The following is a 144,179-nucleotide window of genomic DNA, read 5'->3' as shown; positions in this document are numbered from 1 at the left end:
GAACAAGTGTCTAAAGGAGGAAAATCACAAGCTAAAGACTGAAGGAGAACACATGGATAGAGATGATGTTACCTAATGGCAATCCCCTTTGAAGATCAATTTGATGAGAATCATCAAATGGACAATAGTTTGAAGATTCTAAAAGCAAAAAAGAGATACTTCTTGTATTTGTGATTTCATGGTTTTTTTATCCTCTTTATGCTGATCATTTAGGGAATGCAGTGAAAAAGATTACTTTTTATGATCTTATTGTATGATCATACTAATTGGATTATGTATTGTCATTAAGTTAAGATTGGACAATTAACATCCTTGTGACTATAATGGCCATTAGCTAATTTAGGGTTTGTTGTAAGAGCATCCCTAGTGGGGGTGAAAAGGTTGTAACTTTCCACCCAAAAGTTGTAACTAGGCATTATAGAGTATGTCACCAAATGAAGTTTCTAACTAATATTGTTTACAATTGATATGTTTCTCTGGAATTTACAATTTCAATACTTTTATCACCGCCCATCACGCATAGTGGCGCCTGATTGGCCGCATCAGGCGCGTGTCTGACACGCGTCAAGCACCTTTGGTTGCGTGATGGGCAGCCAGAATTGGAAAGATCTCTTATGCTTTTACTTTTTTTCACATGTACAATAGTTGAAGCATTTATTTTTTTATTTATTGTCTTTGTAAAGGAGTAAAAATTTATTTAATGCAAAGTTCCACAAAAAAAAAAAATCTTCTGCAAAGTGCAACGGTAATATTATCGTTTAATTAAAAAATTGCATACAAACCCTTATTGTTTTATTTTTTTACAATCAACAGCCATATATTTGAAATTTGTAAAATTATACTATAAAATCAACATAAAACTTCATTTCTTCTTACCTAAAAATTTCTATTCTCCCTAATTTTTTCCTTCTTTTATCTTAGTTATCAATGGAGAACAATCCTGATTATTTTAGCCAGTATTATTCTCAAGTTCCAAACACCCAAAGTTCCGAAACGCAAAATTCTCAGTCACCGAACCCAAACACGCCAACCGAAATGTCTCCTATTAGGCAAACTTCATGACCATTTTATGATCCGTACATGCATTATCCCCCGAACCCCCAAAACTTATTTAGTCTCGAATTCCACTAGACGTATATGAATATACCGAGAAATTATCAAGGGAGGCCGATGTATTACCCCTGTGGGTCTTTTCCTCATGATCCGTATATGGGTCAAGTTCCAATTAATGTCGAAGCTACAAAAACGGATTCAGTTGATGAGTGGGTTGAAGTAACGGAACAACAAGCACATGCCATTGGCGGGTCAACAACGAGGTTCAAGTGGAATAATACACTTGAAAATTTTTTATAGACTAGTTGATTGACAATTGCAAACGATGCAATTGTGGGTACGGATGGGGGATTTTTGGAAGAGGATTACCAACCACTACAATATGTACAAGCCTGAAGGTCCTTCTTTAATAAAGAGAGAATACTTCAACAAAATTTTATAAAATGAGTAAAACAATTAGTGATTTTGTTGGTTGTTATTTTGACATTGTCCAATTGAAACCGAGCGGGCATTTGGATTCACAAATTATTGAAAAGGTTGAAGAATTGTATGCTCGGAGACATGGCTCCAAATTTTCATTTCTTCATTGTTGGCAGATAATGAAAGATGAACCCAAATGGCTCGCCTTTACAGAAAAACACAACGACGAAAATTCTACAAAAAAAAACAAAGCTTTCATCTACGGGAGAATACAGTTCAACTAACGAATCAATGAACGATATACAATTGTTTCCTCAATGTCCAATAGGACAGAAGGGCGCTAAAAAAGCTGTTAAAGGAAAACAAAAGGCGAGTGCATCTTCTAACTTGGTAGAAAAAGATTTTTTTATGGAATTACAAAAGGAAAAAATTAGAACAAACCAACTATTAGTGGATCAAGGGGTAACATTTCTTCGTAATCAGACCGAGGAGATTAGAGCCAAAGATTTTGATTTTCTCGAGAAAGATACGTCCGATATGGATCCAACAATAAAGGCACACCATGAGAAAATGTGCACATATATTTTGTCCAAATATGATTGTTTTAAGTAATTTCTATTATATTTGTAATTTAGTTGTTAATTTATTATGTTTGCAATTTAGTATTATGTTTGTAATTTAGTATTATATTTATAATTTAGTATGTAAGTTTGTGTTTTTATCAAGTAAGTTTCTGTTAACTAATTTTATCAAGTAAATTTCTAGTAATTTAGTATTATTTCGCTCAAACGTATTACATACATTCACTAAACACATCCAACAACATATTAAATACATTCAATTAAACTCAACCAACATATTAATTTCAACCAACATATTAAATACAGTCAAACAAACACATTAATTTCAACCAACATATTTACTACATTCAACCAAATCCATTAAATTCAACCAACATATTTACTACATTCAATTAAATTAAAAACCAAACTTTTTCTATATATTCAATTGGATGCCTTCAGATTTGCATCACAACATTTAAAAAAAATATCAAATTCAGATCGTAACAATTTTTACCAAGCGAGAGTAAATGATATTAGAAATATGTGGGACAAAACAGATGAGCAAATGGAACGCGAGTTCTTGCAGCAAATAAAAGAACCATCCGCACCACCTCGACGTAGAAAATATGTGGATCGAAAACGTGAAGAAGGTGCAGAATGTTTATATAAAGATTACTTTATTGACGAACTCGTATACAATGACAACTTTTTTCGAAGAAGGTTTCGCATGAGCAGACCGTTGTTCCTACATATTGTAGAGGCCTTAGGAAATTGTTAGAATATATTATATTAATTAGTTAGAATATACTACATTAATATAATATATTATCATTATTGTATTTTTGAATGTATTTGAATTAGTCAATCTTGTTCATAATAGGTAGTTATTGTATAGGATTCTAAGCCTAAAATTACTCCTATTCATTTGTATTCCATTTGTATTTATTCCTGATTCATCTAATGAGAAAGGCAACAAATTACCTTCTTTCATGGTATCAGATTCTAGGCAACTTTCCTAATCTTCCGCTATCTCTCTTTCTCTTTCAATTTTCTTCCTATTCTCTTCCAATTTTCGGCAGCCTCCTCAAGCCCAGCCGGCCGAATTCTCCCCCCCCCCCCCCCCCCCTCCGATCTGTTCACCTCATTCATCATGTCAGACACAAAATTTCACCCCGCTCTCGGTGTGTCTAATATCTGCAATCATATTAACATTACTCTTGAACTAGATAATGTTCAATATTCAACATGGGCAGAATTGTTCAAAATTTGTGCTCGCTCCCATAAGGTTCTAGATCATATAATTATGTCTGACAAAACTCTCACTGGACCTAAGAATGAGAGTGAAGAAGAATAATGGGTGACTCTTGATGCCACTGTCCTTGGATGGATTTATTCCACTATCTCCACCGACCTCCTCCACACAATTATTATTCCTGGATCGACGGCCATGGAAGCATGGTACCGATTATGGGATCTTTTTGAAGATAATAAGCACTCTCGTGCCGTCGCTCTTGAACAAGAGTTTTCACATACTAATATGGATGAATTTACTAATGTTTCGTTGTATTGTCAACGTCTAAAGGAACTTTTCGATCAACTCAAAAACGTTGATGCACCGATCTCTAATGACCGCTTGGTCCTTCAAATGGTTTCCAGTTTGACAGAAGCTTTTAATGGAGTTGGTACCCTTCTCCACCAACCCAATCCACTACCCCCTTTTCACCAAGCTCGCTCTATGCTCACCCTTGAAGAAGCCGGATTGGCAAAGAAGGCGGCAACGGCCTCTTCGTCTGCTTTGGTTACTCAAACCCCGATTCAATTTCTGGGAAATAATATGCCTAGAAATAATAGCAAACGTCACTCTGGTGGCTGAAACAATATAAATAGGGGTCGTAATGGACAGACCGACGGTGGCAGAACCGGCGGCATAAACAACGGCAACGGCGGAACAGGCGGCGATGGTAGTAACCATCGCCGGAGCAACCAGTCACCGACGGCGGTGTGGCTGGGGCAGTGGTACGGCAGTGGTAGCAGTAGCAGTCCATGTGGCTTTCTCCCTCTTTGGGCTATTCCACCTTGTCCATATCCATCAAACCCATGGGCTAGGCCTATTTCCAATGGTTCTAATAATGCAAGAAGAAGTGAAGGGCTTTTGGGCCCTAACCCCCAACAGGCCTAGCAGCAAGCGTATTCTACTATTGCCTCAGAATATGCTCCTACTGACATTGAATCCTCCATGTACACTATGGGCCTCCATCCACCCGCCTCTCCTTGGATAATGGACACCGGTGCATCCTCTCACGTGACATCGGATAAAGGTACTCTCCCCTCTTATTTTAATTCAAGCAAAAATAATGGTATTTTAGTTGGAAATGGCCATTTAATTCCAATTCATGGATACGGACACACAAAATTGCCACACCCACACCCACCTTTAGCCTTGAACAATGTCTTGTATGCACCTCATATTATTAAAAATTTAGTTTCTGTCCGAAAATTTACCACTGATAATTCTGTATCTGTGGAATTTGATCCATTTGGATTTTCTGTGAAGGATTTTCTAACGGGCAAACTTTTAATGAGATGTGAAAGTCAGGGAGATCTATATCCGGTTACAACAAGAGATTCTAATAAAGCAGCTTCTCATTCTAGTTTTGCAGTTTCTACCCCTTCTTTATGGCATGATCGGTTGGGTCATTCGGGTAAACCGATCCTTGAGTCTCTCAAACAAAATAAATTAATTGAGTGTGGTTTGAATAAAGATTTTTTTTTGCCAATCTTGTCCACTAGGGAAACACATTAAGTTACCATTTGTTTCATCTTCTAATTATTCTAATTCTCCTTTTGATATTATACATTGTGATTTATGGACATCACCAATTTTGAGTACATCAGGTCATTGTTATTATATTTTGTTTTTTGGATGATTTTTCAAAATTCCTATGGACTTTTCCTTTAGCAAGAAAATCTGATGTTGTTTCTATCATTGTTCAATTTAGTACCTTTATTCACACCCAATTTGAACGTACTATTAAAAATATTTAGTGTGATAATGATATTGAATTTACCAACAAGATATTGGGGGATTTTTGCAAAAAAAAAAATGGGATATCATTCCGATTTTCTTGTCCATACACGTCCTCACAAAATGGGAAAGCCGAACGAAAAATCTGGTCTATAAATAACATGATTCGTACTCTCCTTTGTCATGCTTCTTTACCTCCTTCTTTTTGGCCACATGCTTTACAAATGTCAACATATCTCCAAAATATTCTCCCTAGCAAAATAAAATGTTTTCAATCACCACTCAAAATTTTGTATCACAAAGAACCAATCTTTTCACACTTACGTGTTTTCGGATGTTTATGTTACCCTCTATTCCCATCCACTACTATACATAAACTTCAAGCAAGATCCACACCTTGTGTCTTCTTAGGCTATCCGGAAAATCACCGCGGGTATAAATGTTATGATATGAAGTCTAAAAAAATCATTTTATATCGTCATGTGATCTTTGATGAAAATCAATTCCCATTCACCCATAAAACACCTTCCCCGGCATATGATTTTTAGATACAAATCCCAGCAATTATATCAATCATTTTCTCAAAACAGGCCCACACCTTGAGGCCACTGCTCATGAGCCCGTTACTCCACCAAGCCCGCCCCCAGCCTCTCCAAAAACCGCCCCTATAACTCCCCTTCCCATCTTTCATTCTCAGCCTCAACCAAGCCCACATACAGCCGGTCCCATCTCTCCCCCACATACTTCCCTAACCCAATCGGGCCTCTCACCAAGCCAAAGCCCATTCGGTCACTCTTCTGCCTCCCATTCACTCCCAAACAGCCGAACACCACAAGGCACATCCCCAAGTCCAATATCGCAACCTCCACCTCCTCCACCATCACAAACCGTAACTCAAGCCCAAAAAGGAATTTTTAAACCAAAAACTCAGTTCTCTCTACATACACAACACTCTAAATCACCCTTGCCCCGTAACCCCATGTCCGCACTCCATGATCTAAATTGGAAAATGGCCATGAAAGACGAGTACAATGCTTTAATTAAAAATAAGACTTGGGAACTAGTACCTTGTCCTAGTCATGTGAATATTATTCGTTCAATGTGGATTTTTACTCATAAATTATGGTCTGATGGTTCTTTTGAGAGGCATAAAACCCATTTTGTAGGTGATGGGAAGACACAACAGATAGGCATCGATTGTGGTGACACTTTCAGTCCAGTGGTAAAACCAACTACTATATAAAACGTTCTAAGCTTGGCCCTTTCCAACTCATGGCCCATTCATGAATTGGATGTGAAAAATGATTTTTTACATGGTGAACTTAATGAAACGGTTTACATGTATCAACCCATGGGATTCTGAGATAGAACATGGCCCAATCATGTGTGTTTACTCAAAAAGTCACTTTATGGCTTAAAACAAGCACCACGGACCTAGTACAAAAGGTTTGCCGATTTTGTTTCAACCATTTGTTTTACCCATAGCATTTGTGATCATTCACTTTCATTTACAAGGACGGGAGAAATATTGCTTATCTTCTGCTTTATGTTGATGATATTATACTTACTGCTTCTTCTGACTCTTTGCGAAAGAAAATTATTTTCCTTCTTAGTTCAGAATTTGCAATGAAGGATTTGGGATCATTGAGTTATTTTTTGGGTATCTCGGTTCAACAACATCCACATGGCCTATTTTTATCTCAAAAGAAGTATAATATGGAGATAGTTGAATGGGCCGAAATGTCATCTTGCAAGCCCGCAGCTACACCAGTTGACACAAAACCCAAAATGAGTGCTAATAATAGTCCATCCTTTTCCGATCCAACTCACTATCGGAGCCTTGCAGGGGCTCTTCAATACCTCACTTTCACGAGACTGGACATCTCTTATGCAGTTCAATAGGTTTCCTTGTTTATACACGATCCAAAAGAAGAACACATGCAAGCTACAAAAAGAATTGTGAGGTATATCCAAGGCACTCTTGATTATGGGTTACACTTATATAAGACTTCTACAACGAGTCTTCTTTCCTACACGGATACCGATTGGGGTGGATGTCCCGACACAAAACGCTCTACTTCAGGCTATTGTGTATATCTCGGGGACAACTTGATTTCTTGGTCGGCCAAGCGACAACCTACTTTATCCCACTCTAGTGCCGAGGCGGAGTATCGGGGGGTTGCTAATGTTGTAGCTGAATCTTGTTGGCTCTGCAATTTATTACTTGAGCTTCATTGTCCAATTCAGAAAGTAACCTTGGTTTATTGTGATAATGTAAGCGCCATTTATCACTCCGGCAACCCGGTCCAACATCAACAAACCAAACACATCGAGATGGATATTCATTTCGTTCATGAAAAAGTTGCACACGGGTTGGTTCGAGTGTTACATGTCCCCTCCCGTTATCAAATAGCAGGCATCTTCACCAAGTCTTAGTGTTCGTCCTTCTCCCGTTGTGACTGAGGGGTGTGTGTTAGAATATATTATATTAATTAGTTAGAATATACTACATTAATATAATATATTATCATTATTGTATTTTTGAATATATTTGAATTAGTCAATCTTGTTTATAATAGGTAGTTATTGTATAGGATTCTAAGCCTAAAATTACTCATATTCATTTGTATTCCATTTGTATTTATTCCTGATTCATCTAATGAGAAAGGCAATAGATTACCTTCTTTCAGAAATCACACAGTATATTTTCAACAGAGGGTTGATGTAATAAAGAAGAAAGGATTTACTCCACTTCAAAAATGCACAGTGGCGCTTCGCATGCTTGCCTATGGAGAAGCCGCTGATCATGAAGATGAATACATTAGAATTAATGTGTGTACAACATTTGAATGTCTTGAAAATTTTTGGTGTGCTATTATCGAGGTGTTCAGAGCAGTGTATATGCGAAAGCCTAATGCTGCTGATGTCTATCGCTTATTTCAAATGCATGAGGAAACACATGGGTTTCCTGGGATGCTTGGAAGTCTTGATTGCATGCACTGGGCTTGGAAAAATTGTCCTGTTGGGTGGAAAGGACAATACACTAGAAGCGATCATGGGGTTCCTACAATCATGCTTGAAGCAGTCGCTTCACATGATCTATAGATTTGGCATGCGTTCTTTGGTGTTGTTGGGTCGAACAACGACCTCAATGTCTTAAACAGATCACATTTATTTCATGACAAATTACAAGGAGTAGCCCTAAAAGAGCAATACGTTGTCAACAACAAATTGTACAATATGGGATATTACTAGACAGATGGTATATATCCCGACTAGGCTGCATTTGTGAAAGCTTTCCATATGTGGTTGAACTTAAGAAAATCACTTTCAAACAGAAGCACGAGAGTGCAAGAAAGGATGTTGAACAAGCATTTGGGGTACTACAAGCCCGCTTTGCAATTGTTTGTGGACCAACTAAGTTTTGGGACCAAAGTAAATTGCATGATATTATGGAAGCTTGTATTATACTGCATAACATGATTGTCGAAGATGAGCGATACCTCTACTCCAGAACTTATCATGTAGAAGTATATGAACCAGTCGGTATTGAAGACCTTCGATAAGGACCTGCTCCTGATTTTACGGCTTACCTCGCATGAGATTTATAGCTCCATAGTAGAGTCACCCATATGAATCTAAAACTCGATCTAGTTGAACAAATATGACAAAATTTTGGAGTCACTGACCTTAATGCATGATTCTCGTAAAAATTATGTTATTTTGTCGTATGTAACCCATATTTTAATCAATTAATAAGACTTATTCCAAGAGTGCTTTTTTTCATTTGATAAATAATTAGTCACACAATAATTTAAAGGGTAAATTCCAAAAAAAAAAAAACTCGTGGTTTCACCGATTTCCGAAAAAACCTCTGTGGTTTGTTATTACAAAAAAAAGGACTGTGTTATACGTCGTTACCCGAAAAACGGAAAATGGTTTAACACCGTTAAAAAAGCTGACGTGGCACGGGGGTAACATTGGAAAAATGATTTTTTTTATATATTTTTTCTCTCTCTCTCTCTCTCTCTCTCTCCTCCTCCTCCTCCTCTTCTTCTTCTTCTTCTTCTTCCTTCTTCTTCCTCCTCTCTTCTCTCCTTCTTCTTTCTTTTAATTTCCGATACTCCAGAAATTTGGAAATTTCCGAAATTTGGAAATTTCCAGATTTTTGGAAAAACCAGATTTTTGGAAAATTTCCAAAAATCTGGAAATTTCTAGATTTTTTGAAAAAACCATATTTCTGGAAAATTTCCAGATTTCTGGAATCGAAACTTAAAAAAAAAAAGAAAAAAAAGAAGAAGAAGAAGGAGGAGGAGAAGGAGAAGAAGAAGAAGGAGGAGGAGGAGAGAAGAAGAAGAAGAAGAAGAAGAAGAAGGAAGGAAGAAGAGAGAAGAAGGATGAGAGAGAGAGAGAGAGAGAAAAAAAAAATAAAAAATAAAAAAATCATTTTTCCAATGTTATCCCTATGCCACGTCAGCCTTTTAACGGTGTTAAGCATTTTCCGTTTTTTGGGTAACGACGTATAACACAGTCCTTTTTTTGTAATAACAAACCACAAGGGTTTTTTCGGAAATCGGGTTTTTTTTTTGGAATTTACCCTAATTTAAATTTATTTCATAATAATTATTTGTTTATTTAATTTATTAAAATAATATTGCATATTGAATTAATTATGATATTAGATAAATATTTTTGTTGTATTAATAATTAGTATTGAATTAATTATATTGTTGGGTAAAAAACTATTAATTGTATATTAATTTAGTAAATATGAAGTGTTTTATGACAAATGGGGCCTACTAAAAATTGAAGCAACAAGGTGTTCTAGTGGTACAGTAAAACCTCTATATAGGAATATACTTGGGACCGAGCTATTTGTATAACAATTGGGAGGTTATTACTAAATAGAGTTTGGTATAATAAAATTTCTCAATACATATAATTTTAAATTTTAAATAATACCACTTGAAATTGGTTAAGATTATCATAGGCATGCATGGTTTATATATAATGTATAATAATAGACATTAATGGAATAAATTAAATATTTAGAAATTCAATTTAGAGTTTAGGTTTTCAATATATAGATAATTGAAAGAGTTTTATGGGAAAAATGTAAACATCAATGAGAATACTAAATATTTATAATTTCAAGTTGTAGTTTGGGTTTCCAACTCATAGATAATTTCAATAGTTTTTTTTAATATTTTATGATTTAGTTTGAATTCTTAATATATACATATAAATATATAATTATTACTATATGGAGGCATAATTTCTAAAGGTGTGACTTGAAAAGTGTATAACAAATAACGTTTGAGAGGTTATTCCTATTTATAACTGGCCCAAGTTGGGACCAATTTTTTTATAACAAAATAGAGGTTATTCCTATATAGAGTATTCCTATATAGAGGTTTTACTGTATGTAACTTTAGATTGTTATTTTTTACGATGTGGAGACCCAAAGTAACAAACTTTATAACTTTGGACTAAAGTTGCTCTAATATTTTTGGGATGAACTATGGATGTAATTGTTATGATGTGCTAATGTAATTGTTAGTTTAATGGAAGGATATTTGTTTAAGATGATGAATTATAAATGCATTGTGTTTGTTAGTTGGTGCAAACAAATGGGTATAAGTATGAAGAATAAGTGTAAGTTAGTTAATCTTTGGTAAGTTGAAGAACCATGCATCGAAAACAGATAATGACAGTTAGTTGATGTTTAGTAGGTGTAAGAGTTGGTAATGCTACTTCAAGTTGTTTAAACATGCATTATTAACAAGAACTTACATGGACATAATTTGCAATTTTAACCAATAATTAAGCAATAACACCAAATAATTTGCAATTTGTACAAATAATTAAGCAATAACAGTTGGTGTTGAAAGTATAAATTGATTGAGTACCTAAAAGTACAAGACAATTATAGGGCCAAAATTTGGTACTTATATACCCAATAAACATCCAAAATAAGATTGATTGAGTATCTAAAAGTATAAGAAATTGCAGAGCCACAATTTGGTACTTATATAACTAATAGAGCCTCCAAAATAAGATTGATTGAGTATCTATCATAGGTTATTTAAAATATATTATCCAAAATACAACCGGATTTGATCATAAATAAAAATAAGTTAAAAACTTTATATTCCATCTATCCTAAACATTATATACCCAACTATCCTAATAACACAATTAGCTTATTTATTTGCTTTTTGCTTCCTAACCCATTTCCCCTCTCAATCTGGAGACATTTGTTGTCATACCATGCTTGCCTTGTCTAGGTAGCTCAGTTGGTGTTACTGCATTAAAGGCTAACGTTGGTTCATTATGTGCATTAGGAATGCAGTTGCAATAGAACAACTACATAATATTATGAGTATATGACACAATAATATTTCATAACATTACCAAGACACAATAGTCATTATTTCATAATATTACCAAGCCACAACAATATGCCACAACATTACCAACACACAATAGTAATTATTCCATAATATTACCAAGACACAACAATATATCAATTACCTGAAGTTGGATTATTTGATGCCCCAATGTTAGTTGCATTTTCAATCCCATGAGGTGGCTTCAACAAAATAGAAAATATGTTAGTAAACACAAACATATCTAACTTACCCCTATGCATTTCAGTCAGTTATGGGCATAAATGCCACACTTAGTGCACTTTTTCATATGTCCTCTTCTTGACATCTTCTGAGTCTGGCTTTGGCTATTATCTTCAGCTGTTTTTGTGATTCTTTTCTTCTTTGGTTTTTCTATTAGCTAGGCATGGCAACAGGTACTATACCCGTGGGTACCCGGCACTACTTGACCCTAATAAGACTACTCGTACCCTGTATAAAAGGGTATATGACGGGTATGGAATCAAAACCATTACCCGTTAGGTAATGGGATGGGTATGAGAATACCCCCAGGGTATCTAATGATTTTTTTTAAATGCTCGTGAAAATATTGAGTTGATATGATGATTTTTGAGAAACTTATAGGAAAAAATGATGTTGAAACTATGGATGTGATATGATGCTACTTTTTGAAAACTCTTGAAGAAAATGATGATGAAAACATCAATGCGATATAATGTTTTTTTAATATGAATGCAGTATGCTGGAAATACTCTGGAAAATTTTGTGAAATCACCATGAATTGTTTGAGAAACACAAGTTTTCTCTTTTGAAATTTTTATGATTTTTTTTGTGTGCATGATTGATAGCTCATGGACTTATGTCATGCGATGTGTCTTTATATGACAGAACACAACCATCGTCTAAAGGTCCATCAGATGGCAACGAGCCCCGTGATAGTTTTTTTTCTTACGGGACGACGGTTTTTAACCGTCATCTGAGAGGCTATTTGGCATATTGTGATGAATACATGAAATTCATCTACCAGGATTCAGAACCGTCTCACACTAAAAGAAAAAAAAGTTAATCATCGACGATTCGGTGTCGAAGGCTCAACTTTTTTAGTAACTCCTGTGATGATACGGAACCAAAAAATATTCAACAAACTCTCTCGTGTACCGAAAAAGGAAAAATGGATTAGGGCAATGGAAGAAGCAATGGCTTCCATGCTAGTCAACCATGTTTGGGAATTAGTTGACTTACCAAGGGTATAAGGGAAATTGGGAGCAAATGGGTTATCAAGATTAAGCGAAATGCTAATGACTGTATCGAAAGAAAATTTCCATTTTATATTTTTAGATAATTTGAAGTTTAAGAATATACATGTAATTTCTTAGACAATTTGAAGTCTAATGTATCACATCCAGTACGTTTCAAAAAATTGAAATTAATTTGTATGGTTTCGACAGAGTTTCGGCTGTATGCAATCTAATTTTTCCTACTTCCAAAAACTAGCCTAAGAGCTACTATTTATAGACACAATGTGCTAAAATTGGGAAAAGGTAAATAAAGTAGAGGTTGAAAGGATATATTAATGCCTAATAATAAAAGGCAACCTAATATGGGAATGGGAAAGAGCAACTATATCTGATGTTTGTGTAATGCATGCTGGCACGTGCAATGTATGTTCCAAGAGTGATCTCACACACATCAGCACATACCAACCTGCTCTGGCTTGTGCAATGCACTCTCTAGTAGAAATAAGTGGTGTGTTCGGCTTAAGAAAATCCTAAAATACTAAAAATGGAGAAAATCGGTCCTTAGAGTACTGCTAACCCGGATTAGTATTTCACTTGAGAAATCTGAGCAATACAACCTTTGCTTAGCGAAGAGCAATTGGTGGAGGAAACTTCAATGGAAATGTGAGCAATTGAGAATGTGAATCCAAGCTCGTGTTTGTTACTTATAAGAGCTAATACCTAATCACTACACCATAAATGGTCTATAGCAACACAAGCAGGTTTAAATAGAAAATACAAGCCTTAGTGGAAAAATTGTAAAGAAAAAGTTATGAAGTGAAGTCTCAGAATTGTGGCCCAATGGACTAGCACAACGTGTTGAGCTATGGCACGACGTGTCGAGGAAAATTAGATGAAAAGGAGCACGAAGTTGGCATTCTGGCTTTCAAAAAACAAAGTGTATGTCCTTTGGCACATTGTGTGGAAGTCCTCTCAGAAGGCGCTCCATTGATATGTGGGCTATCTTGGTATTGAGGCTTTATTAGGACTCGGGGTTGTCTTGGTGATAGATGGTTTTGGAGCAATATTTTCTTGATCTTGTGTCATCTTTGACTATTAATGCTAAAAACTGACCAATCCTTAATTTTATCATTAACTTCCTAACTGAAATCAAACTATTAATGCTAAAAACTGACCAATCCTTAATTGTATCATTAACTTCCTAACTGAAATCAAACTATTAATGCTAAAAACTCAGTTATGTTTTATTTTAAATAAGAAATAAATGATAAGTCAAAAATAAAATCCTAATAAATTCTAATTAACTTTAAAAGCAAAATAATCAATTTAAAAAAATAATAATCAAAATTAAATTAAAACTAGACATTTAACTTTACCCCTACACAATATAAGTTTTGAACCGACTTGATTTAACAGTTATTCAACTATCACATCGATCTGCCAAATAAGTTTGTCGATAAAATAAAACGGGTATATGTATTTTGACTGATTGTTTATACATGTTTTAATAATATAGTAAGCATTTTATGCACTTTTTTTTGTAATCAGGGGAGTAGGAGAATGGTGTACAAGGAGCTCTCCCGCACAGGGCCCCAAATTTAAGAGGGTCCAATTTTTTTTTATTCTACAAATCTAAATAAATTATTGTTATTAATTATTATATGAAAAATTAAGTGAATGTCAACTTATCTAGAAAATTAACGTTTAAAGAATCTTAGAGGGTCCAATTATTTTTTATTATTATACAATATCTAATCTAAATATTTTTATTATATTTATTATGTTAAAAATCAAGTTAAAAGTATTTTGGTGTTTCGTGTAGGACCATTATTATTATTATATGAAAGTATTAATTTTTTAATGAATAGGGCCCAATTTTTTTCCATTTAGCACAGGGCCCCAAAAATGTTTAAGTCGGCCCTGTTTGTAATTAACTTGTATCTGCGAACTTAAATATTGTCATTTCGACAGGTTATAATTAAATAACGAGTATTTAACAGTATAATAGTTTGTTTAAATTTTATGTTTGGTATGGGTAAAATTGATTTTGTTTGACAACATCATAGGTAAATTCTGTCATTTCATATGTTAAGAGTAAATTTGTATTTTCCAAAAAAATGTTAAGGGCGATTTTGCATTTTATCCCAATAATAAACTATAAAACCAAAAGCACTAAAAATTAACTAAATTGATCTAAATAAAGCGAAATTACTAGAATCAACATAAAATATAATTAAAAAATAAAAATATCCAATCAACTAAAATTAACTAGAAAATTAGCTTTTTTTTTTTGTAAAGATTGCACACTTAAAATGAAGTAGAAGTCTACATATTCTAACTAGGTTGGGACATCCGATATAAAAACCACCATTACGGAACCTATATTATTAAAAGAAAAAGAAAAACAACCCCAGGTGAAGGGTAAACAGAAGGCAAGCACAGAAACCACCAGGTGACTCCATTTCCTGCCAGCGCATTTCTGGCAAATACATCTGCTACTCAGTATAATTAAATTTGTAAAGATTCCAAGCAAAGCATTAATTAGGAAAAATTTAAGAAACAAAAGATACTAAAAATTGCAAAATGTGTATTGCAACAGTTAAACAAAATAAACACTAAAAAAGAAAATGTACGGGACATTCCCCACATTTTTGTTTAAGCTAATTTAACTATATCTATATTATTGTAACTAACCCAAAATTGTTTTATTTCATTTTAGCCTGAGAAATCATCCCCACTAATCCATCTCCTTCTTCTTCACCGGTAAATCCATGGAAGCAACATCCTCCTCTAAGGTTATGTGATCATCCACAAAACTAACATCATTATCCATATCTTCAAGTAAGCAAGATAAAAATTCAAAGCTTCCATCTTGAAACTCATCATCAAAATCTAAATTTGAACCATAATTTGGAACCAAACTTTGATTATTAATCTGATTAAACTCCATGGCTTGTGGCTGCAGCTGCAGCAAGCTCAAACCTGGTGTTTCAAAAGCAGTGGCAGTAGGCCCTTCAGAGTCTAAGTTCAAGCTCAAACCCGGTGTTTCAGCAGCAGTTGCAGAAGGCCCTTCAGAGTCTAAGTTCAAGCTCCTAATGTAATCTTGAAGAAGATTTCCTCTTGGATATTTAGTGTTGCGCTTTCTCTTAGAATATTCCTTTCTTTTTGTTGCATTCCAGTGATTTTTAATTGTGTTTTCAGTTCTACCAGGTAATATTTTTGCAATTTCTGACCATTTGTTTCCCATTTGTATATGTGACTGTATTAGTACCTTATCCTCCTCTTCACTCCATGCATCCTTCTGCAAAAAAAAACCATACCATTGGTTTACACATGGTAATATAGTTTACAGAGAGAGATAACACAATTGCTTAATCGAATATTAAATAAAATGAATTGGCATCATTATTTATAGACAAATTCATATTCATATTTCTTAATCGAATATTAAATAAAATGAATTGGCATCATTATCTAGAACCTAAATATGATTAGGGAATAGAAGAGAAAGATTCTGCAAAAGGAAGCTTAAACTCATGATAGAAGCTCACTTTCGTTAATGAATATTCATATTACATTTTTCAGAAGGATAACACCGTTTATAGACAAATTCATATTTGCATGCCAAGCAGACATTTCCATATGTCTTCCATAGGTTTACTGATTTTGTCCCTAATTGGAAAACATACAAAAGAAGGTCTAAAGTTGCAGATAATATGATTGGGGAGTGGAATAAACTTTATACATTACCAAACTTTGTTTAAACAGACATGGATAGGGTTAATTTTTCATATGTAAATTACCTTGATATCAGGCCTTAGGTGATTTTTCCATCGATCCCTACACTGTTTTCCAAGTCTGCCAGCCAACTTTTGAGCAATTTGACACCATTTTGTTTCTCCATACTTGTCCACTAGCCGACTCAGAAGCCTGCAAAAATGTGCACCAGATTTTCCAATATATGAGATATCATATCACAAAGAAAAAATGGATTAATTTCGTGAAAGTTGCACCAGATTTTCCTAATTTCATACCTATCTTCTTCAATTGACCATTTCCCTTTAACTATATTTATGTTCTTCTGGCGACCTTGCCCGGCCCTATTGAAAGATTTCTTAGAGAAATTGATTTGGCTCCGATTTGAACCCATAATTTCTTTAGGATTTGGAGCGTGGTGAAGAAGAAATGAATTGAACATGAGTTGAACATGCCCACCATTTTGTATAAATGGATTGGGCTCATAATTATCATGGAAATTCACAGTTGCTGAACTGGTTTGATGAACCCCATTAAACATGGGATTTAAAGATGATGACCCATTTGAATTTGAATGAATTTGGGGGTCAAAATAGTGAAAATCCAATTGATTTGATGATGAAAGTGATGATTCATAGAGGAATTTAGCTTTCATTTTTGGATGATTATGAGATGAAAACATTGATTTTGAGTGTCTCTTTATTGAATTATTCTCTATAGAGCTCAAGCTCTCCAAATTGAAAGAGAGAGTAAAATGAGAGTGTTGGAATGTTTTCTCTGCTAATTTAATAGTGGTTACAAATTGAATATTAAGCTTATCTACTTAGTAACTTTGGATTCTATATTTTCTTAATGTTCTTTTTTCTTTAACTGAAATTTTATTAATACATTTAATATTCAGTTGACTGGTAAATTTGACCAATATAAGAGTAAGGTCTTGTTTGATAAACCATTTAATTGCTTAAATTAAAATGTTAAGCACTTATTTAATTTAAGTTCGTTTGATAACGGTTGTTTCTCCACAACTTAAATTAGTTAATTAAGTTAATATTTTTATATAAATTAAATCATTCAATATTTTCAGCACTTAAAATTCAGTACTTATTTTTTCAGCACTTAATTTTCAGTTTTATCAAACAGCACCTAAGTTTGACCAATAATTTAATAACACAATACATAGTTTGGAATTTATAGTTTAGAATTTAGAATTTATATTAGAGGGATGAAATTTATATTTTAAGGTTAATAATAAGTAATTGAAAAATATATAATTAGTAAATTACACAAATTGGTTCATAAAAAAATTACACAAATTAATATATTATTGATTAATATGACACGTGCGAGTAAATTGTTGATTCGCCGTATGGATGATATAATACATTAATTGTGTAGTAAAATCTCTTCCTTTTTATTTTATTTTTTTCTTGAAAGATTCCTTTTTAAGTTTTATGGTTTTAAATTTTACTTTTCGTACATTTCATATTTCATATGTAGTAGGTCAGCATTGGTCTATTTATTTAAAATATTTAAGTTGTTGAAATGTATTTTCATGTAATAATAAAAAATGTCAAATGGTGGACCCTTTTTTACCACATATATTTTGTAAGAAGTGAAAATAAAAGAATTAACTTGAAATAATTTGTTTGAAAAAAAAGGCCTAATACATCAGGAGTTACCTGAACTTGTTCCAAAATCTTGATTAACCCTTTAAAATGAGAGTGCTGGAAGGTCTCCTCTGCTAATTAATAGTGGTTACAAATTGATTATGACCATTGATTATTATTCATCTAAGGGTTGATATTGGTCTACACAAGTGACTGTTTTTTTTTTTTTGAAATGAAATGATTTAGTGACTGTTAAGCTTTTCTATTTACATACTTTGAATTTTAAATTTTCCGTTACATTCCACATTCATATGACCTTTGACCAATAATTTAATACCACATTGTATATTTTATAATTTTTAGTTCAGAATTTAGAGTTGTGTTTTAGGGATGACATTTATATTTTAAGGTTATAAATAAGGAATTGAAAAATATTTAATTAGTAAATTACACAAGTTAATATTTTATTGATTAATATGATACTTGTGATTAAATATTTAATTCGATAGATGGATGACATGATACATCAATTATATAGTAAAATCTCTTTCTTTTTATTTTATTTTTTTTATAGAAAGATTCCTTTTTAATTTTTATGGTTTTCAATTTTATTTTGGTACATTTCATATGTAGTATTGGTTAATTTATTTAAAATATTTAAGTTGTTGAAATGCATTTCCAAGTAACAATAAAAAATGCCAAAAGGTGGACCCTTTTTTACGACATAGATTTTGTAAGAAGTAAAGACAAAAGAATTAACTTGAAATGACCTATTTTAAATCCTGGCTCAACTCATATAGGAATCAAATTCAAATTCAAACATATTCATAATTATAAATAAAATAGGAAAATTAAGCACTAAATTAATAACATGTTTAATAAAACGAATTTTATAAAGGCGAGAAAAAAAGCTCTGCTAGGGTTCATGATGAGAGAGAAGCGGGTGAGAGAAAGGTCATCGGAAAGGAAGGCGGCAGGCGAGGGAAGTGAGCGGCTGAGGGCGGATCGGGAGGTGGAGATGGGTATAGGAGAGGATCGGGGGTCGGATGGGGAAAAGGTGGGGAAAGGAGGGAGATCGACGGGGATGGTGAGGGGATCGGACGGATCCAAGGCGGCTGGAGAGGGGTTGTGCCATCGATCATTTTGGCAGGGGGGAGAGGGGCGATGGTCATGAGGTAGATGGTAGGGGGATGGGGCCTGCGGAGTGTGTAGGCGAGACTAGTGTGGGCGTTTGGCAGGGGGCGGTGCGAGCATTCCGATAGGGGCGGGCACAGATCAGTTCCAGGCGGGTGGCGGAGCATCGGTTAGGTTTGGGGATATTGAGGGTGGTCAGGTTCAGGGGAAAGTGGTTTCCTTCGAGACCCCGACTGTTGTGAATGTGTCTTCTAGGCCAATTGGTGGCGTGGAGAATAAAAATAATTCTGATTTTGGCATGGGAAGGATTTCATGGAAAGATACGGTCATGGGAGTCATCGAGGAGGAGCCTTGTCCTGATGAAGGACTTATGGAGGGGGATTCGGAGAAGTTTTATTCTGAGTCAGACGAAGAGGATGCAGAACAGGATGATCCATTATGTCCTGTGATCCGGCTTTCCTCGAACGAGAAACGTGCTCTTAGGGCTAAATGGAAGCTTTCTTTAATAGTGATGGTGCTTGGGAAAAGAATTAGTTTCAACTATTTCACCCAGAGGATCCAGGCACAGTGGGCAAAAAAAGGGAAAGTCACTATTACTGACTTAGAAAATGACTACTATGTAATTAAATTTACTCGGGTTGAGGATTTTAATGCTGTGATTAATGGGGGTCCTTACATTATTTCTAATCATGTTCTAGCCTTAAGGCCGTGGGTTCCCAATTTTAATCCACACGATTGCTCGGTGAATAGAATTTTGACATGGGTAAGATTCCCGGGCCTACCAATCGAATATTATAATGAAAGGTTTCTTAATAAGATAGGCGGATTGTTGGCAAAGTCCACCATGTGGATAAAACTACCATTGGGGCAATTAGAGGTAAGTTTGCAAGAGTTTGTATTGATATTGACCTTGCTAAACCGCTATTGTCAAAATTCTATGTTCAAAATAAGGTTTACTTTATTGAGTACGAAGGTTTACATAACATTTGTTATGAGTGCGGTATATATGGTCATACATACGAGGGTTGCCCTAAGAGGGAGAAGGTGAGGGAAGAGGTAATTGAAGCTGTTAATGTGAGAGAAGTAGGGATTCAAAGAGATGGGGGGAATTTTGGCCCCTGGATGGTTGCTAAGAGCTCGGGTAGACGAAGGACACGAGCATCAGTTGTTCAGAATCCTCCTCCTGACATTAATATCGAGTCTAGTCTGAGCCATTCTAATCCTGGAAATAAGGAAAAACCCCGCCCAAAAGAAGTTGATATTTCTGGAGCTGCTTCGGGCATCAGGTCAGGGTCCAGATTTGGGGCTCTGACTATTGAAAATGAACAAGATTCTGACCAATCTGATGAGCATATTGAGATGAGCATGCCAGGTTTAGAATCTGTTGAGCCGACAATTAATAGTGTGGAGGCAGTTAATCCTCTTTTTGAGTCTAAAGGAGAGGCCCAGAGTGGATCCCAGGCTCGTGCACCTCAAGTGAAGGAGAAGGATAAAGAGGTTAGTATCCCTAAATTCTGTGTTGAGCCTAGTAATGGGAAGGCTATGGGTGTCAATAAAATGAGTATGAAAAAACCTAAGGGTAAGCAGAAAAACATCCATAATTCTATGGAGTTGTCGGATAAGAGGGGGCCTGCTGGTACCTCTTCGAGGCTCTCAGGAGCCCCTAATAAGTATCTGGTTTAGGGTGTGGGTCGGGGGTCAGTAGTCTTCCCTTTTGATGGATTTGTTTGTGTGGAATGTTAGAGTAGCGGCTAGCAAGGCTACTCGTATCCATGTAAAAGATTTAATTAAACAGTTTAACCCTTCTTGTTTTGCTTTAATGGAAACTAAGATCAGTGGAGCTAAAACTGATGAGGTGGTTAAAAAGTTTAGAAACTAGAAATGTGTCAGGTCAGAGGCTACTGGCCGGGCTGGTGGGATTTGGCTTTTTTAGAGGCCAGATCGTGTTCATTTTGATATTGTTAGAATGGATAAACAGTTTATTCACAGTAAAGTTATCTATCCTGGTAATAAACCTTTCTTTATTACTTTTGTTTATGTTGATCCTGTCCTAGCCAATCGTAAACGGCTGTGGGAAGTTCTTTATACTATGAGTGTAAATATGACAGATTCTTGGTTTGTGGCTAGAGATTTTAATGATATTGCTCGTATGAGTGATCAGAGAGGGGGGCTAATCATTATGTAAATCGTTGTCTCAATCATAAATAGAGTATGGATTTGTGTGGGCTTTCTGATCTTGGTGCCGCTGGTCATAAGTTTACTTGGAAGCGTAATAGCACTTTTGTTCGTTTAGACAAATTTTATGCTAACATTTCGGCTCAAAGTAGTTTTCCTAAAGTGTCTATGTTAAATCTCCCCTTCCAGCACTCTGATCACTGTCCTATCTTATTCAGGCTAGTGAGAGGCCATCGGCCTAGAGGGGATAGACCGTTTAGGTATCAGGTGTCTTGGGAGTCTCATCCTAAGTTTAGAAACTTTGTTCAGGATAACTAGAAGCCTCATTCTAATGTCTTACAAACAGCTGAAGGCTTTAGAAGGAATGTGGTGGGTTGGAATAAACACATCTTTAGCCATATTATCAGGAGAAAGAATAAAATTTTGAGCAGAATTGAGGGCATTCAGCGCAGTTTGGAGGTTAGGTTTGACCATAGTTTGGATGGTCTTCTTAGAACTCTTCAGAAGGAGTTGGAAGCTGTGCTTAGACAGGAAGAGTTACTTTGGTTTCAAAAATCTAGGAAAGCCTGGATTAAAGATGGAGATCGTAATACCAGGTATTTTCATCTTTCTACTGTCATTAGAAGACAGAATAACAGGATTAATGCTATCAAAGATTCGAATGGAGAATGGGTTTATGAAGATGAGGATATTCGTCACTTGGCCCTTAATTTCTATAAAGAGTTATTCAAATAGGACATTGTGGATCTGGATAAAGCTCTGTCTAGGTCTACGTTTCCCTTTTTGGGAGATGATAAAATTCTGGAAGCTTTCCATCCTATTTCCCAGAAAGAGATTGATCAGGCTATCTTTAGTATAGGGGCTACTAAAGCTCCTGGTGTTGATGGTCTGCCTGCTGGTTTTTATCATAAACACTGGGAGATTGTTAAAGAAGGCATTTATACTTTTATTAAAGGAGTGTTTAATGGATCCAATGATATTAGGCTGGTGAACATGACTCTTCTAGTTCTGATTCCTAAAGTAGAAAATCCGTCTTCTTTCTTGCAAATGAGGTCGATTAGCCTTTGTAATGTGCTTTATAAAGCTATTACTAAAATTGTGGCTAATAGACTCCGGTGCATTCTTCCTGATATTATCAGCCAGAACCAAGGTAGTTTTGTTCCTAGAAGATAAATGATGGATAATGTGGTCATAGCCCAAGAGATGGTCCACTCTATGAAAATCAAAAAGGGAAAGAGGGGTATTGTGGCTCTGAAATTGGATCTGGAAAAAGCTTATGACTGCCTAAACTGGAGTTTCCTTCTTGATAGTCTGGAGAGAGCGGGAATTCCGGATAATTAGAGAAATTTAATTGAGGAGTGCATCACTTCTCCTATTTTTCAAGTTTTGATTAATGGGGATATGTCTGAGGAGTTTTCTCCTTCCCGTGGCATCCGTCAAGGGGACCCTCTGAGTCCTTTTTTTATTTGTTATCGCTATGGAAAGGTTGACTCACCTTATCCAAGAAGTTGTGGGCAATGGGAGGTTCCATCCGGTGTCCATCAATAAGTTATGCCCCCAGGTTACTCATTTGTTCTTTGCAGATGATGTTATGATCTTTGTGGAAGGAAATGAGGAGCAAATTGGTATCCTTAACTGTTTTTGCTCTGCTTCTGGTCAAAAGATTAATATCCAAAAATCCCGGATGTTGTGTTCTAAAAATATGAACCAAAGAGTGTGCAGAAGGTTGAGTGAAACATCTGGTATACCTCTGACTAATTCGCTGGGTAAATATCTGGGGATTCCCCTCCATAGTGACAGAGTCTCTAAAGCTTCTTTTAAGGAGACGTTTGATAAAACTAATAGGAAGTGTGCCAGTTGGAAAGCTAAAACTCTTTCTCTTATGGGTCGCCTTACTCTAATTCAGTCAGTCAATTATGCGGTTCCTAATCATATTATGCAGGCTTGCCATCTGCCTAAGCCTGTTCTCAAAGATCTTGATAAAATCAATCGTCGATTCTTGTGGGGGGAATCTGGGGAGGGGAGGAAAATTCACCTTGTTCCTTGGAATGAGGTTTGTCAACCTAAAAATATGGGAGGGCTGGGAATTAGGAAAGCCAGAGATAATAATAAAGTGTTACTAATGAAACTTCTGTGGAGGATGTGGCAACTTCCGTCATCTTTTTGGGTTCAGATATTGTGCGGGAAATATAGAAAGGATAGGATTTTTGGAGGTTCTAAGGAGAGAGTGATTAATTGTTCCTTTCTTTGGAAAGGCCTTAGTGTTGTGTTTTCAGAATTTTGCTCTAGGATTGGGTGGAATGTGGGTAATGGTAAATTGATTAGTTTCTGGAATGATATCTGGATTGGTAAGAAGCCTTTATTAGAGGTTTGTGAGTCCATGCCGCCGTTAGATATTCGGAATTGGAGGATTGCAGATGTGGTGGACTCTGAGGGTGATTGGATTTGGTCAAGGTTCGATTCTTATCTCAGTTTGGAAACGCTCCTGAAAATTAGAAGAGTTAAAATTAGTAGCAAGGAGGAAGACAGGGATAGTTATTGTTGGTCTTTGACAAACAATGGGGCTTACTCTTGTAAATCTGCTTTTGAGGCCTTTAATCAAGGTTTGGAAACTACAAATCCAGAGCTGTGGAAGACTATTTGGGCCCTGAAAGTGCCTTACCGAATTAGAAGCTTTTTGTGGCTTGAGGTTAAAAATAGGTTGCTTACCAATTCTGATAGAAAAAGACGTCATTTGGTGGAGTCTGGAGCGTGTAGTAGGTGGAGAGGGCATAAAGAAACCTTGTGCCATGCTCTTAGAGACTATTCTAAGAGTAAAGAGGTGTGGAGGAATATTCTCCCTTTCCAGTTGCTGTCTGGTTTTTTATCCCATTCTGATCTTGACTGGTTTGTTGATGGGGTTAGTGGGAAGCTGCTGGCTAATCTGGAGCATGGAATTATCTTATTTGTGGTTGTCTGTCATCAAATTTGGAAATGGAGGAATGATGGGATTTTTGGAGGAGAAACAATTGTCATTCCTAATATTTCTGATTTCTTCTCTAAAAAGATTCGGACTTTTATTGATAGCTTCAAACATGATTCTTTAGCTAGGGCTATTCAGAGAAAGGATGTCCATCTTTTAGGCTGGTGTAGGCCTAGTGAAGGCGTAGTGAAGTTAAACAATGATGGCTCTTGTCTAAAAGATGGGAAAATTGCTGCTGGAGGGATTTTGAGAGATGATGGTGGTGGTTGGGTGACTGTGTTCACTCAAAATTTGGGCATGAGTTCTTCCTTTTCTGCTGAGATTTGGGGGATTTTTTCTAGCCTTAGGCTTGCTAAAAATCCGGGGTTGAAGAAGCTGCTTGTGGAATCGGACAACCTCGAAGCTGTTAGAATGATCTCTGAGAATAATGCTATTTGTTTGAATAGCCAAAATTTAATCAAAGGGATTAAAAGAATTTGTTCTTCCTTTGATTCCATTAGCTTCTGCCATATTTATAGGGAGCAAAATCGGGTGGCAGACCATCTTGCGGCTGAGGGTCATGTGAGGATGTTGGGCCTCTCAACTTTCTCTTCTCCTCCTAGTTTCCTTTCGTCTCTTCTTTTGGATGACATGGTGGGGGTCAACTTTCCTAGACTGATCCCAGGATAGGCTGTTTTGTTTTTTGTTGTTTTGTCTTTTCTTTCCTTTCATATAAAAAAAAACATGTTTAATCTCATTTAAACATATCAACAACTCGATGTCTGTAATAAATTTCCTTGTAACGCTAAACATTTCATTATACCATTAATTCTATTTTAATTTCAGTAATTATTAAATTTTCTTTTTCAATGGAAATGTAAGAAAATAATTTTAGTTTCAACATCATAAGAGCAATCTTAATAACCAATTTACAAATACATAAAATATTAAGCAGATTTCCAATAATTACAGTTGGCAATAAAAACAATTGGCTAAAATAAAGCAACTTGCTCGATTGGGCAGGTTGTCCAACCAAAATAGATTAAATTTTGAAGATATGCAAAGAAGGGGAGAATGCATAACATACAAGATTGCGACAGGAGAGGAGCTCATGCATAATTCTCCAACGTAGTTCCTAACGCATCAAAAGGTGATAAAAACGGTCATAAAAACATTGTGGGCCTATTGATTTTTAATCAAGTGTGTGCTATCTTTTGCAATTATTAATAAACATTAATTCATTCTTATTAAATATTAAGTCATTATTTCAATATTTTTTAAAATAAAGAAATTTCATGGAATAAAATTAATGAATATAAAATATTATATGACATGTGAGACCACTTTTAGCCAATCCCCAACTGACACCTCGCCTCTCCTCTTTCTCTCACTTCCTCTCCCAAGCCTCATCTTCTACGGCTTACTCCTGCAATGGTGAAAATCATAGTTGTTGGTCCATTTGTGAGGTTAGATTTGTTCCAAAGGGGGTGAATGAAATAATTGGTTAATATTAATCTTTTAATAAAATTTCTCACTTGGCGTTAGAATGGTAAGCATAGATGCTAACTTCGAAATCAAATGTAAGTTCAGTTTACTGAGTTAATCAGTTAACAAAGCTTTATTCTACTTTTGACTTAAGCACTCAGAGGACATTTCGCTCAAAGGAGCTTATATATGATATTTAATATTTAGAGCAGGCAATATCAGAAGAAAGTAAAAGCAGAGTTACAGAAAGAGTTACTAGCGACATGATAAAATATGTATCACAAACCCAAGGGCTATAGCTCAGTTAGGTAGAGCAACTCGTTTACATGCGCGCCAATGCTTTTTTTTCAAAGAAGTCCATCATGTAATCAAAAGACTTATTGATAAGTCGATTCAATCGATTTATATTTGTTCGACCTCTCGTTTATGTCTTGTCCTCAGAATATCTTCTTCTAAGCTGTAAACCACTATTGTACTCTCTAAGCTGTAATCCATTACAAATCACACTCAGTTACCTATCCTCTCTAACTACTTGCTTATAACCGAAGCAAGGAACATAGCTTCTAATTTACAATAGAAAATTGGTTCTAATATAGAACATAGATTAAATACAAACCTTTTATGCTTTACATAAATATTGAAATGAATGTGTATCATAAAATGTTGCTCTAATTTCACTTGGAATCTTGTTATCTTTTTTCACAGTTTTTTAATCTGTTAGTTGTGAATGAGCATTGTATTGGATTTTATAGTGGAAGCTTTAGGCAAAGATCCATTTGAATTTCAAACTAGCCGTTTGGAGGGAAACGGCTTCTATCACCATGAGCATCTGACTTCTACGCCAACAGTCTAAAAGGTTACTGTTGATAATGCATAGGCTTCTATCTCTTGAGCAGCACATTCTTATGTTTTCTGGTATAACAGACTTGTCGTCTACATGCTTTCTATTTTTGGTATCAAAAGAGAGTCACTGGGGGCCAAGGCTTCTATATCATGTCCTTTTTGGTAATTTTGGAATGACGAGACATAACTACATGTCAATGCCTCTTTGTTCCTTCTATCTTCTGGTATGTCAAACTTGTCGTCGGCATGCTTACTATTTCTAGTATCAAAAGAGAGTCATTGAGGCACAAGGCTTCTGTAGCTTGTCCTTTTTGCAATTTTTAGAACGACGTGATATGACTATATATCAACGCCTCTCTATTCCTTGTTGCTTCTAAACTCCTAGTTTATGGGCTTCTATGTCCAGACCAGAAGTAAAGATTTGGGCCTTTGTTCTTCTAAGGCCTTAATGCCTTTTGTTCAATTTAATGGTTAAGTAATTATGGTCATTTAACAAACTCCTTACTAGATGGATGGTTCTGGCCGAAGGATAAATCTGGAGCGTACACGGTTAGAAGCGGATACTTTCAAGCATTGAGACCAATACCGATGTCTTTGATAAATACAAATCGAATCAACTGGAATTTACTTTGGAACCTGAAGGTAGCACCGAAAATTAAGAATTGTCTATGGAGAATATTTACTAACTATTTACCAACGCTAAACAACCTTGCATCCCGTCACATCTCTCTTCCTAATTGCTGCCCCGTTTGTGGCGCATTTGGGGAAAATGAATTTCATGTTTTCATCGGGTGTCCACGGGCGTATCAGGTTTGGCAAAAAAAATTCCAAGATAATCGAATGGATCAGATTACCAGCTTCATTCAGTGGTTTATTAATCTCCTTGAAGATGCAACGAGCGATTGTAATCGTATTGCAATGATATGTTGGCAATTATGGAAGGCGCGAAATGACAAAGTATGGAACTATAAGCTTCGCACCCCTAAGGAAATATTTCATTCGGCAACAACAGAACTTGTGGCTTGGCAGGCTGCACAGAATTGCCATCTGAGTCAGGCTACTCCATATTCAAATGCACAGAGTAAGTGGAAAAAGCCCAACGTTGGCAGCTTCATATGCAATGTTGATGCAGGCATTGATAGCCAAAACAATTTCTGTTCATATGGTTTTCTTCTACGAGATCACCAAGGGCGATGTTTTGCGGCTCGTATGGGCTATCTTGTAGATACAGTTAATCCTCCCTTGGCTGAGGCTATGGCAATCCGCGAAGCGTTATCATGGGTCAAGGATTTCAATCTAGGACACGTCGAATTTCAATCTGATTGTTTAGCGGTGGTTCGGGATATTCAACATCAAAACATTCGATTATCATATTTGTCTGATGTTATTTGTGAGTGTTGTGATTTATTACGAGATTTGAACACTTGTTCTATCTCTTTTGTGAAACGATCAGCGAATTTAGCAGCCCATAGTCTTACTAAGGCTGTTAGTTCTAGTTCTGTTCGTGGTGAGTGGGCTTGTCCACCATCGTTTATACTTGATGTTCTATCTTCTGATTTAAGATAATAATAAGTTATGTTTTATTCAAAAAAAAAAAAACAAACTCCTTACTATAAATCAAACATAATTTAATTCTTAAATTAAATATTTTTAGGGATCTAATTTTCTTATTTAATTACTTTTGTCATAATAAAAAACTCTTCGAAATTGAGTTTCAACAATCTCCCATTTTTAAGGTGACAAAAATATTCAAAGAAGGAATAGATTTCACTCACTCCTCCAAAATTGGTGAACTTAATCTCCTTTCTGGATACTCCCCCATAAGGGTTGGGCTACTCAATTCTTACTAAGATAAAAACACTTAGAGAGGTTAAAACCTTGAGCAACAAAAATTTATTCAGAGCTTAAATGATTAACATATTTAGTATCACAGAAAAACATTACATTGTAATCATAATAAATACCAGAAGATAGAGACAGAGCTTGATGTAAGTTAATGTTTAAATACTTTCTAAAAATTCTAAGTTTTCTCAGACCAATAAAGATCACTAACCTCATTGCCAAGAAAACGAAGATGTAGAACACAAATTGGGGGCAACCAGGTTGTTGCTACCGAAGAAAACTCGAGAAGCATAAGAGAAAACATCACAAAAGCCGAGTTGAGCACCTGAATCTTCTTGGGATGCCAAGATACTACTCTGATATTCGAGCATGTTCATGCAGAGTTTTCTAAGGGGGCAACCAGATAGGCTTTCTCAGCACCAAATCCATCAGATATAGACATCAGTAATGTTGAAACCGAGAATGGAGAACATTGGGGGCATGGTATCTTCATTTGAGATGGTTATAAAGAACCATAATCTTCAAAATCCATGGGCTTCGAATATCCACGGAGATAGCCAAGATTTAGAAAAACTGATTAGTCTTTGCAAAAATTGGATAGTGGACTAAGAGACAAGGGCAAGACCACAAAATCTTAAACAGATAAAGCCATGATCTTAAGAAGCAGTTTTATCTCTCTCGGATTGCAAATGAGCAGAATATCCCTAGGGATAACAAAGATTCAAAACAAATTGATAAGTCTTTGCGAAAATGAGCCAAAGCAAAGTCAAGACGATTGACTACGAGGCAATTTGTCAAGCTAGGATGCAGGTCTAGAACCATGAATTTCTGATCACATAAAGCCCAAATTTTTCGAGACGAAGCATCGATCTCTCTCGGGTTACGCATTATAAATGAGCCAAATGGATAAAAAAAGACCAACAAATAAAAAAAAATTAAAAAACAAACAAAAAAACGGTTCATTTTCTTATCATTATTTTTCATCCGTTACCCGTTATAACTCTTTTATATATTAAAGAAGATTATTATTTTTTAGACGTAAGATGTGATATTTGAATCTCAGCCTTTTTTTCTTCAACCATTGAGTGATACCACTAGGTTACTTTATTCTTATTGATTAAGGTTCAATTTGTTTAATTTTTAGATGGATGATTTATTAAATTTATAATATGTTAAATTTGTAATATTTTTTATTTTATTTATTAATTCTTAACGGGTAAGAGTACCCGCATGTATCTATGAATTAAATGGGAAGTGTATGGAATGTAAAAATTATACCAGTTAGAGTAATGGGATGGGTACGAGTAATTAAAAAATAAAAGGGTAAGGGTTTGGGATTGGCACTACCCGGAAGTACCCTACCGTTGCCATCCCTACTATTAGTTCACTTGTTAGTGGAGGTAATATTGGTCGGAAGGAATCCATATTCTGAAATGTTTTGCCTCTCACTATATGAAGTTTGAAGCTCTAAGTCTTCTTAAAATTTGAAATGTAGTAGTACATAAAGATCTTTTTCATAGGATTATTCCTGCTATGCATGGGGACATGGAATACCTGATAGCTCCCACTCCCTACATGTGCATAATTTCTTATCCAAATAGGCAAAATGCATGTCTTGCTTTACTAACTTCATACCAATGCTCCCCATTCCACTCCACTATGCACATCATTGCAATCTTCATATTGTCACTATAAACTGTCATGCATTTAGGACTTCATTCACTTTTCCACTTTATTGCTTCTTTATCACACTCATCCAATTTCTCCATCACCATTAACCTAACTCCATCTAGTAGTCTATAAATAGACCTTTCTTTTGGGACTTTTATCCATGTATGAATCTCTCCACATGGTTGTTTGTGACAATCATATCTTTACATCTAGAACTTAAGTATGCATTGCACCATTTTTGTAGAGGATAAATAATAAAGTGTTATGTTGCTTCTTTAGATATGGATCCCATTATCTTGAGGTGGTCTTTGAATTCTTCTGGATATGTATTTGTGAGCATATGATACTTCTAGGAAGGAGTCTCACCCGAGTCGCCCGAAAAAGAACGGCATCGTATCACGAGCGAGACACACACGATTAACGATGCTTGGTAAAACATGTTTTAAATGAAATTTTAACAATTATTATGATTTTCATTTATGTTCAAGTGCCATATATAAGATTTTGGTGGTGATGAGATCGATTACAGTAGCCATTTTTGTACTATTGAGATTTTTCAGACAAGTTCAGAAGCGATCGAGTGGGCCAAAAAAGTTGCCATTGAACATGGTTTTAAGCTGATTATTGCTTCGCATAAACATGGGAGAAAGCAGAAGCTATTGAGATGTTCTCGTGGTGAATGGTACAGAGGAGTTTTGAATAGTTTGGATGCGGCTTTACGAAGGAATACTAAGACAAAATCGTGGAAGTGTAAATTCTAGCTAAAAGTTGTACAATTGCAAGGCTATACCAGTTGGGGGATCATGGTTTCAGAAGAAATTAAGGGTATGCACAACCATTTAGTGGTTGTTTATCAAGAGGGATATCGACAGATGAGCGAACTTGTTGGGATGACTCCATGTAACAACAACTTCAAGATAACTTATGCAATTATGAAAGATGAGACTGAGCCGAGCTATCGTTGGGTGATGGAGAGGCTGAGAAATTTGATTGGGTTTGATGTGCACCCGACGACTATTGTCACTAATCGGGAGTTGGGTTTGATGAGGTCAATTTTCCCACAATCATCTCAATTGCTCTGTACTTGGCATATCAACAAGGATGTAGAAGATAGGGTGTACAGAATAATGGGAAAAGATAAGGATTATGCACAGTTATTTAAGAATGGAACTCTAACCTATCTCTAAACTCTGAAAAATGATAAACCAATCGAATAATATCAGTTGTTATTTACTCTCATTGAAATCCATTCCTAAACCTTAAGCAATTCCGTAATTATTTACTTTAATCCAATTATTATTTACTCTAATTGAGTTACGTTTTACTATCAATTTCACTACTTACGTCAAATAACTTCACACTAATTGACGTCAATTAAAAGAAAAATAGCTACAAATTTAACGCAAAAACATCAATCAGATGCTTTCCAAATTCGGTAGAGGCGTATTTTCAATTTCGGCCCCCCCAAAAGGGGGCGGACATAAAAAATGTGCATTTTTGCTGACCGCCTGCCCTTTGGACAGGCTGTCAGGATTTGTCCAAGACAGGCGGTCAGGATTTCTGCCTGCCCTTGGACAAGTGGAAATCCTATCCGCCTGCCTTCTGGGTATTGCGATTTTAACTTTCGTCTCCCATTCGAGAGATTTTTTTTGTGTTTTCGAAGCAAAAATTTGGAAAAAACGTACATGGTCTCATTCCCGATATGATTTTCATCCCGAAATGTGATTTTGAGTGAGATTATAGAGTTGAATGATTATGAAAGAGAGAATAAGAGGTTTTGAGAAATTTATACGAAAATGGTAAAATTATCTAATAAGGGGTGGTAACTAGTAATTAGGAGCGATAAATAGCAACACTACAAAATAATTGATGAGAGATAAAGTTGAGTTGATTAATTATATATATATTTTTCTTGCCTGTTAGAGCATCTCCAATAGAATGTGCTTAAAAGAGTGTCAACTAATGTGACATTGAGTTTGACAACTTTTAAAAGGTGCCTACTATTTGAGTGATGATGTGTGCCAAGTAGGGGTGTGCGTCGGTGAAAAACCGAACCGAAATAACCAAATATCGAAATTATTAAAATAATTGACACCGATGATGAACCGAATGGTATGTAAAACCGAAATATTCGGTTCGGTTTTAAACCGAATTAGTTAAAAAAATAAAAAACAACAAATAAAAAACACTATATTTACTTATTAAATTTATCTCACAAAAAAAAAAAATTGAAATACTTTGAAAATATATTTATATTGACTTATTATCTTAACAACATTGAAAAAAACTAACCTTGTAACAGCTAATATATGTGTATATATATATAATGATTCGGATTATCACACTAAGGCCCAAGGGCGGCCCATCAGGCGACCAAGTGGCAGATGGCCCCCAGGCCCAGGACTGTCCGGTATAAATAACCCATTCAAGGACGAAGGGGCGGTGTTAGACGAGGTGTCGCGGCCTAATCTCCCGGGCGGACCGGGGGGTGGACAACCTCATGGCGACGTAAGCGGTGATTAGCGTCGAAAGCAACCAATCGTGGAATCAAGCTACTCGGCAAGGCCGGAGCTCGGAGATATGGAAGAGTCGCCACCCACGAATGGGAAAATGAACATCGATCCCTTGCGGGAGACCGGTGTGGGTTCGGGAAACTTGGGTACGAGCCGAGAAGGCTAGCTCCTTTCCGGAGAAAGGCTACTAGGCACCCCGACATCGCCCGGTTATGAACCACCGGCCTCCTACTCAGTATGTTAGGCGATAACGGACTAATCGTATACTTCTTTAAGTTTAAAATTCATTTGAAACCCTTTTCTTTCTCTTTTTGGAAACCATTTTGAGCATATGATATTGAAAAGCCACATCAGTAAAGAATCACCCATTTATGTTTATACATACACAGAGAGGGGGAAGAAAGAAGTGATTTATTTACAACCGTATTTAAATGTTATATTGTGTGTCTATTCTACATTAATTTATTTCCCCAAAACGATGTTTATTACATGGTTCGCACCTTAATCGCCGTTGGAACGATTTAGGTGCGTTTTAAAACCCCGTTTGATGAAGCTTACCCGAATCGCCGTTGGAACGACTCGAGTAATTGAAAACGTTAAAGTAAAAGCCTTTTAATAACAAAACGTGGTTAAACATACAAGTCAATTTTATTTTGTACAAATTCATTACGAAAGCGATTCAAAATCTCCATTATCAACAAAGAAAACGATTTTGATTACAATGTTCGCTTAATCCGTCGTTGGAACGGACTAAGGTTTTAAAACGTGGTGTTTTGAAGACGATTTGAAATATCAACCAAAATGACTCTATTTATCTACATTAGAGATCTAAGAAAGCTCATTAGCTTAAATAATTTAATTGAAAACCCTCTTTTTGTGACTTATTTTCCCCACTTATTTAATGGACTCTCTAACTATTATAATTACATCAATAAACACATTTAGGCCCAAAAATTAAATTTTCCAAGTGAAGCCCATTTGAAACATGGACTTATAAATAACCAAAAGAAATAATATAGATATATATTTACACATTTTAGCCCAAAAGACATAAAATAAGAGTAAAAGAAAATATACTATCTAATACATATATATAAGAAAGAATAATGAAAATAATATATTTATACTTTAAACATAAGAAAATAGTGAATGAAATTCATAAATAAGAAAATAGCATTTATCACTCAAAATAATTTTATTTAACAATAATTAAGATAACCTAAATATACCCCAAAACTATATATATATATAACTAATATAATCCTAATGTCAAAAAGACTATATGTTCATCCCCCAATATCTACTAATTACCTTCCAAAATGCCCAAGTAAATAACATTTAAAATAGAATTTAATGTAATTTAAATGAATAATAATAAAAAAGAAAGTAATATGTACATATACAAAAAATTAGAATAAAAATGGAATACCAATGTCCTAAAATAATTATATATGTTAAAGTTTTAAAACAATTTGAAAAGAATATATTACATAATTATATATATATATATATATATATACTAAGGATTAAAAGTCTAAAAATTAAGAAAAAGGGACTGAAATGGCATTTTTTACATTTTGGCAGATTTACCGACGGAAAATCCGTCGGTAAACAGCATTTAGTGACAGAATTGGCAAATTACAGCAGCACTCCAATATTTTCCAGATTTATTCAAAAGCTTTAAATTAAATCTAATTCAATCGTTTTGGATTTCCGAACTACCAAAGATGGATCATAGTCGAAAACGGAAGTTCCTAAAACGATGTTTTTATTTTAAAACGTTATTTGGAAACCTCTTTTAAATTAAAAAACTTATAATTACAACATTTTCGATACCCGAACTACCTTTTTATCGGATCACGGTTCGTATTGGGATATCCAAAACGAGGTTTTTATTTTAAAACAAAACCCGAGTTTTATTTAACACGAAACGAAAATTAAATAAATACATTAATTAATTAAAACGTGACAAAATAAATAAATAACTAAAGGAATAAAAACTATAGCATAAAAAAAATAAATAGAAGGAGAGAACAAATAAAATAAAGAGTCTAGTCCTCGGATAATACCTTTGATTCGGTATCTGACAGTCGAAGCCGATTGATTCCACGAACCGCGAGCTCCCGATATTAATAAAAATTTAGTAAAAATTGAACTTAGGAAATTTGGAATTTTTGAGAAAAAAAATATTTTTCTCAAAAAATCCACTCTCTCTCTCTCTCTAAAAATGTTTAGAGTGAGAAAGTTTTCCCCAAAAAGCCTCCTCCTTTTTTTTCCTTGGGATCCGTGCCCTTATATAGGGAAACGGGTCCCGGAACTTTGGGCGACGCCCAAATAAAATTGGGCGTCGCCCAAAGTTGTTGGGCGGCCGCCCAACACTAAGTTGGGCTACCGCCCAACATTGTTGGGCGGCCGCCCAACAATGTTGGGCGGCCGCCCAACACTAAGTTGGGCTACCGCCCAACATTGTTGGGCGGCCGCCCAACAATGTTGGGCGGCCGCCCAACAATTGTTGGGCGATCGCCCAACGGCGTTGGGCGAGCGCCCAACGCAACGTTGGGGCGCCCGCGCCCTACCATCGTTGGGCGTTCGCCCGATGTGGTTGGGCGCTCGCCCGACGACCTTCGGGGCGCGCCTCGCGCCGTCGGGCACGCGAACCCTCCGGCCGCCGAGCGCGCGTATCGCGCCGTCGGACGCTCACACGTCGCGGCCGCCGAACGCGTGCTTCGCGCCATCGGGCGTGCACGCCCAATGGCCCACGAGAGCGCGCACCGTGCCACCAGACCCGGGCATTATTCGGACGTCAGGGGCGTGCCACTCGCAATGCGTCCGACGGACACCGAGCGCACGTCCCGTGCCGCCGAGCGGGCGTTCGACCATTGTCGTCCGCGTGCAGGATGCCGCTAAGCACCCGTGCCCTGCCGTTAATTTTCTTTGCTTATTATTCTTTATGTTTTTTTCAAAAACTTCCGGAACCAATCGCTTCGACCGTCTTGTTTCAGGTTTTCGTCACAGGTCCTCCGACTCGGTGTCTACAGTTGCCCCTACTTTTCTATTTTGACAGTGATGTGTGTGGTTCGAAAACGTTTTTGCTAACGTAACACATGCAATGTAAAACATATAAAAGTAAAAGACACGTAACGAGTAGGAGGAAACATACCTGACCTTTGCGCTGCGCGCTCTGGCGTTGTTCTCTAACTGCATCAGACTCTGCTTAGGAACTGTGTCTGAGGAACAAGAAGAAGAGGTGCATCTGGACGACCAGTTTATTGCACAAGTTGAGGAAGAACTAGATGGTGATAGTTCAGAAGATGATGAAGAAGAAGAGGCCAGCGGTCAGGATGACGTTGAGGATAATGAGGAAACAACCAGTGAGGTTGCAGCTGAGCAAGCCAATACTGTGTTGGCTGCTGGAGAAGAACAAGAACTTGACCAACACAATATTGATCAAGTCCAAGAGCAAGCTGACCAGCTAAATACTGAGCAAGAAGAATCTTCTCCATCTCACTCAGGAGAATCTATTCAAGCTGACGTTCCTCCTCGCAGAAGAAGATTGGTTAAAGCAAGTGAAAAGACAGTCAGTGAGCCTCCTGTACAACCACCAACTCTTCCTGACTTCGTTATTCAAAAGCCAACCCAGGATCCTTCTGCAGTTAAGCTAAAATTTTTCAAACGACAACCTCCTTCTACTACATCGGCATCTATAGAAAAGCAAGCCTCTGTTTCTTCCCAACAGGAACATGCCGACTTACATGCTTCTGCCAACTCAACAAGTCAGGTTGAGACGACTACTGTTAATGCTGTCCATCCAAGCATTGTGCTGACTCCAAATACATCTGCCCCCGTCAGCACAGACAGTATTCGAGTTTCTACTTCTCCAATTAATCTATCTACCGATCAAACTTGTCCTCAAATCAACCAAATGCAGATTGAAAACACCACTCCAGTCACTAACCATGTCATTCCTTTGACTCCTCCTCCCACCGGTCATACTGATGCAACTGGACAACTGAATGAAGGTTCTTTAAGCTACATGAATGTCACTGAGTCTGGCAAACGCATCATCGACTCAGTCCAAACCTTGATCAAAGACCTTCAACAATCGTCTACTCCTGCTGCTGAGTCTTCTCATGTAGAGACTACTCAGCTTTCCCAAGTAACTCAGCTTCTGAACGAAGTTAAGGGATTTAAGGACTTGCTGAGTATCATCATCTCCTATCAAACACAGCAAGCTAAGCAGGATTCCATTGCAAAGCTGGCTGAGATCCAGCTGACAACTGTTCAACACTTAAACGCTCTACAACAACAAGTTCAGACCTTGTCAGCTGTGAACACACGCTAAGCTACCTCTGATGAAGTCAAGATGCTCTTTGCTCAGCTTCACACCGAGCAAATCAAAACCAACGAGCAAATGGCTTCCTATTCTCAGTGCTCAGTTGAGCAAATTGGTGAGGCTGTTCGATTGTTGAATCTGAACAAGCAAGAGATGGATACTGACGCTATGAAATAGAATGAAATGCTGTCCATCACCAGACAAACCTTCAACCATATTCGTCATAGCAATGTTCAGCGTCAATACTATGACACCTACTTACTCAAAACATTCCATCAAGTCATTGCTGGCCTGACCGATGCACTTACATGGATAGGCAAAGCTGAAGCCTTCACAGTCAGCATGATCAGCGCTGTTGAGCTTAAAATACCTACCGAGGTCTCAGAAAATGGAGTGGCTATTTTTGATGGTGTCAATGAAAGCGCCGATCGACTTAAAGCGCTGTCCACAGAACTAACCAGAGCTGTCTTAACCGACACCTTTAGGATTCCTCCTCCTGATGCTGACAAAACGGGGGAGAAAGCACAAGCGAGAACACAACATGAGTCTAGTCAGTCCAAACAGAAGAAAAAGAAATAGATATAGGCTAGCTCAGTATAGGCTAAGTATTTATGCCTGTCTTTAATTTTTTTGTCTTGTTTGTAAACACTGACTACCTACATTAAATATCATACTTGCATCTTATGTTCAAACTCTGAGTTATGAATTATTTTTATCGATGCTGTGTATTATGTCATTATGTATCTTCAATTGAGTCAGCCTTGTTTAAATGCTTATAAAATTCATTGATTGAACCAAATGCTGATAACATGTTTGACATTGACTTATATATAGTCTTATAAAACTCATTGAACAACAAATTACTCTGCGCCCTCTGAATGATAAAACCTTCCGCTTAAACACTGAGTAAAAGAGAATATGTTCCATGAGCTGACCTATATCTGAAAACTGACCTTAGACTTACTCGATTAAACCTTTAAATGTTTAGAGTAAAACTAAGTCAGTAGCTCAACCCTTACGGGGGAGTTTGCTAAGTTATATTAGGTCAACTATCATGGGGGAGCTCAACACTGAGTTCCTCGCTGAATAGTTTTGCCAACATCAAAATGGGGGAGTTTGTTGAAACACCTTTCCACATAATTTTGATTTGACAAAATTGTTTAAGTATAATTAAAAACATATTCTAAACACACTAAGTTTAAATGCTTTGATTTATTCTACTAATGTGTTTGTTCAATGTTGAGTTAAATTGTTTATAAGACATAAGGATTAAAAGGCCCAAGCCTAATACAACAGTCAAAGCCCAAGTCAAACAGTTCAATACAACTCGGCCCGCGTTTATCAAAACGATGTCGCTGTGTACCAAAACGCAACTCAGCAAGAGAAGGATCTAGAAGACCTTCAGGGAACAACTTCGGAACGAAGCTGCTGAGTTGGTTCGACAAAGCGTACAAGACAGCAGCTGGCTAAGGAAAACTTCCAGACAAAGTATTTCTACTTTGGGTAAAGTTCAGACGACACAGTATGCTGTCCAATTGACTTTACCATAAAAGGAGAGACATTCTGCCGAGCTGACCAAAAGCTGACCGATGACAGAAGATACACAAATCTGATTGGTCGAGAGCTCTGAGCAAGTCAGGATGACAACGACAGGAAGCCGTTTCCCTCCAACGGTTATTTCGAAATTCGAAATGACCGATGCCTCAAGACGTCTCTATAAATAGTGCCATCAGAAGCTTCATTCAACACAGAACTTGATCAAGCCATTACGCTGACCAAATTTCTACGCAAGTTCTGCAAGCAAAAAGCAAAGCAAATCTTACACTACAGTTCATATATTTGTGTAAAAGTCTAGAGTGATTATTCAATCATCTAAGGTGTCTTAGCAATCATTGTTTAGAACAAACACTTATCATTTATAGAGATTAGAAAGGAGAGGCTGAGTACTCGGTTATAGTACTCAACGAGAGATTAGGATTGAGTAGAGGTATAGAGGAAGGTACTCTTGTTATACTCAGTTGCTAAGATTGTAAAAGGTTTGAGGCTCTACCTTTAAAGAGCTCAGTAGAGGATTCGAAATCTCGAAACGTGTTCCGGGGACAGGGCGTAGGCTTAGAAGAAGCCGAACCTGGATAAATCTGCTGAGTAACGTATTTCTTACCTTAAACTCCTTATATATATTGCTTGCTTAAATAACCAAAAACTGACCAAGTAAAGAGGTCAAGCTGAGTTGTGCGCATCGAACATCTGAGCTCAGGAATAGACTTTAAGTGCTATCTCCTGACTCAAGTCAAGAAACTGACCTAGTCACCAGTTGACTAAGCCAGTATCTTACTGATTACTCAGCGCCGCTGTTAAAACCTTTTCTCTTGAGAAAAGAAGTCTGCCCTAAATTATTAAAAAGTTTAAATAGTTCCTAACCCCCCTTGGAACTATTCTTGTAACGTTATAAGGGACCAACAAAAGTCCTTTCGAGCTACTACCTCCTCGCATGCAATACTCGGCTGATTTGGCCGGGGGGGGACTACTTGATTCGGATTATCACACTAAGGCCCAAGGGCGGCCCATGAGGCGACCAAGTGGCAGATGGCCCCCAGGCCCAAGACTGTCCGGTATAAATAACCCATTCAAGGAGGAAGGGGTGGGTAACTCTTTCTTATTTTCTCTACTTCATTCACACTATCCGAGAAAGCTCTCTAAGAATAACTAACTGTCTTAATCTTCGGAGTGTCCGTAGGGACCGATCCCCGCGCAGAGCCGGCCCACGAGAAGAGCAATATCTCCCCGACGGAGCCCCAGATCACTATTCCGCATTCCCAGATTATATAACAATAATAATAATAATATAGAATATGTGTAATTTGGTGTGGTGCGGTTTTTTCTTTTTTTTTGCATTTTTTGTCAAACCGAAATGCACCTAAAATTAAAACTGATACTGAACCGAAGTGTAAAAAACCATACTGAGAAACCGAATTCTATCGGTTCGGTTCGGTATGCGGTTTAAACCGTACCGATACATACCCCTAATATCAAAGAAAGTTGCTAATTTTTGACAACCTTGATTCAAGATGGTCAAAAAAAAAAATTTAATATAAAAAAATGATTTATTTGATACTATTAGTATGCATTTTTTGATGATTTTATCTCATTTCATTACTGTTGGATAATATTTATAATTAAAATACGTTATATATTAAAGGGTAAATTCCAAAAAAAAACCTTGTGGTTTGATGTTCTTCCAAAAAAAACCCTCGTGGTTTGTTATTACAAAAAAAAGGACTGTTGGTTTGCACCGTTAACCAAAAAACGGAAAATGGCTTAACGGTGTTAAAATGCTGACGTGGCACAGGGGTAAGGTTGGAAATTCGATTTTTTTTTATTATTTTTTTCCCTCTCTCTCTTCTCCTCCTTCTTCTTCTTCCTTCTTCCTCTTCCTTCTTCTTCTTCTTCTTCTTCTTCTTCTTCTTCTTCTTCTTCCTTCTCTCCTCCTTCTTCTTCTTCCTCCTTCTCCTTCTTCTCCTTCTCCTTTTTTATTATTTTTTTCCCTCTCTCTCTTCTCCTCCTTCTTCTTCTTCCTTCTTCCTCTTCCTTCTTCTTCTTCTTCTTCTTCTTCTTCTTCTTCTTCCTTCTCTCCTCCTTCTTCTTCTTCCTCCTTCTCCTTCTTCTCCTTCTCCTCCTTCTTCTTCTTCTTCTCCTTCTCCTCCTTCTTCTTCTTCCTCCTTCTTCTTCTTCTTCTTCCTTCTCTCCTCCTTCTCCTTCTTCTCCTTCTCCTTCTTCTCCTTCTCCTCCTTTTTTCTTTTTTTTAAGTTTCCGGAAATTTTCCAGAAATCTGGAAATTTCCAGATTCCCAGAAATTCTCCAGAAATCTGGAAAATTTTCAGATTTCTGGATTTTCTCCAGAAATCTGGAAATTTTCCAGATTTCTAGAAAATTTCCAGAAATCTGGAAATTTCCAGATTTCCGGAACCTGACGGTCAGCTAAATGAGTCGCTCCCCCCCTTCACACGATGAAGTTTAACTCAACATTGATAAAAAAAATTCACATAAAGGATCTTTCCGGGTAAACCATCGTCCCTATATGCTCATATGGAACCTCCGACCTTACCTTATCTGAATTCGCCTCGTAATCAGGCTAGCCCTCTATCATAGGCTCCTACACTACAGCTCAAAACATACTCTTTGTTGCATCGATCAATTGGCTTAGAAGTTGGAACCTTCTTTTCTCAACTCAAATGCTTTGAGTTTAAGTTAGTGTTCATTGCTTACTAATAAATAGATATTATCAGTTTATCCATAGAAGGAAGATAATTGCTGATTTCACACAAAATGAATTCTACCAAAGCATTCTCCTTTGAATTAGGTTTCAGATTTCTGGATTTTCTAGAAATCCAGAAATTTTCCAGATTTCAAAGTGTCCGAAATTAAAAAAAAAAAGAATAGAGGAAAAAAAAGAAAAAGGAAGAAGAAAGAAGGAAGGAGGAAGAAGAAGAAGAAGAAGAAGAAGGAGGAGGAAGAGGAGGAGGAAGAGGAAGAAGAAGAAGGAGAAGAGAGAGGGAAAAAATAAAAAAAAATAAAAAAAATTCGAATTTCCAACCTTACCCTTGTGTCACGTCAGCATTTTAACACCGTTAAGCCATTTTCCGTTTTTTGGTTAACAGCGCAAACCACAGTCTTTTTTTTTTGTAATAACAAACCACAAGGGTTTTTTTGGAAGAACATTAAACCACATAGGTTTTTTTTGGAATTTACCCTATATTAAATAATGATTTATGTAATTCTATAGCAATTTTATTTAGGGTAAATTTCAAATAAAACTCACGTGGTTTTATTAATTTTTAGATAAAGGACAGTGGTTTATTTTTTGTCAAAACGAGGACTGAGGTTTTCAACTTTAGAAAAATAAGGACTTTTTCGATTGATACTATTAAAATACCCTTGACGACTTCAAAAATGACATATTTTAAGAACTACTAATATTTTAAGCAACTTTAATTCTTCAACTTTTTTATTTTAAGATTATTTAGATGATGTTTGGTAAAAAGAGAAAATTAATGTTTAGAGAGAGAAAGTTCCAAAAAAGATGATTTTCGAAAATCGAAAATGTAGTTCCATAGCAAATATGACATTGAACAATTTTAATTCTTGAAAATTTTCATTTTCAGGTCGTTAAAGATGATTTTAATAGCATTAATTTAAAAGGTCATTGTTTTATTAAAAGCGTGAAACTCAATCATCGTTTTGACAAAAAGTAAACCACAATCCTTTATCTGAAAATTAGTGAAATCATAGGGGTTTTATTTGAAATTTACCCTTTTATTTATAGTATTTTTAAATCAAAGTTGACATGAAAAGTGCCGTGAATTATTAAATTAATAAAATATTATTTTTTTTTTAGGGTTAAGGTGCAAAAATACCCCTAACGTTTTAGATCAAGAGCAATTTTACCCCTAACGTCTAAAATAGTGCAATTTTACCCCTAACGTTAGAAGCCAAGAGCAATTTTACCCGTAACGTTGATAAATTAGGTCAATTTGAGAAATAATTCATCAAACTGTCTTCTCGGTCATAAATATTTTCATCTACACTTCACACATGCGTCATTTTATCAGTAATAAATCACAAATATTTGTTGGGATATGAAAAAAATAAAAAACAATAAAAAAATATATTGTTTTTTTTTGTACGAATTAGATAAAAAAAATTCAAAAAATTCACCGAATTTATAAATATTAATCTCCAATTCTATTATTAAATTATAAAAAACATGAAATCCTTTTTTAGAACGAATTGTTATGCAATTGGTGCAAAATAAAGAACAAAAATATTTGTATTTTATAATAGTATCTGAAATTGACCCAATTTATCAATGTTAGGGGTAAAATTGCTCTTGACTTCCAACGTTAGGGCTAACGTCTAAAATAGTGCAATTTTACCCCTAACATTGGAAGCCAAGAGCAATTTTACCCAGAACGTTGATAAATTAGGTCAATTTGTGAAATAATTCATCAAACTGTCTCCTCGGTCAGAAATATTTTCATCTACACTTCACACATGCGTCATTTTATCACTAACAAATCGCAAATATTTGTTGGGATGTGAAAAAAAAATAAAAAACAATAAAAATATACTGTTTTTTTGTACGAATTAGATAAAAAATTCAAAAAATTCACCGAATTTATAAATATGAATCTTTAATTCTATTATTAAATTATAAAAAACATGAAATCCTTTTTTAGAACGAATTGTTATGCAATTGGTGCAAAATAAAGAACAAAAAATATTTGTGTTCTATAATAGTGTTTGAAATTGATCCAATTTATCAATGTTAGGGATAAAATTGCTCTTGACTTCCAACGTTAAGGGTAAAATCGCACTATTTTAGACATTAGAGGTAAAATTACTTCTGACCCTAAACGTTAGGGGGTATTTTTGTACTCTTTTTTTTTTTTTTTTTTTCACGGATGCTTTTTAAGTTTGGTCATTTTTGAAGCAATCTATGTTGTATTCACCAGGTCTAGCGTTTATCACTGTCTGCTCTCGCTCTCTGCGATTTCACAAATCTTCCACTCAAATTTCACCTCTGCAAAAGTGCGATCAAATTCAAGGATTCAATTTCTTCAAGTGATTTTATCTATTCGCTTGCCTCGCTTGCTTCAATCTTCCGGCTCTGCTGCTGACTGCTGCGATTTGCTTCTCTCCCTTCAGTTCTGGCTTATGCGAGTTGCTTCTTCTTAGGGCTGCGATTTTAGGTTAGCATCTTCATTTCTCAACCTAATTGCTTAATTTCTCAACTTTTCAATGACCAATTCTCTTGTTGGTTCAATCCTCAATTTTCAACTTAATTTGCATAATAAGGTTTTCAAATTTGCATGTCTTCTGTTCATTCTCTTGTTGGTTCCGTTCAGCCCCTTAAGGTTAGATTCTAACATAAGGTTTTCAATTTTGCTATCTGTTGTTAGTTATGTTTGTATGAAAACCTCAACCAAAATTGATCCATTTTTGTTTGTGTTTGATCAATTTTTTTTTTTTGTGTTTGAATTATGTAATGATCAATTCAAACATGCTTATTTCCCTGCCTTTCTATTTTCTTTCTTCTAACCGGAGTGGTGAGACCCCAAAATTTTGAACTTTTGGGGCTATAAAACCAATGTATATTGTATTGAACTTCATTCTGTACACTTATTAACGGATGGATATTCTCCCATGTCATATATTGTTTGTTGGATACAGATTGATGGTTAGTGTCGGATGGATATATTTATTATATTGAACTTCGTTCTATAGCTTTTAAGTGTGGAAGAGCCATGCAATTTGATTTTAGATGATAGATTAGCAAATTCTTTTATTGCACTAGTAATAGATGATATCAAAGATGACCATTAGCTACTACGTAAGTTTCTTTCTCTTCCTTTATGCAGCATATGAGAAATCAGAGAACAATTTAGTTATTGTATGGAAATTCTATTTATTCCTTAGTGATTAAGAATATGTATTTCTTGTGGATAAAAAATGGTGTGTTAATTAGTTTGATTCAACTCATGGTTTCAGTTGAGGAATATGAGAGATCATGGGGAACAAAACAGGGAGTTGGGATGATATGGACACTTCTTCGGCTGTTGCTGCTTATACCTCAAACCACAAATTAGATTAGTATCAACATTGTACAATTATTACATCATCTCCTTTATCTTCCAAAAATATAAAGAATGTATATATGAAGGACCCAATTTTATCATCTTGCCCCGGGCCTCTAAAAAGTCAGGAACAGCCCCCAAATGCCCCGTTAACGAACAATTGTTGCCGTCGTTTTCTTTGTTTGTTTTCCTTCCCCTTGGCATTAGCAGTTGCTGCGTTAACAACCAGAAAATCAACAAAACTTGTGCGAGAATTGAACTGGAGAAAGAGAATTTCGGAGTTCTGGAACGGTGAGAAAGCCGAAGTCGTGGTTATCATTCTTTGATCTGTCAAAGCCCAATCCAAGATTCATGTTTCAATTCGACAGTGAGCTCGAATGCAGTCCTTGGGTGTTTCAGATCCAAGGAAACAATAGGCAGCCGATTTTCACTTGTTAATTCAGTTTTAAAAGAAATGCGACCGGGGTTAAAGATCCAGGTCAGTTTTTCAGCTTGAAGTCAGGGTCTAGTTTTTTTCTTGCATTGCGATTCTTCTTGTTTGGTTCCTTTAAATTGAAGAAACTCCCCCTCTTGTCACGTGATGTTCTCTGAAAATATCACCTTACTCTATCTCATCTGCGACTTGAAGAGCAAAAATCCAATGCAATGGCAGCAATACCTCATTCGTGATGATAATAGCTTGCAGTCACAAAACACCAATCTAAATAGAAGGAATCGAAATTCGGGTACCTGAAACTCCTTTGGTCGATTGTCCATTTCCATTTTCTTCTTCATTAGTGTTTAATCTCCAACAGTAGAAGATCCTGGCTACACATATATTTAAATCTTTTTAACTCTAGTTGTTTTCTTGTAAGAATTAAATCATCATTTAATTTGGGTAGCTACTAATGTTGGTGATTACAAGGAAGAAGTTCCTATTATGTCTGGTAATACGATTCCCATAGTTTCCCTCAGATGTTTTATTGACAAATTGGATAAATCGAATTTGGATCTCTCTGTAAGGATATGGGGTTGAGAGGAGAGAAAGAGAGAGAGAGCAGAGAGATTGTGAAGGGTGAAATAAAATTTTAGTTTTAATTCTTTGTAAAATTTCCATTGCTGGCATCCACATATCAGAGAACAAGTGACATGTAAGCCAAGGCATGTCTGGCAAGTTTCACCATCAAAAGTTGATCATAAGGATATTAAGTGCAGAAAAATAAAAGTTCAATGGCTTTCTTGTTATGATCTAAGCTTTTATGCTAAGCCTTTTTGTTTATTATGTTATATTTGTTAATGTTTAGGGACCATGGTTGAAATTTTCCCGATTTTGTCGCGGTATGTGGAAAAAAGAAACGATTTGGTAACTTGCAATTTGGGATTTTAACTTTTTCTGGTCTTGATTCTTGAACAGAAATTTACTTTTTAACATCAATCTAGAGTTTGATTGGTCATATCTAATGTTATATTAGTAATTGTTTATAAGATGTTACTTAAACATTTTTGGTATTCATGGGTCCTCTCCGGCAGATTGATTGAGCTGAATGCTTGTGCTGAATTCTGCCAAAGCAACTGGCAGCTTCTTCGCTGTAGCAAATCTTCTTATATAATTCATACCCATAGATATTGTTCACATGGTAAGACTAAACTAACAGTAATCATGTCTTTTATTAGTGATCTTACTCTTACATCTATTTTTTTCTTCTTCTAAATCTGTATATAAGTAATGCTTAATCAGCCTTATTGTCTGAATTTGATTATGTGATTGTGTAAGGCAAACACATTAAGGTTATATTTGGCATGCATAAGGAACACTCTTGAGGCAGCCATGTGCTTGCAGGTATGTATTTTTCATGGCTTGGCTTTTGATTTTAGCTAAGAATCAAGATAGCAACTAATTAAATAACCCTTTTAACTGATTTCAAGTGTTTTGTTGCCTACAGAACTTTCCTTGTCAAGAAGTGGAAAGGCATAACAAGCCAGAGGTTGAACTTAAGTATGTTTTTTTGTTGTGATTTTGATGTTGTTTTCACATTGTATTTTTCTGCTTCTGCTGAATTTTTTCTATCTTTGAATTGTTAGAAAAGAGAATTACATGAGTAATAGGGTGCTACTGAATCTTCTCCCATATTAGTATATATCTAAGGTTGTAATTTGTAATATCTCTAGTTGGCTTGATATCTAATCCACTAATGTTCTTTTTTTCTTTTTTTAATTTTGCAGCACAAGCCCAGAACTTCTTCTAAACCCTGTAAGAATTATCTTATTGACCAAACATGGGCATATTTATTATACTTATCTCTAGCCTGGTGATTTTGTGACAGTGACATTCTTAGTATTCTGGTTTACACAGAATCGCAGATGTTCAATCTCTTTTTCTAGCACTAGTTTTTTTATGCCAAAAGTACATACAACTTGTTGAGATCTCTTTGGAATGTGCTTGATTCTAACAACTTCCATAATGCTGATTTTCTTTAGGAGTGATTTTCTGCCATATAATAGGTGGTGTTTAGGGTTTTTTATGTTTAATTTCTATTAATAAGCTGACATTTTGATGTTGCAAATTTGCTTGTCAGATTATAATTAATTGTGTGAAATGCTTTTCAGATTTTGATATGTCGAAATGAGGCTGAAAAATGCCTAATAGAAACATCGATCAACTCATTGCGTATAAGCCTCAAGGTGAGTTAATTATGCTTTGAAAATGATATACTTTGCTAGATAGTAACTCCCTGATTAAGCTACGATAGTAAAAATGAGTTCCTTCCTTGCATGCTTTTCTCTTGAAACAATCAACATCTTGGAGTTAATGATTAACAAGTGTTTCTCTGTTCTGATTTTACAAATTATTTATCATTGTAAACTGGTGGGTCTCCTTCTCATTTTCTTGACAGACAGCTTAGGTTGTTCTACATCCGCAACTTGTATTTATTTGCAAACTGTCAGTTAGATGTTAACCTTAGTGGTGACATAAGGTTTACCTTATTTTTGGAGCAATCATGATAAAAACATTCTTCTACCTGGAAAAATATTCCTGCTAAAATGATGATCATTTGTAAGTTGTTTCAACTAACACATTGCATATGCCGCAACTTAAGATTGTCCCAGTGAGAATTGGAGTGCGAGGTAATACAGTGTGTCACATTGGTTTAGACACTTTGCTAAAGATCTAACAGTTTTCACAGCTAAAGCTGGATATCTAAATAATAGATTCGCACTGAAATGCATGTCATACTCTAAAATACCAAGATAGTTGATACCTCTGTTTTGATCTCTCTTTCTCTATTCCTTGTCTACTTTTGGGAAACTGGTAAGAGGTCAAGTGACTGACAGTTGCTTTCTGATTTCATGAATAGTTGGCTTAGGGCTCTTAGTTTTAGGCAAATTAGCAACACTTCATCGATCCAATGCTACATAGTTGAGCTTGCTTTTGCAACATTTTCCTTGTTTTACATCTTGAGTTGTCATTCATGCACTTTAAGATGGAAAACATCAATTTCTGTTCCTAGATACATGCCATCTCAATTCTCCATAAATACCTTTTATAACATATATAATGTTAGGTGTATAGCTGTATATATTAATGTAGGTAGTAGTTAGCATTTATTTCCTTTTCCTAGTTAGACACTGACTCTTTGTATAAATACCCATACCTTTGAGAATTCTCTCAACCTTTTGTGTTTGATTACACCTTTGCTACGTTTATAAACTAGAATATAATGCATATATGGTGTCATAAAATGTTAGTGTTCTGATTTTTAACCTATGCTCCTTGTCTGCGCATTCCTTTCACATTCTGTAGGTAAAGCAGGCAGATGAGCTGGAAAATATACTAACTAAAAAATTTCTTAGATTTTTGTCAATGCGAGCAGAAGCATTTCAAGTGTTGAGGAGAAAACCGATACAGGTACTAATTTCAATCACTAAAGTGAGAACCTTCTTTCTATATTGACAAGGCCTAATATTTATTACAATGGGGAATACTTATTTTCTGAATCACTAAAGTCCTTCTTTCTATATTGACAAGGCCTAATATTTATTACAATTGGGAATGGTTATTTTCTGAATCGCAAGGCTGATAGTTAACAGCAACAACAGTAATCAAAACAGTAAACTTAAACAAGGAATAGAAGTTTCCGATTGAGATTTTGACTTTCAAACGTTGCTCCTTAATACACACTTTATAAACCATCCTATAGACGGATTCCAATCTCAGGATACCTTCTCAATTTGCTATCCAAAGAGCAAGCTAACTTTCATGAAATAAAGAAGTGGATTGCTTGCCCCGCTATCTGGAAGAATCAAGATCACGATTTCACGGATGGCACATTCATCTTGATAGATTCAGGTCCCAATTATTGTCTGTAATGGTCCCATTTCAATCCAAAGCCTTGCATTCTCCCTTCTTCCTCCTTTCTTCTTCAGCTTTCGCCTGAATAATGTTCCTTTATAATATCTTCATCTCAGCTGGCAATTGTGTTTAAATTGCATTCTGAACATTGACGTTGTTAGTTGTAAGATTGGCCACATTTGAAACAGAGGTCCTTTCCCATTCACATCAAATGTCATGTACCTCCGCTATGAACATGCTATTCTGGAGCATTAACGTTGAGAAGCTTAGTTTGTTTTGGAGAATCAGACTCAAACCCTATATTAGATTTAGAGCCAAGCCTAGTTCACTTCCTCTCAATTTGGCTCATCTATCAAATATCTCATTTTATTTCTCCATGTGGTAGGGTTCATGTGGCTGTGGGTACCCTTCTCACCTCTTCGCCCTTGGAGACCGAAGTTCCATTGATTTTTTTCTGCTACATCTCCGCATCGCCTGTAACCATGAGTTAGGGTTGTGAATGTGCACCTAATCCCTAAGTTACTCTCTCAACCCATTTGTAAAATACACCACCTACAATATCTTTGGCTGCCATGGTATTAAAGAAGCTGTCATCTTAAACTCATCTACATATTTGGAAACTTTCCTCTTTTCTTGAGCCTTGCCAACTCTTCCTAAGGTTCTGCAACTCCAACCTCACAAGCATTGTTTCAGTTCTTCTTTAAGGATAGCACATATTATCTACAGATACACTTCGCTGAGTATTGAGAACCAATGAGTTACTGTACCTTCCATGCATATCTTTGCCAAAGACCAACTTTATCTTAGCTGAAGTGTGATTGGTACATAAACCTCGGATTGTGTTAACTAGCCTCCGTCATTGAAGGCAAGCTGTTTCACCTTGCCAGCAGGAAGTCGGAATCGCCTTCTGGATGATTAGAAGGGGGTTGGAAAGGAGGTGAGTCCCCATGCCAAGTTGCCGTTTGGCTGGATATTGAGTGTCTTGACCAAGCTAGCCCCCATTCCTTCTAGAATTATCCCCTACCATAATTTGGAGGTTTTTGAGACGCTGTCTCCTCCTCAATCAGGGATTTTTTTTCCTGCTGCTTAATTCAGCCCATGGCTAATCTTCGGAACTCACCCATTTCCTATTGAACTCCTCTTGCACTTTCTTGTCATTCTGAGCTCCTTGTTGCATACTGGCGATTGCTTGTTGCCTCTTAATAGTTGAGAGCACAAGCTCTTGAACTCTGGCATCCATACTGGACAGTTACATTCATTTGTTTCAAATCTTGATTGCAGCTCAATCAGGTTGGTGGGATGCTGATCTGGCAGGTCAAACTAAATAATAGAGAAGAGCAACAACAGTTGTAATAACATTATACTGTGGATAGAAAAGAGAAAATGAACGAACTAAGAGACAAGAGAAATACTGACATAAGGATTAAATCCCAATACTCACAAAATTCACAGTACTATCCTTCCTCTCTTTTATTCTTCTACTGGACTCTCCTGCCAAAACTAAGTAGACCAATCAACTCTGCCCGCTTGTGCCTTTCTTCTTTCCATTGTAGACCTCTTAGACCTTGGGTCGTGAGACAATTTACCAACTCAGGGCCCAATCTGTTGCTGTACATAATTGTTAGCATTGGATTTTTTTTTTCTGAATTTGGAGGACGTGTTGGGGGTTGAACTTAGGATCCTGTGGCTCCTTTGCCAACCATCTATTAATGGATTGATGTATTATCATTGGCTTATAGTTGTAGTGCTGCAGTGAGATACTTTCTATTTGTGGAGAAAGGGGTCCTTCACTGGTATCCTTGTTTAACATTAGAGAAGCATGACATGCATTTTTGTCCCTCGATACTTGGCAACATTTTTATTTCTTGAGTGGTGTTGGGTCCAGTGTGCCTTGTTATGCATACCAATAAGGGATATCTGTTGTTTGCTATGTTTATGCAAATTAATTATCATTATAATCTTAAGATGACGTTGTTGTTCTTTCCATAAAAATGAAGTTTCTGATGGAGTTGAATATATTTTGGTGCCACGTTTTTTCAGGGTTATGATATTAGCTTTCTCATTACAAACTATCACTGCGAGGAGATGCAGAAACACAAACTCATAGATTTTATAGTCCAATTCATGGAAGTAAGAATTTAACTAACTCTTGGTTTCTAGTTTTTCTATCGAATTCCTGATTAAATTGGTCTCAAAAGTTACACTTTTTTTACATGTATGTCTATGGTGAAAGAAACTCAGTTACGAGTTGTTTTTCATTTCGGCGAATCATGCCTGTCTTCTTCCACACTCCAAAAGAAAAAAAATTCCAGAATTAGTCATTTAAGTTCAATACTAGTTTCTGCCACTTCAGTAAAGCTTAATGTTTTTATTGCTATTCAATTCTCATTGAATGTCATTTGGAATTCCTGACCTTTGTAATGTTGTTTCTGAAACTCATTAGCTACTAGCTCTGAGACCTTGGCTATAATGAACTTTTGAACGTGCTTCTTACTAGCCTTCCAAAGTGAGAAATTTGATTTTTGACTACCATATGACCATGCACGAATTCTGTTTTGCTTTATGCCTTTTCCTTGTTATGGATGTATTATCCAATTGAATTATTAAGAGACAAATACGGTTTACGAATGCAGAGTCAGCTAAAAGCTGAGTAGTCATATAAGGCCGTTTGCCTTTCAGCTCCATTTAGATTTCCATATCCTAAAGAAGTTACACGATAAGCAGTCAAAAGAGGCAGTGCTTCTATGTGGTGGTTTCTGAGACTTGAGACATTTTGAAAACTGAAATTGTGAAGGGTTCTAATCTTTCTTGTTCTCAATTTTATGGTGATTCCATGGCATCAGGCTATAGAAAACGTTATCCTAGTACTTATTAAGTTAGGATATATGCTAATCACTTTTTCATGAATTGCAGGATATCGATAAAGAGATAAGTGAATTGAAAATGTCTATGAACACACGAGGGAGGCTGGTTGCTACCGAGTTTCTAAAGCAATTTATTTAAGTAGAGTCTGCAGTATTGCTTGTCACAGGCATGTATATGATTTTATTCAGTGTGGATCATCAATATATTATTTCTAACTTTGCAATCATGGAAGATATATGACCTGAATTTGAGTTTATTAACTACTCCTGGGCCTGGTTTTGTATTGGCTGAAATAAGCCATGCATTTCTTGGCTTATTTATGTTTACTGTAATACAATTGCTATTACATAATCGCACAATTTAGCTCTTTCTAGTTTCTAGATGCATAAAAAGATAGAGGTTATGTTACTAAAAAAATAGGCATGATACATCCCAGCCTCTCCAAGTTGTCCAAAAACTGCAACATACCCCTGAATTTCAAAACGTTACGCCTCAACTTGTTTATTTCCAACAAATAACCCTTCAAATGTCATGTGACAGAGCGTGATTGGACAACTTGGAGGGCTGGAGATGTATTAGGCCTAAAAAATATAGGTAAGAGAGATGGCAAAGCTATTGAAGAATGGTAGAATCTGGGGTTTAAAGGAAATCTGAAAGGAATTGAAGAGCTTTGTAATGAAAAATTGGGGTTCACATGTACATCAATCAAACGTTGATGGGTGTATAAAAATAAATGAAGGTTTCATTCATTATTTCCACTCATCTCTTTGCAAGTGAAATTGTGACAAATGAAGGTTTCATTCATTATTTCCACTCATTCATTATTTCCACTCATCTCTTTGCAATGCGACATAGTTGTTTCTTGACCTAGGAAGGACAGCTGATAGACTTATTTTACCAACCTCTAAAAATTCATTTTCTGATGACCACATTTGTTAATTTAAATTTCAAAACATGGTAATATGAGTTTGTGTTGTGCGTGCTTCAAACCCAGTGGACATTCATGTGTGGGAGTGTGTCAGATATTAATATGAATTTGGTCTTTAATTATAAACTTATACAGTAGAACTTGTTGTCCCTCGTAAAAAAAAATTACTTCGATTCTTTTGTCATGCCAAAGCTTGGTCTTTTCCTTGTAATTTTGAGCAATTTATAAGCAAACAACATGAATTCCTCAATTTCACTCAATTGCACTTTTCTATGGTCTCAAACAACCCGTTGATCAAAATTTAAGAATGTTAGTGTCCAAAAGGCTTTGTACTCCAGTTTGACGGGCAAATGACATGTCTTACCAAACAACAAACAAAATGGAGATATGTCAATTGGAGTTTTAAAGACTTTTCTATAATCTCAAAGTGCACTCTAATATTTCTTAGAATTGCTAACCATTTTTTCCAAAATATGCTTAATCTCTCTATTGAAGATTTCCACTTGTCCACTAGTTTGTGGATGATATAGACTAGCAATCCTATGGGCGACACCAAATTTGCTGAGCAATGTTTTCGAATTGAACATTGTAAAGATAGGTGCCTAATCATTAATAATAACATGGGGCATACCGAACCTAGAAAACAACTAGTTCAAATAAATTACCACAGCTCGTGCATTATTGGTTGGGCTAACCAAAGCTTTTACCCATTTTCTGACATAATCAACAACGTCGAGTATATATTTATTGCCATATGATGTAGGGAACTTACCCATAAACGCATATATTTACTGTCATATGATGTATGGAACTTATCCATAAAATATATGCCCCAAATGTCAAAAATATCGCACACAACAATGTTGTTTAGGAGCATATCATTTTTAGCTAAGATATTACATATTTTCCATCACTCATCACACTCCATAACAAATCTATAGGCATCTTTGAAGATCATGGGCCGGTTTAACCCGGATCAACTGAAACCGGTCACAATCTCGAGCCGAAGATGGTTCAAATTTTTATTTTTTAAAAATCGGCCAGAATCGTTCAAACTGGTCGGATTAATCGTGAATTGGTTGATCCAATACCGATTAAGCGGGTTGGTCCGATTAGATTTCAAACATGTCCACTTAAAAAAAAAATAGAATTTTAATAAAGGTAGGATTCAAACCTCATACCTTTTAATTGGAAACACTAATGCTTACTACTAAACCACCAATTCAATTATGATTATTATTAACCAGTTTTTTTTAAACCAGTTGAAAATATATAGTTATGTAATAAATTAAATAATTAAGATATTATTTAGTGTGAATTTTTCTATTTTTGTTTTATATTTAGATTAATATCATGAAAAATTATTTTATCTTCTCAATATTAATAAATTTTAATTAATATCTAAACTTTAGATATATACTAATAAAATTTTAAAATATAGTAAATTATATAACTTAGGTTGACTTATAAAATACATATTTTGCTATTTTATTATATTTATATGTTAGTAATATTAATAAAAATAATAACTATTTATGTTTAAAAGTATATCTCTTTTTCAAATTTTATATTTATTAAATTTTAATAATTTTAAATTCCTTGTATTAAATTTATTAATATGATATCTTAAAATGTCATAACTTGATATTAAAAGAAATACTAGTATTGTTCCCACGCGTTACACGGGGCAATAAATATTTTAAACAAAAAAATTATAATATTTTTTTAATTACATATCATGGAATATAATAATATTAATATTTTGTATTAAAATACTTTTAAGTTCAAAATGCTAGAATGTCATCAATGATAATGGTTTTACAAAATTATACTATTAGTTTTCAAAATTCATTAACGAAAGATTAGTTTTTTTTTCTAAACCGTTGCATGTGATATAATATCGTTTAACCAACTTAATTTTCTTTAAAATAAATTTCAGACCAGTTTTTAATATGTAAAAGATACACCATTTTATGCAATTTTATCTATTCTACAACATCAATGTTCACGTCTTATGTTTTATTAAGATTGACTCTATGATGACCATTGATGTCCTTTCCTAACTTTCCAAAAAGACAAAACAAATTCAAAAACATGAATGTCAAAGTTTTTCAAGAATTACAACTCAAATTTACTAATATTAAAAATAAAAACACATAAAAGAAAAAAAAAGGAAAATGGAGAGAAAACAAACTAAGCATGGAGAACATAACGTCGAAAATGAGGAGAAAATGATTTTGTTTCTTTTACAATGAATCATGGTTTTTTCCTTCTCCAAACTTGGTCAATAAAACAAAATGTATATGCAAGCGGGTGAAATATTTCATGACTAGATGATCATTGGAAAAAAAAATTAGTGTCATTTATATTATCATTTTCTCCTAAAAAAATTTATTCAAATATATCCTTAATTAATTAGGAAATTAGAATAATTTATGAATTTGATTGGAAAGAAGAGTGTTGGGAAATAATTCGAATGGAAAAATACTTTTGATAATCCTATTTATGACCAGAGATTCTCCGAAAACCGCAGGTAACCGAACTGACGGGGATGAGGAATAAATGAAAAAATTGGAAATGGGGATGGAGATGGGGGTCATTTTTTCCCCGAATCTAAAATGTGGATGGGGACAGGGATTACTATATTTGCCCCATGGGGATCCCTGCACTGTCCCCATATAAATCCCCACAAGGATTCTCAAAAAATCTCCACATGGATCCCCAAATAATTAGATATTTTACATAATATAGTTGTAGGCTTTAGTGGAGAAGGCTAATGTATTTTTCTAACCTCTAAGGGATGAGTAATGAACCCGTATCTAATAATAAGTAAATCAACAGATTTATGCTTACCTCTTGTAGCGTAGATCCGTTGAATAGGAGCAGAAAATGACCTTGGCTCGATATCACCGGTCTATGAGGTTACCACACTAAAGGAGTAATCACCATTGATTCACGAACTAAGAACGAAACTCGAATACAAAGGGAGAGAGAGAAAGGCGCGTAGGAGAGAGAGAGTTTGTTTCTCTATTATGTTGTATTATGATTTTAGCCTCCCTGACTATCTATTTATAGTTAGGTTAAACCCTGACCCTAACCCTAATCAGACTAGGTTACGGGCGAGCCATAAATGGATCAGTAAATGGGCCAATGCCCGTTTACTCTATTTATCCCTACATCTCATACTCGCACGTAATGGAAACATATTCCATCACTTTGTCTTGTTCATACTCGCAAATAGTTCATGCAACCGACATGTAATCGAAAACTCAAATGTTGTATACTCATTGGAGATATACAACCTCTCGAATTACGTGTGTAATTAAGAAATATTATGCTTTATCCTACACTTCATATCACATCCACTGTAATTGTCATTATCTCAACAGTTCATCTATATTCACAAGTGTGCACATATGCACAACTATCCAAATTTGTGAAATATAGGACTACAAGATGTAAACTTGATAAAGTCTTTCCCTCTTACTTCGTTCCTTCCATAATAATTCATTTCACTTGCCTAGTTGGCCCATGTTCGAGCTGAATTAGTATCTAGCTTTTGAGGGCATCCTTCCAAAGTAGTCAAAATGAATTATATTTCTTGAACTAGTTAAGGGTATCGAGGATAATGTTTCGATAAAAAACTTGTTTTCCACATAGAGAGTCTCACGCTAGGAAAAAGTGAGATTATCCTTTTTCCATCTATTGGTCATTAAGCACACATGGTATGAAAAACATGTGCTATGGTGTTCTAATCCTTCCATTTGAAGAAAAGCGCAAGTCTTTAATTAAAACAACACCATATGAAGGTTTCAGTTTCGATGTATTATATCATCTAACTTTAGTCTATCTCATTATAGGATTACCTTCGGTTATCTAAGACAGAAGGTTTCATTCAAGCAACTCTGATTGAAATCTCAGATTATAAACAATATTTTATATACATATTTATCCACTCGTATATATATTTCTATCCTGCAAGCTAATGAACCTAGATCCATTTTTACTACAAGACGTCGTCAATTATTGAGCAAGTTCTCATTGACTCAAAAATTTGCCTCATCCTTATCTTTGTCACCATAATTAACAAAATGAGGGTAAGCGCTCGTGTGAATGAGCTGCTACTCTGTCTGACATGCTCAATTGCAAATATTAACATACAATATTTACATATACATGTATTATAGGTGATTCAAAAAAGACACTTTGAATTTGAAACACATGTCACAAAAGTTACATGTGAAGGAAAATAGACAAGCCTAGGCATAGTGGAATAATAAAATTTTATCTATTTTATCTATTTCCCTTTTCCAAGATCTGTTAATTGTTATTTCATACAAAGAGGGATAGAATGAAATACCTTATCTGACGAACTATCTACAGTTGCAAACGAAGTGCCCACAACTCTTAATCTGTGAGTCACGAACAATGATCAACACAGAAAAGGAAAGCTATTAGTAATCAACCAATGAATAGCAATCTAAATTGATTGCCTCTAAAGGAATCGACACGAGATCAAAGAGAGAGTAAGGAAGAGAGTAATTTGGGCGGGATGATTTCGGAACAATTCCTAGCATCCAGTATTGAGTTGGCCGAAATTCCTAGTGGAGAGGGTCTATTTATAGACTTCTCAAATCCTAATCCTAGTTACATTAGATAATTAATTAATTAGAATCCTATTCGGAATAGAATTGCTAATTAGATAATTAAATAAATACTTATTATTATCTTAATGATATCTAAATATATATTTAGATAATAACTCTCATTAATGCATTGTTCTTTTGGTTCAAAAAAAATGATATCTAAATATATATTTAGATAATAACTCTAATTCAATTAGTTATTAATTTAAGTTAGGGATAATTAATTAGAGTTATAATCACATTAAAACCTCTAATTAATATTATCAGATAACCTATAATTTTTTTTGTCTAAATTTTACGAGGTTGGGAGGAGAGATGTTTATCAACTGGAGGGAAGGAAATTTTGATTAAATCCGTTATACAGGCCATTCCTCAATATGTGATGTCATGCTTCCTGCTCCCGGAATCGTTCTGCACTGAGATTCAGAGTTTAATTAGTCGGTATTGGTGGGGAGGCAAACAGGGTCGAAAACCGATGTACTGGTTGGCCTAGGAGGCAACTTGTCAGACAAAGGCTCAGGGTGGTTTAGGATTTAGGTGGTTGAGGTCATTTAATTTAGCCTTAATTGCAAAGCAATGTTGGAGGCTTATTCAGGCTCCTCACTCTCTTTGTGCACGGGTCTTACGAGCAAAATATTATTGGCAGTCTAGTTTTCTTTCTGCGCCAAGCTGTACTAGCCCAAGTTTTTTCTGGCGTGGGGTCTGGGAGGCTAGGCGAATAATACAGAAGGGTATGATATGGCATGTGGGGGACGGCACTAATATAAATATATGGTCTGATAATTGGGTCCTAAGCTTAAATCTTAAAAAACCTGCATTTTCTTGTGTTTCCCCTAAACCTGAGATGGTGGCAGAATTAATTGACGCTGATACGGGCCAATGGGATGTACATAAAATTGATCAATTGTTTATCCCATCTGACGCGATAGAAATCCGAAAGATTTGTCTTAGCTTTAGAAAACCTGCTGATGCAATTTACTGGCACCCGGATAGGAATGGGCTATTCACTGTTAAAAGTGCGTATCAGATTGCTGAGGAAGAGCGGAAAGTGTCTATTGATAAACCTGAACAATCTGAACCGAATAATATGAGTTTTAAGAATTTATGGCGGATCAAACTACCACTGAAAGTCCTGCACTTCTGCTGGAAATTATTAAGAGGAATTCTGCCGTGTTTGACAGAGCTGCATAGACGGGGGATTGGACGAGATGTCCTATGTCAAGTATGTAATACCGCACCTGAAACATTAGATCATGTATTCTTTAAGTGTTCAGCTACTAAATGAGTATGGAAATTGGTAGATTTGCCAATTCGTGTGGATAAAGTTTTAGCTGGAAATGTGGTTGAATGCTTGGAGATCTGCCAGAAATTTCTGAATAATGAGCAGGTACAGCGGGTTGTTGTGGTGCTTTGGTGGTTGTGGTTTCATCGGAACCTTTTTCGTCATGAACACAGGTGGTTCGAGGCGGATATTCTGGTGACAAAGGCGGACACTACTCTATTTGAATATTCACACTTACCTTGTGAAGGAGCATATCCAAATGTGAAGCCGTCAGATTTGTTGTATACAGTTCAAAAGCCTCTTAAAGCCTGGTTGCCACCTCCGAGTGGTGTGGTGAAAATAAATTGTGATGCTTGATTTGGGAATAATGGATTGGAATGTAGGGCCGGTGTAATAGCTAGGAATTTAGCAGGTGAAATTATGGCATCTGCAGGGATTCCAACTAGTGTTTGTGGCTCCGTGGAGGAGGTAGAATTACAGGCGATATTAGAGGGTTTAATGGTTGCAAGGGATTGTTGTTTTAATAATATTATTGTGGAATCGGATTCACAGGTGGTAGTGAAGGCATTACAGGCATGAGAGTTTCCACATTCTCATCTGCTGTTCCAGTATGAAGATGTTCTGGCATGGGCTACGATATTTGGTAGTTGTTCTTTTAGTTACATTCCTAGGGAAGGAAATATGGCTGCACATTCTCTTGCAGAGTGGGCAATGGATTTTTCTGAATCATTAGTGATTATTGAGGATTGTCCCTCTTCAATTTGGCCTATTATTTGTAATGATATGAACTTAGTATCAATCTAATATAAATTTGGCTTAAAAAAAGTTGTGCGCAATGCACTTATATCACAATTCCATCCTCTGGTTCCAAATCCCATGTGCGACCCATTATGTTCTCATTACTACTAGTCGTATATATCCTTTGGAATTAATTCATCCTGATTAATTTCAACATATATATAACGGAATGACTTCGCGAGCTGTTACTGGCAGAACCTAAGACATTCCCCCAGTGCAAATAAGAAGCCAGGTTGAATATTGACGTTTACCTTTCCGCATTAGGTGTAGTATAATTCGATCCTTCATCAACTATATCATGTGAACAATTCTTGTAACCATGGAACGTGTCAAGGTTACATATAATAAAGAGTCTGTTTTTACTTGTCCATGTTGAATTTACTCTAAAAGATAAGTTAAGTGAAATCTCCATTTCTACTATTAACTCTATCACATTGCAAGGATTTCAGTCAATTCACCACAAGCGGCCATTTGGATATATCTCCCATTTATCAGGAGTGATGAATGCTCAATCTAACATTAACTATCCTACAATTACTTTATATGATACCCAACCATGCTCTCACACACCCCAGGGCTTCCCCTATAGTGGATCGTGCTCGCACAGAATCAAAGCATCACACTCCATAATCTAGAATCACTAATTAATGAATGTTTGAGTCTGAGAATTACTTATACCAACTAATACCAATGAGATGAACAATTGACACTCAGATAAATCTATCCATGCTGTTATTTCAAGTCGGGTCCCAATCCTAATGAACTCCTTCACCGGATCCATGCAACTGTCTAGATATCTCCATATCTAAAGCTTGTGAGATCAGCTCTCTGTCTCGACATAAAACACTGTTACATGCAAGTCTCAATAGTAATATGCCAACCTCTTTAACATATTACTTGACTTGGATTGATTTAAGTTTATTGGTCTATTATAAAGTATAGTCTCACTTCATGCTTGTCTGAACACTTTATAACTACTTAAATAAACTTGGGATTACTTTTCTTATGAAAAATTAATGCCTTTTATATATAGTTTTAGTTATGTTATATCTGATTAAACAAGTGATTAAATAAACAATTTATTCATTGATATTCATATCCTAAAAAAATTATCTTTAGGACACTAAACTCCAACAACATGTAGTAGAAATATGTTTAGATCCGAAGTAATCCCTGGGACCTAATATGTTTCACAAAAACATCTCTCTTGACAGGTTTCGTTAGAGGGGTCAACAATCATGTCATGAGTCAAAATATATTTCATACCGATTTCTTTGCGTGCAACTAATTCTCTAACAAAATGATACTTAATCTCAATGTGCTTTGCTTTACTATAAAAGCTTTGATCATTAGAAAAAGCAATAGCAAATTGACTATCACTGCTGATTATTACTAGAGAGCTTGTTGTAACAACATTTAGGTAATCCATAAATCTATTCAACCAAAAGGCCTCTTAGGCTACGAATGAGTAAGACACGTATTCAGCTTCTATAGTGGATAATGCTATACATGTATGTTTCTTGCTACTCCAAGAAATTGTCCCATTTCTGAGTAAAAAAGATGTAGCCGGAAGTGGATTTTCTTTCATCTAAGTCTTCTGCCTAGTCTGCATCTGTGTATCCTTTGAGTAAAAGATTCTTCCTTTGGTAACACATAGAATAGTCCGTCGATCCTTTGAGATAACTTAGTATTCTCTTTATAGCAGACTAATAAGCTTGACATGGGTTGGATTGATATATTCTTACCATCCCAACAACATAGCATATATCATGCATAGTGCATAACATTGCATACATAAGGCTTCCAACAACATTTGCATAAGGAACATTTTCCATTTTCTAGATTTCTTGTTGTGTTTTGGGGGCATATCTCTGAGCTCAAAACATGTTCTTTGCTTATTGGGCTATCTATGGATTTACAGTCTTGCATATTGAATTGCTCAAGAACTTTATTGATGTCAGTCTCTTGAGACAAGGTTACCAGTTTCTTTGAGCGATATGCTAGTTAATGAAATTGATTAGTGTGAGAGTCTTTAATTGTTTTCATTAATTACAAAATGAAACTGACGTGTATGACGTGATGAGAGTCTTTAAGTGTTTATTTATTTTTTTATTTCTCGTTTGGCTTTTTAACAACCTAAAAAAAGAGAATAAAAAAATAAAACTCTATTAAATTGACAACTAAGCAAACATTCTTCTAAACTACTCTTCTACTTTTCTCTCAAGTTTGGTAATTATATATAAGGGAAAAGTACAAAAATAAACCATATGGTTTGTGTCATTTTCAAACATAAACTATGTGGTTTAAAAGTTGACAAACATGTACCTTTAGGTTGATTCTGTTGGCAAACACAGTCCAAACTGACTAACGAGTGTAAAGGATATTTGGAGTCTTGGGTGTGGAGATTAAATTTGGGATTGGGTTTAAAAATGCCACGTTGACTATGGGCTGAGGAGCCAAAACATAAAGGGGGAATTCTAAGCGTTGGTCCAAAGGACGATGGCTAGTTTGGCGAGATGTTAGGGGGATTTAGATTAATGATATGCTATAATAGAGTGGGGAAATGTTGGTTCATGGTGTTGGTATGGTCCAAGGGGGGGTGGACATGTTTGAAGCATGATAGTTGGGTGTGCTTGGTGGGTTGGATATAGGGTTGTTCGTGGTAGTCATTTGTTGGAGCAAATATGAAGATAAACTTTCATCAAATTTGAATGCAACTTATCAAAAGGAAATTTATTTTCATCAAATAGGACATGCCTACTCATGATTATTTTATAAGAAGATAAATTATAATGTTTGCAATATAGTGATTTGAAGGAAATCCTAAGAAAACACACGGTGTGGAATGAACTTGGAGTTTATTAATAGTTGTAGAAGTAAAAACGGATAATATAAACAACTGAACACCCGAAGATGAGAGTACGACATATCTTTTTGGTAAAGAATTTTGAGAGACGATTGAAAGTTTAAGAGTTTATGGAAAATAATATTAAGGAGATAGGTGGCCATTTGTAGGGCATAATACCAAAAAGAGGGTGAGAGAGATGTATGAGTAAGTAAAGTGTGAACAATATTGTAAATGGTTCGTATGTTTCTTTCACTTTTACCATTTTAGGATGAAGTAAGGGGCACATTAAAGGCGAAAAGGATATAACGTGATTTTTGCAAAAATCCCAAAAAGGTCCATTATCAAACTCTTTATCATTATCACATTGAATATTTTAACTTTTCATTCAAATTGAGCGTGGATGAATGTTCTAAAGGAAAGAAATGTGGAAAACATTTGGGATTTCTTAGATAACGGAAAAGTCCACAAAGAATTAGAATAATCACCAACAACAAAAAATAATATTTGTGCCTTGAGGAGCTCAAAACAGGAGAAGTCCAAATATCACTATAAATAATACCAAAAGGCATAAAAGTGCAAGAATGAAGCAACAAATGATAATTTAACATATTTTCCAAGTGAACATGAATGACAAAGAGAAGAATCATATATGAGTCTGCATATGCTCAATAAATTTATTTATTATAAGAGAATAAAAAACATGTGCTCCTGGATGACCCAAACGTTCATGCTATAAAAATGGAGCCAAAGCTACAAAAGTTGATGGTGAGGTTTGATTAGTGACATTTACATCTCATTAGTGGCGTTCCCGTTAGAAAATCCTTCATGGAAAATCCAAAATGATCAAATTCAACAGAAACCGAGTTATCAATGGTAAATTTTCGAAACAAAAACTAAGTTTTTAATCAGATGAGGAGCATGCAAAAAATTTTCAAAATTAATGGTGAGTTAGACAGAGATAATTTGGTATGACCATAACCACAAGTTGTAATTAAATGACCATTTCCAACAATTATACCGCGATTATTACTCAAATTAAAATAAGACGAGAGATTACCTTGGGAGGATGTCATATGAGAGGTGGTGTCAGCGTCCATGTACCAACTAGCATATAGTGGAGTGAGCCAACAGTATGGATCACTGTCCTAATGTTAGTGGGTGTCGTGGAAGCGAAATACACCTGCTATTGTGGTCTCGATCCAAGGATATTGGGATGTTGATGTGGCTGGGGTTGAGAGAGAGGCCAGACCCAAGAAGATGTAGGAAATGGGTAATGGAGAAATTGCCCATGGTAACAGCTAAGACCACTTTTGTTGATGTCTGCCTTATATAAGTTGTTGCTGCCATGCCGGTTTGAAATTGTTGCCCATGCCACCATTGTTGGTGTTACGGTCACTACCTTTGCCTCCATTATGATGTCCTCCATGGTAGCGAGAATTGGGTTGTCGATGTGGTCCTTGTCTAGCACAGTATGGTTGTACCAGGTCAGAATGCAAGGAGTGTTCATCACCATCCCGATGAGAAGCGGCAACCATGACAAAATGAGAAATAGGGGATGTTTTTTTTTTGACAAATCCCGCCTCTTCCAAGGTGAGCATAAACTGTGCTTGATAAAAATGGGGATGATGAGTACTTTGACAAATTAGCGTACCAACACCACTATACGCATCATTGAGCCCAACAACCATTTGCAAGTTGATCAGGTAACACCTTAAGTCATTGACAATAGGCAGAAGTATTAGGAAAATCAGCATGTTAGTGGAAGATAATTCTTGCTCAAAGGTGACAGCACGATAACTTTTATTATTTTGGAAAATATCATGTAAGTTCTCCCACACTTCCATGACCGTCAAGTCTAGTTCTAGGATAGTGTGAAGTAAATTTGTAGAAATTGTGGTATAAATCAACTAAAGACAACATCAACATCAACGGTGGACCACAACTTCTCATTGTTGTCATCGGCATCCGAGCCCATCTCCTCATCAGTTTTCTTTGTCTTCATATCGGTTTTGGAAGGAATAATATGATCGAGAACTCGATGAGACTTATAGTGTATTTTGAAAAGCTCTATCCACATCGCATACATATCCCATTTTCCATCTCAAAAGTGATGGAGATGTGAGATTTGATATTGGATACATCAAAAGTTGAATGAAACTTTGATTTATGAGTAGAAATGTTCGAGAAGGAGACGAAGAAAAGGGAAGGTTGGGGCGGAGCAGATAAAGGGCACAACTGTAAGATTCTTAGGAGAGATACCATAAAAGAGTTTTATTTTTCTTGACATCCTCCTCTCCTAGAGGATATTAATATATACAATTACATATTATATTCCTATACTGGAATTTAGGTAACCGTATAACTAATTAATACACAAAATAAGTAAAAAAGATATTCAAGGATTTTGACTTTAATTATATTTACATATATGTTATTATTTCTTTTATCACTATTACCTGGTATATTTTTTTGGAGGATCAGAGACCATGCTTTAATTTTATAATGTCTAGAGATTGGTTTATTAGAACCCCACAATTCTTTTGGACTTTTATATCGTTTGGCTGTCTTTCATTTACTAATTTTTTTATATCACCAACTAAGAGTTGTCTTTGTTTTGGTGGATCTTCTATCATTCTTTTTGCATGAAATTTTTCAAGAAGTTTATTCACTTTTTTATACTAAGGAAAGACATTAAATGAAGTCAACCCATATAGATTGTTAGAGTTAAAATTCTTTTCCGATTTACCTATTAAACTTGTAATTTAATCAAAACAATTAATTAATTGTTTTCATCCAACCAATAATCAAAGTGAAAGTTTATATTTAAGTTTAAATATATAATTATTGAAAATTATTAAGTAATTTTTTAAAGTGGAATAGTGAAATACTAGACCTAGATATGGACCGGGCCAATCAGGCTTTTAATAAAACCTGACGAGCCCAAAGTCCAGCCCAGCTCGTAATAAATTGAGTTGGTTCGGACTCGGGCTGGGCCCGGGTCTAAAATATGAATCCCAAACCCGCCCGTCTAAGCCCATCTGTATATTAAAAAAAATACAATTAAAATGTCACACTAACTTTTCTTAATAAAAAATAGTACACACAACATAATACTTAATAAGTTTGGAAAAATTCTAATAAACTAGTAGAATATCGAAACTTTTTTTTACAAGGAAGAATCACTTTATTAAATATCAGCAGCAAGAGCAGTACAGACACAAGGAGGAGGTACTGAAATCCAGACCTTCCTCTCAGAAGCAGGTGTAGCTGCACGGGCTAAAGAGTGAGCAGCGGAATTCGCTGACTTACGAATAAATGAGATTGACACATTGACTATATCCTTAATAAGGATTTTGCAGTCTTCAGTAACTAGATCTGGAGCCGAATTGCCATTAGTTTCTCGCTGAATAGCATACACTAGCAATTGTGAATCCGATTCCACCAACACGTTCTGCCTGCCAGACTCCTTCAACTAACTCAACACCTTACGACACGAGATCGCCTCCACTAAAAAAGGATCTAGACAGCAGTAAGCAGTATCGTTACCTGCAGCTTGGAACCCACCACCGCTATCCCGCAAGATGAATCTGTAACCAGCAGTACCCGAGGCAGAAAATATGGCCCTATCAATATTAAGTTTTAACATACCTGCCGGGGTTTGCACCATTTCTGAGTTACATCAGCAGTCGTCACCACCGCACCACGTCCCTGGCTCTGAGCAGCTTTCCAACTTGAGATAAACTGCATAGCAGTGGAGAAGAGTATGGTAGGCGTCATGACTTGTTTTGACCATACTTTATTGTTCCGGTTAAGCCATAAGAACCAGCATCATACCGCCACCATACCAGTTTCTAACGGGAATAATAACCCCAGCTTCTCCCAGAACTCCCTAAACGAATAGCAAGAATCTCCCAGTCCTGCAACGCTAGTTAGACCCCCAAAAAGTCGAGCTTGGCGGCAGCTAACTAAGACGTGGAAGTCATCCTCCTCCGATTGCAGACATGATGGACACATGTTATTGATCGGAACCCTTTGAACAAATAAAGCGTTCAGTGACGGTAAACAGCCAGCCAAGGTTCTCCAAATTAGATTTTTTTACCTTGGGCGGAACCTGAAGAGCCCACAACGTATCCCAATTAACTCTGGCAATAGTCAATGATGGATTATTGCCATATTTTTTAGACCACATGTGTTTATACACACTTTTCACACAAAACTTGCCTCTCTTTCCCTAGTACCATCCCCACGCATCAGACACCAGACGGTGACTTAAAGGAATCCTATGTATAAGTTTTGTATCCCAATCCACAAAGATCCCATTGATTAATTCCAAGTTCCACTCCCCCGAAGGCTGTCGGATGTTATTCACAGTATCCACCTCAAGGCCCAAGAGTCACGCACTTTCTACAAAAGGGTGGTCAGGGTCAGGCAGCCAAAGGTCTTCCTAGATGTTAATAGACTCCCCAGTCCCAACAACGCATCTAGCTTCAGAAATAACAAGCGACTGTGCGATATGTATACTTCTCCATATAAAGCTGGGCTGATTACCAAGATCCGCCTCTAAAAAGGAAGAAGAGGGAAAGTACTTAGCCTTATATAACCATGCAAGTAATGAATCTAGATTAGTTAGAAGCCTCCAGCCTTGTTTAGCTAGAAGAGCAAGATTAAATAGATGTAACTTTCGAAAACCCAACCCTCTTAAGCTCTTCGGAAAACACAGTTTCTCCCATGACTTCCAATGCAGGCCTCTCTCCTCGAAACCAGTTCCCCACCAAAAAGAATTCATCATTCTTTCTAGATCATCACACAAAATTTGAGGTAAGAGGAACAAACCCATAGCATAAGAGGGGAGGGCTTGTATAATAGATTTCAATAGAATCTCCTTACCAGCTCGAGATAACATTTTTGCCTTCCATATTGTGACCATTGCTCTGACTCTGTCTGCAATGTATTGGAACACTTGTGTTTTACTTCTCCCAATTAAAGCCGGGAGACCAAGGTATGTTACAGTGCCCAGCCCCAATGGTACTCCAAAAACCGAACTTAAGATCGAACGGAGACCCGTACTACAATTTTTACTGAAAGAGATTGAGGATTTGGAGAAGTTTACCTTCTGCCCAGAAGCTACTTCATATTCTTGCAAACACTGCTGAACCACTAAGCACTCTTCCTTTGACGCTTTGAAGAACAAGTAGCTGTCATCTGCAAAAAAGAGATGAGAGATTGACGGGGATGATCGAACTATCCGACAACCATGGATCTGACCTTGAGCTTCTAAACTTTGCAACAACGCTGATAAACCTTTTGCACAAATAAAAAAAAGATAGGGAGAGATAGGGTCACCCTGACATTTGTAACACACTACATTACCAGATATATCCACCTATCATCAAAGCCTAACCTCTGCATCATTTGTTCCAAAAACGCCCACTCAACCCGATTATAAGCCTTGTCCATATCAAGTTTAAGCGAAACATACCCTTGTTTACCTCGAGTTCTATGTTCCAGGAAATGGTTTACTTCAAACGCAAGCATAATATTGTCCGTAATTAGTCATCCTGGGATGAAAGCGCTCTGTATGGGCGAGATAATAATATCCAGAACCTTTTTTAGCCTGTTAGCAACTGTTTTTGCCAGAATATTGTAAATAACGTTACATAAAGCTATGGGCCTGATATTTGACACTTTTTCTAGAGAATATTTCTTTGGGATTAGAACAATATTTGTGTCATGGATACTCTCCGGAAACAGCCCTTCATTCATCCATTGAATGCATGATTGAATCATATTTGGGCCTACCAAGTCCCAATATTGTTGGTAGAAGCATGGATTAAAGCCATCAAGACTAGGACTTTTATCAGGATGCATTGAGAAAACCGTCCTTTTTATCTCATCCGCAGTATACGGTTGGAGAAGATCAGCATTTAGTTCCGTCGAGATTTTTGGCTGAATATTGTTCAAAATAGGTTCAGAGCGACACCCTGAAGAAGTGAAGATTTCTGTAAAATAGTCTGAAATTAGAGAAGGTAACCCTGTCTCCCAGTCAACCCAGTTTCCTTCCTCATCTTTTAGTCATCGAATTTCATTCCTTTTGCGCCTACTGTTAGCAGTAAAGTGATTTTTTTAATTCTGGTCACCAGCTTTGAGCCAAAGTGTCTTGCTTCTCTGCTTCCAATAGGCTTCTTGTTGGAGGAGAAGCTCATATAGGCGATTCCTAGCAGCCAATAGTGCTTCGATCGCCAGCCTATCAGTACAAGATTTCAGTCTTCTAATTTCTGATCTGCAGCAACGAATTTCTTTCTTAAACCGGTTGCGAATGTTGTTTCCCCAAGCTGCAAGTATTTCACCATATTTTTCCTGTTTAACCAGAATTCCTCTGGCATTTGAATGTTGCCAGGCCAAAATTATCTGGTCTTTGCAATCAGCTTCTTTGATCCAAGCATTTTCAAACTGAAAGCGGCGAGACATAGAATCTGTAGTATTAATTAGAGATAAGAAGAGTACCGTATGATCACTACATTGAGCATCTTCATTCAAGACAAAAGCCAAACTGAACTGCGTAAACCAACTGTTATTAGCAAGGGCCCGATCGAATTTCTCTTTTATAGCATTTCTTGAACCACGACCTTTTTCCCACGTGAACGGATAACCTTTCATACTGACTTCTGACAACCCACAATCTGTAATAGCATCACTGAATCCCCTTATCAAGGTAGGTGGGTGTCTATTACCTCCTCTCTTCTTAGAATGAGAGAGCATATCATTAAAGTCCCCAATGATAACCTAGGGATCAGAATTATTCAAGCTAAGACTCCTTAGTAACTGCCAAGAATCTGCCCTTCGCGACCTCTCGGGAAAGCCATAAAAACCGGTTAATCGATACTCCGGCAAACCTAATAAAGTGACCCTGAAGTCAATGAAATTAGAAGAATAACCAAGCAACTGAATTGAGTTAACAGTTCTCCACAAGAGCGCTAAGCCTCCTTCATTGTTAATTGGATCAACAAAAAACATGCTCTTAAAGGAAAGCTTTTGTTTCAATGCTTCCACCTTAAGTCGATTGCATTTAACCTCCATTAGAAAGATGAACTCGGGATGTAAATTGGCAGAGAAATCTGCCAGCTGACGAACTGTCCGGGCGTTCCCGATCCCCCGACAGTTTCAGGACAGTATACTCATGCTATCTTGCGAGTCGGGCTACCACGACTCGCTTCTGGGATATTTTCAAAACCTGTCTCCAATCTCACTGTATTGTTTTCCTCGCAATCCATAAGATTTTTTGTACTTCCCTGTGTATCTTCGGCCAATGATCCTGAGCGCTTGCGTTTCGGGTCAGAAATTTCAACACCAATATCTTCTGGTGTCTGATGGATATACTCATTGCCTTGAGAAGTTGCCTTACCCTTATTTAGTGTCTTAAAACCTGGGGGAACAGCTGTAGCAATTTTCGGAATACTAACTTCCCTTTCACCTGAACCGGCCCCTGAGACAAAACCTGAAGTGACTACACTGTTCGTCTGAGAAAGGTTCTGGGGAGGTCGGCTAAACAAAAATCTTGATTGCTTAGGGACTTGGGAACGACGGGTAGGGGCTCTAAGTCAGGGCCCATATGCTCTCTCAACTTTCACCGGATCAGCCACTTGTAATAGAGCGTGACAGAATTTATCTGCGTGCCTTATATGTCCACAAACAAAGCAAAAGGTTGGGAGCCACTCATATTTAAAATTTACCCAAAAAATAGTACCTCCTTGAACACTTATCTGCATTTTTCTCTTAAGCGGAGCAAGGACATTAATCGAAACACGAATTCGTAGGTAGGTATGAGAGACCCATGTGAAGTTATTCGGGCCAGCTTCTACAAAAGTACCCACAAAGTTACCTATGCTGACAGTAACCTTTTCAGATATAAAACCGATTGGGAGATTATAAACCTGCAGCCAAAAATCAGTGCGAGACAAGTAAATATTCATAGGATTTTGATCCTCCTCTAGCCTCTTTAGCATCAGTAATTGTTGTTCAAAAGTCCATGGTCCACCCTGAATTACCCTATCCCGCTCCCATGGATGGTAGAATTCAAAACGGAATAAATTGGGACCTAGATCTTCAATAAAAATCCCTTTTGAGGGACTCCAAACATCAGCTAATGTGGATTTCATAAAAGAGGTTTTGATTGGCATGTTTGTTAGAAAAGACCCTATCAAACACCAAGTTTGGGGGCGGGATTGAACTTCAGCGGCATCCGGTTGAACTTCCTCCTCTAAGGTGATTAGAGCACTTCTATCAATGATTTCCTCCATCAGCAACAGGTGAAGGCAGTTATTCAATTTTTTTAGGTCACAAATCCTATTATTAAATTTTAGGACACAAATCCTGTTATTAAATTTTAGGTCACAAATCTGGTGGTCGGCGACGGCGGAAGCAAAAAGAATCAGATAGCAGCGACGGTAGAAGGGCAGACAGAGACGGAACGGAGCAGGGCAGGGAAGAAGGACGTCTACCACGGAAGGCAATCAAAATTTAGGTCACAAATCCAGCCGGCGACGGCGGAAACAGAACAACACTGAGATAACAGTGACGGTAGAACGAAGCCAGGGCAAGCGGACAGAAAGGGTGGTGAACAGCAGAAACCAGAGCAAGGTATGGAAGAAGGCCGTCGAACAGAGCAAGCCGGCGACGGCGAAAACCGAACGAAACTGAGAAAACGAAACAGAGAAAGCAGCGACGGTAGAGCGAAGCCAAGGCAAGCAGATGGTGAGGGCGTCGAACAGCAGAAACCAAAGCAAGGTAGGGAAGAGGTCGGCGAACAGAGCAAGCGAACCGCGAGTGCGGCGAATCTAGGGCTCGACAATAGCGAGGTCTTCTCACTTCTCACTTCTCCAACGCGTCTTTTTCTTTTTATGTTTTTTTAATACATCAAATAATTTCCATCCCTATGGAAACATTAAATCCAAAATAAATTACAACATAACAATAAAAAATAGCTATCTATAAATTATAATATATATAAATAATAATAATAATAATAAAAATATATATAGTATATCGAGCCGGACCGATGGAAAATTGACATAGCCCAAGCTCCTCCAGTTTTTGACGGATTTATACGGATTTGGACCGGGTCGAATCTGACACCAATTTTATGTGTCCAAACCCGGCTAAATGGGCCTGGACCTGGACGGGCCGGACAGGCTCACCGACCCATGCCCAGGTCTATGAAATACTAACATTTTGCAAGGAATTATTTTTTAAACTCTTTTAGCATGACAATTTTGTTTTAAAACAACCATTTTAAGTAAAACCCCATGTAGTCACTTGAGTGGTTGGCTCTTTTAAATCATTTAGGTTAAAATATTAATTGATAGAGGATTTACCTAGGTGTGAGATTAATTATCCGTCCGATTCAGTAGAGAGCCATGTACCGCTATGTTTGCAGTTAAAACCTCTAAAGCCTACCTATAAATGCTCCAATGTTTCTCTTACTAACCCTTTCCGTGGTATTCTTTTCTTACCTATCTTCCCTCCAATGCGCGGGCAACGCGGTCCCTTCCGAGGCAGAGCCGGCGGTAGAGACCAAAGCCGCGATAATCAACAGCAACCGTTTCCATCACCTTCACAGCCCCCTCAGCTTACTCTAGATCCCAATTTCGCTTTGCAAAATTTGAATTACTTGCAGAACATTGCTTATGCTAGTTTACATGGTTTCTCTCCCCAGCAAAACTTCACTGGCCACTTCCCTTATCACCAAAACCCTAACTTCCCCATTCAAAATCCTAATATCCCCTTTCCTCATCAATTTCCTAATAATTTAGCTCAACAACATGGTTACACCTCGCAGCGACAACCACCTCATATAGTAACTCAGCAACAATTTCAAAATTTGCATCCTCAAAAGGGGCAGAAAGTGGTTGAACAAAAAGGTAAGGAACTTCTTGAAGGAGCAGAAAAGGAGGCGCTACTCGTCTCTCCTCAACAAGTTCAAAACGTGCCTCTTCAGGTACCAGAGAAGGACGAACAAAAGGAGAAACTACTTCTTGAGGGAGTTGTGCTACGGTCTCATAACTCGGAAAAGCAGCAAGCTCAATACTCGCCTCTTCAGAATATGAAACAGGTCAAGTATCAGAGACAATACAGGAAACAGTTTGTCCATGAAGGGCAGGAACTTATTGGGAGAGTTGACAAAGCAGTGGAGAAGGCGTGGGGAGATCTTCTTGCTTCTGGAGAGAGTGTGTCGACATGGAAAGCGTCGCAGGCTGCTCTTATGACACTGCAGGTTGACTCTTGGGATTCTTTGGGCTTCAGAATGCAGGAAGTGCCGTCACTGCACCGACTTATTCTCATTGAAGGAAAGGTAATTAGAAGTAGAAACCAGTGTTTTTGTATTTTGTTCATAGGAATTTGGCTGCTAGTAAATATTGGAAAAGGTCACTCTAGAAGTGGAACATTGGCATTTATTCTATAATTTTCAGGAGATTGATCTGTGTTTTGTACTCTTTTTTTTTTAATCTTTTATTGAATTTTTGTTTCACGATCTTTTTATCTTTTAATCCACTCTTGAATACAGTAGTTGTTTAGGATTTTGTTTGTTCCCCAATCATTTCGATGCTGTAATGACTGCATTTTGTACCGTAAATGAGCAAAATATTAACACTTGAAACATTAACATTTGTTATCTGTTGTCTTCAATGCGAATCAGCGCAAACAATGAAAAAATGGGATTGTTCTTGACAATATGGACGGTGTAATATGGATGCTAAGAACTGGTGGTGCTACTCAGTTGAGAAAGATAATGTGCTAAGAGCATGTCCGAGAGGCTCTTAGTTCACTCTCAAAATAATATAAACAATTGACTCTTAGCCATTTATATAACATTAAAATACATATCATCTCCAACAATACTCCTCATACTCACTCCTTATTTATTTTTTTATCATTAAAATTATTATGTATAGTTATATTTGACAATTGTGAGAGGGGAGGGACTCCTCAATAATAAATTATTAATAAAAAAATAAGGAGGGGACTAGGGGGGGATAGAGGCTCCTTAATAATAGAGAGGCAATGAAGAGGCAATAGACTCTTAGTGATTTGAGGAGTGATTTAAGGAGGAAGTAAGAGGCTCTTGGAGTTGGATTTTGCTACAAACTCCTCAAAATTTAACTTAAGAGCCTAACAAAGGATTATCTTGGAGATGCTCTAAGTCACTGAGGCTTTATGTGATGTTTGGCCTTTAGGCACAATGGCAAACACAATTTTTTTTTTTTTTTAAATCTCAGCTCACTGGCCTTTTACTTGCTGGATTTTAATATTGATTTGCTAACTTTTACTTTTTTTTTTTTGGTAATTATGTAGATTAATGCTTTTATTCATTGCTTTGTTGGAGTCCGAAGAATTACATCATTGTACGATTTGGAGATGGCAATCTGTGAGAACGAGGGCATTGAGAGGTTTGAAGAATTAGGATTGGGCCCTTTGCTGCGACACCCGCTGGTTGTGCATTACTTTTTGGTGAGTCCTGATGTGACTGAAGTGTTGAAGATAACTACTGAGGACATTATTCTGAGTCTTCATGAGTACATGACCACTTGTAGCAAGAAAGATGTTATAATTGATGAATTTCTGGATTTCATTGCAAAGAACAGGTCTGCCAAGGGAAAAGGAAATCTTGGCATTCGTATTCAGAGCCTGGGGTTAGTATTCGGATATTATTGATTGATTTCTCCCTTTCAATATTGCTCAAGATACATTTTCATTATTTATCTTTATTTCAAGATATTACGTTCGCATTACCTTCATCACAGTTTCTTCTTTCAATAATTTGTGAAGCCAAGTTTGATTGCATCTTATAAAGCATTCAGTAAGAAATGGTTTTTTGTTTTCCGTATCTCACATTAGAGTTTATTGTAATATGGTTACATTTTTTTTCATGGAAAATAACTTGTTTCTGGACAACATTTTTATATCTCTTCATATTCTTATTTAGATCAATGGTTAAGACTAATCTTATTTAAATTAGATTAGTGAAACATTTGTTTTACAAAACAGCAAAAAAATATCAGTGGAAACACAGAGGCGTGCCTTGATTCAGGCTCTGAGGCCCAGGCGAGGCGCACAAGGGGAGAGCCTTTTAAACAGGGCCTCGCTTTCTGCAATCAAGGCTCCCTATCTTGAGCCTTGAGTGAGGCGCGCCTTTAACAACTATGATTTTTGTAAATTTTTTTTTTTTGGCTCTCTTAAGTTAAATTCACATGCTAATTGGGTAATGCATATACATTTTGTGAGCCTTGATAAATTCATGTTGCTTTATGTTGATATTTTTAAGTTTTGCGGCCACAGGATGCACATTTCCTTTATTAGGGAAGCCAGCAGATCTGAACATGTGTCTCTAAAGAAATCTGGAGCAGAGATACTGAGAGCATCAGCTAAAGGATCTGGAAATAAATCCCAGAAACGTCCTGTTTTTTCCTCACAGAAAAAGAACCTGGATAAACGCTTTTCTGCAATATCCCAGCGTCTCGAGTCCTTTGCTTACACGCACAAGGACTTCCGAGGAAAGCACATAAGATTTGATTCTTCAGGCTCAGAGGATGAGGAAAGTGATGATAGTAGCGATGAAGATAATATGAATAGTAATGATGACAGAAGCCACCTTCAGTTACAGAATGTCCATAACACTGATAGAGTGAGTACTTGTCCTTACCCATCTGCAACAGAAGAAATATCTCGGTTGGGTTTGAAAGGTGAAATAGAGAGCCAGTCTCCTCCTGTTGGAAGCAGCTCGACTCGCAAAAGGGCTGAGCTGCGTACAAAAAAAAGAAAACTTGAAGATGCAAGCTGCACTTACTCTGCACCTGCTAAATTGCTTAAAGGAAAGGCAGGAAGACAAATTATGAGAGCAATTCAACGTGGCGATAATGACTTTGTTAACAATATGAGTGAAACTGATCTTTCATTATCTTATGACTCCATTAAAAGGTTTATCACAACTTGGAAGGAAACATTCAAGGAGCATACTTTGACTGAGGTGAGTCAGTATCAATTATAATTGTCTGACTATATCTCCTTAATGCTATCCACCAAATCCATTACAATTTTTTTTTCTTTTCTTGATATGAACAATTTGAAGGAGTTTTAGATTTAGAGGCTGCTTTAAAACTAATTTTCGTAGTGAATTTTTAAATCGAAGCTCAGAAATTTTGACTTCACTTTAGCACTAAATGTAGCTGCTTCCATCATCTTTCTCCCCTCTTCTCCTTGATAAATATTACTTTTGCTTATATTTATTGGGTAGATGAAAAGCAGAAAGAGCAAAAACTCTATGCTACCTAGTTTATGATTTTCCTTATTTTCTAATAACTATTTTCAGATTAATTTAGGAACTAACCTTTTCATATTTATTATTTTTTTAATATTTTGGTTCATTGGAATATGAAATGTGTCTCATGGGCTATCAATATCTTTTTTTTTTCTTTTTCTAGGTTCTTGACAGAATGGCCGACTTTTGTAGAATTGGGGATGGCTGGAGGGGCGATCGTGATAGGAGAAGATTGAAGACAAGAACGAAACTGTTGTTTTCATTAGATCCGTGGATTGGATTACTCAATGTTGCTGTAAGTTGATTGTATTTCCCAGTTATGTTTCGTAATATTGATTTTTGATAGTCGGAATATACTAGTATCTTCCTTGTATTTAATATTTGAATTGTATGTGTAAAGAGATAGGAACACAAGGGAAAAGTGAAAACGCTAGAAGGAGGTGGAGTAACTTAGTAAGCATAAATTTACTTGAGGAATTTTGGAAATGTAGGCTTTAGCCTGGAGGAATCTAGTTAAGGAATCATATAATTGTCACTTGAGCATTGTGTTCTATTTGATGAACTTATTGGGGTTAATTCTATATATAGTTTTCAATTGAGGTACATGTATGCATCTCCTTCGCAATTAATTGTGAAGAACATAACTAGGTTTAGTTTAAGGTTAACTTGAGTTGGATTTACTGCAGAATTTGCTCTTGGGATATTCTCTTGCGAGCCTTGGCGCAACGGTAAAACGTTGTTGTCGTGTGACCGAAGGTCACGGGTTCGAGTCTTAGGAGCGGCCTCTTGCCAAAAAAATTGGCAAGGGAAGGCTTGCCCCCAGTACACCCTTGTGGTGGGACCCCTCCCCGGACCCTCGCTTAGCGGGGACGCGTAATGCACCGGGCCGCCCTTTTTAATCTTTGATAATAAAATTAATTGGTCCGTTTCACATATGCATCTTGCATAACAATTTGTGCCTTACATTGTTATTATTATTTTATTATTTCTTTGTTTTTCATTACTCTGTTTTCTTCTATAATGTATACCAATAGTACCACTCGTTAATTATTATTTATGATGCAGGATCTCAGCTTTAGTTTGGAAGGTTTCATGTATATAGTATAGTCTTTATTTACCAGATAAACCGGTTCTTAGTCTAATATAGATTTGTAACGTTATATGCCTCAAATTTGTTGCTTATTTACTGTTGCTGGTTGAAAGTGCAATCCTTTTAAGCATTTTCTTTTCTTGCTCAAGGGTGCATCTACATGAAGTCTATTTATGCTATCTGGAATAGCAATGGATAGTGTCTTGAATTGACAAAAACACCTTGTGCTTTCAATGCTTCACATCTCTGCTGCTGTTTTCCTTTTAGGGGATTGGCCATTACTTTTCTTATTTGTTGTGATGTATTAATTTGAGATGGTGTATAATCGACCAAGTTGCTTTATAAATTTCACAGGTAACTGCTATTAAATCTGATATGTTCGATAGTATCTACAATGCTTTCGATAGCATAATTCAAAATGAATTGCCAAGCACTCGTTCTGAATATGAGAGCATTGATGTTGAACCAAGTGAAAAACAGACATCATTTGTATCCCATGGTGGGCTGCAGCAAATACATAGTGAGTACTGTTGCCTTTTCAGAGCTGATGCTTTACTGCATTATTGTTGCATGGTTCTATCTACTACAATTGATTTTGCCTTTAATATCCCTTTTTATATCAAAATATTGTTCTCATTATGCTTAATTTGAAAGTACTGTTTCTGATAGGAAATGTGTTAAAAAAAGTTAGATTTCCATTCTTGAACTAATTCTGGTATTGGCATTACAAGTGGTATTATTCATCTTTCTTGAAGGTTGCTATAATGAACACATCAGCAATCAAAAGCATGAGGCGAATAGGATGCACATATATCAAGAAAGTAATTAAAATGTCTTGATTATAGTCTCATTTTATTAAGACTTTCCTATAAATGCCTTTGTTTTAAGTTGTAACCAACATTAAATAGGGGGATAAAATTGGAAAAAATTATTAAATAGCTTTTTAATTTTGTAAAACGACAAATGTAATTTGGAACAATTTATTCTTTCCAAAATGACAAAATATTACAAAATGGAGGGAGTACTAGTGAAGAAATGTTGTGTGCAATGCTTAATGGTGGTTCTGTTATAAGTTACTTGGCCAGTATTATCTGTAAATAGTCCATGCATTTGCTGATTTATCAGTCTAACAGGTGTTACAGCTGAAGAAATTCTTCAGAAGATTTCTGAGTACTACAAACTGGATCCCAAGTTTTGGAGCAATGGCAAATCTCCTCTAGAAGATAAATTTAGCTCCTTAAAGAAGCTGTGCAGTTGTGAGTTCTGGCTGCTTGATCAATATAGGATTAAAGAATTCAAGTCTCTTGATCATGGGGAATTTTTTAGTTTCCTAGAGAAGCATGCATATCTGTTGCCTACTGAAATACAGAAGCTTTTTGCTGTTGATATATGTGGAAAGCCTCCTCTGGAGGTTTCCGTGCTCCAGAATCAGTTAATGCTGTTGGTATCACAAGCTGCAACTAATTTATGGGAGGATGAAACTATTGCAAAGCAGATGATTTTTGCATTATTTGCAAAGCAATTTCCTCTGCTGAGTTTTAGAATTGTGGAAAATGGCTCAATGGAGGACTTTCTAAAAGTCCTAGGCGAATATAAGAAAAATGCAATTTCAAACTGTGTCCTGTTTTCTGCAACATTGTTAGGAAAAGAGTATGCTGGTGAACCACTAAACAAAGATCAGATCATAAAAACTACTGAGGCGGGAACCAACGGCGGGCAAAAAATGTCAGCCTTTGAGTCTATCACCTCCAAGAGTGCCATTGAAGTTCTGCTTAGGGCACCGATGTTATCTGATTTGAACTCATGGTCACACTGGGACCTTATATTTGCTCCATCTCTTGGTCCTCTCGTGGGATGGTTGTTGAGCGAAGTGAATGCCAAAGAGTTGTTGTGTTTGGTGACGAAAGATGGTAAGGTGATTCGAATTAATCAGTCTGCTAATGCAGATTCATTTTTGGAAGCAGCACTTCAGAAATCAGCTTTCCAAACAGCAGTAGAATTGTTGTCCTTGGTATCATTGGCTGGTGGAGAAAAACATGTTCCTTTGTTGCTTCTAAAATCTTATGCATGCCGTGCATTTGATGTCATTTTGAAGATTCATTATGAGAACATAGAAGTGCACGACAATAAGAACTATATATCTCATGGAAAGATAGTTAATGGGGTTGACAAGAATGTAGTTGGATCAGTGAAGTTCTCAACCCGAACTAATCAAGGAGTGCTTGCTGCTTCCAGATATTTAATTGATTGTCTTGGTTATCTGCCTTCAGAATTTCATGGTTTTGTAGCTGATATATTGGTTCATGGAATGCAATCTGTATTTAAAGATGCTCCTTATGCCATTTTGTGTGAATGCAACCAAAAAGAACGTATCATGCTACATCAAATAGGATTATCTATTGGCATAGCAGAATGGATTGATGATTACCACAAATTTTGTTCCAGTGGTATAACTGAATTGTTCACACCTTCCATACCTGTACGTTTGGGAGCTGTTAGGCCTGCCTTAGGTACAGGCTCAAGTTATATGCAAAATACAATGGATATGTATTCTTGTGGTGATGGAGTAACAACTATATGTCTTGAGGAAGTTGTGCATAATAATGGAAGTACTGAAACTAGTGAGACAAATCAAGATACAGCATTGTCTATTGATGGGATTGACAATGGTTGTGCAGCAGAATCTTCTGAGAGCAACAAGAAGGATGCAACCCAGGTAATTGAATCTATCAGGAGGTATGAATTTGGTTTGGATCCAAATCTTTCATGCTCAGAGAGCACCATGTTGGAAAAGCAACATGCTCGCTTAGGGAGAGCACTCCATTGTCTTTCGCAGGAATTGTACTCTGAGGATTCTCATTTTCTTCTTGAGCTGGTAAAGCGGACTCTCCTTTTCCTTTTGTTCATAGAATTCTACATGCAAGTAATTTATATTTATCTGATTCATGATTAGAGTGGGGAAAGCTTATATATTGGCTCTCCATTTCTTATCTTCTTATTTTTAGTCTTCTTATTTTTAGTTTTCTAGATGGTGTTTCTTTAATTCCCTCTCTTTTTTTTTCATCTTTTACCTCTGATTTCTTCATTATGCTAAACACTGTTGCTTCCAATTTGTTCCAACAATCAGTAAGTATTGACAATATCATGCTAAGTTTAGAAGTGCATGTGAGCCTTGGACTAGCTAATTGATGCGTTGGAAGGGAACAAAAAGTTCTGTTGATTAAAAAGGGAGGTCCTATCACCTGTTTATGGATATGAAAATGTCTTTTGGTCATTTTATTGTTAGCGATTGGATTACAGCTGCAAATAAGCTTCACATCAACCATCCTAGTTATTGATGCCTTCCATTGTGTTAATAAAAATTCGTATTTTGATCATCATGATTCAATGCTGTTTTGTTAGTCAAAATGAAAGAAGATATATTAACCATGTACGGTCTCCTGAATAGCTAATTAACTAGTAAGTTTGTCGTAACAGTGCATTTGCAAGTGTTTACCTGAGACAAGGATTCTATGTTCACTGATAGATATCTGTGAGACGTTGCCATGTGTTATTCACTTCTCGTCTGAATATGTTCACTGATACATATCTATGAGACCTCACTATGTGATATTCACTTGTCTTTTTGCCTTTCCCCATGAAAGGAAAAAAATGCTTTCTTTCTACGTGCTTAACAAAGAACATCCATATATGCTGTTTAATCAGTATAATGTGTTCCAGCTATATGTATAGAATAGACTAGTAATTGTTCGATACAGTTACGAGTTCTGCTAGGCCCCGAAACCAAATTTAGTGCTGTACATACAGGTGGAACTGCAATGAATCCTGAAATTCTTCAACTTAGCTTAGTAATAGCTTGGAGCATATGTTCTGTAAGACTCTCCAAAAGCAGAATGGCCTTTAGGTCTCACTCCTTTTACTTAGTTTCTTTATTGAATACTCGTTTGTTGCAGAAAAAACTTGAACAAAAGGCAATCTGTCAGGAAGCTCACATGCTATTGGTGTCTACAAGAATCTGAAGTAAAGTATGATCAAAATTAGATTTCATATTGGACCTTATTACAACTGAAACTCACGGGGAAACAAACCAGCTGAGACTTCTGTGCTCAACTATCTGTTTCCATATGGTCAAGCTTTAAATCTCTCCGTTATATGATTTCTTCAGATGCAGTAGGGGCTGAGATAAGTCACTTTTAATTTCTAAACCAGAATTTCAATGCTTCTGATTCATTGAACTGGAAGAGGAATCTGCCAGTAGGGAAGATCATAGACTGCCAAGCCATAAACATGCATTGCAATTTGCTGTAGGAACCAAGACATAAAACTAATGTGCCAAGCTGGACCAGAAACATTAGCCCTATTATGTTACTTGCACTTGAAAATATGTTTTTCAGTAAGATATGTTCTTCTTTTATAAATTCTAGGTATTAAATAGACTAGACTGGCAGCATCAGGTATAAAATCCCTCGTTTTTAGTTGTAATCAGGAAACATAATCAGTGATTCACCATTTACTTGTTTGTTCTCCAGGCATTATGTTGCTGATATAACTGTATTCAATGATCTCAATCCCATAAAAATGTTGCTTCAGGTACAAAACGCTGATGACAATATCTATCCAGGGAATGTGGAACCAACTCTAACATTCATTCTTCAAGAATCAAGCATTGTTGTTTTAAATAATGAGCAAGGCTTCTCTGAACAAAACATCAGAGCTCTTTGTGATGTTGGAAACTCAACCAAGAAAGGATCTGGTACTGGATACATAGGGCAGAAAGGGATTGGTTTCAAATCAGTCTTTCGGGTATGTTCCTAACCTCTTCACCTAGCCAAATAAAATCTTGGTTTAAAAGGATAAATTTTCTAATTTTCTTTTGGTTCCCCATGGGTCACCAATGATAGGAGATGCTAATGAGGCACTAAGTTTGTTTTTGTAAGATCTTTGGTTTTTGAGGAAAATCAGATGCTTGGTAATCCAATAGGTTTTTATAAGGGCAGCACTTCATTTCATTTCCTCTGTTTTAACCAACAATTTCTCATAAGCAGATTCTAGAGAGAATGCATTATCTCATAGAGTCAGATGCAACCATTTTAGTTGTTCCTGCTGGCTATAGTTAAAACTTCTCTTTAAAGGAGGTGTCTGCTATGCAACAACATGAGTGTTTACCACAACGTTGTTGCTTAAACAAATCTCATTTGTCTTATATAAATGTAAATAAAAGCAAGTTTCATGTTCCAAGCTAACTAAGTTTCTCACTCATAAAAACAAGGTTGTAAAAAATGCTAGGCGCTAACCGCACGGACAGGGTCCCCTGTGATTAATCGGGGATTAATTGGATTTGTATTGTTGTCTTTTTTTTTTTAATTTTTACTAAATAAATTATATATAAATACTATTGAAGTATGAATTATACTATGTAAAATAATGATAGAAAAGATTTAAGATAGAAAAACATATATATTTTAATATTTGTTACATTAACGTCCTTGAAAAATAAAAAAGTGCCAACAAAATAACTTTAATATCCTTAAAAATTAACATTTGATAGTTTAGGTATTTTCTTTTAGTTTTAGGTTAGTTAATACTTTATTTTGAAATTGAAAAAAATTGACATAAAATCACGTGACTTTTTTTTTTGAAAGGTCCACCTGGGGCCTCTTGGAACCGCCTAAGTCCGCCCAGGTGGCAAAAAATCGGTAAACCAATTTACACGGCTCGATTTAAAGAAATCGGGGATGGTGTTGTAAAAATCACCGCCTAGGTGGGCTCTTGGGTCGATTTTTAGAACACTGGCTAAAAATCACCAAGATATGATACATTTTTTGCATGTGGGTGTATAAACACCATGAGTTACTTGACATATAATCCGTAATTTTATATATCCCCAGACATATGCCTCTTTAGGTAGTTATAAATGTTCATGATAAAGAACAATAAATCACTGTGTAGAACTCTTGCTGTATAGAATTGAAATCTTTCTGAAGTACAGCTAGTGAAAGGACTTCCTTAATTTTGACTAACATGTTGATTCATTTTGAGAGTGGAGGAAGTATGGTAGCTCAGGTTGTAGTTCTTTATCCACCAATGTATATGGAGCTATTAACCACTATTGTGAATATTATAGAAGGTGAAAGGTCTCCCCTGTTATGCAGACCATTATCTATGTCGGACCCTCTATTGAACTGCAAAGGGCCATGTGTTGATTATGACTTATGATTCGTTCCTTTTCCTATAATAATTTTCTTCATAAATTTTCTTTTGTTCTTTTGAAGGTAACTGATGCTCCAGAGATTCATTCTAATGGTTTTCATATCAAGTTTGATATAAGTGGAGGTCAGATTGGTTTTGTTTTACCCACAGTTGTTGCTCCCTGCAATATTGAATTGTATAGCAAGCTTATATTGAGAGAAACTTGTCAAATGAATAGGAATACTTGGAATACTTGTATTTTACTTCCTTTTCGGTCAAAATTATCAGAAGAAACTGCTATGAAAATGTTTTCTGATCTTCATCCTTCTTTACTTCTCTTTCTTCATCGGCTTCAGTGCATCATGTTTCGGAATGTGCTCAATAATTCACTCCTTGTCATGAGAAAAGAAATCTTGCAAGATGGCATTATAAAGGTCTCTTGTGGAAAATATAAAATGACTTGGCTAGTTGAATCTCAAAAGTTGCAAGCACATACAAGTCGTCCTAAAGTCCAGACAACTGAAATTGCCATAGCATTTCCATTGGAGGAGTCCAATAATGGGGATTACTGTGCACGTCTGGAGTTGCAGCCTGTTTTTGCTTTTCTTCCTCTAAGAACATATGGTCTGAAATTTATTCTCCAAGGCGACTTTGTTCTTCCTTCATCCAGACAGGAAGTAGATAAGAATGATCCATGGAACGAGTGGTTGCTGACAAAGTTTCCTGGTTTGTTTGTCAAAGCAGAGAGATCATTCTGCGCCCTTTCTTGTCTTAGGGATAATCCAGGAAAAGCTGTCTCAGCTTTTATGAATTTTGTTCCACTTGTTGGGGAGGTGCATGGGTTTTTTTCTGGGCTCCCTAAAGCAATTGCTCTAGAATTACGAAGGACAAGCTGCCTGCTCCTAGAAGGGGATAAATGTAAGATGGTCCCTCCATGCAATGTTTTGCGAGGTTGGAATGAACAAGCTCTGGAACTTCTACCTGATGGCTTGCTTCAAGAGCACCTTGGCCTTGGATTGTTAGATAGGAATATAGTACTATCTGATTCACTTGCGAGGGCACTAGGTATTGCAGGGTATGGACCAGAAATTCTCATCAAGTTTATAACTTGTTTGTGTCGTGTAAGAGGTGGTCTGGAGTCAATGGGTCTTGGTTGGCTATCTTCTTTCCTAAATGCTCTTTATATGATGCTTTCCCAATGTTCAGAAGCCACTGATCTCATAGATAGCCTTAAACAGATACCATTTATTCCTCTTTCAGACGGTACATACAGTGCAGTTGATGGAGGTACGATTTGGTTACATTCTGATAGTTTAAATGCTGGGTTTGATGGCACACAAGAACTTGAGGCTTTTCCTCAGTTATATGCTAAACTTAGGATTGTAAATCCTGCCGTCTTTTCTACATCGGCTGCTGATAGAACTATAGTGGACAACATTGTTAGGATGCTTCAGAAAATTGGTGCTCAACAGCTATCTGCACATGAAATAATGAAGGTTCACATTTTACCAGCTATATCAAATGATGGAATCTCAACCAGGGGCAAGGATTTAATCACAGATTATCTATGCTTTGTGATGATTCACTTGCAATCTAGCTGCCCTAATTGTTGTTTTGAAAGGGAGCATATCATCTCCGAGTTACAAAGTAAGGCCTATATATTAACAAATTTTGGATATAGAAGACTTGTTGATACATCTATTCATTTCAGTAAAGAATTTGATAATCATATCGATATAAATAAATTGATTAACAATTTTGATATGAAATGGCACGAGGTCGATATCTCTTATTTGAAGCATCCCGTGAATGATTCACTCTCTGATTGTCTGATGAAGTGGAGAAGATTTTTACTGGAAATTGGTGTCACAGACTTTGTGCAAGTTGTCCAAGCTGAGAAAAACTTTTCTGATTTATATCACACAGTTTTGAAGAATACTACATGGGATGCAGAGCTGATTTCTGCTGGAGTAGCAGTCAAAGATTGGGAATCCCATGAATTAGTACAAATATTGTCTCTGTTGTGCATTGCTGGTGATCGGAAACGATGTAAATATCTCTTGGAGGTTCTTGACACATTATGGGATGATATCTTTAGCAGCAAAGCGACAGGTTATTGCAATTCAATATCTAGTGTTGATGGCAGAACCTTCATGTCATCCTTTTTAAGCAGCATCCGTGATGTTAGATGGGTAGCATCAAGCATGGATAATAAGCTTCACTACCCTAAAGATTTATTCCACGACTGTGACACTGTACGCTCTCTACTGGGAGGTTGTGCTCCATATGCACTTCCAAAGGTTAGTATGATATTAATGTCAAACAAACTGGACAATGATAGAGAAATTAGTCTTCCACTTGAAGCAATTATTTTTGCAATGTTCCTCCCCCATCTGCAGGTCCAAATATATTTATTTTTATTAAGTAATATATTAATGCCTTCTGTTATCAATGTGTCAGTTTTGATTTGATAAAATTAAAACGAAAAACTCAGCAATATATCTCAAGAGAAAGAACATAAAGTAAGGTTACTTTTTATGTGCGGGGCTGCTAGGGCTGCTTATTACTTCTAATGCTTTGTGCATTCCTTCATATGGTCCATTCCTTTCCTTCTTCCACGGTTGTGGGGTTAATGGGTGGGAGGAGTTGGAATAGGTCTTGCTTTTTTAATTCTTAATTCAGGTTCCTCATAGGTAGATCTGCATATTTGATAAAGGCTGACATGATTACCATTCTGTTATCGGGTTTGTTGTTGATATGCAAAGAACAGCAAATGTTAGAAAATATCTGACACCTGACCTGTCTTCTTGACATAATCTGTTCTGCTGTCTTGGTGAAACAGGTGAGAAGCACAAAGTTAGTGAGTGATATTGGCTTTAAGACTAAAGTTACACTCGATGATGCCCTGGAGATATTAAGAGCTTGGAGGGAGGCAGATAAACCTTTCAAGGCCAGGTATTACAATAATTTTGTTATCAGAGGTACCGAGGTTATCATATTCCATATGAGTTGTTGCTAAATGTGCTACACCTTTCTTTTTCTTAAAAAAGAACAAAATAAAAAAACTTGATGATGCTTAAATTTAAGTAAATGGTGATTCGTACATAAATTTCTGAACCATACTGTTATGTTTTGGTGAGATTCTTTTATCTTATTGCTTGCATTCATGTCATGTTCGTGTATGTGTTTATTGATTATATTTGTAGTATTTTGCCTTCTATCCTTGAAATGTTATTTTCTTGTGCAGTATAGCACAAATGTCGAAATTATACTCATTTATCTGGGGCGAAATTGTTGCTTCAAAGAAGCAAGTTTCGGAGGCACTGCATTCAGTACCGTTTATTTTTGTTCCACATGAATCTGTTTTAAGACATGAGGATGTGGTGTCTGGTGTATTCTTGTCTTCGGAAGAAGTTTATTGGCATGATCCAACTGGCTGTGTTAACCTCATGAAGAAGATTCACCCGCAGAACAGCTTTACCAGCGTGCCTCAGCAGCCCTTAATGAAAACTTTATGCGATGTTTATACAGGGCTTTATGACTTCTTTGTTAAAGAATGTGGAGTATGCGAGGTTCCTTCTTGTCATGGTTATTTTGACATTTTGAAACAGTTATCAACTGTTGCCTTGCCTTCACAGGCTGCTCGTAAAGTAAGTAACTTAGTAGGACCATGTCTTTGAAGTTGTGAATTAGTGGTGCAATCTAATTGTCTCCTTCTGTCTTTTAGGTTTTTCAAGTTTTTTTGAAGTGGGCTGATGAGCTAAGATCTGGATCTCTAAGTTCTAAAGAAATCATTAACATGAAAGAATGTCTTATGAAAGAGGAATATGCAGTCCTTCCCACTGTGCTGGATAAGTGGGTCTCACTGCACCCTTCATTCCATAAGATTTGTTGGTGCGATGATAAGAATTTGAAGAAGATGTTTAAGGAAACGGACGATATTGATTTTCTGTACTTCGGAAATTTAAGCGTCCATGAGGAGGATGTTCTTCGAAGTAAAGTCTCAGACCTCTTGCAGAATCTAGGAATTCCTGCTCTCTCGGAGGTAAGTACACTAGCTATGCTTTGCCAACCCCCTTCTCCCTCCCTTCTGCAGTCCCTCTTTTCCTTTTTCTATTATAAAAATGCGTAAATGAGGTTATTTTAGTTCAAGGATTACTGACCATCTCAACTGTTAAATTATCAATGCCGCATTTCTATGCCTTCATGATGTGGAAATTAGTCCTATTGTTTTGCCTTGCATGTATCTTTATAACCTAATGATGTAAATTTGGCATATTTTGAAGCTTTCAGTTGAGGTGAAGTGCTAATCTATATGCACAGGTTCAATTATATGCCTAACAGCTGATACGTGCCTTCAGGGGTTTAAAGTTTATTACTGTTATTTGCACCATGTGGAGGCACTCCTTTATAGTGTTTTATGAGTTTTTTCAGTCACCATAATGCACTTTTTGATGTTTTATCTGCTGTCAACATCAAATGTGTGTTGCAGTCTGTCCGTCCAACATTTCTTATCATGATTTTCAAATTAGGTTTCGCACGTCATTTATATTCTTGTTATATTGACCTCTCTCTCTTTTTTCATGCAGATCATAACTCGTGAACCAATATACTATGGTCCAGCAGATTGTAGCTTGAAAGCTTCATTGATTGACTGGGCACTTCCTTATGCTCAGCGCTATATCTATTGTGTACATCGCGATCTATACCTCCAACTTAAGCAGTCTGAATTCAATAGTATAAAGCAGCTGAAGATCACAGTCGTTGAGAAATTATTTTATAGGAATGCCTTAAAAAGCTCTGGAACTGCATCCAAGAAGCGACATGAATGTAGCTGTCTTCTGCAGGTATGAAATAGGATCTACGTATTTCTACATGTTTTACTTCCTTGGTGGTGTTATTTGCTCCAAGTTCTGAAGGTGTTTTTCAAGAATTGAGGAAACCTACATCATATAGATTCATATATATATACTGATATGCAGTCGTTTCTTTTCCCGCATAATTATATGAATTTGTTCTTCTTTTCAGGGTAATACACTATATGCAACTTCAGGATCTGATTCACATGCTCTGTTTTTGGAGCTTTCTTGTTTGTTCTTTGGTGGCACTTCAAATTTACATTTGGCAAATTTCCTTCATATGATCACAACCATGGTGGAATCTGGCTCCACTGAGGACCAAATAGAATCCTTCATTATGAACAGCCAAAAAATGCCTAAGGTTCCTGATGACGAGTCTTCTTGGTCACTCTCTACCATTTCTTCTTCAGTGGAAAATGATGAATCATTCCGGACAGGTGTTGAGCTAACGGCAATACATAATCAGATCTCAAAATCCAAGAAGAAAGTTGGAATCAGCTCTAGTTGGCCTCCTGCAGATTGGAAAACTGCACCAGGTTTTGAACATGGTTCCAGGTCCCAGGTTGCATTACAACATCGCAACAGTTCGAGCAAGGATGAGGAGAATGATTTGGAGGAGATCGATACACAAAATGATACATCGGTACCATTTGAGATCAATGCTGATTGGATGATTGAAGATAGCACGACAGAGTCAGATTTATTGGACTCCGAAAATTTGGTCAATAAATTTGCTCCTGGTTCAAATCAGACTGTAAATACTGATGTCGGTGCTGCTCCTATCAGATTACCTAGTGAGAGTTATGATGCTGAACCATTGCCTATCATATCTAATCCTGAACCAAGTTCATCTAGATTTAGCTGGAGAGAGAAATTACAGACAGGTACGCCTAATGCTGCTGAAATACTGCGCACTGGAAGATTAGGGGAACAAATTGCTTTCAAATATTTAACTCAAAAATTTAGAGGAAAAGTTGTGAGGTGGGTTAATGAAGATAATGAAACCGGGTTACCATATGATATAGTTTTAGAAAAGGGGGAAGAAAGTATGGAGTATTTCGAAGTGAAGGCAACAAAGTCTGCTAGGAAAGATTGGTTTAATATTACAAAGAGAGAGTGGCAATTCGCAGCTGAAAAACAAGAGTCTTTTAGCATTGCTCATGTAATCCTTTCTATTAACAATACAGCAAGGGTCACAATATTTCGGAATCCTGTAAAACAATGTCAAACAGGCAAGTTGCAATTGGTGCTTATGATGCCAAGAGAGCGGGAGGGAACTGTTGTTTCTGACAGGTGCTAATTTTTTTGTATTTAACATGGAGAAGTATATGCCTGTCTACCTTTCTGCAGATTCGGAAACCCAGTTTGCCTTAATGCTCGGGGGTTTTGAGGTAGGCAAGGCTACCTGTTGTATGATATTCTTCAGTTTATGATAGGAAGTTTCAGTTGGTTGGTTGAAGTTTTGATCTTGGCCATTGTTGAGGACAATAACTACAGATATAATGTTAGAATATTTAATGGTTCCTGGCTCAAATAGCTCAGGAGAGAATTTTTTTTTTATCAGTTATTTTTGTTCTGGAATACATTTTTCGATAACTATTTGTATGTTAGGATTACACATGTGAGAACCTCAAAGCTCTGTACATATAGTTCACAATTCACAGAACAGTGTTATTTATTTCATCCATCTTCTTTATCAAATGTAGTGGTATCATTGTATTTCAATGCCAAGTATTTTTGAAGCTACTTTTATGACGATTTTCTTTTTGCTTAGCTTTGTTCTTTTTTTGAAAGACAACTGAAATGCATTAAACACAAAAGCCATCAACATCAACTATGGTTATGGGGTAGTAGACTCAACCTGTATTGTAACCTTTGCAAGGTTACGGGCATTCACATTTGCATTTCTCATAGAAACATTATCATGATGAGTAAGGAAAACATTTTGACAATCAACTTCTATCATAATACTTCTCCTGACATTGTCCACAAGTCAAATTGAACACTCTTTAAGATCAAGGTATTCAACATAGAATAAGTGATCCCTTCCCCTTCCAATGGACCAGTACGACACTGCAATAAAGAGCCAACACTCTAAGATCAAGGTGTTCAACATAGAAAGGATCAGCGATTCCTTCCAATAAACATGACTCGACAGTAAAGAGCTATGATGATCCTTTAAAACGCAACAATAGGAGGCATAACCATGTGAATTGAATGAATGGAGGAGGAACCCAACAAGGAACAGAACAAAAAAAAAAGGGACTGATAATTGGGAATAGCAGCACTTGTAAGGTCTAATGGAGATGCTTGAGTTGATAGCTACAGTGGAAGACAGCTTTTGAAAGGTTGCAATAGTAAATTAGACTGTACCGCTGAGTATTAACAGAAATTTCAATCATTAAGTTAAAGAATTAACTCGGTTTTCTTTTGTTCTTACGTAGTATATAGTACTGTAAACAAAGTCGACAATAGAATGCTAATAATGCAAATTTCCGATAACAAGCAACACAGAGGATGAAATATTCTATTGTACGATCGTAAAGGGGTGACAAAAAGAAAAAGAAATTACATGTCTAGGCTGGAGAAAAAATAATCTATTGATCTGTAAACACTGACCATACAATTAGTTTCTAAACCAAACCGCTAGTTATACAACTTAAAAATTTAACCAAAATCCAACTCAATATTCAACTATCATTTACATTCACTTCAAATAAGAGGAAGAAAAAAGAATTCTGCTTTTGTTTGTTCATCACATCTACCTCTCCCAACGAGGTCAAAAAAACGCCCAATACTCCTTTCTCACTGGCTCTTCTTTTTCTCAACCTTGATATATGGAAAAAGCCCCAAGAAATCGGCAACTTTTGGATTCCATTCCAATTGTTGAGCACGACAAAACATCAGGAACGTGTTTGCGAAATACGAATTGAAACCCATCAATACGTGCCATAGAGCGTGGCCCTGGGGATTCACGTACCACAGAGAAATTTTGTCACAGAGAAGACGGTCCGAGAGCCAACAAAGAGTTCCCAAGGATAGTGTAGCAACGTATAATTTCGCAAGCCTTTTTGCAGACTGATCATTTGTGTAGATATAGTATTTGTACATCCGTGGTATGCAAAGAAGACAAAGTATTGCATAGTGCACCTTGAAGCCCATACCAAATCGAATCCATGCATGGACGACAGCAAATCCAGCTCCGTAGAGGAACAAGAAGGTCGGCATTGTACTCCGGTAGTGCCAGTCAGGTGAATAAAGGATGTAGAAGTACAAAAGCATTTCCCATACCATTGGTGTTTCATCACCTTGTTGTTGCCTACAAATAGGTTGAGAAAAGACCATGACTTAGATCTACTTTATGTAAACATCAAATCATATTCAAAACAATCATATACGACACCTCATAAGCTAAATAACAATCCCAAGTTCCGCAATTTTCAGCATATGAAAACAAGAAAAGGATTAGTTTCAAAAATTATACAAGCAAACAAAAGAGAAAAATTATTCCTGGATAGTCCATAACAGATTCTTCATACAACAAAATAACCAAGCCTCAGTCCAACCAACTAGTCAGGGATCATATATTCTTCACATGTGTACAAGATAAAATAAGGAAAAACTGAGGCAATATAAACCTATCATGTCTCCTGAGAGAACAGTTTCAATAAAACATGAAGATGAGTTAAAGTAATGTATGCCTATAACCTTAGTACTTCTCTAATGCCCATAAGTAAGTCATGCAATTGAGATTTCACTCAAAACATTCATTTATATTCTTCAATTTCCTTATGAACTTAATTAACCAATCTTTAATTATATATATCAAAATATTAACCTACCACAAACTAAGAGGAGATTAAGAAAAGTTAATAAACAAATAGGTTTTCATAATTTTGCCTAAAAAAGGGAACAGATTTATGAAAGTTTTCACAGGAAAAATTCGAACGGTGCTAGCTTACAATCCAACATTTTTTCATTGCCTACTCTAAAAATGAAATATGTAAATTTTTCATGCTGTATTTTGTTGTACATAATCATCTAATATAGCTATAGGACCAAAAAGCTTAGAAGATAATATGATTGGCATGTAGAATCAGTTATACAATGAGCCCACCAAGAAAAATTTCAGGAACCTTCATGTAGTCCGAAATCAATGCAGAACAATTTGAAGTCTATAGCTTAAAAGTAAACAGAAAATCCAAAACCACAAAGGATTCCACAAATTTCCGTCCAACTACCTAACATGTAGAAGATTTTAAATTCTCAAGCAAGGTAGTTCTTAATTTTATTAAACTACAAGATATGCCCTATTCTATAATACCCATTCAGATAGTTCTGCATGACATTTATCCATCAAATATAATTACTGAAGCAGTTAAACAAATGATGAACCACAGCAAGTATTACAGAAGGGCACTTACATGTGTTGTAATGTGGCATGATACAGCATGCTTCCAATGGAAAGTATCATATTAGATATGTGAAGTACGCTAAACCTCTTCTCAAAATGTTGTCTCAGAGCATTTACTAGGCCAATGAGTGCCAAAAGAATGCAAGGGACATTTGAAATGGTATTGAAAAACTCTGCAATATAAGAAGAATACACATAATTTTTCTCACACCACTCAGGGGACGTTACTGGACCCCAAAAGCTCGATATTGCTTCTGACATTCTTCAAAATATATGCTCAAGTGTATAATATTTGAATATGCACCTTCTGCTATGAATTTATAGGGGACATAACCTGCAATATATACAGGGGAAAGGATGAAATTATAGACTTTCATTGGGTGATATCCAACCAGCAATTTTCATATTGTTGTAACCATAGCTAAAAAAAAAATCATTACTGGAGAAACTTGCATATCAAAATTAGAGTTGTAACCAGCAATTTCTAAAATGTTTTGAAAAATGGTAAACCTCTCTTTTTCCCTGTTAAAAGAATTATCATGGTAAATCTAAGTCACATTAAAGAAGACAATTTCTAAGGATAATAACCAACTGAGACTCCAATTTTGAAGAAAATGGTGCAAATGCTGCTTCAATAATACAACACCTCCATCATAGCATGGTTATAAATATCAACAGACTGATTAATTTTTTTTCACTGTTGAGATAGAAATCTCCATGTAGGAAGCACTAATAAAATTTGCCAACTAATTTGCAGTTTAGCAAAACATTGCATAAATAAATGAAAATAGCAGATGAGAAACCTAAGTGAGGAAAGGGGGAAAGAAACTGGGTGTGAACACTGAAAGCAATTGAAGTTCCTCCAGCAATTAGTAAGTATGCAAAGAACCCATTTTGAAGTTTCAACATGATTATTGATTAGTATTAAAAAAATCTGAAAACAGGAACTGCCGAGGTACCAGCTTTTGTTTTAATCAGGAACAAAACAAAACAATGATCAAAAGAGCAAACCTACTACAGATATGTACGCTAAAGGTATACAAAATGTTAAACAAATATCCTGACACACTAATAAAAGTATCCATTGACCAACCAGTTCACACGAGCATCAAGGGAATGGCATTCTGAATTTTTTGGTAATGGCCAAACAACGAAAGTGCTTGGCACATCTATCTCTACATTAACCACAAAAGAAGATTGACTAAAAATCAATAACATACATCACACTTCACAAGCTCTTGCTGGCTCACAATCGAAATGCAAAAGGTTTTTCTAATTACCAGCCTCTATGCCAACCAACTGTAACCTCACAACTATCAATGTTTTGCCTAACCACCAAAATTCCACCATAAATATTGAATATGAAAGATACATGATAAATTATAAGTTTACCTGCTTTAATTATCAATTTCTCTTCAATAATGAAATGCTCTTAAAAGTGCAATTGCAGACCAAATTATTAAAATAAGAAATTATTTAGTGCAGATACAAGTAAACTCTCAAATCTTTGAAGATTAGCCTCCTTCATTTACTTGAATCTTTAAGCATGCCAACATATCCGAATCAAAGTTTGTTCACTGAAGTAAACAATTATTTTATCAATCTACAACTTAGATAAGCAAATCCAACTAAGAAAATCTAAAAAATTCAATTTAAAATAGAGATTAAGAAAAAGAAAGTACAAAACCATAACTATGTTATCAATTTCACAAGCTCATAATTAAGCAATGCATGTAATCTTCTTAAGCAAGATAATGTCTCCAGAAAGTTAACATCGGTCATTAACCAATGGCATCAAACAACCACACACATACACATATAATCTTAAAAATATATGATCTATGAGTCTATGACACTGACAAGCCGCAAATAATGTACTTGGAAATCTGCCGCATCAACATATAATTCAACAATACAAAACAAAGAAAGAAGATAAGTAATAACAGAATTTTCTGCTAGTGAAAATCACATCTAAATTATCAGCAAATATAGAATCATGATAAGAAAAAGAAGAAACTAACCTTAAACTGTCAGATCTATATTGGAAAAGCCCTAATCCTCTGATAACAAAACATAATCTCCATAAATATATGAAAATTTTGTTATTATATTTGTGTCTAATCGATTTCTGTTTTTTTCCCTTTCCTACACAAGAAGGAAAACCGAAAGAGAAAATAAACCAGCAACGAGCGGATTCGTGACTGGTGGGAATACCTTAGGGCTGTACCGAATAGCGCGTGAGGAGAAGGCACGTGCGAGGATTTGAAGAGCGTGTAAGAAATTCGATCCGTTTGATTAAGATATTCAGTTCTTGGGATTGCTTTCATAAATGTGCTTATGTTATGCTTGCTTTTACTATGTTCGCCTGGGTTATTAATTATTATTCTCAATCTTTTGTGAATTTTATTCCACACATAATTTCACACTTTAATGTATAGGCTTATGTGGTAAATAGGGCCGGTCCTGGACCTAGGTCGGGAGTGCATCGGCCTTGGAAGGGAATAAATATATAAAACGTAAAAAGAAATTATATATATATTAATATCATTTAGATTTTAAAATGTTTAAATAATTAATATTTAGATTTAAAAGAAGTTCAATGGATTTTTTTTAATATAAGTTGAAAGTCAATTGACTTAATACATCTAAACTTGTCTAAAAAATTTGATTACCATCATGAATTTACATGGTGTCTTATTATCCTTTAATTTGCTTAAATAGTAACGATTAAATCCATAAATTTATAAAAACGTCATAAAAATATAAAAAGTTAATTTGTTTTAAAGATTAGAATCACGAATTAGACCTTTATTTTTTAAGTTTTGATTTTTTTTACAAGTTTAGACAAATTGGAACGTGTATTACTTTAAACAAGTTCAAGAGGCAAATGGATAACTGTAAACAAGTTCAGGGACCAATATGTCACTTTAAACAAATTCATGTGATAAATATGTTATTTTAAACAAGTTGAGAGGGATAAAAAGACATTTGATAAGTTAAGGGGATCAATCAAACTTTTGGGACAAGTTCAGAACTATCTTTCTAAATTTTGAATTTTGAGTAACCAAATGTATTTGATGAACGTAATAATGCGTACAGTACAATGAAATAATTTTTTGTTTATCATTTTAGAATATATTATAAATTTTGGTGTACAATTTTTTTTTATTAAAGCCCTCTATCTCATATTCGCCTAAGGTCCATAAATTGTCAGGACTGGCTCGGGTGATAAATAGAAGTTTGAGTAAAATTACAAATTTGCATCTCATTTGATGAAAATTGTTTGAGAAAGTAGATTGAACTTAAGATCTAACTTAAATGATTTGAAGCCCTTAACCACTCAAACCAACGTTAATTGGTATTTACAAATACTTTTCATTGTTTTAAATATATTTTATGTATTAATAAAAGACTTAATTGCACCATGTGCACATGACGTTTATTTAGGAGATGCTTAACATCATTAAAAAAAAAAGGAATATGATAAATTGTACACTAATTTATACCAAAATATTTTATTTGTAATCCAATTAATTTATCTATTTACACAAAGTTATATTTATCAATTAGCAACTCACTATTAAATATGTGTTATTAAAAAGAAAATAATAACCGTTAAATAGGGTAAATTACACTAAAGGTATCTGAACTATACCATGGTTCACATGTTAGTACCTATATTACATTTTGTCCCAAAAATATACTTCAAGTATGGGTGATTGGATATTTACGTACCTTTAACCGGTAAGTGACCAGTCAACGCAAGTTTAATCACTTTTACATAATTAATTAGGACCCATTGTATACTTACTAATCTAACTACCATTCCCTTAAATTAATTTTAAAAAATATTCCATTTCTCTTTCCTTTGAATCTTGTCTCTCTCTCTCTTTCTCGTTCATGGCACTTTTGAAAATTGTCCCTAACAACGTGTTTGTATCTTGGCGACCTGCCTGAATCCATAGTATGGTATTGTTTTCTCGATTAAGATCAGGTTGCCCGATTCCATAAGCTTCAATGTAAGGTTGAAAACAAAGAAAGTTGTTGAACCAAATCTAGATAGCAATTTCAAGCACTCCACCTTATCCTGATGAAATCGGATCATCACGATTTGAAACCCATATAACAGTTTGGGGATTTGAGTTGTACCATAGTCCGACATATGTAGAGTTAACCAAGCTAAAACTTATGACTTGAGGAATCCCAAATCAACTATCATTTGAATATTTTCCATATATTTTCACCATTATTATTTATGATTTTTATTCAAATTTAATATTTTTTAGTTCACTAACAAATCAACTGTCTTCTTCACAAATCCCAAATTAAATCCAACGATCAGTTCGAAAAACAAGCGACAAAACAAACGAAGATACTCCATGTTATAGAAGAAACTGCAAGAAGTAGAGACCCAACTCAACAAAGTCTTTCTTTTTCCATCCCAAACTCTACACAATGAAACATACACTCAAGACATTAAACAAAGACTCGACTTCTTGAATACTCTTTTGTCTACCAAAGAAGTTTCCAACCCTCATAACCCACACCACTTACACCATATCCGCAAATAAATTACATTGCTCGAATCTGTTTTCCAAGAATGGAATGAGTTCAGAATGACATCGGAATATAATCCTTTACATACGGTTTCTGCTTGTTCTTGTATTGAGTCGTGTCTGAATGACGATGATGTGGAGATTGAGAGTTATGTTGTAGAAAAGAAGGAAGAGAAAGAAGTTAGGGTTTATGGTGGCGGTGGTGGTGGGAGGAAAGTGGGTATGGTTTTGGCTATGAGAAAGAGAGAGAAACAGATTTGAGGAGAGAGAAACAGAAAGATAGGGAGACAAGATTCAAAGGACATAGAAATATAACTTTTTCTAATTCACTTAAGGGTATAATAGTCTTTTTAGATTAGTAAGTGTATAGTGGGTCCCAATTATTTGTATAAAAGTGGTCAAACTCACATTGACCGGTCACTTACCCAAAAAAATGCACTTAAATGTCCAATCACCCATAAATGGGATATATTTTTGGGACAAAATGTAATCCAGGTACCAAAGTATGAACCGGGGTATAGTTCATGTACCTTTGATGTAATTTACTCTCGTAAAATATCAATGTCCTTATTTATCATTTTATACAAATATCTATTAGCAATCAACTAAGTTTAACCAAACAAATTTATAGGGTAAATTAGACATGTGTGCAACATTTACCATGTTTCACACTTTGGTGTACAACCATTATTTTTGCTCACAAAACTCCACAACCTTATAGTGACCTCCCACTAAAGTGTACAACAGGTAAAAATGAATGATCAACCCCAGTCAACATATTACATCACTAATTTTTAATGAAAAGTGGGACTCACCCATCTTTTTCAACCCATTTTCTCTCTTTAACTCACACTTTCTCTCCTTTTCTCTAACTCCCAATCTCCTCTCTCTCTCTCTCTCTCTCTCTCTCTAACTTTCATCCTCTTCAAATTGAATATTTTAAATGAATGAACGCTGGAGAAAATTTCTTAGAGTCTTATCTCTGTGTTGGGTTCACTCACATTACTTCATCTTTTTGGTAATCCATCAAGGATATCTGATATGTACTTCGAACTGACTGTTTTTGGTCCCTAGGTACGAACTCCATACTGATTTTTGGACTGATAACTGGCTGGTTTCAAACATGGAAAATCAGATCGGGATTAAAATTCGTGACCAACAGAGGCTTCGTGATTAAGTTGAGGATTTCTGCAGCAATAGGTGTGATCGAAAAATGATTTTTTCGCTGCTTCCTGGCTATGTTAAGCAATAGATCTTGGTTGTGCATCGCGATGTAGATTAGAAAAATATGTGTGTTTAGACTGGTTAGAGAGAGATGAGACATGTGTTTTAGCGAGAGGGATAACAACTGCTGAGAATAAATTTTAGGAGAGAGAATGTATTAAAGAGAAAAAATAGGAGAGAGAGAATTAGGAAAAAAAATATTTTGATTAAGGGTATAAAAGTAATTTAATAATATATGAGGGCCACATTTAATTTTTTTTGAAACCGAAGCCACATTTAATTTTTAAGGAGTGAAAATTAATGAGGTGTCATGTTGACCAAGTGGTTGTCAGCATTGACCGATTATTTTTGCATATTATATACTTTAGTGGAAAATCATCATAAGATTGTAGAGTTTTGTGTGCAAAAATAAAAGTTGTACATCAAAGTGTGAAATATGGTCAAGGTTATACACCACGTATGTAATTTACCCCAAATTTACATAAACAACTAGACAAATCTACTAAACAAAAAGGTAATCAGCTAACTGTTAATGTAATATCAACTATATTTGACATATCACGCACCTGAACTTGTATGTTTTGTGTTGAAATTATAAGATTTATAACACAATTAATCATACCCAAGATCATAAACATGAATCCAATTTACATAGGTTATGTTTACTAAATAGAGTTTAGTTGTTAGCTGATTATATTAGCTATTGATTGATTACCTTTTTGTTTAGTTAATTTGACTAGCTGTTTGGTAAAACTTAGTTGATTGCTAATAGCCGTTTATGTAAAATGACAAATAATGACATTTGTGTTTTATGGTTATTATTTCCTTTTTTAATAATTTATATTTTTAATCCTCTTATAAAAAAAAGGTCATACACACATGTTATAACTTAGGTCTTTAAATTTTTCTACTTTTATCACCCAAACATAGTGGTAAAAAGAACATTAACATAGCCCTTTTTGTGGTTCTCTGCCTACGCCTTCGTTAGGTTTCTTCCTCCCCTTGTGGTTATCGGCGATCTGCGATTCCAGATTCGATTGATTCGCTCTTTCCATTAATTCTCTCACTCACGATTAAACGTTGTTTTGGGGTTCTCTGCCTCTGCTCTGCCTCCGCCTTGTTTTTTTTTCTTCTTCCCCTGTCACGTCCGTGTCAAAAAAAAAAAAATATTTATTTAAAAAAAATATATAGATTGTTAATTAATTATGAATTTAAGTATATTATTGGGTTTAATTTAATGTTTTTAATCATAAATTAATAATTATTAGCAAGTTTTATAAAACATTATAAATTAGAGTACCTTACTTGATATTTTTCTAAATAATAATATATAATTGTGTCTTGTTATGGTCATTTACGTTTTTTTTTTGTAAAAAAAAAAAGATATGTAGAATAAAAGAATTAAAAGAATAATTGTATTATTTTTATTATTATTATAAATTCAAATGTTTACATTGGAAAGTGTCAAATTGCATGTAATGTACATCACATGTGTTATTTAGAATATTTACATATTTGACACATGTAAATTTTGCATGAAAAATTCATGCCATTTGTTAAGTTTGTGAATTTTTTTATTCAAAATCAATTTATGATATCTATAAAGATTATAAATAATCTAACATGTCAAGTGTCAAGAAAAGAAAGAAAGTTGCTTTATATTTTAACATGTGTATGCAAAGTGTCAAAAGGGAGTAAGATTTGAATTATAAAATTTATCTAATTAATTAATCTATGCTTCATTTTATGTATAGTTAGTTGCTAGAATTAATTAGTGGAGGAGTATTCTTCCTTCTTTATGGGTCATTAACAAGTGAAGCTTGAGTTTTAATAAAAGAGAGACACTTGTACAAATTTAGAAAATCTAAAAAATATTGGTGTCTAGAATTTACAAATCAATATTTTACAAACTTCTAAAAATAATTAAAAAAAAAAAAAAGAGAGAAGGGGCCATGAACCTAGAAGGTTCCATTGGATGGTATAAAAACTTATTATTTTGACTCTCTCCATTTTTTTTTTTCTAATCTGTCTTCCTTTCATTTTGTTTTCACAATTTTCATTAACTTTCCATTAATATTGTTTTTCCTTCAAAAAAAAAAAAAACATTTCAGAAATTTAAAGTTTTGATGTTTATCAACATTAGTTTTGGGTTCTATTTTTCTTAGGAATTGTTGTTTTACTTTTTAATGGTTTTAAAGGGATGAGAAGAAAATGAGAGAAATGGGTGATTAATTCTAAAACAAGAGTTTTTGTTTTTTTTTTAAGTTTAAGAAAAACGTTTTTTTCGGGTATGTGAGTTGGTATTTGTTTTATTTCAATTGTTTTATTGGTTTGGATTTTAAATAACCAAAACGTAAAGAAAGAGATGATTTTGATCCAATATATAAAGATGTGTGTATAAGGTGGGCAATAAAGGTTTTTAAATATTAGAAAAGAATGATTTGATTAATGGTTTTGATAACGAACGATCGAATCCGGATTTGAGCAAAGTGTCTCGCGTGAACAAACTAGGATTTGTAACATTTACGAGGTAATATTATTTTATTTCAGTTGTTTAGATTTATCTTTATATCAGTTCTAGTTAGACAGTCAGACAGTTAGCAGTTATATATTCTAGACTTAGATAGTCACTTATTAAAATAGACGACCAATTAGAGATTTCGATCACGGAAAAGATTTGACGATTGTTACTGTCTAAATTTTTTTATATATTGAATAATAATAATAATAATATAAAGAAATTAAAAATAAAAATTTGTACGGATTGACTCCTAGCAATGTCACGAGTCTAACTGAACTTTCTGTCAGAATTAACGATACTAGTTTAGTGTTACAGGTTACATTTCGATGACAAACATAAATGGTCTGATAAAAGTGTTTGATGTAAAATTTAGTTTTATATAATAATTAAGTGATGTTAAATTGTCGAATTAAAATAAGTTTTAAAGTGAAAGGACTAATACCGATATTTTCCAATTAGAGTCGGTATAAAGAAAGATAGTAGAATATAAATTTTATACAATAATTTGAATATAAGATTAGTACAAGTAGACTTATGACATCGGAATGAGTCTAACGATATATTCGGTTTAAAATAACTATACCGGTTTAGTATTACACGTAGCTATTCCGGATAAAAAATTAAGTTATAAAAGTAATTAATTTAAAATCTATTTAAGTTTATATATATTTGAGTGATTTAAATCTTTGGAATTGTGAACTTATGATTTTTATGGAAATATATTGTTTAAATCATTTATGTTTGATTTTATTTGTAAAAGGATGATTTTGAAGTATAATTTTATATTTATGGTATTAACTTTGGAAATTTGGATCGAGAAAATGAATTCGATGTGAATGGTTTTTGGATTGAGAAAGTTTAATTGAGAATATTACGATAATGATTTTTTTTATATATCCATCTAGAGTAATCCGGATCGGTGGTTTTATATTTGAAGTCCATGTTCAGTGGGGGACATGGCCTGTGTACACAGTTGAAAGACCTATCGGGTATGGCAAAGAAGTGTTGAGTAAGACCATGCGGGTTAGGCAAAATTATGAGATATCTCGGTTCTATTGTGGGGATTGATACGTAAGGGGAGAAACTCTAGGATGGATATCATGTTAAGTTTGTTGATATTACGAATTTGGTTTGTTAAACCGTTTGTTTGATTATGAATTTGATTTGGTAAAACGTTTATTTGGTTACAAATTGGTTTGATAACCCGTTTATTTAGTTATGAACTCATTTAATAAAGAGTTATTTGATTATGAGTCAGATTTTATAAACAATTTATTTGATTACGGGTTATTTGATAAAAATGTTAATTCGAAGACATCAATATTTATTTGTGAATTGATTTATTGTGATTTGATTTCATTTGACAATATGATTTTCAAGGTTAAAAATTTATATTGTCGGATTCGATAATATATTCGTATATAGAATATGTTAGAGATACTAAATATTAGTTATGCTCAATAATTGTATTGTGAAAAATAAACTTGTACAGTTATGAAGTGAAATATACGATTAAATGATTATTGAGTCAAACAAACAAGATGTGAATAATTAAAAAGAACCACCTAAATTAAGAAAACTACCTAAATAGGTAGAACTACGTGGCTTTGATTCCCGATTTAAAGATTTATAACGTTCGGGATACGTAGGAAGCTTGATAGAATTATCAAGTTCAAGCCAAATAATAAATAAAATTTTAGGTAGTCCGAATAATTTTTATCTAGAAGAAAGTTAAATTAAGAATTGAACTGGTTAAAGATTGAAGAGCCGAATTCGTAGATTGTTATCCTGTTTTCTTTTCATACCCGATGCCGTTTTGAGTCGGGTGTGACATCCCCGGTGTGGTTCGATTGATTCTCTGCGAGTGACGATGGCTGCGGATCTTGGTGATCTGTGCGCTAAACTCAATTTAAATGATGCTGAGGAGGTTATCATCGAGCTTGGTGATGATGAGGTGATTATTGACGAAAACCTAAAAAAGAAAGTTATTGGCCGGATTCTCTCAGGGAAGCCGATGAATCTCAGATCCATGGCGAATGCGTTCAGCAATATCTGGAAAACGAATAGGGGGTTTCGACTCCATGAAAGTGGAAAAGGTTTGTTTATAATTGAGTTTGAATCAGTAAGGGATAAAACAAAAATCTTAGAAAATGGCCCTTGGCACTATGACAGAAATTTGGTTATTCTATCTGATGCAGAGGGGGTTGATAATATTGATTCTGCTGATATATTTATTTGCCCCTTTTGGATTCAATTGTTTGGGATCCCTGTGAATTGTAGGTCGGATAAATTTGTGGCAAGAATTGCTGAGCGGATAGGGAAAACGGTGAGGGTGGATGTTGATAGTTTGAAGTGTTGGGCACCATTTGTGAGAGTCCGGTGTCTGATTAACGTTAGGCAACCTCTTGTAAGCAAATTTACTTTGAAGATTAAACGAAAAGGAGTTGATGACAAATTGGTTGAAGTAAAATGCAGATATGAAAGATTACCAAATTATTGTTATCATTGTGGAGTAATTGGACATGTGTGTGATGATTGTGAGGAGGAGGTGGGTGATGATATTACAGAGATGAAATTCGGGCCAAAATTAAGAGCATCACCTACTAAGCTGAGGTCCTTTAACTATGGCTTTAAGGATCAAGCACATAAAAAGGAGGATCCAGCCCCATCTACTTCCGTCACAAGCCATTCAGACATAGAGAAGGCAAAAAAAAGCTTCTTTTGTACTGAAACAACAACATACTAATGTTGATGAGGAGTCGGATTCATTAAGTGTGGTACAGGAGACCAGAGAATCAAATGATAAAGAACTAGATAAGGATGTTGTTATTTTAGCAGATAATGGTGATATTCCAATTGTTAATAATCTAGACCAATTAAACCAAAATAATCAACATCAAAATTCAGATAGTTCAAAAAGTGGTAATGGTCTAAGACGGGTCAGGATTAAAAGGCAAGCTCGTGAGCTAAATAAAAATAATTATTCTATGCCTGCTAATGAAGGAGGTAGTATCCATCTAGAGGGGCGGAAGAGACCCATGGATATAGATGAGGAATATGTTCGAGGTGATGGTTTGTAATTAAAAAAGAATCATGTCCAATCTGATATACAGAGGGTGGAGGCCGTTCAAACGGCTCCACCCTACATTATGAAAATCCTTAGTTGGAATGTCCAAGGACTGGGCAATGCTCGGACATTCCATGCATTAACGCAACTAATTCAGTTGCAATGCCCGGATATCCTGTTTTTGATGGAAACCAAATTATTCCATTCAGAAGTAGGAAACCTAAAAAACATTTGCAGGAACTATGATTGCTTTAGTGTTCCATCTCGGGGGAGAAGAGGTGGGCTGTTCTTAGCTTGGAAGAAAGAGGTTAAAGTTGACATTCAGAATTACAATGATCATTGCATATATTTCTTAATAAAGGATATGAATGATGTGGTTATTTGGAGAGGAGCAGGTTGTTATGGATGGCCAGAAGACATTAATAAACACCTTATGTGGGAGTTACTCATGAAGGAAATTAAGGCTAAGGTATAGCAGCGGAAATATAAATTTTTTAGCCTACTTCCTTTTAACCATAGGATCCGTTAATCGTTATTTCATATAAAGAGGGATAAGAAGGAATACCTTTCGATGAACAATCTACCGTTGTTAAAGAAGCGCCCACAAATCTTCTCCGAGATTCCAACCACAAAGTATAACACGGTGAGGTTAAGATGGAATCAACCCTTATGAGATGCAACCAAATTAGATTGCCTCTAATTAACCAACACAAGATCAAAGAGAAAAAGAGATGGATGAGATTAATCAATTGACGGAAACCGTATGAATTCTTATCCACGAACTAGGGGATGCGAATTCACTCTCTCACACTTAATGTAGGTTTCGAAAATCACACTAAGGGGAGGGGATTAGCTTGGTCGAAATTCTCATAGGGAGGGGGTATATATAGTCGCTTGTATCTAAACCCTAGTTAGATAGGAATAGGTTACTTAATAGGAATTCCATTCGGAATAGGATTCCTAATTATTATCTTATAATATATCAAATACATTTAGGATAATAATAAATAACCTAATTGGATAATAATAGGAGTATATTAATCTAATTAAAACTCCTAAGTTAATTATCTCTTAATTAATTTAATTCACAAACCTAATCAAATTAGGATTAATGGAATTAAAATAATTCCTTATTTACTATATATAAATTTCGGCCCCCTCTACATAAATGGGCCTTACTGGGCTCAATTGGGCTTCCATCTATTAATCATATCCATCTCTCTTTTGGTTCCAAGCCTTATGTGTGATCCATCAGGTTCTTACTACTTCTGGTCGTATGCAACTATTAAATTAATTTCTTCAAGAATTATATTTAATCCTTGCATAACGGAATGATGTACTGAGTATGTTATAGGCAAGTCTGTAATCATTCCCCCAGAGTCCGTTAAGAAGACAGGTTGATTCTGTCGTTAACCCTTCCGTATTAGTTACAGTATAATTCGATCCTTTATCAACTATATCCTTGAACTGAATCTTATGACTATGGGTGATGTCAAGTCACATATAGCGAGACGTTCGTTTTACTTGTACAGGCCGAGTCAACTCAAATAGATAGGTTAAGTGAAATCTGTATTTCTACTCTTAAGCTATCACCTTGCAAGGATTTAGAGTCGAGTCTTCCACAAGTGATCCTTGGATATATCTCCCATTAATCGGGAGTGATAAATGCTCAATCCAATGTATAACTACCCTGACATTACCTCCTGTGACACCCAACCTTTGCAGTTCACACCTCAGAGTCATCTCTGTTAAGGATCGTGGGACCACAGGATCAAAGTCTCACATTCAGTAATTCAGGATGACCAATTAACATTCCTTTGAGTCTGAGGATTACTTATACCTATTAATACCAATGAGATGAACATGTGACAAGGATGAATCTACCCATCCTGTTATCTCAAATCGGATCCCCAATCCTAATGAACGACGTTTCATCGGATCTATGTAACTGTCCAGATATCTATATATATGAAGCTTGTGAGATAAGCTTTCTGTCGGACAGAAGACATTGTTACATACAAGTCTCAACAGTGATATATCAATCCTAAACATATCACTTGACTTGGGGTGGTTTTAAGTTTATTAGTTTATTATAAAGTTTTGTCTCACTTCATGCTTGTATGAACACTTTATAATCACTTTAAACAAACTTACGGATTTCCTTTTATTAGACTTTATATAGTGCTTAAAAGGGATTGCCTTTATATAGTTATAAAACATATATCTCATTAAAATAAATGATATAAAGAACAATTCATTTACATTAAGTTTGTATCCTGCAACAATTGACTATAGGACACCAAACCCCAACATACTCCTACTTGGACTAAAGCCAATTGTTTCTAAAACTTATCCCAGTAGAAGTTAAATGACGATCATGTACTTTCTAGGTTAAAGGCTTTGTCAACGGATCTGCAACGTTGTCCTCTGTAGGTACTCTTTCTATTCTCACATCTCCTCTAGCCACAATCTCTCTAATGATGTGGTATCGCTTTAGGTAGTGCTTGGATGCATTATGAGACCGTGGTTCCTTTGCTTGCGCAATGGCTCCATTGTTATCACAGTACAGAGTAATGGGATTGACAATATCAGGCACCACTCCTAGTTCTGTAATGAACTTTCTAATCCAAACTGCTTCCTTTGCTGCTTCCGCAGCAGCGATGTACTTTGACTCAGTCGTAGAGAAAGCTACGCTTCCCTGCTTGGAATTTTTCCAACTGACCGCGCCCCCATTCAAGATAAACAGGTATCCTGATTGGGATTTAAAATCATTCTCATCTGTGAGATGACTAGCGTCTGAAAGTCCTTCAATTTTCAGATCTCCTTCTCCGTACACTAGGAACATATCTTTAGTCCTTCTCAAGTACTTAAGAATGTTTTTGACGGCAATCCAATGCTCGTCTCCCGGATTCCCTTGGTAACGACTCGTTACAGATAACGCGAACGCTACGTCAGGTCTAGTGCATAGCATAGCATACATAATCGAACCGATCGCGCTGGCATACGGGACTACAGCCATGCGTCGTTTGTCATCATCAATTTTAGGACATTGATGATTGTTTAACTTTACTCCATGTACCATGGGTAAGTTACCTCGTTTTGATTCAAGCATGCTAAACCGATTTAGCACCTTTTCAATGTATGTAGCCTGTGAAAGACCAAGCAGTCTACGCGATCTATCCCTGTAGATCTTTATACCAAGTATATAGGCTGCTTCACCAAGGTCTTTCATTGAGAAGTTACCGGATAACCATACTTTCACCGATTGTAATAAAGCAATGTCATTTCCCATTAACAGTATATCGTCCACATATAGTATGAGAAATGCTATAGAGCTCCCACTTGCTTTCTTGTAAATGCAAGCTTCTTCGCAATTTTGTTCGAAACCAAATTGTTTTATGGTTTCGTCAAAACGCTTGTTCCAGCTTCTAGATGCTTGCTTGAGTCCATAAATGGATCTCTGAAGTTTGCAAACTTTATTTGCATCCTTTGATATGAAACCTTCAGGCAGCATCATGTATACATCCTCAAGCATATTTCCATTTAGGAAAGCTGTTTTCACATCCATTTGCCAAATCTCATAATCAAAATGAGCGGCAATTGCAAGCATGATTCTGATTGATTTGGACATAGCAACAGGAGAGAAGGTTTCGTCATATTCAACACCTTGTTTCTGACGATATCCTTTCGCTACCAACCTAGCCTTGTAGGTGCTAACCTTTCCATCCATGTCAGTCTTCTTTTTGAAGATCCACCTGCATCCAATGGGAATTATCCCTTCGGGTGGATCAACCAAAGTCCACACTTGGTTAGTATACATGGAATCCATTTCAGAATCCATGGCCTCAAGCCATGCTTTAGAATCTGGACTAGTAAGAGCCTCTTCGTAGTTTTCGGGTTCGTCGTCTAATACGGGAACCTCGTTATCATCTCCCACTAGAGTAACTTAGTTAGGCGTAGAATAACTTAGTTAGAATTAGATAACTTAGCTAGGATTAGCATAATTCAACCTAGGAGTAGATTAATTAAAACAAACAAACTCAAAACCCCCTAAGCCTAGATAACATCCGAGATCGAGTAGCTCGGTACTTGCAGAAATAAATCATGTGGACGATAACCTGGACTTAAACCAGAAATTTATTACTTGATAACGACGGGATACACTTATCCCTTAGTGAGTTCTCATCTCGAGTTAGGTGAGGGCGCATCAAGTTTTTGGCGCCGTTGCCGGGGATAGTAGATTAATTCTATAAATACCCAACAACCGCCAATAATCAAGTTTTTGGCGCCGTTGCCGGGGATAGTAGATTAATTCTATAAATACCCGACAACCGCCAATCATCAAGTTTTTGGCGCCGTTGCCGGGGAGAGTAGATTAATTCTATAAATCCCGACAACCGCCAATAATCAAGTTTTTGGCGCCGTTGCCGGGGAGAGTAGATTAATTCTATAAATCCCGACAACCGCCAATAATCAAGTTTTTTGGCGCCGTTGCCGGGGATTTATTTCTTCTGCAATATCGAACCAAAGGTCGATTTGTTAGTTTAGGCATTCATTGTGAATATCCTTTGTTTATAATCGTTTATACTTGTTTATATATAATCCTTTATACTTTTCTTTTTGTGAATATTTGTTTCTAATTTTTATTGTTATTTCTAATGATTCTTCTTTTTTGAGAAAATGGCTAGAAACAATGGAAATAAGGAGTCTATTACGCATTTGCTTAACTTTCTATCTACTCACGAAGATCAAACTGACGATTTGTATGCCTCAGTTAAAAATTTATGCATACAAAAAGGGATCCTAGTTGATTCAACCGCGGACGAATCAAATAAAGAACCCAATTTGGTAGGTCAGGTTGATAAGGTAATATCTCCTCCCATTAACAATGAAGAACTGATCCCTAATTATGAGAAACCAAAAGTTTCAATATTAATTGAGGAATCAGTTGAAATTGAGCCTCTAGAGAAGAATCCAAAGATAGAAGAGTTCAGTTTTGCTCCAAGTCCAGAAACTTTCATTCTCTTTGATCTACCTAGAGAATCAAAAAGGGAGCAAACTAAACTTTTTCATAATTTATTTAAATTTGATCATTTGTTTTCAATAAAAATCTTTGAAACTGATAATCCGTTTTGCAGGTACGGATTATTTATTCAGGAATTTGAATTCCTAACCCGAGTAGAAGCATACACCTAGGCGGGAATTCTATGTCGAGCTCACCGACTATAACGTAGCGCTTCTTGGGAGGCAACCCAAGTTTTAATAAAACTTCTCAGGTTTGTTTTATTTAGATTATACATTGATCTTTTAGTTTAGTCTTTTTAGTTTTCTTTTACGTTTTTTTTAAAGTGTTCGTTTAAAAAAATAATAATAAATAAATAAATAAATATTTTTTTTAGTTGTTTAGTTTTCTTTTATTTTATTTTATTTTTATTTTTTATTTTTAAGTTTTCAGGTTTAAAATAAAATTTTAAAAAAATATATATATATATATATTTTTTGGCCCCGGGAGGCCCAGCTCGCCGAGCTGGGCACTCCAGCTCGGGCGAGCTGGGCACTGCCGCCCAGCTCGGCGAGCTGGGCGCTGGCGCCCAGCCCGCCGCTGGGCACTGCGCCCAGCCCGCCGCTGGCCGCGATAAGCAAACTGTTCGGGATTTTTTTTAAATCCCGAACGGAGCTGAAAAATAATAATAATAAATAAATAAATAAATAAAATAAAATAAAAAATTGGCACCGCAAATCATCAAATTTTTGGCGATTGCGATAAAATCCGTAAGTTTTCTTCTCCACCCTAACTTTTTGCACTTGTACTTTATGGTTTGTGATGCAATGTTGGAACTTATTGCATATTTTTAGTGTGAGGAGGAGGGGTAGACAAACTTACAAAAATTGTATAATTTTTAAATTTTTTGTTGCGTCGTGTCTAGTTTAGTTTTGCGTTTTCCGGGTTTTATTTAGGTTTTGCATGTTTAGGACCTAAAACCGTGAACCTCCTTCGAATCTAAACTTCGTTATTTGTCTTTGAGGGCTGAGAACCAAATCTAAAATTGCATGACAACTAGTTTAGGTGTTGGACACAACTCTTGTATCTGTAAAAGCATGAGCTAAGGTTTGCATTTAGACCCTACTTTTGAAGAAATGCTAAAATCATTACTTAGGTAGATAACTTAAGAATCGAAGGCATGTGACATTAAACTTGAGTTTGGAGAAAACTAGTAAACACAAAATTGAAACCCAAAGAATTGTGAGTTGAATTTGAGCCTAAGAGCGAACATCAAAAAGCTCTTTTTCTTGACATTTTTGCGTGAAAGCTTTGACTTGTGGAAGATTACAGATTTTGCACCTAATACTGTGTTGAACCTACATGCGATGGTTTGAGATGATAAACGATGAATCAGCCTCATTAGAATTAACCCTTTTCTTTACCTTATTTTTTCTTTTTCATCCACTCTAGGAAGCCCCTTTGAGCCTATATTTTTGTAGTTTATAGATTTTTCTTTCGTTCTAACCTGTTTTTGCAAACCACAACTTGGTTTGCTACTTAACCCAATTTCTTGTGCAAAGCTCAAGTAGAGCCTTTGTTTTCTTCTAGTGCTTTATCTTTGTTTATGGCATTACAGTAGCAAGCCAAAAGGCTAAGAAGTGAATGAGCATCACTATCCCAAAAAGAAAAAAAAAGAGAAAAACAGAAAAAAAGAAAGAAAAAGAAAAGAAAAGAGACGAACAAAAGGGAAGAACTTCATTCCCCAGTTCTTAAAAATAAAAAACGTCTCAAGAAAACATCCCAAAAAGAAAATAATAAGGGATGAATAAAAAGCCCAGTCACTTCATATTTGCTAAAGCCATTTAAACTTAGTTTTTGTAGCGCTAGAACTATTAACCCTTGTTGTACCTTTAACCCTCTAACCACATTACAAACCCGATTAGAGGCTGTTTTTGATATCATCGGAATCATATAGCATAGTAGAGGAACGCGGATGAACGTGCAAAATCAACGTAATCCTAAGCAAGAACATAAGCCGAGAGTAAACACCTTAGCCACCAAAATTGTGTGAAATGAGTGAACTACCTATGGTGAGGTGTTTTACTTAGCGATCCCCTTAAACTCGTTTAATTGAACATGTGTCCATTTGCTTAAAACTATGACCCATGATAATTGAAATGCGGCTTTTGGATATCGTGTCTCTACTTTGTATTTCCGAATGCATGTAATTACAGATGCTCGAAATTGTGTCAAGCACCTAGTCAAACCGGGAGGTTTTCTAGCTTGCTTGTGATGGCGGGTTTAGTTTTTAGTTTACTTGGGGACAAGTAAAGTTTTAAGTGCGAGGAGGTTTGATAGGGGTCAAAAACCCCTATCTTTGGGTACGGTTTTAGGACGGGTTTTAGAGTTATTTGGTTAATAAGCGAGCAATTCTCGCATTTAAATGCTTTTGTGTGAGTTAGTTAGGAATTGGAAACGTTCTATTTACTTTTCGTCGTTTAGGCTCGTTTTGTGATCAATTTAGGCAAATACGGCCGAAATAGCATGCATAGTAGAATTCCGTTATCTTTTGAAGCTAATTGGTCCGTCAAAAGTCGCACCAAACGAAGCGTTTGCTCAAAATAGGTGATTGACGGATCAATTTGGCTTTTGGACTAATGTTTTCTGGAGTTTTTATGCGTGTGCAGGTGTAAGTTCGGACGAAAAAGGGCATAAAAGTCACTCGGCATGAATCGAGCACGCTTCGGGCGAAAACGCTCGGCGAACAGGGCCCCACGGGCCATTTCTTCTCAGCGAGCAGGCCGCCAGAGGCCTGCTCGGCGAGTAGGAGCCTGCTCGCCGAGCAGGGGGCTGCTCGGCGCGAGCAGCCTTCCCTGCTCGGCGAGCAGCCCTGCGGGAATTGGTCAAAAAGACCAATTCCGCCCCCACGAAGCCACGTTCGGCCCCACGTCTCCCTACACCAACAAGGACACGAAAATAGGTCAAAACGAGGCCCGAGACGTGTCTATAAATAGGATTTTTCCATTGTAAATTAGATATCTTTCGTTTTTGTAAATTATTTTAGCTTTCCCCTTGTAATTCCTCTCCATCTTCCTCAACCTCCATTGAAGCTCCTTCAAAGCTTTTTCTCGAGGAATTATCAAGGTCCGTCCTTAAGATCAAGTCGCCGACTGCAGAGTAAACAGGTTCCCTGAAAGGGATTTTTGTATCTCCTTTTATCTTTCCATGTTTGTACTCTTTGATACAGTTGCCGAACTTGACTTATTGTATCTTATGACAATTATCTTCGCCTTTAATAATAATTTAGCTCTTGTTTTGTTCTATGATTATTTGTCTAATCTCTGTCTTACGCTTTATTCAATTGGTTTAACTCATTCAAAAGCCCCAAAATCTAGTAGGCACATATTGCGAGCTGAATCTGACCTAGTCAGAGCCTAGGAGATTGACGACCTCTTAGTTGATTAAGCGCCAATTTACTGAGCCTTAGACCTAGTTTCGGTCTTAGGGAATCACGCGCTAGGAACCTCAGGAGGGTAAGTAGGGTTAATCGCCTTGAATACAAGTGACTCAGATTAGGTTTTTATTCAATAGACTTGATAATCTATCTTTATTATTATCGTTCATACCATGTTCCTTCGAATAGTTTCATTAATGAAAGATCAATTAGGGGTAGAGTAACTTAGTTAGGCGTAGAATAACTTAGTTAGAATTAGATAACTTAGCTAGGATTAGCATAATTCAACCTAGGAGTAGATTAATTAAAACAAACAAACTCAAAACCCCCTAAGCCTAGATAACATCCGAGATCGAGTAGCTCGGTACTTGCAGAAATAAATCCTGTGGACGATAACCTGGACTTAAACCAGAAATTTATTACTTGATAACGACGGGGTACACTTATCCCTTAGTGAGTTCTCATCTCGAGTTAGGTGAGGGCGCATCAGTCATCTATGAAGCTAATGAAGTATCTGAATCCTCCTCTTGCTTGGACTGACATAAGACCACATACATCTGAATGAATGAGTCCTAGAGTGTCTGATACACGCTCACCTTTATTGCTAAAGGGTGTCTTTGTCATTTTACCTTTTAAACATGATTCGCATGTTTCCAATGATTCGGAATCGATTGGATCTATAAGCCCATCTGAATGTAGCTTTAGCATGCATCTCTTGTTTATATGGCCTAAACGACAATGCCACAAGTAAGTTGAATTATCTATCTTATGTCTTTTGGTATCAATTGCAAAAACAGGAGTTTTATCATCTAACACATAAATCCCATTTTGTGATCCCATTTTGTGATATTCCTGAGAAATAAAAGATCGAATCTTTATAAAAATTGCAACTATTGTTCTTTATTGAAATATGAAAACCGTCGTCAACAAGACGGCTAGTAGAAATAATGTTACGAGACATCTCAGGAACGTATAAACAATTCCTTAATTCTATTACAAGCCCAGAGGGCAAAGGTAAAGCATAATCTCCAATTGCGAGAGCGGCAACTCTTGCTCCATTTCCAACTCGCAAGTTTATGCTTCCTTTCTTTAGTTCTTTAGTCTGTTTTAGCTCCTGCATATTTGTACAAATATGAGATCCACATCCGGTATCAAGTACCCAAGATTCAGACAATGAAACTGTATTTATTTCAATATAAAACATACCAGATGCTGAAGCACCGTTATATTCCTTCTCGTGGAAGGTTAGGTACTCCATGCAATCCCTCTTCCAATGCCCTAAGTCACCATAATAGTAGCACTTTCCTTTGGGCTTCTTTTGTTCCTTTCCCTTTGTTTCGGTGAGCACAGCCCCCTTGCATTTATCAAGATGGTTTGGATCGGGAGCGACCCCTTTCCTTTTTCTCGATCCTTCAATAGCAAGGGCCAATATTTCCTTGTTTTCTTTTATAATGGGCTCGACTGACTCGAGCATATATGCAAGCTCTACGAGAGAGGTTTGCAAGCCACTCATCTGATAGTTCATGACGAACTGTGAGTAGCTCTCAGGGAGGGACTGTAGAAGTAAGTTTTCACTTAGTTCATGGTCCATCGCATCTCCAATACTAGAAAACTTGGTTATGAGGCTGATCATCTTGGCACAATGTACCATCACAGATGTGCCCTCCTGCATCTTGCTTTTATATAACTCTTTGGTTATTTCGAAGCGCTCGCACCGAGTTTCTATCACAAATAGCTCTTTAAGGTGCTTGACCATGGAAGAGGCATCCATATCTGAATGTAGTTGCCTTTTAACCTCCGGTGTCAATGATGCAAGTATGATGTCCCCTACTTGATCGTCATCAGCTTTATGCTTCAAGTAAGCATAAACCTCTTGGTAGGGAGCATCATCCATTGGGTAAGGGGGTATCGGTGTATCAAGTACATACCCTTTCCTTTCGAACTTCAAAACAATTTTGAGGTTACGAAACCAGTCGGTGAAGTTTGAACCATTCAATTTGTTATCAGTAAGGATGTAACACAGATCGGTGTTAGTCATGATTTTAAGAGTGTGTGTTTAAACAAAACCTGAGAGTGAGAAAGAGTAGACGTATGTCATTCATTTGCTTTAAAGTATAACAATCTAAAATTATAGGCCTTTTAATTTATTTCAGATTGCTCCCACTATTTTGCCAAATTAATAGCCCTCCATATTAATTCGAAGAATTTCACAAATCCTTTAGTGAGCTAGGATCCTAACTCCTGAGATTTCGCCTTGAGTTTGCTCAACAAGCTAGTCTCATTTGTTAGGTAGATTCATGTAATCAATCACATCTCGAATGTGACTCCTAGGTTATTGGGTTACTAACCACATTAGTAACTAACATGTTATTCACATTAATCCCAACCATATTGCCCATTAGTTTATGACAACATGAGTTTGCTCATCCAATTATCATAATCTAATTTAAGTATTACCCCATATTCATAAAAGAATAACTTTCGATAATTCAGGTGTTACCATAAGACCCCGAGCTTGAGTTTGCTCAACAACCCAAAGGCCCCCAGTACTGCCGGCTGAATTATAATATTAGGGAGGGGCAACCGATTTTAATAACTTGCTTATTTACTTAACTTTTTAACGAGGGATTTTATTTAGGTCTCATAATCTAACTTAGTCTTGATTTGCTTTAGCATACATCAGACATACATACATTCACATACATTGGCGTTATGGACATATCATCTAAATTATTTCGTCGAGCCAGAGACGGAATAAAAGGCCAAACCTAAGGAAATACTAACTATTACATATTTCTCTTTAGGTCCTCCATCTTCTCCATGGTGCCTTGAAATTACATATTAATTTCTATACTACTATAAGAAAACTTCAATTGAATTGAAGGGAATCAGATGAGAGGAGAAATTACAATAGATAGTAGAAAGGCAGGACGCGCATGCCCTATTTCAAAAATACCAAAAGACTAAAAGAGGGTCCAAATATGTTCATAACTCCAAACATGCATAGACTCAATTAGATAAATTTAATTGGTTGATTACATAACCGACTCATGTAATATTTAGGTTAATCACATTAACTCGTCAGATTAACTTTCATCCAATTTTACTTCTAATCGTTTTGTATCTTTATATTAATCCTTAGATTAATATAACCATATAAAACGTCGATTATGCATGTCCCAATTATTTTGATTTCAATTCATTTAACACTTTGATTTACAACTTGGTAAAAACAAACTTTTAAACGAATTTTTCATCCGATAATCAAAACAGAAAACTATTAATTTCCGAAACATATATATATAAATTATATTCAAGCCAATTTTAACAATTAAAATCAAGTGGGATTCGGGCCGGGGCCCGAAACTGGGCTGCTGCCGTTTGGCAGCAGCCCCGCGGCTGCGCACGCGGCTGGTCGCGCCCCGCTGTCATATTTTTTTTATAAAATATATATATATATATATATATATATATATATATATATATATCAGATTTTAAAACGGTTTAAAAAAAACGATTTTCAGAAATAGGAAAAACTACAATAGATTTCCGTTTTATCATTTAGAATTAATAAAACTAATTTTATTAACCTAACTATAAAACTAATAGATTTTGTTACAATGATTATCAACCGAAATAATTAGGAACATACGCATAATCAATTTTAATTAACAATTAACTAAAATTTATTTATCTTTAGAATTAATTAATCAAACAATTTGTTAATTAATCCTAACTATAAATATTTATTCAATCCTATTGAAAACTTCTAAATTTTCATATATGAAATAACGGATTTAACGATGGCTCTGATACCACTGAAGGAAATTAAGGCTAAGGTATAGCAGCGGAAATATAAAAATTTTAGCCTACTTCCTTTTAACCATAGGATCCGTTAATCGTTATTTCATATAAAGAGGGATAAGAATGAATACCTTTCGATGAACAATCTACCGTTGTTAAAGAAGCGCCCACAAATCTTCTCCGAGATTCCAACCACAAAGTATAACACGGTGAGGTTAAGATGGAATCAACCCTTATGAGATGCAACCAAATTAGATTGCCTCTAATTAACCAACACAAGATCAAAGAGAAAAAGAGATGGATGAGATTAATCAATTGACGGAAGCCGTATGAATTCTTGTCCACGAACTAGGGGATGCGAATTCACTCTCTCACACTTAATGTAGGTTTCGAAAATCACACTAAGGGGAGGGGATTAGCTTGGTCGAAATTCTCATAGGGAGGGGGTATATATAGTCGCTTGTATCTAAACCCTAGTTAGATAGGAATAGGTTACTTAATAGGAATTCCATTCGGAATAGGATTCCTAATTATTATCTTATAATATATCAAATACATTTAGGATAATAATAAATAACCTAATTGGATAATAATAGGAGTATATTAATCTAATTAAAACTCCTAAGTTAATTATCTCTTAATTAATTTAATTCACAAACCTAATCAAATTAGGATTAATGGAATTAAAATAATTCCTTATTTACTATATATAAATTTCGGCCCCCTCTATATAAATGGGCCTTACTGGGCTCAATTGGGCTTCCATCTATTAATCATATCCATCTCTCTTTTGGTTCCAAGTCTTATGTGTGATCCATTAGGTTCTTACTACTTCTGGCCGTATGCAACTATTAAATTAATTTCTTCAAGAATTATATTTAATCCTTGCATAATGGAATGATGTACTGAGTATGTTATAGGCAAGTCTGTAATCATTCCCCCAGAGTCCGTTAAGAAGACAGGTTGATTCTGTCGTTAACCCTTCCGTATTAGTTACAGTATAATTCGATCCTTTATCAACTATATCCTTGAACTGAATCTTATGACTATGGGTGATGTCAAGTCACATATAGCGAGACGTTCGTTTTACTTGTACAGGCCGAGTCAACTCAAATAGATAGGTTAAGTGAAATCTGTATTTCTACTCTTAAGCTATCACCTTGCAAGGATTTAGAGTCGAGTCTTCCACAAGTGATCCTTGGATATATCTCCCATTAATCGGGAGTGATAAATGCTCAATCCAATGTATAACTACCCTGACATTACCTCCTGTGACACCCAACCTTTGCAGTTCACACCCCAGAGTCATCTCTGTTAAGGATCGTGGGACCACAGGATCAAAGTCTCACATTCAGTAATTCAGGATGACCAATTAACATTCCTTTGAGTTTGAGGATTATTTATACCTATTAATACCAATGAGATGAACATGTGACAAGGATGAATCTACCCATCCTGTTATCTCAAATCGGATCCCCAATCCTAATGAACGACGTTTCATCGGATCTATGTAACTGTCCAGATATCTATATATATGAAGCTTGTGAGATCAGCTTTCTGTCGGACAGAAGACATTGTTACATACAAGTCTCAACAGTGATATATCAATCCTAAACATATCACTTGACTTGGGGTGGTTTTAAGTTTATTAGTTTATTATAAAGTTTTGTCTCACTTCATGCTTGTATGAACACTTTATAATCACTTTAAACAAACTTACGGATTTCCTTTTATTAGACTTTATATAGTGCTTAAAAGGGATTGCCTTTATATAGTTATAAAACATATATCTCATTAAAACAAATGATATAAAGAACAATTCATTTACATTAAGTTTGTATCCTGCAACAATTGACTATAGGACACCAAACCCCAACAACTCAGGCATTTGTCAGAACTCCATAGGTACCCACTGTTAATGTTTGGCGATTTTAATGAAATTTTGCTACCATCAAAGAAGGACGGAGGGCGAGATAGGGATTGGAACAAAATGGAGTTATTTTCAAATTGTTTACAGGATTGTAATCTTAGGGATCTCGGATTTTCTGGTCCGGTATACACCTGGACGAATTGTAGGGAAGGTACTGAGGAAGTTAGAGAATGTCTCAACCGCTTTGTTGGCGATTCTGACTTTGAATTACTATATCCAGGATACAAAGTTCAAAATCTTGCAAGGATTCATTCGGATCATTCTCCAATTTTGTTGAACCTTGAGGGAGATTCAGTAGGAGACACAAAAAGGAAAAAATTGTTCAGGTTTGAGAAGATGTGGTTACGGGATCAGAATTGCAAACAGGTCGTACAAGATGCTTGGAATGCTGCTTCGGGATTTCAGAATCGAGTGAAACACTGCTCTAACATGTTGACAATGTGGAACTACAACTCATTTGGTAATGTTAGGAAAGTGATTAGAGAGAAGAATGAGAAGCTGAAAATATTACAGCAGCTCCCTCGTAATGCTGATATCGTTCATAAAGAGAATTTAATCACTCTAGAGCTGACCGAATTAATGGAGAGGGAGGAAGTCCTTTGGAAGCAAAGATCAAGAAATGAATGGTTGAAAGAAGGGGACCGGAACACATCTTATTTTCATGCCAAGGCAACAACCCGAAGGAAGAACAACAACATTAAACGAATCAGAGATAGGTATGGAAATTGGGTTATAGGTGACGTTAAGATTGGGGAGGTAATTTCTGAGTACTTCGGAAATCTATTTACCCGCAATGAACAAAGAGGGGTTGACGAGTTTGTTGCTTGTGTGAATCAGCGAATTAATACATGTAATCTGCACGGATTAACGATCGCAATTTCGGACGAGAAAGTGAAGGAGGCTCTTTACCTAATTCATCCTGATAAGGCCCCTGGACCGGATGGGTTGCCAGCTTTATTTTATCAGTCATTCTAGAATACGGTTGGTAAGGACTTGATTTTACTTGTCAAGGAGTTTTTTCAAACTGGGGTTATGCTTGATATGTTAAACCACACGTTCGTAACATTAATTCCAAAGGTTCATAACCCTGAGCATGTTCAAGAGCTAAGACCAATCAGTTTATGTAATGTGGCCTATAAAGTTATTTCAAAAATCTTAGCTCGCAGGATGAAGTGTTGTTTAGATGATGTGGTAAGTGGTGAGCAGGGAGCGTTTGTTCCAGGTAGATCCATCTCAGATAATACAATGATTGCATTTGAAGTTTTTCATACAATGAAACACAGGATGAAAGGAAAAAAAAGGGCGTTTTCTTTTAAGCTAGATATGAGTAAAGCCTATGACAGGATTGAATGGAGCTATTTGGAGAAAATGTTAGTACGGATGGGCTTCCCGAATCAGTTCGTTAGCTGGATTATGACTTGTGTTACTTCTGTGTCATACAGCTTCCTTATTAATGGGCAACCTACGGGAATGTTGAAACCAGAAAGAGGTTTAAGACAGGGGGATCCACTTTCCCCCTACTTATTCTTGATTTGTGCTGAGGGTCTCTCTTCAAAAATTAAAAGAGCAGAATTGATGGGAGATTTACATGGTATTAAGATGGGTCCGGGTTGTCCTATCATTAGTCATCTTCTTTTTGCTGATGATTCAATTATATTTGGGAGAGCTAATGAACAGGAAATTAATATTGTTAAAAAAATCCTGGCAGAATATGAAGGGGCCTCGGGTCAACAAGTGAATTATGAGAAATCAGAAATTTCGTTTAGCAAGGGAGTAGGGGATGATAAAAAGGCTTGTCTGATTAATTCTTTAGGTGTGAAGGAGGTAGGCCATTTACCGAAATACCTAGGTATGCCAACACTCGTGGGCAGATCTAAGAAAGTTATCTTCAAATACCTGTTTGAAAGGCTCTCTAAAAGAATTCATGGTTGGGGAGAAAGGTTTCTCTCTATTGGTGGGAAGGAGATTCTGATTAAGGCAGTCGCACAATCTATCCCCCAACACGTGATGAGTTGTTTTATTGTGCCGCCGTCGTTTTGTAAAAATTTACAATCACTTATAAGTCGTTTCTGGTGGGGAGGTTCAGGTAACAAACGATCTATGCATTGGCTAACCTATGACGCCTTTTGTCAAGCTAGAAAAGATGGAGGCATTGGGTTCCGATGGTTCGAATCTTTTAATTTAGCTATGGTTGCTAAACAAGCTTGGAAAATCGTTGTGTCTCCATCTTCTCTTTGTGCCCAAGTTTACAAAGCTAAATATTTCAAAAACTCGGGATTTGATGAGGCTAAATTAGGATGTAATCCAAGTTATATTTGGAGGGGGCTGATCCAAGCTCGGAAGATTATTAAGGATGGTTCTTGTTGGCGTGTAAGGAATGGGGCTAAGATTGATATCTGGAAATCGAATTGGATCCCTTCTTTACCTGTGAAATGTCCTTTAACAAAGCTTATGAGCTCTTCTATTAGTACCGTAAATGAGTTGATTGATTCTGATTTGGGAGGTTGGAATTCCGCTGTGATCACACAATTATTTAGTCCGGATGAAGCTTCAGAAATTTTAAAAATCCCCCTGAGTCGTAGATTTCCGCCGGACGTGCGTTATTGGCCTGATTCCCGACTCGGTTCTTACACTGTCAAGTCTTCATACTATATGATTGAAAAGAACAGACGTTTGAACCTGGGTGAAGCATCTAGCTCGACTACTCATGGTTCCAATTATGCATGGATTTGGAAACTTCGTTTACCCCTTAAAATCAAACACTTTTTGTGGAAAGCGGTTCATAATATATTGCTAACTTTCTCAAACTTGAGGCAGAGGGGGATTGAAGCTCCTAGCATTTGCCCATGGTGTAGATGGGAAGGGGAAGATCTTGTGCATATTTTTATGAAATGCAGGTTGGCCAAAGAGGTTTGGCAAATTGTTCTTCCAAATGATTGGCGTTGGCAGTCTCTAAAGCACGATTTTAATGGTGGTTTAAAGGGAATAAGGCTGATTGGGGATTCTCAATTATTGGTAAAAATAGTAACAATTTGTTGGATGTTGTGGTTTTATAGAAATCGCCTTGTTCATAACGGTATTGCTGGTCAAGCGAACATTATTGCGGCGGCTGCTAAGGATTGGTTGTCTAATTGGAAAGCTATCAATGATGTTAGCAGTGATGGTGTTGATCAACTCGACGTTAGTAGAGGGAAATGGTCTCCACCACCAGCTGGCCTAATTAAGATTAATGTGGATGCCTCGTGGAAACTTAATGAATCTGGTGGTAGTGGAGCAGTTATACGAGACGAATTGGGCGATGTTATTTTGCTAGCAGCTGCGCCGGTACACCCGACAATCTCAATTGAAGTGGCAGAAATGTATGCGATTGTGCTGGGACTTCAAACGGCGTGGGATGGTGGTTTCACTAATCTTGTTCTGGAAACGGATAATCTGGCGATTGCTAATGCTCTAAATGACAGGGGTGCGGTGGATTTCAGTGGTTCGGTTATCTTTGATGATGTTAAACTGTGGCTTTCACGGTTCAGTTCCGCTCAGGTGGTTCATTGTCGAAGAATGGCTAATCTTGTTGCTCATGAGTGTGCTTCGTGGGGGAAGAAACTCTTGAATCCTGTCTCGCTAGCTGGTTCTATTCCACCTTTCTTATATCAGTTTATTTGTAGCGACAAGCACTCTCTCGTTACTGTTTAATTGTTGTGATGTCTCTCAAAAAAAAAAAAACTTAGGTCTTTAAATATATTTAAACAATCACTTCCATCATTCTATTGTAGTTACTTTTAGGGGTGGACAAAAAAACCGGTCAAACCGAAAACCGGTAATTCGAACCGAAAAAAGCGGTTAACCGAACCGGTGGTTTTTTTAATTGTTAAAAAAATATATAGGTACCGGTTTCGGTTTCAGTTTCGGGTTAGAGTTTCAAAAACCGCGGTTAACAGTTAACCGAACCGTTTAATAAATATAAATTAAAAAAATTAATGTATAATTATATGACATAGATTATAAGATTAAAAAAAAAAGTCTTTAACATAGATTATAACATATATTAATATAAATATATATAACATAGATTATACTTGAATGTAAACTTGATGGATTAATATCGTAATAAGTACTTTGACGAAATATTATTTACATTTCTTTATGTTTTAAATGTAAACTTGATGAATTGTTTTTTAGTTCGATACTTATGTTTGAATTCTGAACTTTTATATGAATCCGTTTCGTTTGAATTTTTGAAATTAGGTGTATTTTAATATTGTTTAAAAATTTAGGTTCGGGTAAAAATTATGGTTAACCGTTGATTTTTGGTTAACTGGTGAGAATTGGTTAAAAACCATTAACCGAAAAACCTAACCGAAATTAATGGTTAACCAGTTATATGGTTAACCGATTTATATGGACCGGTTTCGGTTTGGATGGTTAAAAAACTGTTGATAACGGTTCGGTTAATTTTTTTTGCCTAATGGACCGGTTAACCGAACCGTGCCCACCCCTAGTTACTTTCCTATATATGGCTCTTACAAAATTGTAAAGTGCACTTTGAACTCCCTTTTTAGAATTTCGTAGGGCACAAGTCGCTTATCCTTATTCAATTATTCAGAGAAGGAATCTAGCTACATTATCATTTTCAGTCAGTCACAATAGGAAACATGAAGCTATCTCAATCCCTTTCCTTTCGCCCCTTCCGAGTGTTGTTGAGAAGGATCTTATATTCCCCGTTGACTTCACTTGCCTAAGGGGCATAACAAGTGATGTCGGATTCAATAACAGGGGTTAGTCTTCAAAGAGCTAACTCGATGTCACTATCACTTATGAGATCAGATCCACCTCACTTAAGCAAGAATATCTAGCTAGAGAGACTTTTCTTGCCCTCTCGTGCAACATCAGTATGCCCATGCTTTCTTTCTATACGCGCAATTTAGGAGGAGAAAAGTTGATGGGACCCGGACCTACCTCCCAACCTAGAATAGCTAGATGAGGAAGTAAAAATCCATCCCTATTCATACATGGGCTTCTCTGATATAAAATGAGCCACTTCAAATAGGTTCATTGCTCCAGCCCAGCCCAAAATACGATTAATCCAACATGAGCTCCCATATTCTTAGGTTTTTATTAATATATAAAAATTAAAGAAAAAAATATGAAACATATGTTTATTCATACAAGTAAAACAAATATTTTAAGATGCAATTTGGCATCGTTTATTCCTCATCAAACTAGTAGTAATGTCATTATGGACTTTTAGCATTTTATTAGTATTCATACGCTGAACTTCATCTGTGGAACTACATTCAACATCAGGAAAATATTTCTAGAGAAATAAAAGTGGGATCTTCATCTATGATCCTAAATGTTGGATCAAGAACTTTGCTTAATATTATATAGTTATGCATTACAAATGTAGCACAAACTATTCTATTTTGATCTTGCAATGAGTATTTGGACACTTTCTCTAATATTTAGAGTCGTGTCTTCAAAGTGCCAAATTAAGCAAAAATTAGCATCTATGTAAGGAGAATCTTTAAATCGCACATAAGAAAATTATAGAAGTAGTGAAACAAGTGGTTTTTTGGTGTGAAATATCATATGAAAATTGAGGGCAACTAAACAAATTGGAAAAGTATTATAACACTTGTGTTGTAATTAGCAATCATCAAACACAACATTTAATAGGTCTCCTTATACGCATTAATTTCCGTCTAAATCTGGACCAAGTGTGATTGACTGAGGATCAATAGGTCAAAGGACAAACACATATACCTTTGATATGTTTGGCGGTCAATGTTACGAAATAATATATCAGGTGTAAACGTAAATATTTTTTTATAGGAAAGACATTTAATAATGCTTTAAGCCTGATAAATTATTACTCACAGTGCAAATACCTTACTCTCTGAAATAAAATTATTGACTTTAGAATCAAAGTTTCTCGGACTGGACTTCTGACGCTATTCTCATTTTACAAGTTTAGACTAATATGAAAGTTAATTCAGATTTGAACCATATAATTGTTAAGCCCAAAATATACCTAAAATATCATCAATAATTACATCAATATTGCTACGAATTTATGCTATTTATAACTGTTTAGGAAGCTTTTACTCTCGAATATGTTTCTTTCTTGTAAGGTACATAAATATTTGGTAAAATCCAAATAGGAACGAAAAGAGCTCAAAAACAGAAGAAAAACCCTACAAAAGGAGTCGAAGACGACAGAAATTAATAACGCCAAATCGAGGACGCGAACGAAAGCAGAAGAACTGCAAAACGTTCCGTGCCGCGACCGCGGCCCCCAAATTCACGGTCGCGACACGCGTTCCCTAGCTTTTCCTTCCTTCGTTTGAAGACCAATTGATGCTCCCCCATTCTCGGTAGAGAATTTAATATTCTCGGTACGAGCAGGAGTTTTTAGAGGCATAGTTACACACTTTCGTTTTCGACGAAACGCGATCGTTCGGGTGGATAAAGACGTCCTTTCGCAATGGACACGATCCTTCACAGCGGACACGACACTTCAATCAAGACTCTTCAACATCTATAAATAAAAAGTTGATTGAGAGTTGAAAAAATGTTGAGAGAGTTAGAAGAGAAGATTAGTGCAAGAGTTATGCAGAAACTCTGACTCAGAAATGAGTCAGAGATTAGATTTCATTTTTGTTCAAAGCAATATGTTTTACACACATTGTTTATTCAATAATAACAAGTTTAGTAGCGTTTAGACATTGTTCCAGTTTAGTTTTCATTTTGGTAGTAGACCGACCCAGTCTCTATTACGAAGATTCAACGAGAAGATTGAGTAGAGGATCCGCCCCTGAGCCTGACAAACTCTAACGAAACCCAAGGAAAGGATTGACAACCCGTTCACTTGCAAGTCGTCGAATGTTTCCATGCTCCATGTTCTCTGTAAACTTGTATCAATTTATATTTCATCTAATAAAGTCCGTTCTATTCGATAGATTTTTATGCAGCACTTATGGTAACCAATCCACTAAAGTGACTGCTGGTGTTTTCATTAAAACGTATTTAATTCAAAATCTTTACAAGGAAACTTTGTTGAACACTTAGGCAAATTATTATCTCGAAAGAGTTTTAATTTGATTAAGGGCAACTATCCCGGAAGGGTTTTGTCATGTTCAAAGCCAAATAATTAGAGGTTCCGTCATTTATTTCATCTTTATATTCGTACAAAGTTTAAAGTTGTTTTCTTTGCTTAATGCAAACAAATACATCTGTTTACTTTTCTAAAAAGTACTAAACGTTCCTATCTTACAAATTCATTCTTAAATCAGAATATTTTCTAACGTTTTCATACTCTAATCTAATTCTCATTCTAGAAATTTCAAAACCAAAACCGATTAAACGATTTTTCCATATTATAAACCTAAAAGTAAATTTAACCGATTATAAATAAGTTTTGTTCGAAAAAACGTTCCCTGTGGGATCGATATCTTTTATTACTACAAGCGTATACCGTGCACTTGCGGAAATCGCTCAACAATAATTTGTCAATATTAAATACACAATAACACATAAAAATTATTAGAAATCATGCAAACTTCCTGTAAGAAATCTCACATCAAAACCAATATAAAGTTATATGCGCACTAATTTCTCAAAATTCCATATATAAATTAAGGGTTAATTATAAAAAAAAACTACCCTGTGGTTTGGACTTTTTGCGATGTGGTACATGTGGTATTTTTTTTTACAAACATAACCATGTGGTTGTCACCGTTAGACAAATCAAGGAGACAGTCGAAATTCTGTTAAAAAAGCTGACGTGGTACATGGGTATTATGGGAAATTCGATTTTTTTTCTCTCTCTCCTCCTTCCCTCTTCTTCTTCTCCTCTTCCTCCTCCCTTTACTTCTTCTTCTTCCTCCTCTCTTCTCTTCTTCTTCCTATTTTTTTCTTCTTTTTCTTCTAATTTTTTTAAATTTCTGGAAATTCTTCTGGAATTTCTAGAAATCTAGAAATTCCAGATGTGAATACGTTTGGAATTTCCAGGTTTCTGAAAAAAAAGAAGAAAAAAAGAAAAAGAAAAAAATAGGAAGAAGAAGAGAAGAGAGGAGGAAGAAGAAGAAGAAGAAGAAGAAGAGGGAGGAGAGAGAAAGAAAAAATTTAAAAATAGAATTTCCTATAATACCCCTGTGCCACGTCAGAATTTTGACCGTCTCCTTGATTTGTCTAACGGTGATAATCACAAGGTTGTGTTTGTAAAAAAAAAATACCACATGTACTACATCGCAAAAAGTCCAAACCACATGGTAGCTTTTTGTAATTAACTCATAAATTAATAAGATAAATTATAAATCAATCTAAAATCAAAATGCTTAAAAATAACCAATCATACTAATATGATTTTAGAGAACAATAACGTCAACATTCAACCAAAGAACAATAAGATTCGACAAACATATATTTTTTTTTTTTGATGAAAAATTAACTAACATAAATCAAATTCTTGAAGCATCCTTACAAATGGATTCCCATACAAAAGATGGAGAATCCTCAATGAAAACAAATGGAGAATTAAAATCTCGAGGCCAAATAGCCATCTTATGAGCCGATTCATTCCCCTCCCTATGAGTGAAATTAAAAGTACAAAGTTCAAAACCCGAACTGAACTGTAAAACATCATCATACTGAACTGAACTGAACTGAACTGAACTGTATAAATTTCGACAAACATATTTCTGATAGTAGACAAAAACATGAAAAAGCATCAAACAACATTACAAACACACAATTTACATAAAATAAGAGAACTCCCTAAAAAAAACATATATATATAAAGAATTATGTGAATCATCATGGTAGCTTAATCAACATTCCAAAACCTAATTTCGAAATTTCAAAAGTTAACTAATATCACAAATAATCTCTTTTTTAACTATCCAATAACCAGTCAGAATTAAGGTATAATTACCCTCTATACCGAATATAACAATTGATTGATCTACGAGTTATTTGAAAAACAAAAGTGAAAATCAAGGAAAAATAGAGACTAACCTTGAGACTTGTTGAAGAATTGTATAGATATCAATTTTTAGTATCTCAATTTGGAAAGGGGTTGGACACTTATTTATAATTATCTCGTCTCATGTGGTTTGAAACTTCGTGTTGTTGTAACATAACAAAATTTTAGTATTGAAACTCTACTTTTTTAACTTAGGATTTATTTAAGGCTTAATGCTTCTCAAGCTCCCTTAACTTGTCCAAATTGGTCATTTTACCCCTTCAACTCATCGAATGTCCTATTTACCCCCTTAACTCCATAAAAATGGTATTTGTCACCCCTTAACTTGTCCAAATTTATTATTTTACCCCTTCTCAACTCATTGAATATCCTATTTACCCCCATCAACTCCATAAAAGTGGTATTTCTCACCACTTATGATCTTATTTACCCTCTTAACTCCATAAAAATGGTATTTCTTACCCCTTTATAGTAAAAAATTAATAGGACTTATTCAAATGAGTTTAAAAATATATATTTTTAATATCAACTTTTTATTTTGTTTTAATTTTATAACTATATTGATCCTTCGTGTGTTTATTACAATAATATTGTATAATTAGATAATCAATATTCAACTAGCCAAAAAAGTTGAAAAAAGAAAGAACGAATAAAAAATACAAATAACAAGGACATCAATATAAGCAAGTTAAATACATTATATGTAGGGATAATGTACCAAAATAAGCCTATGATTTTTGAGGAAGTATCAATTTAGGTTCCACGTACAAAATAGCATAAATATAGGTTTAACGCTTAAAAAAAGTTATCAATTTAGGCTTCGATAACGGATTGTAAGGAGTGAAAAATACCACTTTTATGGAGTTAAAGGGGTAAATAGAATATTCTATGAGTTGGGGGGTATGGACAAGTTGAGGGGGTGAGAAATACCACTTTTATGGAGTTAAAGGGGTAAATAGGACATTCGATGAATTGAGGAGGTAAAATGACCAATTTGGATAAGTTAAGAGGGCTGGGGAAGCATTAGACCTTTATTTAATTATGTAAGTTTCTTAATCAAATCCATGCATTTTCAAATCATGTCTTTAATTTCTCGTATGAGTTGTTTTTTTTTCTTATTTGAGTATTGATGAACTAACAAGTTCACTTCAAGATGGTATACCATGGTGCATGTTGTTTGCAGATGATATTGTGTTGGTTGATGAGACAAAAGAAGGCCTGGAGAGGAAGTTAAAACTATGGAGACAAATTTTGGAATCTAAAGGCTTTAAGTTGAGCCGAAGTAGGACAGAATATTTGGAGTGTAAGTTTAGCAGCGATAGAAGTAGGGAGGCGAGGACAATCACCCTTGATGGGAAAGTTGTCCAGGGCTCGGATTGTTCCGGTATTTAAGGTCTATTATCCAAATGTATGGAGAAGTAGATGGAGATGTTGCTCATAGGATTAAATTTGGTTGGACGAAGTGGAAGAGTGCTACGGGTTTCCTTTGTGACCCCAACATGCCTAATAGATTGAAGGAAAAATTCTACCTTAGACCAGCATTGTTATATGGTACAGAGTGTTGGGCAGTGAAACACTGTCACATTCATAAGATATCAGTGGCGGAGATGCGTATGTTGAGATGGATGTGTATCATACGAGAAAGGATCGGGTGAGTAATGAAATAATTAGGACAAAAGTAGGGGTTACATCTATTGAGAATAAAATGAGGGAAAACCGACTAAGGTGGTTTGGCCATGTAACACGAAGAGCGCTTGATGCGACGGTTAGGAGGACTGAAGAGTGGCAAAGGGATGTAATGGTGAGGGGTAGGGGAAGACCTAAGCAAACTTGGAAAAGGGTGGTCGTGAGTGATATGCGTTTATTGGGGATTGAGGAAAATATGGTAGTGGATAGGAGGGAGTGGATGGAGAGAATTTATGTCGTCTATATGACTTGATTTCACGGTTTTATATGATGGTTCATGTTAGTCGACCTCAAATCATTTTGGGACTAAGGCTTTGTTGTTGTTGTATTTGAGTATTGACTTAAATTTTAATTAGTTTGCTACTTATATCTTAAAAGTCAATTAGGTCTTTGATCTTCTAAAATTATCAAATATCAACCCATTAGTAAAATAAAATCATAATCTTCTAAAATTATCAATTAAGTCCTCAACATATATTGAAACTGCTAAATGGATCCCTCTCTCATTGAAATAAAAATTTGGCTTGGTTATTTTATATTTTCGATTCAGTTTTGATACGTTTTGTATGATATTTTTAGTCCTGATTAATGTTTCGGTTATTTTTTCATTTTTATTAGTATTTTTATTATACCTTAAGTTTTAGTTATTAGTTCAATTTTAATAAAAAAAAATCGGCTAAACTTGACTGAAATAAATACTATATACACGTATATATAAATTTTTTTTTATATAATATATTAATTTTGGTTTGGTTTAACCAATTTTTTTTATTAAAATCAAATCAACAATCGAAATATGAAATATCATAAAATATTGATCAAAACTAGACTGAAAATAAAAAATACTTGAACTAAATTTTATTTCAATTATAGAAAGGGTAAATTGAAGTTTTTAGAATACATTAGAAACCTAATTAACGATTTTAGAATGTCAATGACCTAATTGACTTATGTGAAAGTGAAGTAGAACCGCTTCAGAGGAGACTAACGAAGCTTAGTTCTCTAAAACTCTTGCAGAACCAGGAGGTGTTCACAACCATAACGAGTATAACTATGAGAACCAAAACCATGTTATATTGGTATTTTTGTGAAACAATAATAGTTTAAGGGCACCATTTACTAGTCAGCCAGTAAAATAAATGTACTTTTATAAAGGAAGGTTCAAGGTTGTTGTCTACCTATCATATGAAAATATCGATTATAAAGAGTTATCATCACATCGAATTCCTTTCGCTTTCAATTTTTTGGGGTTGTTGGAAAAAAATGAGTTTTATTTGGCATGAACAATATTAGTTCATGTAATTGACAGATTAATGTTAAGATGTTTTATTTTTATTAACAATATTATTTGTGTTTAATTGTTGATACACGAATTCAGAAAATAGGAACAGACCGAACAAAAAATTAAATGGGCAGAGTCGCGGACAATGTCGCTTTTTTTAAGATGTTCGCGGAACTGCCGGAAATTAGCAAACAGTATAAACTCCGGTCGCCTCCAGGATAAAACAGCCCTCTTAATTACGATTTTGTATTGCACCGTACAAAAATCGTTTCTGTAATACACTCTGTAACTTGCTCAGTTTTTGTAATCGAAAAGAAGAAAGAATGAATTCAATTGTACATTTTCTGTATGCCAGTCTCACCTATTTATACAGGGAAAAAGAGCTGTTGAGCTCTGATTTCATGGAGAAGGTGAAGGAGGAAAATCAGGAAGACTGGGTTTGGAGAAGACACGTTCAGAAGAAGAGAGACGTTATGAATAACGTTCTGAAAGACTGAATCAGAGGCAATTAAATTTAATAAAAAAAATAAAAACCGAATTTAATAAAAATAAAAAAATATTATTATTAATAATTTTTTTCAATAAAAAATTATATTGTTTACACCAACCCAACCCAACCCGGTTCGGTCGGACGGACGGCGCGCGTGTGTGGTGGTCAACCAAAGAGATAGGTCCTCACCCTTTCACAAAAGTGGGTACCCCTTGGGGCACACCCCAAGCATGTGAGGACCTTCCTTATAAACATCTCCACCAAGTGCTTTGAAAGCAATGTGGGATGTTTTTCACTTGAGAAAATTTAAAGGCATATGAGTGGGCTAATTTTATAAATTCTACTTGGGCCAAGCCCAACATTAATTGATGAATTAATATTAAGATGTTTTATTTTTCATTAACAATACTAATTCGCGTTTAATTAACAAATTAATGTTAAGAATTTTTTTCCAAAGCCTATTTTAATGAAATTTCATTCTATTTTGAAATAGACTTTACACATATGGATAAACATTTCCTTTTACAAATTTTGTTCATGCTCCCTGCATTTTTCGTGCTTTTATGCTTTCAGTTCTTCTTGTTTCGGTGATAGGTGAAGTTCGCTCTAAGTTATGTTGTATCTTGGGTTTCGATTACTCCATAACGGGTAAATTTTGTGTTAAGGAGACTGTTTTTGTGACAAACATCAACAATTCTTGTCCGTGAATCGTAATATGATCTAACTAAATGAAAGAACACACTTTTGATAGAGAAGAAATTACTTGTTAGAATTGAGATTGTAATGAAGGTTCATACTAGGTAATATAGGATGTAATGCAGGCTAGTTTTTCCTATATTTCCTATTCTTTTCCCTTTTCTTTGCCTATATAAAGGCCATTCTATTTCATTGTAAATTCATTCGATTAATAACAATTCTCTCTGAGATATTTTCTCAATTCATCATTTCATGAATTTAAACATGGTATCAGAGCCATGGTTCAATGTTGGGGCTCTCGCTGATATTAGCGTCACGCACCAAATAAATTGGGCGTGAGGGGGGCGTGTTAGACATCCCACATTGCTAAATGAGGAAGCTATATGGCTCCTTAAATATGTGAGGCAATCCTCACCCTTTGAGGTACCTTTTGGGGTGAGTTAGGCCTTTGTTTACATGGTATCAGAGCTTCAAGGTATTTAGGGCATTTCTTTCATGGTGAAAAGAAAGAAAAGCTACGCTGAAGTTGTTGATCAATCAAATATATCTGAAGAAGAAGAGGAAGAAGAAGAAGACGATCAAGAGTCACCAGAAGTCGAAGCTAATCCACCGGAAATTGAAGATAGTTCAGAATCTGAGATGAATCGTGATCGTAACAATTCAGAAAATGAGAATCGGAACCGAAATCAGCCTGAATCGAATCATCACACAGATAATCCAGGTTTGATTTTGGTTCATTCACCTTTAATCGGAAGCAATTACTTGTCCTGGAAACGATCTATGCTTATAGCCCTAGCAGTTAAAAAACGAACTAATTTCGTTTTAAAGGATGATTTAGCACCTTAAAATGTTGAATCAACTGAGTATGAAACCTGGCTTCAAGGTGATAACCTTGTTTTTGCTTGGATAATCAATACTCTGGCTAAGGATTTAGCAGAGACTTTTCTCTATGCTCCTACTGCTAGGGATTTATGGAAGGAACTGGAAGCGCGCTATGGTGAGAAGGATGGCCACCTGTATTTTCATTTGAGGAAGGAATTGAGTAATGTAGTTCAAGGAAACTCATCTGTTACAGTGTTCTACAACAAATTAAAGAGGCTATGGGATGAAATAGCTATTTTAAAGCCCACACCTAATTGCAGATGCAAGGAAGCCAGATCTCTGATTCCGAATTTATACGAAGAAGATAAGCTTATGCAATTCTTATGTGGCTTGAATGTTAAGTATGAGCATGTTCGTAATCAGGTACTTCTTATGGATCCACCACCAGATTTGAATAAGGCTTGTTCAATGTTCGTGAGAATTGAAAAGCAGAAAGAAATCAGCGTTGTTGATGTGGCTAGCAATGATTTTGCAAATCTGTCTACAAGTTCAAAATCTGTCAGCAATAAACGTACTGGAAATTTCAATAACAAAAACAACAAAGAGAAAGAAGATAAGAGCAAATTGTTTTGTTATATATGCAAACGACAGAGGCATAATAGAACTACCTGTTTTAAGGTCCATGGATATCCAGAATGGTGGAAGGGACCAAAGCCTACTCTGACATCTGGAGGAGCTTCTACAAGTAATAATGGCAAAGCAATGCTTACTCAAGGATCTAATACTCCTTTTGATGAGTATGAAGATTCAGAAGATGATGATGATATGATGAAGCATGTTTCTCAAGGTGTACAGAAAGAAATGCAGAAAATCATGCAGGTCGAAATCCAGAAATACTTAAAAAGCAAGAATAAGGAAATGAAGCAGCAAAATTCACAGAACTCTCATGATTTCAGTGCTTTTGCATCTGCTTCAGGTATTTCTAAACCTCATTTGGTGTTATCTGCAAATGCAAATGATGTAGAAGCCTGGATAGTGGATTCCGGAGCTACATCACATATGAGCTATTGCATTAACTTGTTTCATGATGTGAAAAAGATATGTCCTCCAAGGAAGGTCACTCTTCCAGATGGATCTTCTCAGATGGTTAATATAATGGGGTCTGTGACTTTTTCACATGATTTCACAATCACAGATGTGTTGTACTTGGAGAATTTCCAATACAATTTATTATCTGTACCACAATTACTCCAAAATGATACAGTAAAGTTGATCTTTGTTGGACATAAATGTTATCTACAGGACCAGCGCATTGAAGCCGTTTTGGCTACAGGGACACTGCATCAAGGGTTATATCAACTTGATCCAATTTTCCCCTGTAAGTCTAATATTGCTTTACATAGTAGTGCTACAATAAATCAGTCTAGGCCTTCTAATGCTTGGCTATGGCATCATAGATTAGGTCATATTTCAGTTGAAAAACAAAAACATTTACGAGTTTTCAATAAAGAGGATGTGATCAGAGAGTGTAATGTTTGTTATCAGTCCAAACAACACAGGACGCCTTTTGCATCTAGTACAATACAGACATCTAAGCCTTTTGAACTTATGCATGTGGATTGTTGGGGTCCGTACAAACAAAAATCTATTACTGGAGATAGATTCATGCTTACTCTTGTAGATGATTACACCAGATCTACATGGACAGTTTTATTCAAAACTAAAGATCAAGTTCCAAACTTACTTAGAAGTTTTATACAGATGATCAAAAATCAATTTGAGCTTAATGTGAAGTGTGTTAGGACTGATAATGGAATGGAGTTTGTGGGGCAGTCATGTCAGTCTGTATTTCAGTCTTTTGGCATTAAACATCAGAAGACTTGTGTCTATACTCCTCAGCAGAATGGAGTGGCTGAAAGGAAACATAGACACTTAACAGAAGTGGCCAGGGCACTTTTGTTTCAAGCTGAAATGCCAACTTACTTTTGGGGTGAAGCCATCTTACATGCAACAACTTTGATCAATGTTATGCCAACAAAGGTTTTGAATTGGGAGACACCATATCAGAAGTTATATGGTAATGAACCAAACTATGACAAGTTTAAGGTATTTGGTAGTGCTTGTCACATCGCCAATGTCAATCCTCACAAGGATAAGTTTGAAGTCAGAGCTTACAGATCAGTATATGTTGGAAATTCATTAAATCAGAAGGGTTATAAGGTGTATAATCTTGATTCTAAGAAGTTATGTGTGTCTAGAGACATTATTTTTCATGAAACCCAATTTCCATTCTAAGCTACTGATTCATTTAATGCTCCCAATTATGTCTTAACTCCATCTACCTCAGCCTCTTTTTACAATGATCCGATAGAGGAAGTTTTTGTTTCAATTCCCGAACCACAAAAAGAAACAAACAGCCAAAGTCCCCTCCAACTTCAAAACCAAAACAATTCCTCAGAATCTTCATCCGATGCCATAAACACACCTGATAGTGATCAGTCTGCCCCTATTCCATCAGTTCCTCCCCCAATCCGACAGTCAAATAGAGTATGTAGACAACCAGCGAAATTCAATGACTTTGTTCTTCAATCAAAAGCTCATCCTCTTAACCAAATGTCTTGTTTAGCCTATTCATCAAATCACAAATCCTTTCTAGCTAATATTACTAAAAGCCAAGAACCTAAAACTTATGCTGAGGCATGTCATGATCCCAAATGGCAGGAGGCCATGAATAAGGAGTTACAAGCACTGGAGTCCAATGAAACTTGGATTCTAACTGATTTACCAGCAGGTAAGAAGCCAATCACTTCAAGATGGCTGTTTAGAATCAAATACAATCAAGATGGCACAGTTGACAGATACAAGGCCAGACTAGTGGCTAGAGGGTTTACACAGACATATGGAGAAGATTATATTGATTGTTTTTCCCCTGTTACAAAGGTAACTACAGTCAGAATTTTCATTGCTATTGCAGCAGCTAAAGGGTGGAATATACATCAGGCTGACATTAATAATGCATATTTACATGGTCATGTTGATGAAGATCTTTACCTAGTACCACCAGAAGGGTATGATAAAGCAAAGCCAGGTCAATGTTGTAAACTAGTGAAATCATTGTATGGTTTGAAGCAGGCTGGGAGACAGTGGAATCTGGAATTCACTAACAAGCTCCTATCAATGGGTTTTAAAAAATCCATTCATGACTATTGTTTGTTTACCAAGCAGAGTGGAGGGGAGTTTCTTGTGCTTATAGTTTATGTAGATGACATCCTGATATCAGGAACATCTGATGAACTTATTCAAAAGGTTAAAGAAGAATTGGACAGGACATTCACTATTAAAGACATGGGGTTTGCAAAGTTTTTCCTTGGGATAGAACTTGCAAGGTCATCTTCTGGTATTATATTGTCTCAGCAGAAGTATATCAAAGATATGATAGTGGAAGCCGGTTTGCAGGGTGCTAAAGAAACATCGAGCCCTTTTTCTAGTAGTTTGCAATTCACTGATGCATCTCCCATTTGTTCTAAACCAGATAGGTATAGACGATTGGTTGGTAAACTGCTCTACTTGGATTTTACACGCCCTGACATAGACTTTGTAACTCAACAGTTAAGTCAATTCATGACTAAACCATTAGAAATTCATATGTAGATGGCATTACATGTTCTGAAGTACCTCAAGGGGACAATGTCTTTAGGATTATTTTATCCTAGTGATAATGATTTTCAGCTTCATGCTTATTGTGACTCAGATTGGGGGAGATGCAAGATTACTAGAAGATCTGTAACTGGTTATTGCATTCTCATGGGAAATGCTCTTATTTCATGGAAGTCCAAGAAACAAAGCATTGTGAAAAAATCTTCAGCAGAGGCTGAATATAGAGCAATGGCCACGACTGTTTGTGAGATCAAATGGTTAGCTTATCTACTTAAAGAGTTCAATATTGAAGTACAGCTACCAGTATCCCTCAGATGTGATAATCAATCTGCAATTTATATTGCATCAAATCCTGTTTTCCATGAACAAACGAAGCACATTGCTATCGATTGTCATGTGGTAAGGGAATATATGATAAATGGTTTCATATTTACATCATATGTGAACAGCAAAAGTCAGTTGGCTGATGTTTTAACCAAGCCATTGAGCTCAAATCAGATGAATCCGAGTTTGAGCAAGTTGGGATTGGTCAATCTACCATCCACAACTTGAGAGGGGGGTGTTAGAATTGAGATTGTAATGAAGGTTCATACTAGGTAATATAGGATGTAATGCAGGCTAGTTTTTCCTATATTTCCTATTCTTTTCCCTTTTCTTTGCCTATATAAAGGCCATTCTATTTCATTGTAAATTCATTCGATTAATAACAATTCTCTCTGAGATATTTTCTCAATTCATCATTTCATGAATTTAAACATTACTTATGAAGTATGTTGCATTTCATGAAAATGAAATTCATTCAAGTATCACAATTCACCATATGATTGCAAGTTTCGTCATTCTTAAGTTCCACCAGAATTTACAAACTAATGTTAAGACTATATCATACCTTAAGATTAAATGTGCATAATTTCGTACTCCTGATCTAATAATATAATCAATTGATTTTTATGCAACATAACATATATGAAGAAACTGGAGCATTTGCATTGATTCTGAAGAAATTTCGACAATCCTCAAAGTTTTGTTTTTTACTATATAAACATAAACAAAACATAAAACAAATCACCAATTAACTTATAGATATCTACCAACAGGGCCGGTCCTAATATTTTATGGGCCTTAGACGAAAAAAGAGATAAAAGGATCTTAAAAAAATTGTACTTTAAAGTTTGAAATATAAATTTGAGCTCAATTTAGGCCTAAAATATCATATTATTTAGTCATCTTTAGACCTAAAATATTATTTGGATCCCTTTTGGCCATAGGCCCTAGGCGGCCGCACTCATAGTCTATGCCCATGACCTGCCCCCTTTCTAACAGTGTAAACCAACACGAGTAAGCACAATTAACTTGTAACTATAAAAAAACTGACATAATATCACGAAACGATAATTTTAATAAAAAAATCTCATAGCTTAGCATCGCACGCGTTAGAGGGTGAGTTCTGTGAAGGTTCCACTCAATCCTCTGAGACGATGAAATTGGTGGAGCGTAGACTCCTTCTGAATGTTATATTCAGCAATTGTGTTGCCATCTTCGAGCTGTTTTCCATTAAAAATCAACCTTTGTTGGTCTGGGGGGATCCCTTCCTTCTCTTGGATCTTAATTTTTACATTCTTAATGGTGTCTGAGCTTTCCACATCCACAGTGATGGTCTTTCTCGTGAGAGTTTTCACAAAGATTTGCATCTGAGATTAAATATACAACAACATATACAAGAATTATTATAAATCATGTAAATTTCACTTTTAGAAACCATTATAAAATCATATGTGGACTAATTTTTCATAATTCCAAATATAAATCAACAACATAAATCACAGATCAAGCTAAAATGGAAATGTCTTGAAAATAACCAACCATACTAATAATGTGATTATAGAGTACATCAACGTCAACATTCAACAAAGAACAATAAGATGAACAATAATATCATATACGAAACCTAATATATTTTTGATAATAGACAAAAGCATGAGAAAAGAACCGCATCAATTAACCTTGCAAACATAAAATTTACATCTATATAAGCATAATGAATGATCATCATGACCTAGTAAACATTCCAAAACCTAGTTTTGAAATTCCAAAAGTTAACTGTAAAATCATAAAGGATCTCTTCTAACTATGCAATATCCAGTCAAAACTAAGGTATATTTTCTATTTACAGCAAATAGAACAATTGATTGATCTACAAATCCAAGGAGTTGTTCGATAAACGAAAGTGAAAATCGAAGAGAAATAGAGACTAACCCTAAAAGAGAGAAACTATTTGTTGAAGAATTATGTAGTTTGCAATTTATGATATCTCAACCTATAAACGGTTGGACACTTATTATATTTATCCCATCTCACATGGCTTGAAACTTCAAGTTGTTATAACATAAACATTTCTTTAATATTGAAACGTTCGTATTAATTTGTTTAAAATTTATTTCATTAGGTAAGTTTCTTCATTAAATCTAACTTGTAAGTTATAGGTTGAGAGCTTACTTATGATTGGGGAGATCATGGGTTCGAATTACAAGGGACGGGATAGAAATTTTTCTTTGATATTTAATATAAGTATATTGCATATAATTTTTTTTTTAAAAAAAAACTTGCAAGTTATAGATTTGACTTTTTTTTTTCTTATTTGAGTATTAACTTAAAGTTCAATTAGTTCTCTAATCCATATTTTAAAAGTTAATTAGTTTTCTTACCTTTATAAAATATTATCAATTATCAACTTATACATTCAAATCTGATTAAACTGATAATCGAAACATGAAAAATCATAAAGTGGAGATCAAAATCAAGCTGAAAATATAAAAATAATTGGACTTTTATTTAATTATAGGAGGAATCCAATTAACAGTTTTAACATATATTAGGGACTTAATTGATAATTTTAGAAAGTTAGAATTAAAGATCTAATTAATAATTTTAGAAGGTTATAAATATAATCCAACTTTAAACCTTCAGTATTTTATTTTCTATAAGACGCGTCAAAGAGGTATACATCACTTAAGTTTGGCATGTTAAGATTTTTATTCCTATCCTCTATCTTTATATCAATCCCTTTATATATGATAGTCTTATTGGTCTATTACTCTCTTTTTTCTATGATTAATCTCATAAACTAATTTAGAATAACTCGTTAATTGAGTATGCTTATTAAATTACATGTTGAGATTAATTGAAAATAAAATAAAATAAAATATATGTCTTCTTTGATGAGGGGCGCATCTTCTTTGGCCCTCGTCTTTTCCGGCTCGGATCTTGAATGGCAGTTACTCTGGGGCTTTGATAGGGAATGATGTTTGTCTCATCCGCGTGGCTTTTCCTTTTCCTCACCCTTTGGATCCTTTTTGCCTTGTATGGTGCGGAGGAGGGCTTCTTGATCTGGAATACCTCCGTTTAGGGGACAAGCTTCGGGAATGGGCCTTAGGGGTTCCAGTGGATTCCCTACTTGATTCTCCAGTTCGGGAAGACTTTTCTCACTCGCCTTCTTTCGCTTTTCACATCGGTCGTCAAAGATCAGTGATCCCCAGCTCATGCGTTGTTTTTGCGTCGTCCATCTCTTTTTGCATGGCTGGTAAGTTCTGGGCGAACCTTCGGGATACCTCCTCCGCTAGGGGTTGGTACAGAGAATCTAACTAGGACTGGAGCCCTGCTTGCTGATTAACTTCTTGATTGTTATTCTAGTGAATCTCCGAGTGAATGCGACTAGATTGAGCCATCGGTGAATATTCTAACAGATGGTGGATAATCGAAATCCACGTTCACTGGACCAATGATAACCTGTTACCTGATATTGGTTATGTGTCTAAACCGCACGTGATGCTGATCTGATGTCGTGTTGAGCCTACAAAATAGTATGCAGGTCAGATGGGGCCGAGTCCGACAAACCCGTTCCGATGCCTAAATCAGTTTATGATTTTGGACCGAATGAAAGGGTATGGACTAGTTTAGAGATAGTAGTTAACTTATCGAACCTTGTGTCTATACATGTGTATTTATAGTGTTTGATTAGGTTTAAGGTTGCCATCTTCTTCGGAAATCCTTGCGAAGTTAGGATTCTTGATCCCTTAAGAAGTCTGAGCCCTAGGAGGGATCTTTTGTCTCGTAGGATTCTAGAAGATCCTTTGAGGTGCTGAGGTTAGAATCTTTTGGGTCATGATGGGCACCGCTCGTTGGGTTTAGACCGCAACGATCATTTCAGACCTGTTGAAGTGAGTCCAAAGGCCGCTTTTGGGTGTGTTTGGCCCTTATTACGCTTTGGGCTTGGACCGTAATGACGTCACGTATATAACATCATTTAGACTGATATCAATTGGTATGAGAATGTGATCCTCTTGGGGTTGCAGAGAGAGGTCTATGTCCATGTTCCATCTTGCCTTTAGGGAAAATTTTCCCATCTCCACTCCATGGGAAAAAAACATATCGAGATTCATCTCTATTGGGACGAATCGCTATTAGCAACGGCTGATTTCTGTTCCATTTGCCACTCTATTTATATGAAAGGTATTTGAAATGTCGTTGTTATTAAAATAAAGTGTAAGATTATAATTTTGGTTTTCTTTTTCTCTATTTTTCAGTTTGCAAATACTTCAAAATAATGGAAAATGTTTTGAAAATATTTTTAGTTCGAGAAAATATTTGGTTGAGAAAATAATTTTCCCACTGTTTTTTAACCCATGATTAAAAAAAAGTCCTACCAAAAATATTATAATTTTATATATATATATAAAGTTTAGTATATTAAATAAATTAAAAAATATTTATGTATATATTTTTTAATTATAAGTATTTATTTATTTATGAACAAAATATTTGCGGTAATATAGTTACAAAAAAAATGTATGAAACTATTTCAATTTATCGATAAATTTGTTTGGAAGGTCCATTGTGATAGTTAAATAACAATCAAATCAATTTTTTCAAAATTTCGATAGCGCGGGAATAAAATTGACCTTACTTGAAAACATTTCGATTAAATTTACACTATTTCATATCTATCTATATATATATATATATACATCTACTAAATCTGTAGAAGATATTACTGATGTGTCTTATTTTAAAAGGTTGTTTGCTGACATGTCATTTTCTAAAGCATCGTTTTTCTGAAGCATCGTCTTCTCTCATTTCTAATTATTTTAACATGGTTCCCTGACAGTTGCTACATGTTTTTAACAACTGCTGCCTGTTTTTCTCTACGGTTTCTTTCTTCTTCCTCATTTGCACGTCAGTGATTCTCATTTCCTATTTTCTGTTTCCTTCACCTCTATCTATATCTTAGATGTTCTTCCTCTGTTTCCCAGAGCGTTTGTGGTCCGCTTCTCTGCAGTGTGTTCTCCTATCAATTCCACAGTGTTGCCTGCCTCTCTCGGTTTTGTAATTTTTCACCCATTTTTGTCTCTCTCGATTTCAGTGGAGATGATTTGGCCAAATTAGTATCTGGGTACCAAGTTTTTCATCAAAAGAAGGGGAAATAACGACTCTATGTGTAAGAGATATCTTTCGGTTCCTACAGTTGTTATGATTTCTAGGTATTATTCTCTCTGATCTTTTTTTTACTCTGCTAATTTATTCTCCATTCCTCTTTTTGCTCTATCTTTTTCCGTTTCCCTAATCTATTGCAATCTGTTTCCATAGGAATTGTGGGTTCAGTGGAATTGTTGGAGATGATTTGGCCAAATTAGTATCTGGGTACCAGGTTTTTCATCAAAAGAGGGGAAATAACGACTCTACGTGTAAGAGATATCTTTCGGTTCCTACAGTTTATGATTTCTAGGTATTATTCTCTCTTATCCTTCATTTTTTTCCAGAATTTTCATAAGAACTATGAGTAGAGGTTCTGCATATAAAGGATTCCAATCATATGGACCCGGCTATCAGTATTTCACTGAGAGACCATAATAGAAAAGTGTCTAGAGTCGAATTTCACATTTGCAGATTAAAGATCCAAAAGCATGTTGGTTCATAACCAATGCAGTTGCTAAGGTTGGTCCTCCCATTGTCATTCTTTCTTTTCCACAGGGTATGTTTGAAGGGATTCTTTTCCAATGGTTTGTTTTGTGAAAACTGGTTTTTTAGACTTGAACACCGATTCTTATCTTCATCTTTTCTTTCCCTATATTTTGCTGCACTGTTATTTGCTAATTTATGTTTTAGTGGCTTAGGAAACTGATTTGCATAATGGAAACTCTGCAATATTGTATATTACCTTCTGATCAACAGGTTATTTTGTAGATTAATAAACAAAGCAAAAGGTTTTGTCTGGATTTCATCGTTGGTCACTTTTCTTCTTCACTTCTTTGTCAATCTAAGTTAGCTTTACTAAAAGGTTAATTTTTTCCCATTACTTTTTTTCCCTCAGTTCTTCATCTCTGATGTGTTTGTTTTGGGTTGGATCTTCCGGTTTTCCAGCTTAGTGGAACTTTCGTGGGTTTGCACTGTCTCTGCAGCTATGAGTTCAATCTATCATGGTTTCAAAGGTATACATTTGCATCTTTGTGTGTTCAATTTTATATAATTTTTCCTTTACAATATTTATGAGAAATTTGAGTTCGTATTTGTTTTATATGCATTGAATTATTCTGAAAATTGTTTTGTGAATCCAAGAACACACATAAAATGGGGCTCATTAAGATTGGGAATTTCAGGTTTTGGTTGAGAGGGAAGACTGAAATCAAGAGCTAGCTTCTATTCTTAATCGACCATCTCCTCTCAATGATCTCACTGGTCTTATGGTTTGTTTTATCTTTAACTCTACTTTCTCTTTGTATAAAAGTGTTATTATGTTTATAATTGATTCCTTTTGCAGATAATTTGGGATGATGAAATTTGAGTTCATAATTTGAGTTCAGATTGGAAGAAATTACTATCAATTTCGTCCCAGTTTCAAGCTTGGGATATTAGCTTTGGTGGAAGCTTTTGCTGGTTAAATTCCTAGCCTAATGAAAATCAGGCTTCCAAATTTACTCAATGGATACTTTATCTTTTCTCCTATTGCATCTTTGTTTTTTATATATATTTGCTCATTTCTGCTGTTGAATAATTAGTTGCAAATTAATAAGCTGTGTTTTTTGTAATTGCTTATATTTGTTCGCATTGGTCATTATATCATTCTTTTGTATGATAGAATCAAATCAGTGTATATCAATAGATGTTTGTTTGTTGAAAGGTTGAGCATTATCCTTTCCATTATGCTCTTTTAGAGTTTTTGTTTACAAGGCTATTTTGTAGAGCATATAAAATTTTAGATGCAGGTAACAGTTTCATGAAGTTTTCAGATGCAGAATTCTCAATTCGATGAAGTAAGCACGCTGTGAAATATATCATGGGTTTTCGATTCATAGTAGTTGAATCTGAGAACGCTTGGGTTATTAGGTATGAAATTACTTTCAATTTCTTCTTGGTTAGAAGTTTTGAATATATAGATCACTGCTTGACTCATGGGTTTTGTACTAGAGTTCTTGGTTGATTTATTGAACTTTTGAACTTTTGAGTTCTTGGACACCCGTAGAGGAGAGGCAGATAGTCAAGGAGTTGATGGATGAGGCTGAGCTTCAATTTTTATCTCAAAGTTTTTTTTGTTGATCTTAAAGATGTCATTTCCAGTCATGGTCATTTTGATGTGTATAATTTTTTTATTTTAGGATGCTTGATTTGAAGCTCTTTCTCCCCTTTCTCATTTTCTTTCTCTTCCCTTTTCCCCCTAATGACCAATATTGTAATTTAGTTATTGTCCCAGGTTAGAGAATATGCTCAACACAATGATGCTATTTTCTTAGTTGTAATACCTGCATGCTATTCATCTATCAAAAAAAAAAAAACCTGCTATTTAGGTCGCAGAAATTTCATCATCTAGAGCCCTGAGAATTGCAAAGTAGTTCAATGCACAAAGTGGGTTCATATTTATGCATGCATCTTCTGCATACTTTTGAAGAATTATAATTTCTCTTCAAATTTCTTTGGTTTTACATTTATTTTATTCTGTATATGTTTTCAGTTGAAAATCTTCTTATCTTTCATAGTTTTTTAGTGTATTAAGTTTTTGATCTTTTATTTTAAATTAACATTTTAAAGCTCTGATCTTTTATTTTTTTATCACATTAAACCTCCGATAATCAAAAAATTCGGCTTTGAACATAAAACTCAGTTTAACGTTAAATTTGATGATTATTGATTAAATTCATAAATGTATAAAAGTTTAAAAAGGAAAAATGAACTATATAATTCAAGACGTATTAAAATAAAATGTTAAAATTATTTTATAGATTTTATCAATTAAAAATATGCAATCTGTGCAATAAATTAAATGGATTTAAATTATTTTATTTATTATTTATTTCAACTATATTTATACATGAATAAATAAATATATGTAAGTGAAGAAAATTATTGAGCATCCCGTGCATTGCACGGGTACTCATGCTAGTATTAAAACTAAATTTGTACTTCACTTGAAACATTAAATTTACACGTGTATTTAATCATGATTCATAATAATTTATTAAAAAATAAAAAAACTTCTAATTTTTAACCCTAACGTCTTCAAGTAAGATCAATTTTAGCCATGCGCTATTGGAAATTTGAAAAAATTGGTTTCACTGTTATTTAACTGTCACATCGGACATTTCAAATTTTATCGATAAATTGAAGCAGTTGCGTATATTTTTTGTAACTATATTAGTAACACAGTAAATATTTTAGACAGTTAGCATTTTATAACATAATTTTTTGGTAGTAATATACTAAAGATTTAACTTTAACGTTTCAAGTGCAGTGCAGATTTAATCCTAACGTATGAAATTGTGTAAATTTAACCTTAATGTACGTTTTCAAGCAAG

The 144,179-nt window shown here is 35.6% G+C and overlaps 3 protein-coding genes, 1 long non-coding RNA gene and 1 pseudogene across 8 annotated transcripts; 4 read left to right on the top strand and 1 right to left on the bottom strand.

Annotated features, from left to right (window-relative positions):
- The first annotated feature begins 3,186 nt into the window (after positions 1–3,186).
- On the top strand, positions 3,187–4,215 carry LOC136217344 (uncharacterized; annotated as a pseudogene).
- Positions 4,216–43,485: 39,270 nt separating this feature from the next.
- Positions 43,486–52,193, top strand: LOC136219340 (actin-related protein 2/3 complex subunit 4). Of its 3 annotated transcripts, XM_066006718.1 has the most exons (10): positions 43,486–43,737; positions 44,537–45,100; positions 46,132–46,238; positions 46,376–46,441; positions 46,545–46,597; positions 46,825–46,852; positions 47,209–47,283; positions 48,404–48,508; positions 50,993–51,082; positions 51,866–52,193. In XM_066006718.1, the coding sequence occupies exons 3-10, from the start codon at positions 46,236–46,238 to the stop codon at positions 51,953–51,955; spliced, it is 510 nt and encodes a 169-aa protein (XP_065862790.1). In that variant the 5' UTR covers positions 43,486–43,737; positions 44,537–45,100; positions 46,132–46,235; the 3' UTR covers positions 51,956–52,193. The 3 variants fall into 3 exon arrangements, with proteins under 3 accessions (XP_065862790.1, XP_065862789.1, XP_065862791.1); XM_066006717.1 differs by lacking the exon at positions 44,537–45,100; XM_066006719.1 differs by lacking the exons at positions 44,537–45,100; positions 50,993–51,082.
- Positions 52,194–70,447: 18,254 nt separating this feature from the next.
- LOC136219339 (protein NO VEIN) lies at positions 70,448–89,470 on the top strand. Of its 2 annotated transcripts, none has more exons than XM_066006715.1 (14): positions 70,448–70,625; positions 70,707–72,667; positions 73,669–74,006; positions 74,653–75,340; positions 75,795–75,926; positions 77,076–77,241; positions 77,855–79,596; positions 81,312–81,524; positions 82,994–85,210; positions 85,753–85,865; positions 86,158–86,560; positions 86,638–86,955; positions 87,500–87,757; positions 87,939–89,470. In XM_066006715.1, exons 2-14 carry the CDS (start codon positions 71,843–71,845, stop codon positions 89,067–89,069), a joined length of 8,544 nt encoding a protein of 2,847 aa, XP_065862787.1. In that variant the 5' UTR covers positions 70,448–70,625; positions 70,707–71,842; the 3' UTR covers positions 89,070–89,470. The 2 variants fall into 2 exon arrangements, with proteins under 2 accessions (XP_065862787.1, XP_065862788.1); XM_066006716.1 differs by having other exon boundaries at positions 70,457–70,581.
- An 881-nt stretch (positions 89,471–90,351) lies between these two features.
- On the bottom strand, positions 90,352–94,391 carry LOC136219338 (alkaline ceramidase). Its single transcript, XM_066006714.1, has 3 exons — positions 94,205–94,391; positions 92,194–92,517; positions 90,352–91,088 (listed from the first exon to the last, which is right to left on the bottom strand). Exons 2-3 carry the CDS (start codon positions 92,442–92,444, stop codon positions 90,575–90,577), a joined length of 765 nt encoding a protein of 254 aa, XP_065862786.1. The 5' UTR covers positions 92,445–92,517; positions 94,205–94,391; the 3' UTR covers positions 90,352–90,574.
- A 46,063-nt stretch (positions 94,392–140,454) lies between these two features.
- LOC136219337 (uncharacterized) lies at positions 140,455–143,182 on the top strand. Of its 2 annotated transcripts, none has more exons than XR_010684133.1 (5): positions 140,455–140,568; positions 140,646–140,873; positions 140,980–141,821; positions 141,990–142,076; positions 142,151–142,418. It is a non-coding gene; the product is annotated as an uncharacterized lncRNA (long non-coding RNA). The 2 variants fall into 2 exon arrangements; XR_010684132.1 differs by adding an exon at positions 142,798–143,182 and having other exon boundaries at positions 140,461–140,873; positions 142,151–142,716.
- The last annotated feature ends 997 nt before the right edge of the window (positions 143,183–144,179 follow it).

This window comes from Euphorbia lathyris, chromosome 2, assembly GCF_963576675.1.
Source record: "Euphorbia lathyris chromosome 2, ddEupLath1.1, whole genome shotgun sequence".
Taxonomy (NCBI): domain Eukaryota; kingdom Viridiplantae; phylum Streptophyta; class Magnoliopsida; order Malpighiales; family Euphorbiaceae; genus Euphorbia; species Euphorbia lathyris.
The sequence above is the reverse complement of the archived record's forward strand: the minus strand, read 5'-3'. Positions and strand labels throughout refer to the sequence as shown.

Excerpts from the sequence above, each read along its gene's own strand:
- LOC136219339 (XM_066006715.1), top strand. The coding sequence starts at position 71,843 with ATGCGCGGGCAACGCGGTCCCTTCCGAGGCAGAGCCGGCGGTAGAGAC. Across the intron at positions 75,927-77,075 it reads TTGGATTACTCAATGTTGCT|GTAACTGCTATTAAATCTGA; the intron begins GTAAGTTGATTG and ends TAAATTTCACAG. Across the intron at positions 87,758-87,938 it reads AATGTAGCTGTCTTCTGCAG|GGTAATACACTATATGCAAC; the intron begins GTATGAAATAGG and ends TCTTCTTTTCAG.
- LOC136219340 (XM_066006717.1), top strand. Across the intron at positions 46,442-46,544 it reads AGGCAGCCATGTGCTTGCAG|AACTTTCCTTGTCAAGAAGT; the intron begins GTATGTATTTTT and ends TGTTGCCTACAG. Across the intron at positions 51,083-51,865 it reads TTATAGTCCAATTCATGGAA|GATATCGATAAAGAGATAAG; the intron begins GTAAGAATTTAA and ends CATGAATTGCAG.
- LOC136219338 (XM_066006714.1), bottom strand. The coding sequence starts at position 92,444 with ATGTCAGAAGCAATATCGAGCTTTTGGGGTCCAGTAACGTCCCCTGAG. Across the intron at positions 91,089-92,193 it reads CATGCCACATTACAACACAT|GCAACAACAAGGTGATGAAA; the intron begins GTAAGTGCCCTT and ends ACCTATTTGTAG.